The 143,263-nt window shown below is 43.1% G+C and overlaps 5 protein-coding genes across 9 annotated transcripts; 3 read left to right on the forward strand and 2 right to left on the reverse strand.

Moving 5' to 3' along the window:
* The first annotated feature begins 13,701 nt into the window (after positions 1-13,701).
* Positions 13,702-74,387, forward strand: RIPOR2 (RHO family interacting cell polarization regulator 2). 2 transcript variants are annotated; one of them, XM_084281831.1, is made up of 22 exons: positions 13,702-13,809; positions 41,486-41,612; positions 42,696-42,851; positions 43,480-43,558; positions 43,780-43,803; positions 44,633-44,686; positions 47,422-47,571; positions 48,484-48,547; positions 52,555-52,598; positions 53,453-53,578; positions 55,461-55,609; positions 56,361-56,490; positions 58,813-59,505; positions 62,111-62,295; positions 64,164-64,332; positions 65,658-65,793; positions 66,679-66,840; positions 67,478-67,636; positions 68,284-68,486; positions 69,899-69,982; positions 71,754-71,844; positions 72,861-74,387. In XM_084281831.1, the coding sequence occupies exons 1-22, from the start codon at positions 13,749-13,751 to the stop codon at positions 72,959-72,961; spliced, it is 3,147 nt and encodes a 1,048-aa protein (XP_084137957.1). In that variant the 5' UTR covers positions 13,702-13,748; the 3' UTR covers positions 72,962-74,387. The 2 variants fall into 2 exon arrangements, with proteins under 2 accessions (XP_084137957.1, XP_084137958.1); XM_084281832.1 differs by lacking the exon at positions 13,702-13,809 and adding an exon at positions 26,858-27,076.
* Positions 74,388-85,304: 10,917 nt separating this feature from the next.
* On the reverse strand, positions 85,305-90,659 carry GMNN (geminin DNA replication inhibitor). 4 transcript variants are annotated; one of them, XM_084282745.1, is made up of 7 exons: positions 90,627-90,659; positions 90,104-90,168; positions 88,371-88,469; positions 87,882-88,017; positions 87,074-87,156; positions 86,885-86,995; positions 85,305-85,777 (listed from the first exon to the last, which is right to left on the reverse strand). In XM_084282745.1, the coding sequence occupies exons 2-7, from the start codon at positions 90,158-90,160 to the stop codon at positions 85,586-85,588; spliced, it is 678 nt and encodes a 225-aa protein (XP_084138871.1). In that variant the 5' UTR covers positions 90,161-90,168; positions 90,627-90,659; the 3' UTR covers positions 85,305-85,585. The 4 variants fall into 4 exon arrangements, with proteins under 4 accessions (XP_084138871.1, XP_084138870.1, XP_084138869.1 ...); XM_084282744.1 differs by having other exon boundaries at positions 90,584-90,643; XM_084282743.1 differs by lacking the exon at positions 90,627-90,659 and adding an exon at positions 90,391-90,402.
* An 8,167-nt stretch (positions 90,660-98,826) lies between these two features.
* Positions 98,827-105,415, forward strand: LOC311206781 (uncharacterized protein C6orf62 homolog). The gene is made up of 6 exons (XM_084282475.1): positions 98,827-99,353; positions 99,772-101,038; positions 102,508-102,684; positions 103,269-103,391; positions 104,087-104,221; positions 104,746-105,415. Exons 2-6 carry the CDS (start codon positions 100,910-100,912, stop codon positions 104,869-104,871), a joined length of 690 nt encoding a protein of 229 aa, XP_084138601.1. The 5' UTR covers positions 98,827-99,353; positions 99,772-100,909; the 3' UTR covers positions 104,872-105,415.
* A 7,528-nt stretch (positions 105,416-112,943) lies between these two features.
* On the reverse strand, positions 112,944-118,753 carry ACOT13 (acyl-CoA thioesterase 13). Its single transcript, XM_084283131.1, has 3 exons — positions 118,626-118,753; positions 115,758-115,942; positions 112,944-113,652 (listed from the first exon to the last, which is right to left on the reverse strand). The coding sequence occupies exons 1-3, from the start codon at positions 118,716-118,718 to the stop codon at positions 113,496-113,498; spliced, it is 435 nt and encodes a 144-aa protein (XP_084139257.1). The 5' UTR covers positions 118,719-118,753; the 3' UTR covers positions 112,944-113,495.
* A 58-nt stretch (positions 118,754-118,811) lies between these two features.
* On the forward strand, positions 118,812-125,195 carry TDP2 (tyrosyl-DNA phosphodiesterase 2; the record flags this gene model as incomplete). The annotated part of the gene is made up of 7 exons (XM_084281655.1): positions 118,812-118,970; positions 119,054-119,142; positions 121,322-121,489; positions 122,732-122,823; positions 123,261-123,379; positions 123,714-123,884; positions 124,645-125,195. The coding sequence occupies 7 exons, from the start codon at positions 118,812-118,814 to the stop codon at positions 124,924-124,926; spliced, it is 1,080 nt and encodes a 359-aa protein (XP_084137781.1). The 3' UTR covers positions 124,927-125,195.
* Positions 125,196-143,263: the final 18,068 nt, after the last annotated feature.

Genomic DNA, 143,263 nt, shown 5'->3' on the forward strand with positions numbered 1-143,263 from the left:
AGTACCAATGTGCTGTATAGGAGCAGGGAGTAGCATCAGGAATTAGCAGAGTTCACTGCTGATGGAAAAGAGTGTCACAATTCCCCAGGCTGGTGTAATTCTGGCACTTTGCAAAACCATTTTGAACTGCAAAGTAAGATGAAAGGACTGAAAGGGGATCTGCTGCTTGACACTTCTGTTACTGAGAAACAGCACTGAAAATTAAATTTGTTCCTGAACAGAGTCAGGATGTCACTGCGTGGGGATCAGATCATGTTGGCTTAGCCCTTTCATGACAGCCTTTGGATTGAATAGTCTCAGCTTTTCACTTACAGGTGGTGCAAATCCAAATGCTTTTTACTTTGTTCTGGCTGAAATAAAATTTTGTCCTTGCTTGAAAATTAATTATTGACCATTCTGCTGCTTTGTAATATATTTATGTCCTCTTGGGGACATCTCTCTTTTAGAGCACGGGAGACATCATCTTAAACACAGCTCAGGCAAGAGAAGTGCCCAGTTCTGCTTTGTGATGCCTTTCCTCCAAGTAACTCAGGGCATGCTACCTACAGACAGCACAAATATGTCCATTAGCAGAGCTTCTGAACATTGCCAATAAAGATGACCCTGATCTTCAGGATGGGCCACTGTTCTTACACAAAGATCTTTGCTTAAAAGGCTTTCCTCGAGTTCAGGTAAAATGAGTACCAGGCAAGCCTGCATGGAGCTAAATACAATTTTCTGCTGAGGTTTGGGTCTGGGCTCAGGCCCATGACAAGCGCAACCTCACAGGGACAGGCTGGGTGGCATGACTGGCATCTGCCATAGCTCCCTTATTTTCCTGCCCTCTGAGGTCAGCTGTTTGCTTCTGGGTTGTGAGGTTTATTTAATTAATGTAATGACACTATTGTGTGTTAGGAGACATGGTCTGAAAGCCAGAGGCTGTCCCATGCAGCACAGCTTTGCTCTGCCTTCCCTGTTCTCAGGAAAGAAGGCTTGAGCAAGGGCTGCTTGCTCAAGCGTGCTAAGGCCAGGTGGAGTCACTTGGCTTTGACTGAGGGTGAGACTGAGATGAAGGAATGGGAGAACGTGGGCTAAAAGCTCAGAGTACTGCTATTCCAGTAGTTCCCTGGAGAGAGAACAGCAATTAACATAGTAAAACCCACAGATTCATAGGGCTGGGTCAATCCTTCAATTGCTGTTATGCTGTCAACATATTTCGTGGTCCTCCTACACTGAGTTACTTTCTTCTCATACTTAACCTTGACCACTAAGGGGAAAAAAAAATAAACACAACTGGCAACATCCAGTTTGGTGATTCATTCCACATGTTACTGCAGCTCCTAAAAGACAATCTACTCCAACGGCTTAATTGCAGGCTTATGGACTGCCTCAAAAGTTGAGGTTGGGCCTTGAAAATAGGAAAAGCCTTACCCAGGCACACTTAGAGAGGTAGGTTTGCATCACAGTGGTGGTCAAATGGTGAGCAAGCTGACTGAACTGCTAAAGTAAGCAGGGATTCTTGGGGGTTGTATTAATATCTTAAATTCAACATCCTTTTTCTTATTTTGCTCAGTCACAAGGCCCCAGACGCAGCTCAGGGATAAGCAGGCACTCTGGGAAGGGATGTTTGGATGAGCTGGGATTATGCATCGTCCAAGCCTTGTGGAACAAGAGGAGAAATAAGAGACAGATGAGGCACTCAGAGGGCGAATTTCAACAAATGTGAAGGAATTAAAAGAAAACTTCTGTAGAGAGTTCAGTTTCTCTCTCTCTCTATATATATATATATTGCCATCTGGATAACCTCTTCAGAGAGGTGTGTTGTCTTCCTGGAGTGCATGTTAGAGATGTTAGGGATGCTCTGTCACAGCTCATTAAACCAGAGGGCTCCTATCCTCTCGTCACCATTCAGGCTGGAGGGAAAGCCTGTTGATGTAGTTTACCTAGACTTCAGCAAGGCCTTTGACACGGTCTCCCACAGCACTCTCCTGGAGAAGCTGGCAGCCCATGGCTTGGACAGGTACACTCTTTGCTGGGTTAAAAACTGGCTGGACGGCCAGGCCCAGAGAGTGGTGGTGAATGGAGTGAAATCCAGCTGGCAACTGGTCACGAGTGGTGTTCCCCAGGGGTTGGTGTTGGGGCCCATCCTCTTCAAAATTTTTATTGATGGCTTGGATGAGGGAATTGAGTGCAATGTAAGTTTGCAGACAACACCAAGTTGGGGCGAAGTGCTCCTCCTGTCCCTGGGTTATATGCAAAATATAACAAAACACACAAAAGAATTGCGCAGTGAGGCTGATGGAGCACTGGAACTGGCTACCCAGGGAAGTTGTGTAGTCTCCTTCTCTGGAGATATTCAAGAGATATTCTGGAGATATTCAAGGTCCATATGGATGCCTACCTGGGCAACCTGCTCTAGGGAACCTGCTTTGGCAGGGGGTTTGGACCTGACAATCTCTCGAAGTCCCTTCCAGCCCCTACTATTCTGTGAGTCTGTGACTCTGTGATATATATACACACAGTCTTTGCTTCTGGGAAGAAAAACACAGCAAAAGCAGAAAGATTGGATTCACCTGATTCTGTGTTCAAGATCCAGGTCCTGGCAAACAGCTCATGAGAATACCCAGCCTTATTTTGTGGCGAGCTACACTGTGTTTCAGCGGGTGGGTCTCTGCCTGTCCACCCTAAGTGTGAATCCCATGCAAGAGGCGTGCGGTGCTGGAGGGGCACACAGGGACACATTCCACAGCAGTCCCCAACCTCACAAACACAGTGTCCCAGGCACCTCTGGTCATACCTGGAAACCCCAATGTGAATTTATCTGGCCTGCATCTTTTTTAGCCTCCTTTAAGTCTTGAATTTACCTGAAAATTTGCCATCAAGATTCAGAGACCAGATTGAGATCAATTTAAGATTTGGCTGATGAACCAAGGCTCAGACAGCACTGGCTTTGCACTGGATATGTCACCAGCTGCGTTTTTTTCTCTGCTCTACTCTGCTCTAAAAGATGAGCAACTTCAGACAGGCAGCCTTCATTTTCCACATTTCTCAGATGTTTCTGAACAACCCAGTTTCACTGATCCACAACTTGGAGCTCTGCTTGGCATTTTCCTACAAGGGCTGTGAGAAAGAGGAACACCCTTGGTGATCAACGCTGCCATGGCCTCTTTCATTTTTCTCATATGAAATGCTTGTTTATTAATTTAATTAATTAAATTAAATTAATTAATGGTTGGAATTAATTACCCATGGACTGGGCTTCTCCAGCTCATTACTTTTAAAGTCTTTCCACACCTTCCCCATCAGAAGCCTGGGGACAACAGTACCTGGGGATGGAGAATTTTTTGGTTTGAAAATGTGCGACCTTCTGGGCAACAACTACCATCACAAAAAGCAGGTGGCTTGGGGCACTTAGCAAAACTGCTGTGGAGACAGATCTCCACAGGGAGGAGAAAGATTCAGAAACTGCTCTGTCAATTTGGTCCATATGGTGAAAACCCTTGCAAAAAGGCAACAGACTTCATGTGTGCCAGTTTTGACATTGCCATCCTGTTTCCTGCCTGTGCTTCAGCATGCTAATTGCTTGGAAAGGGGTGAGGAGGGGATAAGCAGAAGATCTTACTCTCAGATCTTCGTGTAGGTGCTGTTGCTAAGAAGCACGATGAAAAAAAATGTTAACCTTTTTTCCCTTTTGGAGGAGGGGTTGTAGGAGAAGGCTTTGAAGGACAGGACAGAACAATCCTTTCAGCTTCATCTTGTAGACAGTGAGGGAGATGTTATTGCACACGAGAGGTACCAGGGATGAAGTAAACCTTCCAGCCTTCTGGTGGACAACTGTTGCCACTTACTGCTTTGCAGTAGATGTCATTGCAGTGTGGTAGAATGCAGCAACAGCCTCGGTAATGAGGAATGGGGTGATTAGCCTGCAGGTAGACCTGTTAATACACCAGGAGGCTGCAGCTTCTGCGGCCAAAGTGGGGTGTCCTTCATGTTTCTCTCTGTCAGGTGTGGGTCCCAAATGAGGGGCTTCAGGAGCCTGCTGAGAGCATGGCTCCCTGCTCTAGGAGCCCCCTGGTTCCACATCAGCAACAGCACCTGGGCTCCTCCATCCCTGCAGCAATCCCTGGGCTGTGACCTTTGTTTCCCTGCCTGGCTTCAAAGCAAAATGGGCAGCATGAACCAGCACTGAGATGAAATATTCTCTTCCCCTGAGCCACCCCCTAAAGCTGTTTCAAAGATGGCAGCACCCTCCATGCGCAGAGCATTAAGTAGGGCATGCCGGTGCATCTCCCACAATAGCTGCTTTGTCATTTGCTGGAAGTCGCTACTCTGCTATCACTTTGCTAAGTCTTGTTTGTTCTGCAACACCAAAGCTTGTACCAAGGTTGTCAGATCAACCAAGCACTGTCCTGTACTGGAACAAAGAGTCTGCCCATGGAGATGAGCTAGTTTGTTTCAGATTTTCCTTCTGGCCTGCTTATGTCATTTTCTGTCAGTTGCGAATATTATTTCTGAACTGCCTCTGTATAAAATACTAACACCTGTTAGCACTTGTAGTTCAGGCTGAGCTATTTTTTATTTACTTTGAGAAGCCAGCTCCATGTTCCTCTGCTATTTGGGAGAGTCTCTCACTAGCCTAAATATGTTGGGGGGGCGGGGGGGAGGGGAAGGGGGTGGCCTCTACATGAGAGTTAAGTCAATTAGAAAAAGAAAATTCAGGAGCTGCAAATGGGAAAAAAATGCATGAAATGCCGCATGTTGCTGAAACCCGTGTTGTTATTTTTATTCTTCTGTGCTGTCAGGCTCTCTGTGAGGTAGTTCTCTCAGCAAACAAGGCCAAGATGAAAGAAAGACTGATTAACAAAATCGAGGCTGCTGAAGAAACACTGACGCAGTGGGTAATTATATTATTTCGAGTCAGCTATATATTCATGTAGCAGTGCAGCAGGATGGGACCAAAACCCTTGTCATGTATCACCAGTAGAAAGCCGTAGGTGCATTTTACAAGTGCAATTCGATCAGCATACCAAGGTCAACAGAAGGCAGAATAAGTACATGCTAACCCATCCTATGAAGGTGGGAAAGCTGTTCTTTATGTCCTATCTTAACCTACCGTACCTTCATGGGATATGGAATTGCAGATGCACGTACATGATTTTAGGGAGTTCCTCATTCAAAGAGGAGTTCCTCATTCTATGGCTATTATCATTGCTTGTCCACTCAGACACCAACATTTCTTCCCTAAAGATATGGATCGGGGTCTTCACTTCTTTCTTTGGTGATTACCAAATCTTTTGGTGGAAGGGAAGCGAGAGGTGTTATTCATTTAAAAGCAACCAAAAACAGTAATGCTAAATTTGTCTGCTGTGATCATTACACTGTTTCTGAACTGCTAATCACTTCAGCAAAAGTGAGGCACTGCTAAATATATATATATATATTCCTCTTTTCTGTCCTACTTTGTAGGAGTAAAAATGAAGCAATCCCTCCAGGACAGCTATTAAGAGCCCTGTGCACATCCAGCCCTGCGCATGCCCTGTATGTCTTGCTCAAGGAGGAAGGCAAGCAGGGCGGGGATGCCTTGCGGTGAGGTTTCCTTTACCACAGGTTCCGTTCTCAGCGATGCTTTTATTCTGGGGTTGCAGGAAAAGAAAAAAAATAGAAAAAAAAAAAAAAGAGAGAAGTAAATCCTGCTGTTGCAATTATTCGGAGAACTCGATCCCAGAGTGGCACCGATGTACCAAGAGTCTGCAAGTACAAAGTGGAGACATTTTTCAGAAAGAGTTCTCAAAAAAATGGGCTGAGAGCCAGAACAGAACATCCTCATTTCATGTACTTAACAAAAAGTTCTCATCTGCTACAACATTCACAAAGTGTACTATAGGAGAGGTTATCCAACCTTTGGAGATAAGCATTTGATTATCATTCTAAAACCAAGACAAGCTCCGTGCTTTGGTTCTGACACAACCCTACAGCTGATGGTGCCACGGTCACCTGCAATACACAGGAGGGAACAAGCAACTGCAGAAGTCTAAAAAACATGTATCTTGGCTTTATCACAAAATTTGCAATTAAATGCTCAGCCCCCCTGGGACCTTGGTATCAGGTTTGAGTAACATATGGCCTGGAAGTAAGCACCTAAGTCAGGTTTCACAGAAATCAGCAGCAATTTCCTATACCTGCCAGGCCCTGCTGGTGGTGCTCTGTAAGACAGCAGCAGTCATGTTAAACAGTCATTTATAACATCTTAAAAGACTGCATTGTGGGCAAGGGGGGAAATGCTGAGACTTGAGACCATCAGTGGCCTTGTGATGGAAGGGGCTATGTCAGACTCTCTTAGAAAAATGCACACATGCAACTTTTTCTAGCTCCTACAGGCAGGGTCTGTGCCATCACACAACCAAAGCTGCCCATCCTAACCATGGTTTGCAAAAATATGATGAAATGTCTTTAAAGATTCCTTTGGCAGAAAATAAGTAAATAAATAAATAAAATAAAAATGTCTTGAAAAATGCCTGGGGTCAGCACTGTGAGAAACCATCTCACAGCAGCAGAATGATGTGCTGGTTGGAGCTGAAAGAAATAGAGGAAGAAGGCCAATTCCTGAACTCTTTCCAATTACTGGAGAAACTAGAAATGGGGAGTGCACAAGGAAGAGCAGTAAAGTCCCCAAAGCTGAATTAACTTAAGGTGAGGGAGAAGCATTAATCTGTTTGTTCCATTTGTTTGACAGTGTGACCTAAGTGTCCAAAATAAATGATCCTGAGCTTTCACTCAATTTCTTGTGGTTTATCTGGAAGGTGAGAAGAGGGTCCCTTATCTATTGGAATTTACTTTGCCTAAGATGGAAGACATTTAGCTGAACAATGAGATGAGTTTTTCCCCTGTATTTCCTCCAAACCCCAAGAGAAGTAGCATTTGGCAAAAATGTTTGATTAATAAATGCTATGATACAGAAAATTGGGAAATCTTGTGGATTTGGCAACATCATTGCAGTATGGTGTAGACCTCTTTGGTTGATTTTAGAATTTGTTCACATTGGTAGAAAGATTACATGGTTGTTATGTAACTCTTACTAAAAAATAAGGTTTTGATGCTTACAGGGATTGAGCATATTTATTGGTTTTGCTGGGGGTAGCATCAGATAGTTTGCATGTTATTGTATGCAGATTGCTTCTCTTTAACAATTTATGGAAACAATCTGAAATGCTTCTGAGAAAAACCCATGGGACTTAATCATCAAAGGGTGAAAAAATCCATCTTGTAGCCTTTGTTGATGAAAATGACCTCACCAGATCACAGAGGAATACGTATGAAAATAACTAGGAGGAAAGAGTGAAGATCCAGAAGAACAAGATCTGAAGATTTCTTACATAAAGGCAAAGTTGATAGGGTTACTTAAATTAGCTGAAACAGCAGAGATATTCCCATGCCAACCACGAGCCACTGGAATGTGCTGAACCCTTCAAGCAGCGGGACAACATAGCTTTCAGTTAAGTGTCACTGAGAAAGAAAGCCAACAAGTAGAAATCAAGCATTACTCAATAGCTGCTCTATCAAAATAGCACTGAGCATAACCTCAAGAGATCCCCTACTCCCACCACCCTTCCCTAAGGCAGAATCAGCTATTCTTATATTATTCCCGATAGCTACTTGTCTACTCTGTTCTTCAAAGCTCTATGGATGCTTTGCAAGTTTAAAGCAGTTCTGATTCACTCAGCACTGACTCACTCAATGACTATTTTGCCGCTTCACTGCCTTTACTGTTAGAAAGCTTTTTCCTAACTTGTTTCTTCCTAGTTTCTGCTAGTTTCCTACCTATTTTGCCTCTTCTGTTCTGCTGTCTAAATCCATGACTCCTTGTACACTGGTTGAAAAGAGGTCTTCAGGACTGCTTTTATTATTCATCTCAATCTCCTCTCCCTCCAGCAAAGGGATTCCAGTTTGTCCTGTATTTTCCTTAATTTCCAGTTTTCCAGCCTTCTGATCAGATGTTGTTCTTCTCAAATTTGTCACCAAATAGTCCCTCTTCTCCTTTAACTGAGATACCTGAAGATGGCATCCTACCTTGTCAGAGACCTTGCTGACCCAGACCACAGTGAGAGAATTACTTCATGTTTGTTTTTGATCACACCTGATGGCACATTGTCAGCTGTTTTCAGGTGTTAAAGCTGGCTCACATTTGGCTGCCTCCAGCCTCTTTTCTGGAAAAAAAAAAAAATGGTACTTAAGCAACCATCCATCCAAAATGCTACTTAAGCTACCAGTCTGCATTTGTGAGGTTAATTATTCTTGCTTGAGCACAGTACTTCACAGCTCTCTCTCTTGGATTGCATTTAATTCTTTCCAGACCACTTCTCCAGTTTGTCAAGATTAGCCTGAATTTTTATTCTGTCCTCTAGTGTATGTACCCTCCTGGGAAGCCAGGCAAATGTGATGAGTGTTATCATATCTGTTCTATCATCAACAGTATTAAAGTACATTGGATAATTCCAGATCCAAGGCTGAGCCTTGCAAAATCACACTCAGCCATGTTCTTTTTTTTTTTGATAATGAACCACTGGGAACTAGGTATTGAGAACAATTTTCCAGTTTATGCTCATTCTGTAGGGGTTTCGTCCAGGCTGTCTTGCTTTCTCCCTTCAAATTGAAATGGCATGTTGCCTTGAGAAGGTAATAATTTACTTTCATAGGCCAAGTGATGCTTGATTGAAAAATGGGGTAAGAGAGCGGAAGAAGAAAGCCAAAGTTATCTTTGATGGGCCTGGTGGGATGTGGTAGGCGTTGTGAATTGCAGTGACACACCTGAATGGATACACATACAAGTGACCTCCAGGGCATGTGATGGATTCACTGCACACAACATGGGGGGCACATGAAGAGAAACAACAGGGCACCAAAAACACATCAAGGTTCCTGCTCACTGCAATGTCTGCTGGGGCAGCAACTGCAAGATGGCGAGCAGACATCCCCACAGTACCTGAAACTAAGGTGTCTGAGATAGTTGTGGGCACTGGCTGGTCTAGGGGAGCCAACACACAGTTCTTCAGCCACCATGACTTTTGCATAGTTCAAATCCATTAAGCTGCATCCCAAACTGGCACCATAACCTCCCTGGCACAAGAGTTTGGATTTCCTGGAGGTCAGCTCATACATTTATCTCCACTGCCTAAAACAGTACAAGGTTCCTCAGAAATCACTGTCTTCTCCTGTGGGTGACCAGTTCCTGGACCTTGCCCTTTTTTCAGTTTTCCAAAATAGATGGTTTTTATTTTGTATCCTTATGAAGATCTTTGCACAGGTCTAAAATTTGTAAAGGTGTGTGGAGTGGGCCACTCGTATCTTTTACTGTCCTGGCCTGCTGACTCTTCTCCCTCACAGCAGAAGGGAGTATTTCTGCCAAGTTTTCTCTGGAGTTGAATATCCCTATTAAAAAAAAAAAAAAAAAAAAAAAGTAAAAAAAAAAAAAAGGTTAAAAAAAAAAGTAAAAAGTTTCAAAGTTTGGCAAAGAAAAAATTATACTAAGCTCAGTCACTCACTGCCACAGACTGCCTAAATATAATCCAAGTCCCGGGAGTCCCTGTAACTTGCAAATGAGTTAACAGCTAGACATGATATTGTAACTCAGTCCTCAAGGTTTCTAAGGAGGATGTTTATGAGGAGAACTGACAATGCAGCAATATCCAGAGCAAAATTTATACAGGTACTTTAAGCCCATGTGGGCAGTTCCTTTCCACAACTGACCAGTAAGTAGCCTCAAACACCTTTCCTATGGCCCTTTCATACTTGCTCCACCTTGCTCCAACTTGCTTCACCAGGGTCACCTGCCATTCCTTTATCACCTGCCTTCCCCCCCTGATTTTTTCTCCTTGTTTGCTGTGTAGGTTCTCCCCCCAGGGCAATTTTCACTCTTCGATAGCCCCATAAAAACAAAACAAAACAAAACAAAAACAAAAACAAACAAACAAACAAACGAAAACAACAACAACAACAAAAGAGCACTAACAAACACTTTGGGGCATGACCTTGCTGTGTCTTGGGCCTTCCCCTTGCAATGGAGCAGGAGGGGATGTGTATAAAGCAGATGCTGACCCCAGGTCCAAACCTTCTCTCCTGCTGCTTGTGGACATGTTGAATCTAACATAAGGATGAATTAAAACAACCTCATCTGACAGTGACAAATGGCGTACTTTTTTAGACCTTTTTAAAGAAAAAACATCATGGCTTGTATTTGCAAATAAAATGCCAGAATAACAGATCTTTCTCCTGGGTCAGAAATCCTTATTCACTCAGCACTGCTGTCTGATACAGATTAGTTGGTGTAGTACTTCATACTTCTTGTAGAAAATACAAACAAGCAAACAAACCCCACAAATGCAAAATACTTTCTTTCCTCGGCGTGGCAAATATCTTCCTCGGGAAGGCCACCTACAAAGTGGTAGAAATGTTGTCCAAGAACACAGCCCTTCACCACTGAAGGCAATTTTCCTGTCTACACTGTGGTACTGAACATAATTCCACTCTCTGGGGCTGCACGTTACCCACGATGCAACTTCTGCCCTCTTTGCAAGTGCTAAATGGCTATTTTTATCCCATATTTAGCACATGACTAATGCATCCCGCTCAGACCCTGTGTCCTTTCCTGAGGACACTAGTAAGACCCAGAAGTCTCCTCTGGAGAAGACGTGGCTCTCAGAACAGCACACACATGGAGGTTCAACTTACACACCACCCATCAGCTGGGGTGGCAGGACAGGTTGCTGAGCAGGGCATTGCTTAAATAAAGTTGCAGGGAAAGAGGAGTAGGTTTAGGGCAATTTAAAAAGAGCTTCTCTAAAGGCTGCTTGCTCGTGCTTGATCCACCCTTGTTTTTGACATTGCCCTTGTCGCCCCCGCTCTTTGTTGACAGGCTCTTAGAGGATGGGTGGTGGCTTTTTCTGATAGCAAGCATCAGATGTGGTTACATGAAAACCACATACATGAGGGCTTTACAGTGACTGCAGAGCTGATTAGGTTGTTTTTCTTTCTTTTTTTTTTTTTTTTTTTTTTTTTTTGGGTGTGGAGTAGGGCTTCATGAGCCAACAGGTGAAAAGAAAAGCTACTGGGATTTGAAAGATCTCAAAAGGTTTGAGACAGAAATACTTCTCGTGCATTCAGAGGGCAGAAGAAAAGCTGAGGTGTTACAAAATAAAGCTGGGAGGAAACCACTTTGTTAGTTTGGATGGCTGGGGTCAGTGAACAGCGGAGACATGAGCACACAAACCCACAGGTCAAAACTACACCTCCCTAGATGCAAAGATGGGGCAGGGCAAAGGGGGCCAGGCACCATAGCAAGGTGGGCTTTCTGTACATGATGAATTATCCCACCTTGAGGGAAGGAGCACAGCGATCGCCTCGGGGATGGGAGGAACATCGAATGCTGCGGGCAATGTAGGTGAGGTTGCCATCAGGAACCGATGGGGCAAACGGGAACGAATCAAAGCGACTCGTCTTTGTGCATTAGCAATGGAGGCTGAGTCATTACCATTCATCACCAGCCCGGCTGGTGTGCTCATTCTGGTGACAGCTGTTTTCGGGAGAGAGGACAGCTTTTGATGTCTTTTAATTCCCAAAACTAAAAGAAAAAAGGGCTGTCAAGGTAACAGGCATCCGGAGAGGCTGAGGGAAAGCAGTGGGTAAGGAAATAACTTTAAGTCTCAGGGAAATGCAGCACAAAAGGGAACTGCCACAATCACCAGGATAGTGTGGCTCGCTCCTTCATCTTTCTGAAGGAAGCAGTAAATGGCTAAAACTTTCCATGCCCAATTTACAAATGAGTTCCCATTTCAGGGAAGCACAGAAAAGTTAGTGTTTGTATTTTAGTGAGCAGAGTATTTTCTCCAGGTTTCTTTCTGTAAAGTTGGCTGCGGGGTTTGAGTGCTTTGCACCTGTATGTGCAGCATTGCTCACCTTAAGACTTACTTGAATCGAGCCCACAAAAAAAAAAAAAAAAGAAAAAAAAATCATTAAGATTAGCAAAGCCTTTTTTAGCCCTCCCTGGTCCTCAGAGGCTGATGGGCTCCATGGCACCCCATGTCCTTACAGGGCTGGAGGTTTCTCTCACCCACCTCCTGCTGTTTCAAGGAAATAATAGGGCAGTGGCCGCCCATTGCCAGGAGCAGCTCTTGCCAGGAAGCGCTTTAATGCAAGGTACATCCTGTGGCTGCCCTTCCTTCTGCACTTCTCCTTTCCCTTACCCCCAGCAGCCTTCTCACGGCCGGCTCCCACCACCCCTGTGAGCTCAGCACTTCCACCTCTGTCCCCACGTGTGCTTTGGGGACAGCCACGGTGGTGCCGTTCCCTCCCTCCAGATCAGTGCTTTTTCTCCCCAGCCCTCATTTCTCCATCACTTTACTCCTGTTGTGACATTTCTCTCCTCTCTCTTACTGATCCCTTCTCCTGTTTTGTTTCCTCTCAGCATCCCATAGTGGTGCTTCTCTCTTTTTACCCCTTTCTTCATTTACTTCCCTCTGCTCAAGAGGCCAGAGAGCCTCACTGAGGCAGAGGGATGCTCCCCTGGAGCGTTATAGGCTGCAGCCACCAGACCTCATCAGAGATGGTCCCCACCTGAAGAAATTGCTGTGTACAGACTGGACGGGAAAGAGGGTGAGGGAGGAAGTTTAGTGAGAAGTGTTTTCCCCAAGCCTGTCCAGCGGGGCCAGAGCCAAGTCTTCTCTCCCACTCACTGGCCAGCTGTCTCCGTTTTCAGCCCTGCAGAAACCCAGCGGTAGAGCTTTCAATAAATAAATAAATAATGAAAAACCTAGATTAATTAGGGATGAGCTCATATCTGGTTGTGACTCATCTACTGGAAGCTGCAGCGACCACCATCGCTGTGCTGGGAATCTCACTTTCAAGGGTGTGGTGACATGCAATTACAAGACAGGGTAATCAAAGCTCAGTCCACTGAGTTATGCTGACAGCAGAGATGTTACAGGCTACCAGTTTCAGGCCCCACACCTGTATGTGCATTCACATGCACATGAACAACACGTGAGCAGCCCCATGGAGCCAGCAGGACTATCCAAGGCTCAGGCATTACCTGAAGCCCAGATGTATGTTTGTGCCAGTCCAGAGTAAGTCAGTTTGTGGGCATGGTCCTCTCATAAACTGAGACCTGGTGGGAGAGAGTCAACTTGCTTCATAAAATTCAGAAAAGGATGATGGTGTGTTGCAGAATCAGCAATGACAGCGATGTCCAAATAATGTGCCTATCACTGGTTTTGCTCCAGATGTTTTTATATCATTCACCTGATCATCAGAAAGGTCTTTAGGCTTGGTAAAGCTCCAAAGAAAGTGACTTGGGAAAACCTCTCTCCCGTCCCGTCCCGTCCCGTCCCGTCCCGTCCCGTCCCGTCCCGTCCTCTCCTCTCCTCTCCTCTCCTCTCCTCTCCTCTCCTCTCCTCTCCTCTCCTCTCCTCTCCTCTCCTCTCCTCTCCTCTCCTCTCCTCTCCTCTCCTCTCCTCTCCTCTCCTCTCCTCTCCTCTCCTCTCCTCTCCTCTCCCCTCCTCTCCCTCACAGCAGTAGGGAGGATGCCCCACCTCAGGGGCTGTGGGTTGCGACGAGGAGCATTACTTGTATGAATGAGCCTGTTTTCATTGGGGCAGATGCGGAAGCTGTTACAACCACGATGTTTAGGAAACTGGTGAAAGGAAGCAGTCTCTCAGTAGCGTAGGGGCCGGTTCAGGCACTCAGCTCTGGCTGCTGCCCCAAGCTGCGTCCTCGCCGTGATGCAGCACGCCCAAGAAGACCTGACTGCACCCGGAGAAGAAGATGATACCTTTGGGGAAGGTAAAAATCATCTTTTATTCAACTAATCCTTCTCCTGTGCAGACTAGGGGCAGTTTTCTAGCATGGGTTGTATTTCTTGGCAAATCTGAAGTTCTCTGTGGGCTCCAGAGAGGCAGGTTGACCAGGTTTTCTTTTTTCCCCCTGAGAGAATGGAGAACAAAGGCACACCAGATACAAAAACAACAACTTCCACATTGTTCAGCAGCTTGCTTCCTCAGCGAGGAGCTGACTGCAGGAGAAGAAAGCTGGGGGGCCACCAAGTATGTTTGCTATGGCAGCTGCAAAGCAGCACGCTAGGCACTCAGCGCCGCAGGTGCAGCTGCCCTTAAAGCAGTCGGGGCTAAAGGCGCCTGCCTACCTAAATCCTCTGAGCAAAATTAGCCTCCTCCTCTCTGACCGCCACAACACGGGGCAGGGTTTCTCATCCCCACAACTGCTTGATTGCTCGCTGCTTGCAGCCTGTGCCGCCGTGTACACGTGTTTCGAGCACTGCTAGACCACAGTAGTAAAGACAGTGAGATAAGGCAGTCTGGAGGAGAAGGATCTGGCCAACGATGTGTAATTTCTGCTGTTGCTCTCTGCTCCCCTCTGCACTTGAGCAGAGGCTGGGGGACAGCCCGCTCATGCAAATCTTCCCCCGGCCCCTGGCAGTTTCCAAGGGAGCTGAAGGCACAAAGAGCCTCCTGGATCGGCTCCAGAGACTGTGAACCTTTAAACTCGCTCGCAGCACAGCTTCAGCAAACCTCATTTAAACAAAGCTCAGCTGCGGTTGGTATGGAAAACTTAGCCGTGAATGGTGCCAAATCGAGTTATCTGAGCCTCAGTGAAAGACATCAGTGCAGAAAAGAAAGCAGCCTCAGTGATGTACTGTCTGCGTTCAAATACATTTCTCACGTATATATGACCCCGCTCCTCGCCCTGTGACACAGTCCTGGCTCAGAAGGGCAACGGATTTGCAGAAAGGAGAGGTCAGAGCATTTGCATTCAGGCAAAAATCCCAACAGGCCAGGGAGGAGCTGACACCACCGGGCAAACCAACTTGCACTGAATTCCCTGTGGCTCGCCCCCACGCAGGTGGAAGCTGCCTCTCATGATAGCCCACCGCCTGCTCCCATTCAATATGGGTATTTCCACGTGGGATTTGGGCTTCATTGCTGTTTCTGCAACCTGTAGTCTATGCTCTTCATCAGAAATGTAGGAGGGAAGGACAGAGATGTGTGCAGGTCATTTGGCATATATGTTGTTTAATCTAAAGGGAAAGATACAGCGCCCAAGAAATCTGTTCCAGCCTCTCGGCCAGGTTGTTTCTGGCAGGGCTGACCCAGTAATAGAGCAGTCTGGTTTTTTGAAGGCAGGGATGTTTTTTGAAACCTCTCCACGATCGTTCTTGGAGCAGGAGGTTGGACCCGATGACCTCTGAGGTCCCTTCCAACCTGACTCACCCTGTGAGCCTACGAGCTGGTGCCTGCCTCTTCCACCCACCTGCGTGCAGCTGAGGACAAATTCACCCCAGCTGCTCCCCTGGCCAGAGTGCTGGCTCCCAAGCCTGCCAGCTGGAAGCCCCAGATTAACAAGGCACAGTGCTCACCTTCCCTTCAGCCCTCCTTCCATTCTCCTGAACAGCTCAGCACGCCAACGTTACATTTTTGGCTGTTATTTCTGTAGTGTTGCTGACCCTGGACAGCCCAGCTCGCTCTCCTGGGCTGGGTGGGATTGGCGCGAGGAGGAGCGATGCCTGCTTTGGTTACAGGGCAGTGTGGGGAGAAATGTGTAGTAGCAGACACAGGAACCTCTTTCAGCCTGCCAAAATCTTGTGTGGGTCTGTTGCTGGCCCCTGTAGTGCTTCAGCTGAGCTCCTGAGACCACGCAGATGCACCAGTGCTAGGGGTGAACCTGCTCTTCTCACCCAGGCTAAAATGTTCATCCCCCCAGCTAGGGGGAGGAGAAGCACAGCTCAGCATCCGCCCTCCCCTCAGTACATTAATCCTGCAGGGGGCTGTGCCAGCGCCAGTGCTCTTAAGCGTGCTTAGGTTGAGACGGGAAATTAAACCCATGTCATTGTGTAACTATACAAGAAATCTATTTCTGTCAGAACCTTGCTAAATCTGGTAGCACTGATCTGGGGGCTGGGTGTGCCTTCCCTGGTGCCTCAGAGGGAATGCGAAGCTGTGACACCTGAAACTTCAAGCTGCAGAGATGTATGCACCCGGCAAGACCTGGCTGTGGGTTTTCAGGCCAGATGGAGCCATTTCTCAGGTGCCCAGCTTGGACTTTCAGGGTGTCGGCTGTCTTGTATTTTTTTTTTTCACATCTGGCATGATTTGGAAATGAGTAGTGGCACCCATGTGCCTTTTTAAGTTGTCCCAGTGGTTAGCTGCTGTCATGGTAAAAAACTGCTACATCTTACTTTTGGCATTGGTTTGGTTTTAGAGTTTGTTGCCCTTTTGTCTAGGAGAGCAAAGAACTTGCTCTTGCTGTAGGTGTGTGCCCCATAACTACCCACAGGCTGTGACCACACCATTTTTGCCCTTTGTCAGACAGACTGCTGTCAATGAGTGTTTCTTCATAAAGTGTGAGATTTAATCTTTTAAGCATTTTCATGGATCTGCTTGGAACCAGCCCCTTGGGGATGTGGACACCAGCATGGAGCAAACTGCTCCAAGACTGCTACACCAGGGACAAATCCAGAAGTCACCTGATCTGTTCTTAATATATATATACCTATCATCAGGATCACTTCAAGGATCTGTTAATAGGTACAAGGACTTCTTGAGTCCTTTTGGGGCATCACATGAGGGGACCCTCTTCATCAGAGTTTCCTCTATAATCCTCATGTCTTTCAGCATCAAACTTTCTCAGAACATGGTTAATGCTATCCCATAGTTTTTGCCTACTTCCTTCTCTCCCAGATAGGCCCATACTAAGACCAGATGAATCAGCTCACTCTCTCAGTAGTCTTTTCTCCCAACCCAGACACTGGGCAATCTACATATTCAGTCAGTCACAACATAAAGTTCCCTTTCAGGTCATGGGCATAGAGTTAAACCCCATTGGGACAGAACCAATCTGTGCAGGGCCTCACTAGATGCAGACATCCTTGATGACTCCTCAGCTGGGTTACTTCTGTCACTCATGCTTGTTTTGAACCCATTCAGCATGCCCCAAATTGATCTACCCCACTTCAAGTTTCTTAGTCAAGCTTTCATGCAGTACCAAGTCTTATTTCTCACAGAAGTCCAAGTTTAGTATCAACACAATTATTTTCTATAAAACCCTAATGAGTGCCGCGGGTTGTATTCCATCTCCTTTAATTTTATGGTTTATATGGCTCCTACATCAGCTGTTCTGTGAGGAGGCCAGGGCCACTGCCAGGCTGTCACACCATTAGTGACAGAGCATTAACTCATAGTTCTCTGGAAATCCTGTGGTACTTCAAGTGTTTTTTTGAAATCAACAGAAAGCTCCTCTTCAAAGCAATCATTTAAAATCCTTCTTTGGGAAAGGTAAGGGGAAAAAACTTTTCACATTGATATGGAGCTGGCAGTGATATTTTCTCACGTGCATGCCAAAACATTTGTAGGAAATGTCTGCATTTTCTTCATGCTCTTCTGCCAAGGCAGGGGTCTTGGCACAGCCAGAGCTCATGGATCAATACAGAGACATCCATGCACAGAGTTTGCAAGTTTTCAGCTCAGCACTGCAAGCGTATGGGTCCAGGCATTTTGTTAGCAATGATCAACATATTTAACCTGGGAATGCACAGGACAAATAGAAATTAGGCTGTCATATCTTACAGATCTTTTTATACAGCTACTTCACCCTTACCTTTCCTCACATTTCCTCATCGCACTAAAGCCTGCCTGCCCTTTTCAGGAGAGAGTAGAGTTTTAGGCCAGGGTTTGGGATCAGCTTTGAGGCTTAGCTGAAATGAAATGTAGCTACCATTCACAGCTACATGCACCACCTGGTGTATTGTAATGTAGCTGCTGGTGTTAGGGAAAAATGAGGATGAAATCTTGGGTGTTCTCCTGACCACTGTGAGAGCAGGGATCCTTGTCCTGCTGCCCACCTCCATCCCTACCTGTCCTTTCAGCTCATCTCACGTGCCGGGTGATGGAAAAGGCATGCGGCATGCTCACTGCGGCACAGGGGAAGGAAAACTTCCCACTCTTCATCACCAAGGTAACAGTGTAGACTTGAACTAGATAGATTTTAATACGAGATGTTTGGCCTATAAACTCAGGTTTGAGCACGTTTCTCTGGGAACATGGACAGACCCATGTAGAGGGTAGCGCCAAAAGGAGGCCACACGCCATGGCACAGCTCCGCCTGTTCCTGTTTATACTCACCTGCTTCACACAGCTGCTGCTCAGGGCTTTGCTCCGTGGGCAGGCAGAGAGCTGTGCAGGCGGGTTTGAGCTTTTCTGGTGTGAGGAGGTGGTGTGGGATGCCCGTCCCCACCCCGGACATCCCCACACCCGCCCGCCCTGCTTCCAGCTGTCCCAGGGCAGCTGGAGTCCTATTTTTAATGGGGTGTCGCAGCAGGGATGATTGAGTCCTTCAGGCCTGAAATTAAAAAATAATTGAAATCAGAGGCACTTTCTGCTTTGTTGTCTCCCTATTTTTTAATTAAAGGTCTTTGATCTTTTCTTTTTTTTTTTTTTTCTTTTTTTTCCCCTTTCTCTGTCTGATGGCAACTTGTTTGGTTTGCATTTGTCGGCAATATTTCCGGATCACTATTAATAACAACAGCAAGGGGGAAAAAAAAAAAAAAAAAAAAAAACAGGTCAAATAATAAACAAGTGGCATTTAACCAGCCCTCAGAAAAAAATGAAGGTACTTACAAGCCAGAGAGAAGTCACAGACAGTGGTGCTCAGGAGACCTTCTAGGCTTTCCAAACCAGCATCTCACCAAAGTTTGAAGCAAAACTGCCTTCCTTTCCATAATTTTATTCACATTTTTTAGATAGCCTCCTTACAAAGCTCCATGAAACACATGTTTTTTTTTTTGTGTGTGTGTTTTGTTGTTGTTGGTTTGGATTGGATTGGATTGGATTGGATTGGATTGGATTGGATTGGATTGGATTGGATTGGATTGGTCATCTGGTCCCTCTATTAAAGTGACAAAAACAGCATGTGCCCGGAGCAAGCTGATGGCACAAACAACACCACCCCTTTAGCGATGCAGGGCACAGCTTGCTGCCTGCGAAGCAGCCTTCCGCCTGTGTGTGTGCTGAAAACAAACGTTTGTGGCGGCTGCACCAGGGGCGCGACACACAGAGCAACTCGCTCAGGAAGTGCAGGGTTGAAGGCTGTGAGTAAAAATGAGAGAAAACAGCACCAGGACGTGAATTAAAGGGACCGGACAGAGCAGCCAGGCGCTTGGCAAGGTCGGTGAGGCACCACAAGGCCGACAGTGGGCTGGTCTCCTGATGGTAGGGTTGTTGTCAGGCCCTGCAGAATTTCAAGCTACATTTCCAAAGCTAGGACCTGCCGTCTAAGAGCAGGAAAATGATAGTAGGGTAACAGATGAGGCAAACCCACTATGAAATCCTCAGCACAACAGGTTTAATGCTGCATAACTTACAGATAGGAAAGGGGGATAACGTTGGCTCACTCTGGTTTAAATGCAAGGAGCCTGGAAATTGGAAAGTTCGGGGACCTGGAACTTGGAAATGATGGTAAAAAGACGGAAAGACAAAAAATTAGGAGGAGTCTGCCTATAATTAATAACGATCCACCCCACAGAGAAGAAAAAACACTGAAAATGCTCAAGCCCCCTCCTTGACCCAGGACCCTCAGTGAAATGACCACCGTGGGAAGCCAAACCCCAAACTTCCCCAAAAGCCTGAGGTATGTGCAGTGTTGCACACGAGCTCTTGCAACACCTCCCATTTCATCATGTCAGCATCGCTTGGCACACAAACTCCATGGAGCAAAAGGAGTTTTATTCGTATCCTTCTCACCCCGTGCTAGCTCGGGGTGGTGGAATAGCTCCACTGGGAGTGCGGATTTGACCAACAAGGCACTGCGGTTATTTTAGCACGCTTGCTGTGACTTTGTAGAATGAGATTGAGAGCTCCCTGTGAGTTTCATATCCCCACATACTAGATTTCCTCACTTGAGGAGAAAAAATAAAAAAACGTGAGAGGATGCAGCTAATGTTACGGAGCTAACAGAGGTAGCACAGAGCAAATGAGATTTTTTTTCTGCCTCAAACATCACAGCTTCTTAGCGATGACGATGTACAGAGTAGAGAGAGCGCAGCCCGCCTCCTCTAGGGAATCATTGACTTCTGTGGTGGCATCTGGAGAAGCTGCCTTGTTTATAAATGGGATGGTTTGGGGAGTTTTGGTTACGTCAGGACTAGTGGATAGGGCCATAACACGCACTGCTCACACTGAGCTGGCACATTTCCTTCCCATCAGCATCTCGCAGGAAGATTTTAGAGATGTAGATAGATTTGAAGCTAGATAGCATCTCTGAGATCCCACAGCAAACATATGCGAGGAGTGCCACACTGGCAATGCGATCACACATTTAACGAGTGAGGCTCTTTTTTATTAACAGAGGGGTGGAAACATTGAAAAGAATCCATATAAAAATATTGCCAAAGAGAAATGAAGCCACAGGAGAAGCAGAGCCCTTCAGCACTGTTGAACACAGCTCTGGAGCTGGATGGCTATAGTGTTTTTTTTAATTATTATTATTTATTTTCCCACGGCGGGGGGGGGGGAGGGGGGAGGGACAAAACAAAACAAAACAAAAAAAAACAGGCAAGGCAGTATAGAAGGTCCTGAGCTGCTCTGCCTCTCCTGCCACTCTGGGGAGTTTCCTGCCCTTTCTATTCCTGACGCCGGCCACAAGCCAAGGAAGAGTTAGCTTAATCAGCAACACCAGCCGCTGATTAGTGCCAAGCTGCTGTCGTTAATCGCTTCCAAAAATCACTGCGCTGAAAATAGTACCAGGGTCAGATGCTCAAAAACTGGCCTCGTTTCGCTGGTATCACATAACCTCTGCTGCAGCACCAGGCCATGCCCCCAAGGCAGCACTATTTCTCTGCTTTACAGCTCATTTCGTTTGTGATTGTTTTTTTAAATTCATTTCCCCTCGCAGCCCCAGTGGCATGAGAAGCTGCCCTTCACCTTCCCTGGAGGAAACATGTCTTGCACGTGGTTAAACACTCTCATGTAAAGGGCAGGCTGGACCAGCAGGCAACCTGCATCCCCCAAAAAAAGACTCACACCGTGCTGTCCCAAGGGCTCAGTCAGCACTGAGGACCCCCCTCTGCTCTGGAATCCCAGCCCAAATATTTGGCAGATGCTCTTCGGGCTCCTTGCATGACACAGGCAGCGTGTTCAGCGCGCTCCCCCGAATGGCATTTCACATGCTCTGCACTTGTTTTGTATCTGCTATATTTATGCCGCAGAAATATGCGCCGATGAGGAAAAGGGGGCCATGGGGGTGTCTCGGAGGCCGTCGTGTTATGGAGATTTGCGCTGCAGTCACCGTACTGCCGTCGGTCTGGAAGAGATTTCAGGGCAGCCGTGGTTTTACAGAGGATAGAAATTGCTCAGAGCCTTATCCCAGAGGACTCTTCTTGGGTTTCTGCTGCAAAAACTGTCATGTGAGTAGCTGGCAGGAATCCAGATGGCCACCAATGCAGCCTTCCCACAGGGCGCTTGATTCTGTAATTGTCTGGCTCCTTCCCCTCCACCCCAGCCTTTGCATCTTTCTCCTACCTGACCATCCAGGGTGGCTGCCCCATCCCTGGAGGTGTTCAAGGCCAGGCTGAATGGGGCCTTGGGCAACTTGGTGTGGTGGGAGGTGTCCCTGCACATGACTTCAAACCAGCTCAATGCCAGAAGCACAGCTGGCAGCTACACTCCCCAAAAGCCCCACGTAGTACCATACCTGCCACTTTAGGTCTCTGATCACCACCACAGCTTTGATCATGGCATCGTGTTGCTGACTTCCAGCTGTCCAGGAAAGCCAAACAGTGTCCCAGCAGTTCCTCTCACACCTTATTTAGGAAACAAGGGACGGACGTTTTTCGAACCCAAGGAGGGGACAGACAGGAGGGTAGGGCTACACTAACAGAGGTGCCATGTGCACACGGGGAGAGCGGCTCCACCAGGCCTGGTCACTGAGCAGGCTGAGAAGCAGGAATGTGCTGACACCTCCAGCTCGTCCACGAGATCCTCACCACCAAAACCTGCCCTGGAGAGGGGCTGGAGCCCACTGGGGTTGGTTTTGAAGGGGGAGAGTTCTGGGGGAATAATGGTGTAATTGGTGGCGCCTGGTCCCCTAAGTTACGTATGTGAGGGCAGGTAGGCTGTGTGCTTGTGAAGGTGCCTCCTAAAGGGAACTTGCTGTCTTCAGGTGCAGGGACCTCAGACCAACACAGATGCAGCAGGGTGTGATGAAGGCTCCCCTTTCTGTCCCTAACCCTCTCCCTCTGCTCCCATATCTTGCTTTTCCTTGGTGTGCCATGTGTGCCCTGACCGCTCTGTGGTAATACACCCTGCGTTACACATGCTGCAGTCATTCCCAAAGACCCAGCAGTGCCAACTACCTGGCCAGAGGCCCCCGGAGGTTGAATCTGTCCCAGAGCCACCCCAGAACATCAGCTCGAGTGACCTGACTTTCCCATAAATCGCCCTGAGACCTGCAGGTGGAAAGTTTTGCAAAAGCGACACAAAGAAGAAAGCAAAATGAGGAACTTGAGGGTGGAGCAGCAACACAGTGATGGGAAGTAGAAGGGGGGAAATGGTTGCACAGTGGTTACAGGGTGCAAGTGGTGAAAAACAAGTGGGTATCAAAAGCTTCTAGAAGGAGATCAAGGAGAGTTAGCTACAGGGTGACTGATGGTGAGCTCAAGTCAGATGCACTGAGCAGGCTCATCTGGCAGAGAAGATAGAAATACAGGCACGGAGCCAACCCAAGGAGCAGGACGGGCAGGGTGAGGTGCAGAGAGCAGGAGGGCTGTGGCAACACAGGATATTGAGCTGGGTTAAGTGATTGTGGGTTGGTGTAGGGTCAGCCTTGCCTAGGTTGCTTATGACAGATTGCCCAGTTTTTTGCTCGTGAAAAAAAATGTACACAAATAATCTGCATTAAGGGCTAGGGGGGCCTAATCTGCCTCAGAAAACCAAAGCTGCAAGCCACTGTCTGGTGGCTGCTTCCTCCAACACATTGGCTGATCCGAAGACACTAACGAGAGGCGCCCATGCAAATTGCCCCTGCATGGTCTGCTGCCACCAGCCCCCTCTTTCAGGTGTCTGAAATCAGACAGGACTGGGCTGAGCCTTTGTATCTGCACAACAGGCATATGTCCCTGTGGCACTCCAGGGAATGAGAAGCCCCCACACTTGCCAAAGTCCTCGAAAGGTCTTCTCTCTGAGTGTTTTAGGGGGGTAAGGGTCTGTAGGAGGTCTGTACCCCCCAGACCTCCTTCTTTCCAGGTTTCTATAGAGGGCAGCTGCATTAGTCCTGAAGGCCATTGCTTTGGTCTTCCTGTTCTGTTGAATTGGGATGATGGCAAAACTGAAGTATTTGTCATTACATTCCCCACCCAGAGAGATGTGTAACATAATGGGGACAGTACCTAAAGGAGCCTACAGGACAGCTGGGGAGGGACTTTGTGTCAGGGGGTGTAGGGATAGGACAAGGGGTAAGGGCTTTAAACTGAAAGAGGGTAGGTTTAGGTTTGCTATAGGGAAGAAATTCTTCACTCAGAGGGTGGTTAGGCACTGGCACAGGCTGTCCAGAGGAGCTGTGGATGCCCCATCCCTGGAGGTGCTCACAGCCAGCCTGGTTGGGGCTTTGGGCAGCCTGGTCTGGTGGAAGGTGTCCCTGCCCATGGCAGGGGGTTGGAACTGGGTGGGCTTTAAGGTTCCTGCTAACCAAAACCATTCTGTGATTCAGTGATGTGTATCAGCCAGAAAATCCTGCTCAGATCTTGCAAGAAGCCTTCCAGGTGTCTGGGAGGAGCACAGCATTTAGGTATGCCCTAATCTCTTCCTTGGAAATCCTGATTTGCTCTTTGGCCTGGGAGCAAAGGCTAATAGAAAGCAAAGTGCTCCTGTAAAGCCCAGCAGGTAATTTAAGAACTCAGGCTTAGATCTCTCAAGTATAACGTGGGCTGACATTGCTGGGAACTGGTGCTTGTAAAGGTGCACAGGAGCTGGCAGAGGATAAAGTGCATGACAACTGACAGTTGCTGTTTTGGAGAGGTCACCGTGTTTTCAGGAGACAAAGTCAGAATCAGCTTTGCTGTTGTCACTTAGAAATTGTGCTGGGGACATTCATGCTGACCTGTTTTTAACACAACAGCAGATTAAGCTGCAATACAGTGAATAATTTATAGGAGCAGTAGCATGATCAGAGCCACGACACAATGGCAGCTTCGATTCCTGCCTAGTGATGGAGGGAGGCAGAGCTCTCTGGCATTTTCCACTGAATTAGCAAAACAAGACACACGTGGGATGACTGACCCGATCCTTTCAAAAGCCTGTGTGTCAGGCTGAATGAGTGTTCAGAAGGGCTATGTGGGGCAAAGATTTTATCTAGAGCATCCTTAAACCTCCTCAGCCTCCTAGCAGCTTTGACAAGCAACAGCCCTGGGGAGCAGGGAAGTGGGAATGCATATGTAGGGGTGAGGGTGAAGAGAGGAGTGAATAAGATTTCCGTGTTTGCTATGCAAAACTCTATTGAGAAACCAAGAGAAACAGCTCATACATCCCCAGCACATGTATTTGCATAGGATTGAGAACATTTCCTTGAAAGAGGAGGCTGCAAATGAAGGAGGCGTTCGCGTCTGCAACCTTAGGTTCCAAAAATCTTCTTATCTTCCGATACAACTGACAGGGCCAGGGGGAATTTGCAACATGGGGCACACAGGGTAATTGCCAGGAACCACTGTAGGAGGCTCAAGGTTGCAGTAAGATGCTGCAATTAGCAGACAACACTGGAAACCTTTAACAAATTAACCAGACTTCCACAGTGAGAGCTGCCACCCCCTAAAAGGCTGAAATGGACTCAAAAGCATATTAAGTATGCATGATGAGACATTTATAGCTTTCAGCATTGCCACAAATATTCCCTCTTCTCTTCCCCTGACATTCCACAGCCCGAAGCGTGCAGCTGCCTTTTTCCAGAAAGCAACTTCTCCGCCTTGCCCCCCCCAGCTCACGTCCCATGAGAAACACATGAAGCAGGGGCAGAGCTGGTTCAGGCAGAGGAACATCACAGACGACCCTAAAAATGTACCCTGGGACCTACAACAGCACCTCTGTGTCTCTGGAAGTGTCACCCCCTGGACCACTGCCAAGCTCAGAAGCTTTGGGAACCTTCAGGTCCCAGAGGTCTGCACACTCCTGCGAAGATCACCCATTTATGATTTTTATGCTTTTGCTGAATCTGGAGTGGTTTTCTCTCATTTCTGCTTCTGAGGGCAACAGGGTGCTGTTTATATTCGGCATACAATATAAATACCACATGTTCATTATTACTGCTGAAAATTACTTAAGATTATAGGTCAGCTGGAACTGGCAGCTCAGATTTTTTATTCAGCGAGCTGCCTTTTTTTTTAATTTTCTTTTTTCCCTCCAAGAACAATGCTTTGTGAAACCCAAACTCTTTGTTGTCATTTCACAAACTCCTCTGTACAGTATCATCCTGTGTGTGGCAGGTCTCTGTGCTCCATCGACAACATTTGCATTTGAAAGGGCGAATCTGACCCAAATGGGGAAAGACAGGGGTGTACAGGGAGAGTACCAGTACTGCCACCTCCCAAACTGTGTCGATTTACCAATCCCACAGCCTTGCCAGGAGTTCCCAAAAGAAGCACTTCTAGTTGTTTCAGAAACACAAGGGAGAGCTTGTTAAAGGAATCTGCAGCAGCTTGAAGTGTTGGAAGAGGGACAGCAGATTGCATATAAATATATATATATATATAAACATATATAAAACCCCATATAAACATATATAAAAATAGTAAAAGAATAAGCCATGGGTGTTTGGTACTTCTGTTGGGTGATGTCTGGAGTAAAGATACAAAAAAAAAAAAAAAAAAAAAAGGCTATGGAAGAGAAAGGGCAAAGTCCTAAGGCCAGCAATAAATACACTCAGGATCCTCACCTATACTGAGATGCATTTATAGTAACTAGGACTGTGTATTTTGGATGGAAGACTGAAACTGAAGAAAATTTCCTTTTCCCTACAATCTCTGGGAAAATGCAGCATTTCTGCCTTTTTTTTTTTTTTTTTTTTTTTTTTTTTTTTTTCTCAGCGTGATGCAGGAGGCTCAAAGGAAGAAATGTTAGTCCCATCTGCTGGCGTGCTCCTTCCTCTTGGACCTGGCGCTTCGGGACATAGTTTAGTGGGTGACATTGGTAGTAGGGTGAAGGTTGGACCGGATGATCTTGGAGGTCGTTTCCAACCTTAGTGATTCTGTGATTATCTATATTCACCTTTAACTGCTGTTTGCAGCCCTCAATGTACCCTAGTATAGGATCTGTTTGCGTACAGGTTACTAAAGGCAGCGGAGGGGCCAGTGAGCATCCTATGGATAGGGAGCAGAGACCTGGAGCAGCTACTCCCTGTCCCTCTCCTTTTGCTCAAACCGACTGAAAATAATAATAGTAAGAGTAATAATAATAATAGTAGTAATGAGAATAATAATAGTAATGAGAATAATAATAATAATTCGATAATAGAAAAATAATAGATTGATAATAGTAAATTAATAATAATAATACATGAATAATAATGAATTAATGATAACAATAATAAAGCCAGGAAAAATCAAACACACTTGGCCCGGGGCCACAGGGAGCTGATTGTTCCCCCCAAAAAACTGCAAAGCCAAGGGCAGCGGCACCGGGACGAGCCGGGGGGCGCCCGTGGGACCCCGCACCGCCCGCGGGGGCGGGCCAGGGCCGCGCAGCGCCTCCGCCTCCCCTTCTTCCTCCTCCTCCTCCTCCTCCTCCTCCTGCAGCTCCGCAAGGAAAAGCCGGCAGCGGCTGCGCTGGCTTGCCAGAGCGGCGGGGCAGTGCGAGCGGGGAGAGGCTGCTCCCCATCCTCTTAAAAAAAAAAAAAAATATATATATATATATATAATAATAATAATTAAAAATACTGAATTTTATTGTATTATCGCCGGGGATGGGGCGGCGCTGTGGCCGCGGAGCCCGGGGCTGCGGCGGTGGGCGAGCGATGTCCCGGGGCGGGCTGTGAGCCGCGGCAGCCCCGCCGACAGCAGCAGGTACCGGGGGCACCGGGGAGGGAGGGAGGGAGGGAGGGGTGCGGAGCTGCCGGCCCCAAGGTGCTTCAGCTGAGCCCTGCCGCCGGGAGAGAGGCGTCGGGATTTGGGGGAAGGAGGTCGGGCTTCTGCTGGCTCCGTCGTGTGCGCTTTGGGGCTGGGGATGGGAAAATCTCGGCTGGGGGGTGTCGGTGAAGGGGTTGGTGAAAAGGTGCCTGGGGGAGCTGGTTTAATGTTTTCGTGGAAGTGCTCAGCCGTCTTCCCACCCCCGTCTCCCCGAGTCTCAGCGTTTCCTCGGGTCCCGTCTTTCTGTTTCCAGTGAGCTTTTATGGTATTGCTGGTTTGAGGCAAGCTCAGACCCTCCTAAGTTCTCCGTTCGGTCCCTGGCTCGTTCCCAAGGACTGATGCAAACGTTTTGCACGCTGGCATTGCTCTTCGGTTTACCTCTGAGTGCCCTGGCTGCCAAAGGTCATTCAAATCCCATGCCAGGTCTTCCTATCGCTGGTTTGCTGTCCCTCATTCAAAGTTTCAAAAAAAACCCTTCTGGAAGCTGTGCGTGTGGCCACACTGCCTCCGCGCCCTTTCGCTACACCCCTCTGTTACCAGCTCAGTGTGTTTCCAGCCTGATTTCTGCGTTCATTAATTAATCCGGCCGCGCTCTGCCCCGCTCCTCCTAATTACCGTGTTTCAGCTGCTGTCACGCAGCTGGAGCCCCGGGCAGGGAAGGCTCCCGAGCAGGAACATTATCTTCATATCCCCCTGTGGCTAATTAGGTTTCGCAAGCGTCGCTCTCCTTTCCGAATAAACAAAATAAGAGGGAGCAGACCCAAACAGGGGGCTTGAGGAAGAAGGGGCAAGAGGAAAGTGTCTTTCCTGGAGAGGTTTCTGTGCTCGCTGCCCAGCCTCCTGTGGGATATTCCCTGCGCTGGTCCCCGCAACGTGAGCTGGGTTTTTGGAGAACGGCGTCCACTGGGACGAGCGAGCAGCCCGGCTTTGTGACCCTAGCGGGCACGCAGGACAAATTGCTCCACACCAGCCCCAAGGCTTCAGTAAGTACAGGAGGGCAGGTATCGGACAGCAGGAGCCATCTGAAGGCACCAAGCGCATCTTTTCTTCTATAAATTCAGCATTTTCTCGGCCGGTAACTAAATCCTAGGACAGTCTTTTAAGATGGTGTCTGTGCTGCCTCTTGGTGCAGGCAAGCACAGTGTTGAGGACTTTAAAAACCCCACATCCATAACCCGATGGTGGTTTAAATGTTGACATCCAGCTGTGCTTCCTCGGTAGGGTGCGGGTGTTTTGTTTGTTTGTGTGCTTTGGTTTTCTTCCTAAGGAGCAACAGGTTGTGTTTATTTCCAGGTTCCTGCTCAAGGAACAGAGCAATTAGCTTTTCTGTGTTTCTGTGCTCCTCTCTAAAATAACAGCACAGTTATATTTTGGGGTTTTCTGTAAGAGAATTAATATTTCTCAAATGTCTGGGAATGCATAACAGGAGAAATCTGATCTGTGCAGGAGACATCCCCAGCATCACTCGGTGACCAGGCTGCTCTACCTCCTTGTGGTCTCAAGGCCCGTGACCACTTCATTCAACCCTATTTTATTATATCACAGAGCAAACACTGGGGGTACCAACTGTACAAAGCACGGCCCCAGAGCCACACGGGGCTGCCTTCTGCTCCTTGATGCCTTTAAACCCCAGCGAGAAGGAAGGTAACCCCCCGACAGCACCCACCGCGGGGAGAGGTGCCAGGGGGAGGCTGCCCTGCTTCCCCACTGGGAAGGAGTGGGAGCAAGGCGGAAGGCAGCGGTCCCTTTTGCCAAAAAAGGGATGACTGCTCTGGCTTTTCTATTTTTTTTCCCCCTTGCTGTATGTGTGGCAGGGACAAGCAGCTCGTGGACAACCCACTCGCTGGGGTGCTTTCCCGCAGCCGAGCTAAGGGGAGGTGGGCGGCTCGTGCCTGCAGCACTGAGCTTCTGCTGCGGGGAGACGAGGAAGGTGGGGAGGAGAGCGGTGCCTGCACACACACAGAGGTTGTCACAGAGGACCAGGACCTGAATTAGTCCCCTCAGATGGGGGCCTGTCATGTCACTTTCGGGCTGTGTGGTTCCTGGATGGCTCCATTAACACAATGCTAAGAAATCTGTCTTCCCACCTCCCAGGAGCTCAGAGGTCACTGGTTTTGCCCTTTCAACTTACAGTGCTTGCTGCTTTTCCAAGTGGGGGGGTGTTGGCTTGTTAAAGTGTTTTCTTGGTAAGAGATTTTGGAAATGATGATGAGCAAGAGGACTTACCAGCTCCTTTCTGCACAGGTCTCTGAGGGAAGGCTGACTGCACCCAGGGGAGCAGTGGAGTCCAAGCAGGGGCTCTGTGTGTTTGCTCCCTGCAGTGCCTGGTGCTGCTCCCATCTCACTGCCATGCTTTTATCACAGCCCAGAGCTGTGTCCAGGGGGTTGCATTCAGTTCCCTGAGTTTGGGCTCTCCAGCTGTTGCTTTTAAGTGTCTTTGCTCTGGGGCTGGTGCTGCTGGGCAGAACAACGCCCCCACTTCCCAACATAGCCCAGGTGCCCAGGACCAGGCTGTAGCCCAGCCACGATCAAAAAGCAGATCCCAGGATGTGCTGCCCCACTCACCCCAAGGTACAGAAAAGAGCAGGTCCCCTGGCACTCTGAAATTGCTTTTTGGCAGCCACAAGCACAGACCTTGCCTTGGGCTTTGTATGCAAGCTCTGCACCTGGTGGCCTTTGTAAGAAGCGAGTCCTCTAAGCATGACACATGAACTATTTTTTTTGTTTGTTTTGTTTGTTTATTTGTTTGTTTCTCTTAAAGTTGCCTTTTTCTGCTGTATTTTTATGTTACAAGGGTACCCTCTAATTTTTACCCCCCAACCAGCACAAAAGGAATGATGGATTAGCGCAGAAGTATCTTAGCATCTTTCCTCTCTTCAATGGGAGCCACATATCGAAGTTGACAGTTCCCTGGAACCAGTGCAGCCCATGAAGTAGCCACAATAGTACATTTAATCTGCCAGCCCTTTTAAAGTATTGAGAGCACTACGGTCCCTGATGCCTCCCGTGAGCTGACCTTGCCTGGCAGAGCCAGACACCTCCTTACTGCTTCACCAGCCCTCAAGCAGCCCCGTTAACCACTGCTGCTGGAGCTCCCCAGGCCAGGCAGCCTGCTGGTAGACTTTCAGCAGCACCAGATTGATTTCAAATAATCAAATAATCACTTCTCCAAGGCACTCCTGTTTTGTAATTCAAAAAAAAATATGCATGTATACTTAGCTGCAGCACCCAGAGATCTGTCAGACTTGATCTTGTCCTAAAAATATCACTGATGGGAAAACCTCAAGCCATCCATCAACTCCAAAAAAAGCTTGAGGAGCTGCAGCAGAGAAGATCAATCTAGTCATCGCTGAGGTTCTGGTTTTAGCTTTTCTATGTGTTTTCATGTCTATGAGCATTCATGTCCACAAAAACTCAGGCTAGACCAACCCTACGTATTCTTAAACCTTTCTGCTCAAGCTGACCCAAGGAAGGAACCCATTTTCAGTGAAATCTGTTGGAGACAGACAGGCAAATAAGCACCTGCAAATGCTCATGGGAGGTTCATACCTCAACAGGTGAGCAGCCAAAACCACTTGGTTTGTCCCTCCATGAGGCATCTCTCCCCTTTGTCAAATTTATCGCACACCTGCTAGAAGACTGAAGCAAAACAGGGAGAAATGTGGTAGTCTGGTGGGCATTTTCTAACTTTATGCAAGTGGGAAAATACCTTTTCTGTAATTAAGTAACCTGACATCCTCCATTTAAGTATTTAAGTTAAGAACATTTGGTTTTAAAACAAGAAGGAGGGCATGTGTTACACCTTTGTGCAATAGCATCCCAGCAAGCAGCCTTTGGCCAGGGAGTCTTCCTGGGTGTGGGGACATCTTCTTCTCTGCCCATCACTTTGAGCATCATTGGATTATGGCACAAACAGCCATCCTATGCACTTCCTCAAATGTACAGGCATGTTTGTGGGCAATGGTGCTGTTGAAAACACTGCTGCTGCTCAGTCAAGTGCATAACGTGTCAAGTCCTGCATGAATGAGTGCCCTTTCCTCGTCTCGTTCAGTACGTCTGCGAAGTACCATTTGTTAGCTCAAAGAAGGGCTTGGGTTTCTGCACAGAGCTGATCGTGGGCTAGGAAGCAGTTGGCTGTGAGGTGCTCTTTGATGCATGAGACGTGTTCCTGAATTCTGCATAACACTTGCAGACCATGTCTATTTAGATATACACCCCGTCTTTTTAATAAGAATAGCCATCTGCCAAAGTAAACAGAGGTGACTGCTTGGCTTATTAGATGTTTAGATTAATAAAACCAAGAGCTGGGAATGCTCACTAAGTCATCTGTTCTACACAAAACCAAACCAAGCCCGTATTAAAAATGGTAAGGCTTCAGCTGTTGCCGAGGCTGCAGGATAAGCAGCTTGAAATTTTGCCTGCATATACCAGAGCTTCGCTGTCTGTGCAATCTGGGGGTGATGCTGCCTTCCTCTCCCCAGATGGCAGTGGGCCACAAAGCCTTGTTTCAAATGCAGCCTGGTTTCCATGCAGGCAGGAGAAGGACTTGTAGTGCATGCCATATATTTCATTTCCAAGCCCTGTGCTTCAAGCAGAAGCTCTCTGGCATCTTTTTAAGGGTAGAGCCAGGGAAGCATGGGGAAAAAGCAGACCCTTGTTAGATAATAGCAGTGCGCTGCTCCTGCCCATGCTGCAGCATCCACCTCATGAATGAGGAAGGTGAAGTGAAGGCAAAGGCTGCCATCTCTGCAGAGCAGAGCACCTCACAAGTGTATATTTCATGATGGAAACACAGGCTTCCCTCTGGCATGACCAGCATCCTGCCACCAGGTAGGAAAGACGATTGCTTCCGTTGGAAAAAGGACAATGGAGTTTTCCCTCAGAGGAAACAAGATATGGGAGAAAAATCGTTGTATCCTCATTTTCCTGTGCCTGGAATGACAGCCCATTATTACTGTTATGTGAGTTGGAAAATGCAGAAATGCCAACAGGGAATGAAATGAGGAAAGAGTAGGAGGACAGAGGAGGACAAAGTGCAGTGCTTTTCCTATAACATTTTCGTTAGCTCACAGTGGCTCCAGTGGGTTTCTTCTTTAAATGGCAAAATAGGGAAAAACAGGCCTGTCCTGAGATCCGTGCACCCTTAATTTATATAATGAAAAGTTACATGAGGTAATTACCTTGTAGTTCAGCAATAATAAATCCTGTCAGATCTGTTTCATCTAGCCTTGGTTTATCTTTAATGTCTCTGTATCTAAAAAGTCTTAAACGGTAACTAATCTCATAGCATGGCTGGAGTGTGTGGCATTTGAAACTCACGATTTCTCTTTTTTAATGTTCACTACAGATTAAATTTACCAATTTAACTTGACTAGCTCTATTTGGAGTACACTTAAGAGTCTCATCGGGTTTATATTGGCTACATCAGTAGCAGTAAACTACATCTGTTCAGGATTGTTCTCCAGCACTAAGGGCAACAGGCACAGACCAGCCTGTACCCACGGCATTGCGCTGCCCTGTCCTCCAAAACAGAAATTAAACACGCTTTCAGGACCCTGGCAGCAAGGAGATAACTTCTCCCTTAAATTCTCAATATCTTCTTCAAATAGTTTCTGTAAATTCATGCATGTCTACAAAACTGTCCTTCTTCTTGCTGTGGTGGGCTGTGACTGCTAAATGTGCCACAGCCACATGGTGACAGGGAGCTGGGCTTGCTCTGCCTTCTGGCAGTCCATTTCCATTTCTGCTGAACAGACCCATTGGTTGTCCAGTTGGTTGGCAGATCCCTTCTCCAGTACCAGCGTCTTTAACATGAGCTTTCCCATCAACCTTTACCCTGCACAAGCTCCCCTTAGCACTTTTTCCTATATCAGATCTTTTTCATCTGCTTTTCACAGCTCCTTTGATGTTTGCAGCTAGAGAATATGGTGGTGGTTTGGGGGAATTTGAGTCTATTGGGTGCTATTAGATAAGTGCTGTTGTCTCCTATAACTTTGAGAGCTTTTAAAGTTTGAAAGAAAAATTGCAGTCAGAAGAACAATAAAATAAATAAATAAAATAAATAAATAAATCCAAGTCATATATGACATCTCTTGTCTAATATAAGGTTCAGGTTGTAAATGTAGATGAGCTGAAGCCAAGAAATGAGAGTTACATCAGAGCACACAGCTTCTCTTGATTGTGCATGGACAGTGTTCAACTGCGGGGTGCACTAAAAGAGAGCTTCAGCCAAGTATAAATGAAGTAGCACGGGACTTTTATGGCAATGCCTTTGAAATGGACACACTTGTGGAGTGTTCAAAAAAATAAATATATTGCTGCAGTACTCATACCTGGGACAAGAATGTCCAGCTTTAAGGATGATGTTCTGCCCTAAAACATGGAGGGATGCATCTTCAACAACATATTAATGGGCAGTGTGCCATTAAAACACTCCTTGAATCAGAACTAGCATGTAAACTTCCAAGGCATTTTAAGTCTTCCTAATCCTGTGTATTTAAAGAGGAGCAGCAAAGTGTTTGTATCTCATTAGCGCCTGAAAGGATTTGACAACTGTGATGTTTTACTTTCAGGGGCGAAAATCCTGTCTCTCTTGTTTAATTTATCTCACTTGTGCTTATATTAGAGCATACCTGGAGTGGATACTGAGCATGGCAATGGTTTGCCTACCCTGGCTGGAGCAAAATGAATAATGTCTAGAGTAGCCCACTGGTTACCTAGACTGTCCCACACAGTGCATTTACTTTCTTGCACATGCAAAGAGGTGGCCTCAGCTTGCTGTCCTTGTCTGTGCTGCTGCTGTCTGCACAAAATGAGGGGTGTAAACAGAATTACTGGTGCAAATAAAAGAAAGCCGCAGTCTTAAGGACCATACTAAACACACCTGGGTCATTGCTTTTGTCTCCTGACAGTGGGAAGGTTTTTATGTTCACTGCTTACAGGGTTTGAGAAAGTCAGTACACTCCACTGCTTACACTTGACATACAACTTTGGGATGCTGCTTGGTGTCATCATGTATTTTGGCCAAAGACTCCCACTGGAGTTGCACGTAGTTACATCAGGGCAGACTTTGCCCAGTTGCTTTCAGACCTTACTCGTGGTTCTTACCCAAATGTTAGACCTGTAAAGGGCAACACCACTCGTGGTCACCTAGGGCTGCTAACTCCTACTGTTAATGATGACAAAAATGCAGGGCAGATTTATGACTTTTTGTGATCTCTGCTGAGAAACTGCAATTCCACCTGATACTTATGGTCAACTGTGCAGTGGCTCTCTGCTTAGGGTGGAAGAGGTGGTGAAGCAGCCAGGTTTTTGCTAGACAAAGTAATCCCTGCAGCCCATTTTGCATCCTCCTGGTTTTACTACTTCTCACAAGATCACCCCTTTTAGTTTATCTCCTGATACAGGGATAGATAGCATTGTAACCCAAAGCCTTGCAGATTTACCCCCACACTGCATTGCTGAAATGACAGCTGGTATGATACAGGCATGGGTCACTCGCACCAAACCACTGTTACAAATGCAGTGAAAGGTGGATTTCAAACACAAGATTCTCATTCTCAGCTGGTTTTCACAAGTGCTTTTATTTATGTTATTTTCTGGCAGTTGAATGTTAGGGGGCTTTGATTTTAATTAATTCTTTAATTGACAAAAACAATAATCAATGATGAGTAGAATCAGAGTTGACTCCTAATCAAAGATCATTGTGCACACCAGGGTTAGCTTAAAATGAATGAACATGAAATCTAATTAGACAGCCAGACTGATCTCTCAGTTACACTCTTATATGCTATTACAAAGCGAGTTTTGCTGATCTACACTAATATCAATTGAATATGATTGCTCTGTACTCAGACTGCCGTAAGAGAATGGCATTAAGGGCGGCCCTGGGTGTATTTCGTGCTCGCAGTTGCTCCAGCTGCCTGTGCAAAACAAATGTTGGAACTGAAAAAATGAGGTCAGCCACTGTGAACCCATCTGTCATGTGTGGGAGCCATTTAGTCTCAAACTTATTTTCCTTGGGTTTATTACAGTGAAATAGCTCGTTTGCATTTCCCTCTCCTTATGTTTTCAGTGTGTGCTAAGCCAAGGTTAAGGAACAGGGCTGTAGGTGTTTCTGGGAGGGGGGGGGGGGTTAAGCAGAGGAAAGGGCAGCTTGTGACTCCACGTGCCAGGAGCTCTGGAGGGGGAGCAGCTACAAGCAGGCTCCTAATGGAGCAAGACGGCACGCTGCTTTTGCCTCATCCGCCATCAGTCATTATTTGTGTGCTAGCGAGGCCATGAGAGTTAGAGCCAAAGGCAGGTTTTTCTGTAATAATAAAAAAGCAAGTTAAAAGTCCCCATGTTGAATTTGGCACTGTACTGGTGTAGAAGACTGATGTGTATTGGATTTATGGAGTTATATTGCAATAAGAACATCAAGTATGAACTCCCTATGTATATACAAGCACAGATTCCTTTGCCATTCTGCCGGTGACCTGGATTGTTAGCTTTCTTCTTATTATGATTATTATTGCTTTTTGGTTTATGTACTTCATCCAGTTTGGGTGGGAGGAGCAAAACAAACAGCACGAGCTATTCCAGATGGTAGACAACTTGTGTTTCTACTCAGGGTGTCTAGTGATGAGCTAGCAAATACTGCAGCATTTCAGTTGAAAATATCCTTACATACAGCATTAAAAAATGTTCTTATGGAAATGAAAAAGTAAGTATAAATCTTGCTATTAGTATCAAGTTTTGGAAAATATATTATTTGAAACAAAAACTAAACCCAAAGTACCCAAAGCTAACATTTGTGTTTATTAGAAATAGGTAATGGCACCTTGTGCTTGCTCGTAGGATTTTCTGCATGATCAAGCAGATCTCTCAGCTATGACTTAAGCAGGGCTAGGAAGGATGCACAAGCACTTCTTTGTGTGTTATAAAAACTGAATCCACCCAAACTGAAGGTATTAAAATCTAATGAAAGAATATATCTAATGAAAGAATATATCAGTGCAAACAAAGCTGTCGGCGAGAAGCGAGCACACGCCTTTGGGGAGATCCCGCTGGTGGGTCAGCAGTGTGAGAGGCGAGGCTTGGATGTCCACAGGGTGCAGGAGACCCACCTCGGGCTGTGCTGGTTTAAACTAAGAGCTGCTGATGCATGAGGTGGGGCCGAACTTGCCTCCTTCTGCTGGGGCAAGAATAAGAGGCTATCAACTGCTTTGATGAACCCACCCAAGCATGACCCAGGTGCTCCCAGATCTCTGACTGGAAGGAGAGGGAGCCATCTTGGCTATAGCTCCTTCTCCATGCAGCACTGCTCTCCACAGCCATGCTGATAAGCCCACGTGGCTCTTTTTCTGTGTGCTATAATTAATGTTTGAAGCTCACAGATCTGCTGGCCTTTCACCGGCTGATGTAGGCTTGGGAAGTGTGCTTGTCAGTGTAGCCATATGCTGCTATTTAGGAATATCTCATAGTTTTGGACTTTGATGGAATGAATGCACGTGATTTTGTTCTGGCAACCCAGAATAGTTCTTCAGATGGAGCTCAGATGTCTGCACAACTCTGGCAAATGCTACCCTGCACAAGAAGTAGCAGCCCAGTTGCTGGGAGCATAAAAACTGCCATCAAAGTTGTAATTGCAGTAACCCAATGATCAACAGAAGACACCCTTCTACAGATGCTTCCAGGGGATCCCATCCCACAGAAATGATCCTGATACACCAGGAATTAGGAGCCAGTGCTCTAACGCATGAGTTTTCATCCTAAAAATATTGAAACACGTGCAAGAGAGTTAATTTTCTTGTGAAAGCTTTTATAATGCTTATGAGTGCTCTTACCCGTATATTACTGTCAACTTTTTATATTAAAAAATCATCCCCAAGAATTTCTAAATTGTCATCCAAAATGCATACCTCTATGCCTCCTAGGAGTCTAGGGAGCATGGAAACCATAAATTCCAGGTGGCTGTTTGGGCTACTGGCCATGCTGGCCTCATATTGCCAAGGTAATTCAACTAACTCCGAAGGAAGAAGTTAGAAGATTGATATTAAAAAAGAATAGATTTCAGACTACAAATGCAAGTGGCACCAGATGAGTGCATGCTGAATGAGCTTAGAATTGCACTGAGACTGAGTTTAGAACTGAATTATGCTCGTTGGGTTTATTCATGCAAAGCAGAAAGAATTGGCTCGCTGAGAGGACATGACTTCTAGGGTATAATCAGTTTCTTCCCTTGTTGGATTTATTCTTTTGGAGGTGCTTGCTTCTAAATGGGATTTTATTGCAATAAAGTGTTTTCACCTTTGTAAATTGGCCAGCTAGTCTGACTATCAGAACATAATCCTTGACACAGAGGAGAGGTGAACGTATTCTTTCCTTTCATTATTCAACAAGTTTCCAGTTCATTTGTTAGACATACCCCATTGCCAGGTTTTCAGACAAGAGAGTTCCTAGTGTGAAAAACTGAGTCAATTGGCTTCTGCTGAGATAGGTTTAGTGGACCCCCTCACCTTACCTTACCCTAAACAATTATCACCAAATGTTTTCAGTGTGCAGAGCACAGATCAGCCCAGGGAACGGCAGACAAGACATCTCACTATGGGGATTGCATCTTCTTAGATTCAGAGTGGGCCTTGAAATGTGTGCTGCACAAAAAAGATAAGTATGAACGAAGGGATTATCAAGGATCACTTCAGCCCATTGAATCCACTCTCACATTCCCATTTAATCAAGGATTATAGATAATCCAAAAGCATCCCCAAAGCCTCTGTGCAACGAACCCTCATGCAGCTTCCTAACACCCTACAGCAAACCCTAGGCCCAGAGCTGTAACTGTAGATGCTACAAGGAGAGAGCAGGAGCAATTGCGGGCACCACCACCACTCGTGTATTTATTGCTATGTTTGCTAGCACATGTGAAGTAAAAACAACTTCCCTCATCGTATGGTGGTCTCTAGGTTAATCATGGGGAAAAAGTCAAGCAAAAAGGGTCCACAAAAAAGTCAGTCTAGATTTAGCAAATGTAATTCTCACTGAATTTCACCTCTCTTAGCTGGAAGTTCACACTGTTTGTCAGATATTTTGGCATTACGGGAGGTGCAAGTCCATTCAGAGGGTGACTAAAAGGGGCAGTCCTGTGGAAGTGATGGGCTCTACGGTCCCTTCTCCTCTCATTAGCTCAGGCTCAGCTGTTCCGACTGAAAGGAGAGATGGGGCTTTTATTTCCCCGGGGACAGAGACATCATCAATTATCTGCCATTCCCTGCTGCACACTGTCAGTGAGTCAGGCAGTGAAAAATACTGATACAATTTCACCTTATCCCTTGACACTGCTGATGGGCTAATCATTCAGCTGCCACACACTTAGCAGGAGCAATACTAATTACACTAATTGTGCTTATACACAGCGCATGTTTATATTCGCTAGTAAGCAGAGTGGTGTTTTCATCAGTTGTTCATCAACTACATAGATTTTAAAATGTAAGTGTACCTGTTGGGTTCACTGATGAGGCAGAAGTCTCAGATCTCAAAAGCTTTTAATACCATTTGAAATGTACAGTATGCTTTAGTATTGAGAGAAAAATGCATGTTGTATCTAGAAGATGGTAGCATTATATCAGATAACTACTGAAAATGGACTGAGATAGTCACTTTGTTGGAGCATCCCCCAAATCCCCTTAGGGGTGTGCATCTGTAGGGACACTGGTCAGTTCAGCAGCAGATCTGAGTCAGTCCTTGTGTGATGAGCCTTACTGAAATTACCCTAGTGACTACATATATGCATATAATCAGCAAACAGACCTAGTACTAAATTCAGAGGTAGGTTTGTTTAGTTGATCTATTGCTGCTAGCACAGAGGCCTATGAATGGTTTAACAGGCAGGAAAATAAATCCCCCTCAACAAAGCGTTTTCCAACAATGTGACAAATACTCATCATCCAAAGCATATTTGCTAGATGTTAGTATCGTAAATAATCCACGGACACGGTGCCCATGCGAATCTGGGTTAAAAGGCTGCTGCTGCTGCTGCTGCTGCTAAAGAGGGTCAGTGCAGCAGCATGAGGTCAGCTGGAAATGTCTGAGATGTCGGCAATGTAAGTTTAAATCTTGAGAACAGATTGTGTTTGTACAGTGGAGGCAACCTCTAACCTGATGAACTGAAAAGTAATTGAACCCAACTGTGAGATTTCATCATTTCTGACTCCGTTACTTCCTTTTATCACAGCTTTCTTCTGTACAGAAATACAACATACATTAATCGCCAAGATTATACATAACATATATTTATAGAGAGAGAGCATAAGCCAATCTGGGCTCTGACTTCTGAACATTTTATGCAAAAACAAAGCACAAGTAGCTCCAGGCAGGTCTCCAGTTTGCATTTCAATTGCACTTCATCCACACTTCCTTTTGGTACTGTGCGGAAAGGCTTCATTACTAAAGCGTTGCAAAGCCTCCTGAGCACTTCGGCAAAATAAGTAAAATAAATAAATCAGTAAATTCCTTTTTTGAGATTATTATATTTTTAAGCTCCCCCAAAGCAAAAGAAAACCTAATGCTACCAGCGTGCATGCAAACACTCAAAGGTTTTGTTCAGACCTTTGCCCTTCATTCATGTTAGCACAGAAGATATTCACTGTGAGGAGGATGCTAGCATTTTTATATGAGTTTTGAATCCGAAGTACCTGTGTTTTTATAGCCAGCGTGGTCAGGACTAGCACCTGGTTTCAGGTTTGCTCTTGCTGCCCTTATTTCTCGAGGAACAGCTGATGATTGTGGGGCTGAATCTCCCATTAATGCCGGTGGGGTAAACCCGTCACGCCTGCCTCTGTGCTCCAGGAGCAGGGCCAGCCAGGTTGGAACGGCCTCCAGCTGTAAAGGTCTCCCAAAATGGGGTCTGGCCACATCCAGGCTGCTTACTGGAATAGCCTCTTGCCCGCGCTAATCCCCCAAACATGCCTGGGGATCATTCAAGAAGGTTTTGGTTGGTGCAGCCAGCATGAGAGAGATCTCGGTGGCTGTTCTTCCTCAGGCTGACTGGGGACAAGGAGAGCTTTCCAGGACTACCTGGGCAGATCACAGCTACCTACTGGTCACAGCAGACCAGAATATTCAACTTAAATACACATATCACAAAGCCAAGCTTGTATCTGTGAGAGTTGCCCAGTCACACGGGAACTGATCCAGTTCTCACTCCCGAAGCTGGGAGGTTGATGCCGTTTGGGTTGTGTAACAGGGAGAACTTCGCATTGCTAATGGCGCTGACAATTCTGGAGCTGGAAGAAATATTTTTGGCAAAGCTCTTACAGAAATATTCCCGACAAAGCAGCTCTTCTTGGGCAATGCAGTCCTCTCCAGAGAGAAGTAGCTTGCCACGATGCCTAACACCACCTCAGAGAGTATTTGTCCAGCCTAGCATTACAAATTAAACACAACTGGACTGCACACAACATTTCCCCACATATTTGCTTTTTCCAGTGAGTGTTTGCCGTGGAGGCACCATGTAACTCTGCTCCTTATCTTCAATAAATAAATCTGGTTGTGAAGGCTCAGGCTGCAGATCCGTGGTCCTCACAAGTGGCTCCTTTCTGGGCACTCAGCTCTGGATTGTTCTTCATCTGTGGGGACTGCTTTAAACGTGAGGCTGCTTTAAATGCACCCGCTCAGCCCCGCAGGCTGCAGTTTTACAAAGCATCAGCTCTGCTGCCTGCAGGCAGCTTTTGCCCTGCTATTCAGTCCTGTCTCAGCCTCAACCTCATCCACAGCTGTTGGAGGTGAAATGAACAGGGGGTACAGGACATGCCAGGGCTACCTTTTAAAATAGATGGGAAAAAAAAATATTTTTTTATTTTTATTTTTTATTTTTTTGGTTATTTTCAAGCTGGCCTAATTTCTCCATGCGTATCGCAGCATGACAGCATTAGCACCCTGGGAAGGATGGAGGTGGTGGGTCCAGCAGGATGGAGAACCACTGTCTCCTTCTCCTTAGTCTGCTGATCCCTAAGCTGAGGCTGAGTGCAAATGCTGAGCTGGGCACTGGAAATGAGCACACACACATACCAAGACCTTCCTCTCGTGTTGCCAAGGCCCCCTTGAATGTGTGAAACACAGAACATGTAAAACCCTCACCATCTCTGCTGTTTTCCAAGAAAATTCAACATCCTTGCAGGCACTCTTGTGGTTTATTCTGAAAAGAGAGTGATGGATCTCTGTAGACTGGAGCAGGGAGTCATGTTTGTGCCTTGTCTGACAGCCCCTGATGGGGCTGGGTCACCCCTTGGGATGCCGGGCAGTCCTTGCCTTACCACGTGCTTCTTGCCCACCTTTTTACCTGATGTTCCTTCTGTTGTTTTTCAGGAATATCCTCCCGGCTCCCAGAAATCATGTCAATAGGATCACATTCATTCTCTCCAGGAGGTCCTAATGGGATTATCAGGAGCCAGTCCTTTGCTGGCTTCAGCGGGCTTCAAGAGAGACGCTCCAGGCAAGTACTGTGCTCTTTACGGGAAGCTTCTGCATCAGGTGGTAAAGAGGCGCTGGGGTTTGGAAGGTGGAAAAGGTGGAAAAAAGTTTTCTAGGCTAAAATATCTCTCTACATTGTGTGTATAATCAAGCTGTTACCCTGAGTCTTAACTACCAAATACTTCCCCTCCACTCTTAACACAGGGCTTCCGCACATGCCTCAGAGTTGTGAGAACATTTCAGAGAACAACTTTAATTCCCTAATTTATAAAGCGATCTTTTCACACGTAAAGTGCACAGAAGCACGCTACGCTTCCCACCGCCCCCAGCTTCAGACTGCCGCTACCTAAAAGTCATTTTTCCCTGTGAATTCAAAGCGAGTCCCCTTCTTTCGGGGGGCTGCCTCAGCATCCTGCTGGGAGGGAGGGCAGAGCTTGGGGGCAGAACCCTTCCGGGGACAGAACCCTTCCGTGCATCGCCTTTTGGCTAGACAGGACTTCAGGCTTTGAGCCAGGCATTTCCCAAGCCAGAAAGTAAACCCCAGAGGCTACTGTATAATTAGCTTCCACTTGTGCACCTCCACACTGCCAGCTCAGGTCAGTGATGGTTGTTGGATGCTGATCGAGAGAAAAGAGTCCAAGGAGGCACCTACATGCAGCACAACTCTCTTCTATTTGCAGTCCGTGCTCAACACCAGCAGCATGATGCTGCCCTCCAGGCACACGCTTAACCACCCCCCAGTCTTCCTTAGGAGCCCTCAGGCTTTATGCCTGATATTATCTGGGCTCCCCTTTGTATTTAGCCTCTTTATGGTGACGTGAGGCAGGACAGGCATGGGATGAGACAGAGAAAGGGCTGCTGAGCCTGGGACTTAAGCCGGCATCCATATCTCAGAAAGGCAACTGGCACATCAAAAGCTGACAGCAAGTCCCAGGCTGCTCAGACCTCTCAACCTATAAACAAACACAGCACTTTAACTGGCAGGCACGTAAGCAGAATCACTTCTGCTAGCAGAGATAATATCAGGAAGATTTCTTTAAGCTATGCTTCTTTGAGATCATTATGATTTATAGGGATTTCCCCCTCTTTAATGTTCGCTTTGCAGGTGTAACTCTTTTATTGAAAATTCCTCTGCGCTCAAGAAGCCCCAAGCGAAGGTGAAGAAAATGCATAATTTGGGCCACAAGAACAGCACCACCCCCAAGGAGCCCCAGCCCAAAAGGATGGAGGAAGTCTACAGAGCCCTGAAGAATGGCCTGGAGTAAGAGCCTTTATTGTGCTTGCCGACTGAAGCTCTGTGACATTTTAGAGCCTAGAATGACATCTCACAGGAGCAGAGATCCTTAATCATAGACTAGAAGAATGCACCTGTTGCAGTCCTCATTGTAATACTTTTGATTGGAATTATTTGTAGGGGAAATTGGAAAGAATCCCAATTCCACTAAGTTTGATAGGAAAGATCCCAAGGGCTGGGATTTCAACTGGATTTTTTTTTTCTCCAATTTTCCTTGTGTCATATCAGAGGCTTGTATTACCCTTAAGATAACGTCTCAGATGATAATGGGGCTTTTACCAGCCAGATAGGAGAGCAGAGATTGGAAGGCACCAGCCTGTAAACTAAGCAGCAGACAGCTTACTTGGAAGTGGTCATTCAGTGACAGGAAAACACCGAGCTCTTATACACAGTTAAATAACAGGCTCCTACTTATTCTCTGAAAGGCAGCAGGGAAGCTGGTTTTAGGACAGATCAATGCAAATGCATTTTTGTCTGAAAGCGCACCCAGGGAGGAAAGCCATTTGTTGCAGAGATTTCCTTTTACGACTCTCAGCAATCGTCTCTGTTACGTGCCGCAGAGCTCACGCCTCCCTTCTCTGGTTTGTGTTTACAGCGAGTATCTGGAAGTTCACCAGACAGAGCTGGACAAGTTGACTGCTCAGTTAAAAGACATGAGAAGAAACTCACGGCTGGTACGTGTCACACTTTTTATTGTGTAGATGCACTACAATCTTCCAGAGGTACTGGAGCAGTCACAGGCTGGGAGTGGGAAGTCGGGAATTTGCATGTGTGCTGTTTTCCCCTTCCAGATCTTGATTTTCTATTTCTGTTCACTTATAAATATTGCTTTCTCATGTTTCTCTGTTGCTCTTATGCTGCAAAATAAATCACAATTTCTTCTTCTCTGTTGCAGGGAGTCCTGTATGATTTAGATAAGGTATGTTACTCTCTTGGACACTTCTTGCAAGGGTTAATAGTTGTATGATGTACGGAGCTGGCATGGGAGAACTCTCTCAACCAAATCTCTCAGTCAGGCCAACACCATCGAAGCTTCATAATCTGGGCATTCACAAAGAGCAGGAGAAATGCCCCACAGGAGTACTCAGTTGGAGGTGGGCTTGCTGGTAGCTGCCCCTTAGGACAGATCTGTCCCTCCGGTTTTCTCCCATCCCTGCTCCTGCCAATGCTAGGGAATAACAAGTTGAAAAATTGAAAATATTATCCCCCCTGGGAAATTCTGAGTAAAACAAAAGAAAAGATTTCAAAAAAAAAAAAAAAAAAAAGTTTCCTGAGCAATCTGTCTTTTTTCAGTCAAAATACCAAGCTTGTTTTTGTTTTCAAAAACAGTTTATTCAGGAAAAGAATGCATTTTGAAATGCAAAACCTCATCAGTTTTAATACAGGTTTTCAAAGTACTGAAAAAAATACAGTTTTCCAAGCCAAAAAGTCTCACATTCCTTAACAACAACAACAAACCAGGAAATTTTCATCAAGGAAAACCTATGCAGACCCAACAGAAAGCTTTTGTTTGTTTGTTTAATAAAGGTTTTTTTTTTATATAGATGCCAATGAGATCAATTTTTTCATCAGCAGATTAATCATGGTAAGGTGTTGTAGTCGATTCTGGATTTGTGGGCAATGAAACCCTGCACGTTTTAAGGAGCTTCTCAGGCTCCTGGGGACCCAAAGACATGAGCAGAGCTAGTAGAGATGTCCTGCTGCTGCATTCAGTTGTGCCTCACCCTCTGCTTCTCTGTTTCCTCCAGCAAATCAAAGCAGTGGAGCGATACATGAGGAGGCTGGAGTTCCACATCAGCAAGGTAACAAGCATCCTTAGCATCTGTCTTCTGCACCAGCTCTTACGTTATGAGGAAAACAAACCCTTGGCCAAAAAGGTGCCCCTCCACTCCAATGCTGAGAAAGCCTCTCCCACATTCAGTATTTTTGCTGTAGTCACTTGGGGGTCAGAGACAAAGAAAGGGTTTGCAGCTTCTGATGTCCAGCTGTTCTCCATGCCCCATGATGCTGCCATGTGTTTTCAGCCATACAGAGAACATGGGATAAGACAGCTGCTGGGGAAAGTCTCTCTCACAGCATGCTTATTTTCAAACTATAGGTAGAAATGGTGTTACAGCTGAAAACAATCTAGTTCAGCAGTTGTTCCCACCGTGCACCATGGCTAGACTGGAGTTATTCCCAGTTTTCACTGCTAATGCTTCTTCTGCGTGGCTTGGTGGGCCCACATCTGCTTGATTACATCGGTGAGAATGAGTCTATCATACCCAGTAGAGGTACTCATGATTTATACCAATACATTTTCAAGCTGGACAAAATCCACAGCATGTATTCTCTCGGTTATAAACATATCTGCTAGCTATTAGTTACTTTCCTGAGCCTGACAAAAGAATGAATTATTTCTGATGGATGAAATGTCTTTTGAGAGTTGTTTGAAAAGCGTTCATGCAGCTTGAAGTGCTCCAATTATGACAGCCCATCCAAACCTTTTAATTTTATGTTCTCTTACTCTCGGAGCTGAAAAAGTCACCAGGCAATAGGCTGAAAATTTGTTCCCCAAACCACCTTCTCTCTTGCTGGCAACATGAATGGCAAAATTATTGCTTGAAGAACATTTCCATTCACGTCCTTCCCACTCCAGCTGCTCAGAGCTAATGGTTTCTGTGCTTATAATAGGAACGAAAAGCACCAAACGCGAGAGGTAATGCTGGTCAGCCGAGCACATTAGTTCACTTTCTGTAACCCACAGCAACAGAGGCAGGAAGAGCAGAGGTGCATGGCCTTAAAATTCACAGTCTTGCTCAGGTGGTGGCACGCTGGTGTTTTTGAGCAAGCCCCAGAGGAGGGCTCTTTTGGCAGGAAGCTGTGCTGTGCTGAACGAGGGCACCCGCTGTCCCTAAAATGGGATGTGAGGAGCAGAGAGCTCATCTGTCGGAGTGGATAAATCCGTCCCCACCACACAGGACACCAGCACTGGGTCAATGCTCCACACTAACAGCAGGAGTAAATACCAAGGGACGACTATTTACAGGAGCTGTCTTTAGCATGGGAAGTGGTGTGGACTTGCAAGGGAAATAGTGGTGGATATGGCTCCAAGAAGCTTTTCCCTGTAACTTTGAAATGGCAAAATGCTGTCAAAGCTTCTATTATTCTTTGATGCACTGCTTCACCTGCAAAGCAGCTCCCATGTCAGCTGGAGATCCCTCATTAGGTGCTTCAGCCATCAGGAGTCCAAGTTCACCTTGTAAAAATCAATGTCATGCTTTAAAGCTGTCAGGAAGAGCAGTCCTGCTCCAAATAGAAGGTGACACTTTCTGTTGGAGGTTAAGCAGGCTTGGAAAAGTGGGAATCACAGCACACCTGGATGGTCACATTGGGATTATTCCTAATGCAGAAAAACAGTTATAGACAGGAAGCCAAGGCACTGGAAGGTTTTCACTGAGAGAAATTCTGCTGTGAAAATCCACTAGTGAGGACCAGGGTGCATGGGGCAGTCACTTGGTGTCAGAGAGAATGAAGGGAAACAGTTATTCTAAGTAAAAAACAAATACCATCCTATCTTAGAAGGGTCACTAGAAGATGTATCTTTCTCTATTCCTTTCTCCCTCCTCACCCTGATAAAGTCAGATTAGAAAGCCTATGTCTCCTGTATCTAGCAGCTTAACTTCATATAGATGAAGTTATGCCATTGTAGACTCTCACTGAACAGTTTGGATGGAGTAAACATGTACCTTCAGTGCAGGGATTAGAGGAAAAAGGAAAACCAAAGCATGAGACACATAAATTCATCACACTCTGAAGCTAGATCCAGGTGAGACTATAAAATGCATGCAACCAAGTTTTGCAGAACCTCCAGAGCTGCTTACTAAGTGTCTGGAGTCTACATCATGCCAAGGACCGAAGGAGATCACTAAAAAGTTATGAGTGGCTGTGGGGCTGAAGCTCAAAATATTTTCTTAATTTGACATCAGCTGTTCCTAAGCTTTTCCTGATTCTGGCTACATCTCCTCGTTCTGGAGGATTAGTCTCAACGCACGGCTGGTGTTAGCAATCCTGAAGGCATTGCTGGCCCTGATAAACGTGCCTTTTAATGTGTCTGCTCCCATTTAGCAGTCTGGATGTTGCACGTGCCTCTGAAAGAGCTCTTCCACACCAATACATTTCAGAAGCTTGCTGCATTCCTGCCATAAAGCAGCAATTGCACGTGTCCCAGACTGGGGGGAGGAAGGCAGCAGCAATAGCTAAAAGGCATGCACAGGGCAAGCAGGTGAATTGCTGACAGCATCTACTGTTGCTGTAATGAGATTTTTGCAGCAGAAGTTATTTTTATCTCATGGTGTCAACTGTAAGAGTATCACAGCTTCATTTGCTTGCCCTGGATCTAATAGTTTACCACTTGTTTGGCGTCGTTTCCTTGCATCACACACTACTTCAGTTTGCTGCCTTTATTTTGTTGAGTTCTCAGATGTTGATTTTTGTTTGTTTTGCTTTGTTTTTGTTTTTGTTTTTTTTTTCAATACATCTTTGTTTTTCCCTCCAGGTGGATGAGCTTTATGAAGCCTATTGTATCCAAAGACGTCTCTGCGATGGTGCAAGCAAAATGAAGCAAGCCTTTGCAATGTCTCCTGCCAGCAAAGCAGCTCGAGAGAGTTTAACTGAAATCAACAGGAGTTACAAGGAGTACACAGAGGTACATCTTCATTAGTTCAACTGTTGTGCTCTTGCACTGTTGGAGGCCATGGAAACTTTGCCACTAGATTCAATGAGATAAAGGGGCTAAAAGCAAAATTGGTGAAGCACGATTATTTTTTCTTAATTTATCCTCAGGTGAATGCCTGATATAAAGATGGATGACATGAGCCCAAAGAGCTCCTTGAAATAATAATTACGATCCACAAGGCCAGGGTTGTACCCAGGAACCACTGCATGTTGAGCAGTAAATCTGCCCCTAAGCTACATATGTTGCAGCTATATATGCTCCCTCCTACCCTGCAGATGCCAGGGTGGCAGGTTGGCTGGAACAAGCAGATACCTGCTGCATCCCATCCAGTACTACTTGCTGTGATCACCACCTATTTTATTAAACAGGCAGTAAAATAAGAAGGGTCTAATGGTGTTGCAAACATTGCAGCACACAAACTGTGGCATCCTTCCGCGATCTGAAGGAAGAGCTGGAAGGGGTCCAATACCCACCTCCCACAGTCTTTTTTTCTTAACGTAGTTCACGTTTCTTGAGAGATTAATGACATGCTAGGAGCCACTTTGGCACGGAGCTGCTGCTGGCACACATCCTGGCTGGAAAGGACTGGGACAGTGACCAGGTTACACTGCAAGGGCCACAACTGGGTGTTGCCAACACAGGGATTAGAGAGCAACAGAAGAGCGCGGGGTTACATTCAGCTTCGGTGCAAGCAGGCATAGCTCAGCTGCTGTTTTTAGGGCTAGATTCAGCTAAACAGCTCTGGCATATTGGTTTAATTGCAAAACACCCTTCATCTGCGTAACAAAAACTTTTATTTCCAAATAGACCTTAAAAAAGGAAAAAAAAAAAAAAAAAAAAAAGAGGGTTTATTTGACCTTACTATTCTGTCTTTCAACACAGAACATGTGTACCATAGAAGCAGAGCTGGAAAACCTACTGGGGGAGTTTTGCATCAAGATGAAAGGTAATTGCCTTTTCACGTTTCCTTTCTTTGAACAGCAGAAGTCTGTGTACATTACAGAGGGCACTGAGATGCACTAGTTTTACATGGACTTATAATAGGTGTGCTTTTCCCTCACCGCACCAATTGCTGAGCCTTCAAACCCTGACTTGCACCTCTGCCCACTGGAAAGGTTCCCAGAGCTGGGAACATCAAAGCTTACGGAGAATTTCGAGATGATGATTTTTGTTTTCAAGGGAGATGTGCTAATTAGGCTCCCTAAACACCCTTCCCAACAGCCAAAGTGATTCAGTTTTGAAGGCTGCTGCACCTTGTGCCTCTATCTCCACAACCGTTTAAGAAGATGGGTAGGAAATTATGTGAATACCACAGAGCTGAAGTTCAAAACACTTTCTTAATTTGACAGTGTCTGTTTCCACTTCCTTTACTTTTGCCAACTTTCACTACTACCTTTTTTAAGCAAATGGAAAAAAGCAGACCCAAGGGTAGCTTACCACTGAAAGACCTAGGTAACTCTGTGGTAGCATGTTTTCCTCCTTGTCTTTATGAGTTTTAATAATGCGGAATCAGTTTTACCTGAAGCCCATTGCTTTGAATCACTAAGCATCACTAATGCTGTTATTCCTGTAATATTAAATGTCTTAAATTAAAAAAATATCAGGATCTAAATATTCATGCACTTGTAAATTCTCCAGCTGAAATACTAATGACGGACTTTTCAGAGCTCACAAATCTCACCCAGGGTTTTGCTTCTGCCTGCCCTGTCACACATGGGAGTTAGTTGCGTCCAACTGTTGCAGTGCATGAGACGTGATCTAGCTTAGATCAAGTTAAAATTAGTCACTCCATGCTCCCATCATAGAGAAAACAAGTGCAGCAGCTTTTGTAGGTCCCCTAGCTGCATCCCAGAGCACCAAACCTGGCATTTTAAAGCCCCCAGTCAGTTACTGGAAAGGCAAAGATGTGGAAAGGCAAAGATGCACAAATGCAAAGTTACCAGACAAACACACAGAGATGGAGCCAAATATTTGTATACAGAATCCCACAGCAGTGCAGTGTGGACACAGTGAAGTAGACCCAAGGCCATGCAGTGCAGGAAGGGAACTGCACCAGGTCATGTCCCTCAGGGTGTTTCCTTATGTGCTGTGAATGCAGCGCAACACAGAGTTCATGGCAGCAGGACTTGTTGCAGAAGACATTGGGACACCACAAGTGACTGGGCTGAAAAGGTCTGGACCCTTTTCTCTCTTGCATGCCCAAGTCCTCCAGCAAAGCCCACGGGCTGCAGAGAAGCCAGGGTGTTGTGCTCAGGTGCAGAAGCAGTGAACAAACCACAGGCAACAGCTACTTCTAAACACAGTTCTCATAATGTGAAGGGGCCCAAATTAGAAAATAGCAGAGAGAAATGCCATATCATTAAGTATTCTCTAATTAGGACACCTAGGATTTCTGCCTAGATAATTTTGCCTAGGAACAGGAATCCAGTAGGACAATCCAGCCTTTGCTGTTGGCACAGCTCAGAGCAGCTCTAGCACAGAAGCCTAGAGATCACGTAGCAAGCTTCCCCTTTTCATTGCACTGTGGCACATCCATCTAGTGTTAGGATCTAATGTTAAAATCAGTGTTCCTCTCCCCCAAGCTTATCTGTTCCCAGCCACTCCAGTGACAGTTATTTTTATTTTGTGTCCCCCATTGCACACGCTGAAAGCAAGCCAACCCACACAGCACTGTCAGGAAGTAAGGGGCCCACGCTGCTTTTGTGTTATATATAATTTTAAAAAGTCTAATCATTTTGCAAAATGAAGATAATAATCTTGCCAGCAGGCTTAGATTGCTGCTCAGGATTAGTCAGGTGTTGAAATTAAACAGGAAAACCCAGTATGGGGCCATAGAAGTCACTGTACGCCTTGTTCTGATGTGCACGGAAGGGTCCCTACGCCTCTTTGAAGCTCCAGGGTAGCAGAAGGTGAGAAATTCAGCTATTTCAGAGTAATGCACTGGTCCAACATCCCAGGGGCTCTGCAACACCTGTCCCAGAGCAAGCACCAGAGCCCATCTGCCCCACCTCCTGCACCCAAGCAGAGCTGTGCATGCTGCAAGAGCCTTCAGGCAGCCCTGCACACAAAGGATGCGCCCTGACACTTTACCACAGCCACCTAATGGCTCAGCCCCCTAATTAATTATACTGACCTCTTGGGAGCAACCTCCCATCCCACCTGCACTGCAAGCCCAGGATGCTGGCTTTACAAAGCCATGCTGCTTGAAGTGGTACAACAGAACCATTGGGTCCTGACACACATTTAGTCCCCGAGATTCACCAAAAGCATGTTTCCTGTGACAGTACATATCCACTGTGCCCACATCAGGCTGGAGAGCATTGAGCAGCACCAACAGCCTCGAGAGCCCATTTCTAGACCTAGCTCCCACCCCACTATCTGTGCCCCCCTGCCCAAAACGGTGCCTGGCAGGGCTGGTCACCACACGCAGGCCTTGGCTCCACACACCCCGTACACGGAGCCCCAAGCTGCGTCCCCCCCTCCCCATCCACCAAGCAGAGAAAGGGCCTTTTGTTTTCCTCAGATGCTCCCAGTGATGTGTCCCAGCAGAGATCAAATTCCCTTATAAAAGCATGCCTAGGGAGAGAGGAGCAGCAGCAGAGCGCTAGTAAGTTTAAATTATTTATAAACAGTAAATAAATTAGAAAGGAATGGGTAATATGAGCCCTGAGCAAAGGCCTCTCCATTCTGCTAAGCAATGAGATGAGTGAAGAAAACTGTTTTCTGGTCAAAGAAATGAAAGAGAAGGATCAGCAGATCACACGGACTGGCTATGACTGTGTACGGCCCAGCTGTAGCCCAGTAAATAAAGCCAACACTAGGGTTCACCTTGTGTTTATTTTAACACACACACATATGTATATTCAGCCATGGTATTTTAGGATAAATGCAGTCCAAAGGCCCCAGAAAATGTAATTCTCATCTCTGCCATGACTTTGTGAATGTTTGCAGATTGGTTTCTCTGGGTGTTGCAGCACTGCAGGCAGTCTGATACAAGATTACAAAAATATCTGCGGCTGCAGTAAGACTGAGCAGCTACAGAAAATGAAGTAATTATTTATTTTTTAATAGCAAAACAAGTGCAATAGCTACCAAATGAGGAGATCTGTGAGGAAGGAAGGATTCCCTCTGTGGAGGGAGAGGATGAGGTGACTGGAAAACAGCCTAGTACATCCTGCAGAAGAGCAGATTGCAAGGCCAGGATGGGGGCTGTAACTTCCCTGGGATTTACAGAGAGTCACAAGCCCTAGGAAACTTTCCATTTTGTACTCACAGTGCCAGTATAGAAATAGCATCGTGACATCCTTTTCCAAAAAATTCCCAAACGTATGCCACAAGTACTTTGCTGCACTACCTCACCCTTCTGGGGAAAGGCAGGAGAGATCTCGTGTTACAGATGTCAGCCATGGCTCTTGATGTAGTTACTGCTGAAAGACACTCAGGTAGCGTGGGAATGAGCCTGTTATGGATGCACCAAGAAGAAGGAGACCCTCTCACTGTGTTTCTGTTAAGAAGTTCCACCAAGGAGCCTGTGTTATAATGCATAGCTCGGTCTGATTTGGGTTAAGCAGCAAGCACCACATGATAATCAGCAGCTCGCCTACGCCTCACGATAGTCAGGGCGTTAAGCTCGGTTTCTGAAGCCAGATGACGTTAGGAAGCTTGTTTCTTCTTTTACATATATATATAATTATTATAGAAAAAGAGAATTATGCCTGGAGGAAAAAAAAATGCTGGGAAGTGCAAACCTTTGATATGCACGAAACCACAATGCAATTATTTTTATTTTTTTGGTATAAAATAGAGGAAAGAAAACCCACACGTCCCTGCAGGGTGCGGGCTGCTGCCCTCTCCTGTCGCAGCACGGCAGCTGCCTGGCACCGGGAGGGATTGGGGTGTCCTGGGGGGGCTGCCCACCCACTCTGACCGCTGCTCCCTGTCTTTCCTCCCCAGGACTGGCTGGCTTTGCTCGGCTCTGCCCCGGGGATCAGTATGAGGTATGTCACCCTTTGTTTCTGGTTCAATAGCAAAAATAATTAAACAAGAGGCAAATTTCTGTCACTTTGTGCTCCATGGTGAATAAAACTTAGGGACATCTACATGCCAAGGAACAGCTGTTAGCTCTCCTGTGAACTGTCTGAAAAACATTACAGATCTCTCTCTGTCTGCCTATATTAGGACATCTGTCACAAGACCTGAAAGTTATATTTGGAGCACTGGGTGTTAGCTACTCCATGAACTACAAGCCTTTTTTTTTTTTTTTTTTTAAATAAACACAAGAAAAAGCCTTATTTCTCCCAGAACTAGGGCATGCTTCTCACCATCTTGTTCTTGGTGAACATTTCTAATACTTCCAGGAAAAAAAATAATAAAATAAAATAAAAGTATATACCTCATCCCACGCATGCAGATCAAATTGAAGAAGTCCTTGCAAGCATCCTTTACTGGATGCTGAGGCTTTACTCAATCATCAAGCAGAGCAGCAGAAAGACACAGCAACACCATTTCTCGAGACCCCAGTGCTACACGCTGTGAAGCTGTGTCAATATCTCAGGTCACTGCAGTGCTCCAGTTGAGAACATCAAGAGCTGCACCTGCAAGGAACTTGCAGCAGCTTGCTTACAGGTTCCCTCAACCTGCATTTCACAGATGTCTTGATCATCAATTCATTTGTCCCCTGTCATATGCATGCACGGACCTTTTCCTTCTGGCTTGTTGGGAAGCAGAATGGCAGCACCTGCAGCACTAACTCTTCCAACCTATCTCAGACCCTTTCCCCAATTCTGTTTCTGATACCTGTGCATCAAGAGAGTAGATTTCTCAAGATAATGAGAGGACTTTTCTTTCTCAGATTTTTATGCGTTACGGTCGCCAGCGATGGAAACTGAAAGGCAAAATAGAGGTGAATGGCAAGCAGAGCTGGGATGGAGAAGAAATGGTTTTCCTCCCTCTCATTGTTGGGCTGATCTCCATTAAGGTATGCATGCTCACTCCTTTACCTGCAAGCAAGGCAGAAGCCAAAAGGCTGCCTTTACATGCACCATCAGCAAAAATACAGAAGCAGATCATTAAATTTTTTTGCAAATGCATCATCATTAGTATTTCCAACACATCTACTAGAATGAAATGGTATAGTACTTCCTGATCTTTGGTGCTACAAGACTAATCAGTCTGGGAGCCTTGTGGGAGAGGTTGCCTCCCTAGACTGGTGGCTTTACTAACACAACCCTTGCCTCACATCACTTTCCAGCAACTCTTAGTTATTTGCACCAAAGCAAGGGAAAATTAGAAACCAGATTGTTAACAGTATTCAGCAAAAACAACAACAAAAACAAAACAAGAAAGTCCACTGATGATAAATTTGTTAATGCCACTCGGATAAGAGAGCAGCATCTGTTAATCTGAAGAAATAGATGTCTCTACTTCAAACACACGTAGAAGACAGTTGGGCATGAGGTAGGATATTCCTGAGGTCCAACCCCAGCACCCTGCACAAACAGGAGCACTACACAAACTGTGCACCTGATATTTTTTGCAGCTTTTTCCACAGCAGTTCCCAAAATTTCCTAGTGTTTCAGCCTCCATGCCTTGTCCCATAGGGAAAGAACAACCCAGTAGTGATCTTTCCTCCCAGACATGAGTTTTTCCACCACTGCTCCATTCCCTTACTGCCCCAGACCTCCCCGAAGTTCTCTTCTGGTTGAAAAATTCATGTGCTCATCTGCTTTCCTACCAATATACCTCCAATCCAAAGATGCTCATTCCCTAATTCCTGTATAAAAACTGTTATCAAAATTAGTCCAGGAGTTTCTGCTTAGGCAGCTGAAGCTTAAGTAGTGTCTTGAAAATCAAGGGAGATGTCCAACTTAGGTACTGCAAAAGCATCGTGAAAAAAACACAAGCAGTTTCAAAACACCGACAAAATAATCCTGGATGTGCCAGACAGCAGATTTGCATAGAAAGTCAAGCTGTAGCACATGGTGAGTCACTCTCCTAAATTTAACAATACAGATTTAAGGTGGAAGGCTTAGCGAGAACACTTCCCTGTAGCACAAGAGCTATAAATGAGAGTCCCGGTACTGTTAAGGTTAACGTGTAAATTCTCACTTCTTTATGGGCTCTCTACAAATGCTTTCACAATGAAGGTTCAGGAACTGACTTTCAAGTAAGTAGCCAAAGATTTGTTTGTAGATGAGCTGCACATATAATCGTCCCTCTGAATTTTCAGGCAGAGATAGATATGTACACATACAAGTTTGAATAGTACTGTGCTCTACTCTTACCATAAAAGCATAAATGGAGCTAGTTCCCCACTAACAAATTTGTGTAAATCATCAACAAAGACCATTGTAGATGCAAACAATTGCACAGATTCAGAGTTACAGGCCACAAATAGACAAGATCTCCCTTTGGAGTAGGTAGGTAGGCAAGTTAGCTCATGGGATACCCTGACAAGAAAATTGTCCATACTGGAAGAGTATTAGATGGAAAAACACCAAGTACACTGTGCCTGTTATTGATCTTTCCTTAAGTTCTGCTTATGCTCACTGTAAAATACCAAAGACAAAGCTGGATAACCCTTGGTCTGACCCAGTGTGGTTGTTCTCTTCTGACACTCATAATAAATAAATAAAATGTACCTGCATTTTGTAAGCATAATTATATGCAGCTATACGCTTATTAAAAAACAAACAAACAACAACAAAAAAAATCTGTTTTCCCCAAAGAGGCAACAAACATCCATATCTCAGAAGCCTTTTAGCAAGGGATTCTAACTAGGAAAAACAAAAACATTACCTTGTAATTAAGGGTTACAATACCTTGTATAGTCCTAAATATCCTGTTCTTCTCTCTTACAGGTCACAGAAGTGAAGGGACTTGCTACTCACATCCTTGTGGGAAGTGTTACCTGTGAAACAAAAGACCTGTTTGCAGCTCGACCTCAGGTGGTTGCAGTAGATATTAACGACCTTGGCACAATAAAGCTGAACCTTGAAATCACCTGGTAGTAAGTAAAAACAGGTTGGGCGGTCTCTGGGTGGAGTAGCTGTTTAAAAAATAAATAAATAAATAAATAAATAATAATTTTAAAAATCAACTGAACTGAAAAGGTCTATGTGGTCTCCTTAATCCTTGTAGAAACTGTGGCTTAAAAGCTGGCTTTTGTGGGCTTTATACATGGCCTGAGGGTGGTGGGAAATCTCTTGGTATTGTCCACCTGCATTGGGAGGCATGGGTAAGCTGACAGTGTTAGGATTCAAACCCCATTTTCAGTGTTTTTTAATAAAATAGGTGACTGTTGCTCCTAAAGAAACGTTTAACTTTTGCAGTCATGTATGCTGTTTCTTGTAATGCAATAAACACGAAGCCAGCAATAACAGCAACTGGTTTCCTTTATAATGCAGCAGCTCTGTTAACAGTAGAGTACCTCTCTCATTATCGTGTATGATGCTTGACAACTCAGATCCAAGAATACTTTGCATGTGAGAAGAATTATATCAGACAACGCTACATAAGTGATTTCTGAGAGTAAAATGCTTTTATCAGAAATGAAAACCACACTTCTGAGCCTGCTGTCTAATTAACAACATTTTCTTTTAAACACTTCGGTTGAAAAAAAAAAAAAAAAAAAAAGCAAGCTACCTCTGGGTTTTGATGTGCTAATAAACCACCTTTTCAAAAAAAAATTCTTTCCATGGACCAGAAATTCCTTCTCATTTAGCCTAACAATTTTATTTTTCCTGCCTGTGTGTCTGCAGCCCCTTCGATGTAGAAGACCTGACCCCCTCCACAGGAAATGTGAGCAAGGCATCTGCTCTCCAGAGAAGAATGTCCATGTACAGCCAAGGCACTCCAGAAACGCCAACCTTCAAGGACCACTCATTCTTTGTAAGCCCTGCTTAGCTTCATGTTTATGTAATGAGAAACCCTAGAGCAGTTCAAACACTGCAAACGCTTCATTGCTTTACACGTCTACGCTTTTTCCCCTGGCTTCAGCAGGCTACCCTTTCAAATACTTATAAAGCAAGTGCAATGCAATTCTAGCTGCTAATCCTAAAAGAAGGTGACCATGATCCTGGCATCCTTGAGGCACCGTATGGCCAACTACAGCTTTGCCCAACTACATCTTGCCCGACTGCTTTATTACTTGAGTAATCTTTATAAAATGCGTGTTCATTTTGTAACGGTAGTGAAACAACCATTACAGCACTATTATTTTTAATGTGTGCCATGGTAAAATTTGCCTTTGTACCAAAGAGATTCATACGGTGCTCTTGCATTTTGCATGAATCAAACTCTGAATGCTTAATCAGGTCTGTGTATTAACCTGAATAGGCCATCTGTAGAGATATGAATTTTACAAGTGTTACGTCCCATGCCTGTAATTTCAGTACTCTGCTACAAAGCATTCAATTAACTTGCCCTTCCTCACACCCTGTTTGCTTTTAACTGCTGAAGAAATGGCTGCATCCCCTGCAAGACAGGCCAAAGTTGGCAATCTTAGATGCTCTGCAAGATACTTTCTTTGACAAGCTTCGGCGCAGTCGCTCTTTTAGTGACCTGCCATCGCTCAGGCTAAGCCCAAAGGCAGGGCTAGAGCTATATGTGAGTCCTGGTTTCTGTTTGGTGAAGGAGTCTTTCAGTCCCCGTGTGGCATCTCCATTCCCATGCATGCTTCATGTGTTGCTCTCTGTTTCAACTCGCCTATTTTGCTGACTGATGGAAGGGAAGAACGTGACTGTGAGCCCATGTTGCTCGCATTAAATCAAAGTTCCTCTTGGTGTCTACAGGGATAATGGTCAGAAGCCAACCATCTGGGGGAGGAGAGCAGGGCAGAAGTACAAGCCAACGTGGTATTTTTAAAAATGTCCTGTCATACAAATTGATTTTAGACATTTGACGAGTAACGTGACTTTCAGCAGTAAAGGAGAGGCTGAAAGCATACCCATGTGGGGCAAAAGAAGAAATGAACCTTTGAGTATCAGTATGTTTAGGGAAAAAAAAAGCTGCTGGGAAAATGATGCAAATTTTGGACGTTTTAACCTTGTGTCCTTTGCCAACATGTGAATGCCTAGATTTCCTTCCAGCAAATTGTCAGCAAAATAGAAGTTGTGTTCATTTGTGCTGTGCTTTTGTGTGAGTTTGCCACGTAGTGAAGGCTAAAAGTTGTTTCAGGACCCATCAGTGTGAAATTGCAGGCTTTGATTTATTACATTCTAGCTCCAGATAGGGTCTTGTATCTTTGCTCCTTACTGCTTTTTGCCTTTTCTCTGTTCTAAAAATTGCATAAAATAATAGCAGGATTTGTATTACAGCTCTGAGATGGTTCAAGCCTGATGACAGGGAAGAAGACAGCAGAAATGTTATAACTCTCTCCAGTATGCAGTAAGAGAGTTTAACATGAGGCAATACTTCATTAAAGCAAAATGTGTAGGTCAGATAGGCAGGTTGTGACACCTGCAGTGAGTTTTCCCCATAGATCAGCCAGTTTGTGTCTCCTAAGTGATCAGTGTCCTGGTGAATACACCACCACACAATTTCTTCTGTTTCCTTTCAGAAGAAACTGATGTTGAACATGACTTTTCTGTAGCTCATGTTCAACAGCTAGTAGTGATATCCATGTCATATGCAGAACATACTTTCAACATAAAGAAATAGCACAGCAATATCAACGTTAAAATGCCATGACACTGGAATAACTTTTGGAGCAGCCTGTTTTACAGTTTAGGGATTACTATCAGAAGATCAATACAGCAGAAATCTATAAGAGGTATGAAAATGCAGCCAAGGTAGCTTAAGTGCAACCCCAGCAGGAGAGCTGTCCTGTAGGTAATTGGGCAATGCCCCAGAACTGACGCCAGAGTCAATCTGCTAAGAGCAGTGGTGCCTGGGGCTGTGTTCTGGGACACACTTACCAAGCTCTTGGCTTACCCTGCCCACAAAGAGATGCTGAACCCAAGCTGCCCAGCAGAACTCCTGCTGAGGTCAGGGGTTGTGACAGATGCAAGCACAAGTTGGATTTGAAATGTGTTGGGTTTTTTTTGTTTGTTTGTTTGTTTGTTTGGGGTTTTTTTGTTTTGTTTTTTTTCCATCTCTCAAGTCTTGAATGCTTCTCAAATCTTTTTGTCCCACCTGGAAACATAGTATTATTTTTTCTCTTTCCAGTTAGACACAAAAAAAACATTTTCTTTTTCTCAATTATCCTTTCAGTCAAACTTGCCAGATGACGTCTTTGAAAATGGCACGGCAGCCACTGAGAAGCGGCCTCTTTCCTTCACTTTTGGCGACCTGCCTTATGAAGACCATGTGCCCCCTGCCAACTCACCGGGGTCTTCTTCTGCTCATGTCAGCTCCAGCCCCAATATCGCTGCCACCCCCACCCAGCGCCGAGCTCTCAAGCCTTCCTCCAAGAGCTCAAGCCCGGACTGCAGCAGCAGTGACTCCCGCAGAGACTCTGTCCCTGAGCCTAAGGACCGGCCATCGCAGGGAGAGTCAGCAGTGGCAGAGAACAAGGCCATCCCCAAGTCGGCTTCTGAAGTTTGCCGAAAACCCTCCGATGCTGGGAGCGATCGTGTCTTTATAGAGACAAACGTCCCAGTGTCCCTCCTGCAGGAGACGGATGAAGGCTCAGAGCTGAAGCCGGTGGAGCTGGATACCTATGAGGGCAACATCACAAAGCAGCTGGTAAAAAGGCTCACATCCGTAGAGGTGCCCATGACCCTGGAGAGGTTGCCGTGTGAGGGATCCATCAGTGGGGAGTCAGAAGGCTACAAGTCTTATCTGGATGGAAGCATTGAAGAAGCCTTGCAAGGGCTTCTCTTAGCTCTTGAGCCACACAAAGAGCAGTATAAAGAGTTTCAGGACCTGGATCAGGAAGTGATGCATCTGGATGACATCCTAAAAGTGAGTACGTTTTCAGAAAATACTACCCTAAAGAAAATCTGAGCAGGGTAGAATCTCCTCCCATTCCTCACAAACATCAAAGTAGACATTTTGGAGACCAGTAAAATACCTCAGTAGCGATAGATTTGCTCCTCTTGGAGCATCCCTTCACAGTGTTGTGTTTTTAAACTCATGTCTGCAATGTGCTGGCCATAGCCTTGTATCCTCAAGCAATGGATTTTTTACTTTACTGGAAACCCGGGGGAAAGAGAAAAAGGCACCATGGCAGAGGGTTAGTTAAATTATTCCCTTCTCTGAAGAGATCACTTGAGAACCTGTTGCCCATGCCATACTGGCAATCAGACTGTAGCCAATATTCTGCCTTTAAAATCTACGGGTCACATCCTTGGTGGGTGTAGTTTGACATACTACCCCTGAGCTTATGTAGAGCTGTGCAAAACTATACCAGCTGAGGATCAGGCCTTGTAACCGTAGAAGCTGAATTTTCTAAATTGCCAAACCAATTTAGACATACAAGTCCCACTGAACATTGCCATTCCTACCTTGCCTACATTTTTTTGCAAGCCTTTTCCTTTTTTCCCCATCCATTTTTAAAGTGAGAGACATCCTGTCTTTATACTCGAATATGTTGAAGAAAGAAGTAGAGGGTTTTGCATGTGTGTTGATAATGTTTACTGCCAATCACTGTGACTCATATCTCCCCCATGAATAATAACTCACGATGCAGTACTGTGCAGAGAGTATTATATGGGAAATAATCATTTCAAATGCTTCATATTCATATGCAAGTTGGTCTGCTAGTCATTTAAACCTCATCACTTAAAAACATGGCTGAAGAGAAAGGAGGGAAGCATTTATCTTTTTACAAAAAGAAAAAAAAAAGAAAAAAAAAAACTTTGTTAACATTTTTGTTTCCATCAGTGTTTGCAGCTGTATGGTACTTCCCCAGGTTGTTTATTTTTTCTGACAACCTGCAGCCCCTGATCTTTGCACTATATCCCCAATAAGCTCAAGCAGGCAAAGCTACCATTGCTATTTTTTTTGTCATCGTGACTGCTCTGGAGCTTGTACAAAAGAGGTCAGCTGTCCAAACAGCAGAGGGACAACAGAGACTGTTCATTCACATTCCTTTTATCAGAAGCTACAAAGGGATGGACGCGGGATGGGGGGAGAGGGAGGACAGACGTGCAGACAGAAATCCTGCACACCAGAGATGGCCACTTCTTCCAGATCTACTCTCTGCATGTGGCCTATTGACCAGCTTGCAAACCAACACTCGGCATGCCCAGCAGCTGCGCTGGGCTCCCCGTGCCAAAAGGTGGAGCTGGAATCCAGCTGCAGCTGAAAAAAGCCCTCTTGGCCGTGTGAGATGGGCACAGAAAATGAGAAGCCCACATATCGCTGTGTGCTCTTGCCTGAAGAAGCTGCACTACCAGCCCCAAAATGAACAGTAGCTGAAGCCATCCATGCTGCAGGGCAGGTGGAATACAACACCTACAGAGGTGCCATGGAGTATGTTTGATCAGTTAAAGACTGTGTGGTCAGTTTAGGGCATCGAGTATTGTAAATGCTAGCATACAATTTGTGCATACAAATTAAAAACAAAACTCCAAGCCTGGGGTAGCTGAGCCTGAACTCGGAGGACAACTTGATTTTTTTTAACAAGACGAAGCAAAGTCCTGGCTCTTACTCAGGACTGGAAGATGCAACTCTGGAATTGCACCGCTGGCTCCTGGCTGTTTCTGGTCAGTCACATGGGGCTCAAGATGTAAGAAGTCACTGCACAAACCAACGACAGGCTGAGCCCTCAAGTTACTGACTCATCATTTGCTCCTGCAAGGTGACCTGGAAGCAAGTGTATGGGCATGTCTGGATGAATCTCCACATGGGACCTGGGCCTTTGATACTTCCCACAGCACCAGCAAGGCTGCAGTCACGTTTTTTCCCAGCAGTGAGATAGGATGGCTTCCCCCCTCTCTAGGTGCTGTTGATTCACAGGTTATAATACTGCCTTTTTCTGTCACCCAGGCATCTGATGTGTGATTGCCTTTCCCTTGATAAGCCACGTGGCTTCAACAGCCACAAAAGTCTTCTCATCCATCTGCAGATATGAGACCAAATTCATTCCTGGCTAAGCTCCACTAGAGTTGCATCTGGAACAAATTCAATAGTGCCATTGGATATATACATATAACTCAGCTCCTGTACCTGTAACAGAAATTACGGAATGTGCCTTTCCTTTTCACCTTTCAACGCATTAACTACCGTCTCTCCTTCTGGAAGATGCTGAAAGCTGCATCACTTGGACTCGAGATGTACTCCTTGTTTCTATAAAACACACCAAATCTCGCCTTTGAGGGTTTTCCTTTGGGGAAGAGAGGGGGTAGGATGGGGAGGGGAGGAGGAAGGGAAGGGTTTTCCAGTTCTCAGGCATTGATTGTGTATGCTATGAATATGAAGATTTGAAGTGAAATACCCAATAAAATGAAGTTTAAAAAATAAAATGAAGAATTTTAAAGTTTTAAGCTTTATCATTTATTTATTTATTTTTCTTTCAGTAGTAGCTAATATCTGGGGTTTTCATTGGTTCGTTCTGCCTTTGCAGTGCAAGCCAGCAGTAACCCGAAGCAGGTCCTCCAGTTTAAGTCTAACAGTTGAAAGTGCTTTAGAAAGCTTTGATTTCCTGAACACCTCTGACTTTGATGATGAGGATGGTGGTGGTGAGGAGGTTTGTAATGGTGGAGGAGGTGCAGACTCAGTATTTTCAGACACTGAGATTGAGAAGAATAGGTAAGTTTGTAGTAAGTGCCAGCTATGCTTACGCCAAACTGATACCCTAGCTCTTTGTCACTAACAGAGGATCCCGGTGCACACATTATTCAAGGAAGACCGACTAATCCTTGAGGAGTTTATAGGGTCAGAGGGTTTCCTGTGGCTGCTCTGTACCAAACCTTTAGTTTCCAGGATCATTTTCTTCCTGTTCAAATATGCACAATCTGCCCCCACTCCCCCCAAATATATGGGTGAATTAAATTAAGCTGACATCAATACTGGCAGAGCCTCTTCCTTGACATAGGTTTGGACCTGGTTTTCCTTGGATGTAATTACTAATTCCTCTGTGGTTTTTCCCCCCCCTCCCTTTGTCTTTTCTCTCTAGCCGAATGAGTCTTTGCAGTGGATTAAGCTTGTCAATAACAATAACACAGGGCCAGATTTAAGCAGCATGGTGTAGGTTTCCTTTGGAATGTAAGAGTGATGACTGGTACTCTGTCCATGGCCCTGCGTGTTACCTGCCCTTCTTTCATCACTTCTGGTCTTTCTGAGGGAAAAAGAAAAAAAAAAAAAAGAAAAAGAAAAAAAAAAGCTGTATTGTTTTGTGTCGTGGTTTGCCATTGTTGTGTGACCGTAAGATGCTGTGTTTCAATCATTAAATCCTAAAAGCATGTTTGCATCCTTGGCACTGACACGAAGCCCAACAGGCACACGTGTGGCACTAGACATGGAAAAAAAGGAAAATTCTAACTTGGTTCCCTGAAATCCCATGCTTTCTAACAAGGGAGTGATACTTCTCACATCTTATCATGGCCTGTTCAAAACAGTTTTGAGCACAAACAAGCAATGACCGTTCGGTTCCCATCCATCTCGCTGTGCTGTCTCCCTCCAGACTAAGACTTGGTGGGAAGAAAAACTTGGAAAATCATGCTGCTTGCTACACTGGCACTCTGAGCTCAGTTCAGTCTGCATGGATTTAAGATCTGGCTTTAACCAGGCGCTTCAGCCTAAGTTCAACTTAAGCAGAGAAAATTTAAGTTACTGATAAGCTGACTTGGAAGCTAACTAAAATCTTTATCTTAAAGTAGAAGTTAAAATCCCATTTTTTTCCCCTCGGGCTGATCCCCAGAAAGCGTGGATTCCTGCTTCCATTTTTAGATGCGTGTGTGACTCAGTGCAAAGATCACAAGTGCTGACACTTCTGAACTTGCAGCCAAGCACGCTTGCAGTCTGGGGACTGACCTTGGGCTTTGCATTTAAACACAGGGAGGATCATTTGTACACGACAAAGTTGGAAATAATGATTTAAAACACAGTGAGAATAGCTTGACCTTCTTACAGAAACTACTGGCAAACTAAGCTGTACACAGTGTGCCAAAAACAGCCTATGAAAACATCATGTCTCTTACTCCAGCAGTGGTTTTCCTTTCTTTTTGCAATGAGTCCTAAATTTGGCACTGGGAGGTGCCAATAGCCTCGATCCGCTCTCAGCAGCTCAGTGCTTGAGGTGGCACGAGCTGTAATGCTGCTTCATCCTGGCCAGCGGGGGAGATGATTTATCAGCAGAAGGGTGTTTTCTCCTGGGCTCTGCACCAACGTGCGACAGCAGCCACAGGTTAAAGAGGCTCACTTGGCATTGCTCAAGGCAAACGAGCCAGGAGCACCGCCGAAGCGACCTGTCCCCACCTGGCTCTGCACCCGGGCACCACTGCTCACGTGTGACATGATGTCTTCAGCACCAGGTTTCTGGCTTTCCAAGGGCTGTGTGGTCCCAGCGCGCTGCTTTCGGCTCTTCTCCTGTGCTCGTTGCCCGTTTCGCTGCGTGAGCCTGTGTCTGTCTGCCACGGCAGCTGCCGGCCCCCACTGACCTCCTCCTCCCTCCGCAGTTACAGGCCGGAGCACCCTGAAGCCAGGGGCCACCTCAGCGAAGCCCTCACCGAGGACACAGGTGTCGGCACCAGCGTTGCTGGCAGCCCTCTGCCACTCACCACGGGGAACGACAGCCTCGACATCACCATAGTTAAGCACCTGCAGTATTGCACGCAGCTCATCCAGGTACCACAACAGCTCCTGTTGTTTCAGTCCCGGGCTCAGAGCTCGGAGCAGAGCTGATAAGAAAACCACGGGGCACACAGCAGGTGCTGCTGGTGCAGATCAGCAGAAGGCAGGGGCAGGCACTGCTCTGGGCAAGGAACCTCTGCTGGCTTCACCAGGGGATGCTCCTGGCCAGGAGGTTGCTCCCCAGTTCAGGTATCTCAGGTTTTCAGTAGTAAAGGAGGAGCCTGTGGCCCCCCTGGCTGACCCAGCCCAGGGCAGTGCTGCAGTGCTCAAAAGCAAAACCATTTCTGCAGCATGAGGGGGAGAAGAATCTGCTCTAAACCATCCGCACGCAAAGTCCACACCACAGCAAAGGCAGCACATAGCAGTCCCTCTGGGAGATCAAAATCATCCATTCATACTCGAGATTAACTAGCACAGCCTTTTAGCAGGGTTTTTCAGAACCTAAGCACAATGTGATCTTAAACCTCCAGCAAGACACTCTAGCAAGTGTGGGCATCAGGGTTTTGTTGCTGAATCAAAACGTATCACAACTTCTCTTTACAATTATTTGACTCTTCAACCTTAGATATAATTAGTTGTTTTTTTTTTTTGTTTTTTTTTTTTGTTTTTTTTTTTTTTTTTTTCCCAAAAAAGCCCACTGAAGCAATACAGAGCAATCCTGATTCCAGTACCCTTACTGCTGAGCTGGACACTCTGCTGACCCACAAGAATGAGAAAAAGGGCGGTTTTGGCTTAAATACAAGAGCATGCTGTAAATATGCAGCTGGGGGAGGCAGGCTTGAGCTTTGTCCAGATTCTGTATGAATGATACTAAAGTGGACTGCTGAAGAAAATGCAGGTGCCAGCAGCAGGGAGAAAATACCAAGCCCAGGGAAAAACACCAAGCAAATGCAGGCAGTGGGGTAGGTGTTCAGAGTTGAAACAGAGCAGAGAAAGAGCAACCTGTGGCTTGCCTCCAGGCAGGTACGTCCTGGAAGTCCATGGCCTATGCTGTGTGAAAATCAGACTAATACTTCTTTCTGGCTTTAAACTTCATGATGACAGATTCCCTTAGCTTACCAGAGTGTATAAATCAGAAATTATGCAAATGGGTACTCAGATGTCTGGATCTGGACACAGATGTTAAAAGTAGAAGTGACAGTGCACATCAACCAGGACCATAAAATACCACAGAAATTAGAAATGTTTGAGATTAAGGAGATCCTATTAATCCAGGCAATGAGTTTGCCTTTACACTTCTTCAGGTAGCAGGTGTTTTGGAGGTTTTGTTCTGAGGTTTCAATGACTCCTGTTCTTCCTTTCCCACTTGTCTCCATCAGCAAATTGTGTTCTCCAGCAAAACACCGTTTGTGGCAAGAGACCTCCTGGATAAGCTGTCTAGGCAGATCCTCGTGATGGAGAACATTGCAGAGATCAGCACTGAGAACTTGGGAAACATCACCTCCCTTACCGATGGTAAGAGACAAGTCAGGGGATTTCCTCTGGAAAGGTTTTTTTTTGGGCATGTGTGCCTGTGGAAATAATCACTGCACAGAGCTCTCTGTGACTGTGAGAAATGCCACCACAGCAAGGGACACCTCACAGCTACAAACAGAAGCAGCAGTCACCAAAGTTGATCTTACTCTGTCTTAAGCACTGCTATCCAGAAATAAACATCCTGCTTGATATGCAGGGGTAATTGCTGCAGTGGGGTGGGGATGCTGCCACCTCTGTAGAGCCAAATTTGACCTTCACCTCTCTTTCCTGAGGAAAGATTGGATCTGCCTTGTTCCATCAAAGTCATAATACAATTCCTCAAACGGTTTATCCCAAAGACTATTTTTAGCCATCTCTGTGGAGAACTATTTAGATATTTTTGTTGTTCTTGCATTTATTTTAATACCTTGGAAGAGTCTGGCAAACACTTAGTTATTCACCCTCATAAGCACTCTGGCAGGGTGGGTAAATATACCACGGTGTATTTACTTCATCAGAAATTTAAGGAAAAATTGAGTGACTTACCCAAGGCCACAGAGCAACGCTGGGACAAGGGCCAGCCTCATGCAGACCATTTTTATTCCCTAGTATTTCCCCTCATATTTCATGGTATTTAAAAGGATGAGACATCAGTGCCCAGAACTAGATCAGGAGCACATTTTCTCACATATTCCTGTGGGAAAAGGAGACAACGCATTACAAACTTGTGGTCAGCATGTGACCACTCTCTGTGAAGGTAAAGACACAAGGTGATCTACCAGTGGGATGGGGTGGATTTCCTCCACTCCTATCACCTTTTCTATTTAGGATGACAGGGCTCCCAGCACAGCTGTGTTTCATGGTTCATTTTGTTTTCTCCTGCAGCAATCCCAGAGTTCCACAAGAAGCTGTCGCTGCTGGCTTTCTGGATGAAATGTACCGGTCCTTCAGGAGTGTATCACACATCTGCAGACAAGATGATGAAGCAGCTGGATATTAATTTTGCCACCACTGTGAATGAGGAATGTCCAGGGCTTGCAGAAACAGGTACCACCTGCTGTGAAAAAAAAAAAAAAAAAAAAAAAAGTTATCTGTCACCAAAATGGAGAACAGTTCTGTACTGGGCTTTACTCAGCTGTCAGTGCTTTCTTTTCCAACCCCTTGAGGTCTGTTTGGGCATGGCTCCAAGATCTCATTTGAAAATCAATGAAAAGACTCTTGAAACAGTTTAGGCCTGAAATAATCAGATCAGAATAGGAGAAAAGGGTGAAAACATCATTTTAAGGTTTATCAGGTAATAGGAAAGCATATTCCCAAATACAGATTTGTAAGTGATACCATGACATAGGTATCCTCTCACTTAATCCTATTTTTGTCCATGCCCCATTACATTTCACTAGGATGAAATTTATATGCATTCAAGTATGTCTACCTGATGATAGGTTGCTGTTTGGGGTGGGATGTACCACATCTCAAGCTCCAGCTATGTTGACCAGCTCTCCCTGGGCTGGAACAGGGGTAACTTGCTCAGAGGTGGGCATGTGCCCATCCAGGGCAGTGATTCCTGCCCTGCTGCTCTCCAGGACAGTGTCTGAGGCTAGCTTTCTGTATGCCACACATTCAGGCAAGAATGCCAGCAGCTTTGTTCTCACTAACCCGTCCTTTTGTCCCTGGCTGCCTGCAGTTTTCCGCATCCTGGTATCTCAGATCCTGGACCGAACGGAGCCCGTCCTCTACTCCACCATGTCCTCGGAGATCATCACCGTCTTTCAGTATTACAACTACTTTGCAAGCCACAGTGTTAATGATCTCGGAAGCTACTTGCTGCAGCTTGCGAAAGAAGGTAGGATATACAAAATACAGCGTCTAGCAGGGAATAAATACGTTGACATCCTTCTGTGCTCAGCACAAAACAGTTCAGGCCTGAGGGTGATTTTAGAAAAGAGAGACGAAAGGGGGCAAGGAAGTGTAGACTGTAATTCCTGGCAAGCCAGGTGTTCCTCTTTTCAAGTTGAGAGGCAGTTTGAGGAACCTTGCCTAGTTTTCCCTTTTATTTGGGCACACTGGAGAGCTTTTTCTCAAAAGCCTGGAAGGAAAAAGGCACTTCAGCTCACTCCTGATACACATTAGCCTTGGCTTTTGATGGGAGACATCAGTCTCCTAGGAAAAACTCTCACAAAGATGCCCTGGAAGTCAATACATTAGCTAGGATATTGGGTTTCCCATGTTCTGGTGAGGATTTAAGTGCCATAGCATTGCATCTAGCCCACCTATTCATACCCTCCTTTAAGAATGTCAGAGAAACCATCCTAAACTAAAGCCCAGACAGTTCCCTGTGCAGACACCACAATGCTGCAATGCTCACATGGGGATTTTTCATCTGTATTTTGTGTGTGTAGTAAAAACTGAGGATTTATGGTGGGGAAAGGAACAGTCTGAAATACTGAAAGGATAAAAATAGTAACAAAGACCTTCCTCTTGCACTTCTAGCCTCTGTGGTTCAGATGCTGCAGTCTGTGAAAGATGGAAAACTGCATCAAAACGTGGCCAAAATAAATTCCAATAACCTCCCACCACAGCAAGAAGTTCTGAGAGCTTTGGCTTTACTTCTCAATGAAAATAAAAATGAAGTCAGTGAGACTGTGGCGTCACTTCTGACAGCTACTGCAGAAAACAAGCACTTCAGGGAGAAGGTAAGTGGCAGAAAATCACCGATCACACAAGGGACCAGTATAATCATGATTTTTTTTTTCTCCTTGTGTGTCTCAAATGCCTACATATATAAAATAATTGCTCCAAGCGTGATTTAAACTGATCCAGAGGGATTTCCCACCTAATTCTTCTGCAAATAGGCAGGTTTATTTCTGTCATTATGTCAGTCTGCTTCTACCTGTCATTATACTAAACAGGTACCAAACCAAAATTGTGCACATACTTAGCAAATGCTGCAGTCTCCATCTGTCTTCCACACTCCAACATTTCTGCTGTCCTGTCTCAGACTTGTTTTCATGGCAAGACTCCAGCATCAATGCACAAGGACATAGGTTTCAGGGTTGTTTTTGCTTTTTTTTTTTCCCAAAGGAGTCTGGCATCTATGGGATCTTCCACCTAAGACTAGAGTCTAGCACAGATGCTGAAGGCAACAAGCAGGGCCAGGTTAAACACGGAAATTAAAGAGATGGGAGAAGAGGCATAAGAAGGAATTAGGGGTTGATTTCTACCTGTTCGTGGCAGACCTTTCTCTACTATCTTCTTGTAAGGAGAAAGTGACAGAGAGGGCAGTTGGAGGAGGAAAGGTGGCAGAAGGAAGACACAGGGAAGAGAAAAAGGGAGCTCACCCTTTGCTGCTCTTCTCTGTCACTCCAGTCCAATTTTTCTTGCCTTCCTACTTCATTTTCCATTTTTGCAGCCTATTGATATCTCATGCCATCCTTCCAACTTCCATGTTCATGGAGGCAGCATCTCGGGGAAAAACAACCTTTTCCTGGAACAGATGTATGTAGCTGATAGCTGGTTCACAGCCTATGGGAAAGACCACAAAGTGCCTTGTATGAAGGCATTATGCACCCAGCTGCCAACAAGTTCAGCTGCTCATGCTTTTTTTTTTGCTCAGCAAGTTAGTAATTTTTAGGGTCAAGGAGTATAGTGGTCTAGCAGCTCTTTCCAACCTTGTAATAGATTCTTTCAGTCCCTTGGGCTGAGTCCCATCTCAGCCTTTTCTTCACTACCCCTACATTAGAAAGACCAACTCAAGGGTCAGCTCCTGGGCTGTTCAGACCTCAGGTCCCACTTGCTCTTTACCGACTCGTGGTAGAAAGGCCCTCAGGGGTGCCAGACTGTGCTTCTCATGGATGTGAATGTTTACTCATCAAAAACTGGCCCAAGACAACACACTCCCAAGGAGCCATAATGAGTGGCCTGGCCTGGAGTCCCTGTAGGGAGTTACCCATCACCTTGCCTGCAACCAGGGCTGTGTCTTGGTCCCACGTGCACACTGTCAGAAGAAGGGCAGCCAGCCCTCTCTGTCCATCAGGGTAGCAATGCCTCCAGACTGCTGCCCCACGCAGCCACATTTTCATGGTTACTCTTCTTTATCTGTTTCCAGGCCTTGATTTATTACTGTGAAGCCCTAACCCAGCCCAACCTCCAGCTACAGAAGGCAGCTTGCCTGGCTCTAAGATACCTCAAGGTAAGAGACAAGGGATTCGGTTGTGGCACTTGGTGTTACTTTAACAAAAGGACAACAGAGAGGTGCAAATGACAAAATAGAAATTGCAATAGCAACTGCCAGAACTGATACTGTCCAATATATAATCCGATATTGAGCATATGTGAAAAACTATTTTTCTTGAGCAAGATGCTATCAGGAGTCTCTCAGAGGTGAGGATAAGGAGCATAGCATCTCTGCTGCATACAGGGTGCAGTGGTGCTTTTTGATCTCTCAGGAGAAGGCAGACTAAGAGTAGAGGTGGAAATGGGAACCAGAAATAAAACTTGAGCAGTGTGTCTCAGTGCATCTTGAACAGTGAGAATTTATTTATTTATTTTTATTTGCAATTACTGGGAAAAATACTGCTCAGGGAACAGACCTCCATCTTCTGGGATCTTCATAAAAAAAAAAAAAAAAAAAAGGTGAAGCCTTCCTAGAAGATATTACTACCTGTGAAGGCTACAGCTGATGGGTGCCTACCACCCATGTAGATGAGCTAACCCAATTGCAGTCTCATCCTCAGCACAGAAATCAGAGTGAGCATGCAAGGTGCCAGCCTGCATCTCCAAGGGGTTTTGCAGATCACAGCACGCTCTGTGTTGCTTGGCTCCATCATTAACTTCAGTATAAAGGTGCAGTCACCACTATGCAGTCAGTGCAGACTTGCCTTTAGTCAAGCACAGGTATCTAGGTTCAATACAGGGTGATGAAATCTAAGGGCTGTGGTAGATAAGTCTTGATCGGGAGCATTGCAGAACCCACCTATGGCCCTTGGATCAACACAGAAACTGACTGTAGCTCAGGGTGCTTCCACGTGGCATGCCACCTGGCCTTCCCTTTCACTCAGCACTATTCCTATCATATTAAATATCATGTTTAGAGACACCATGACAGCTGCACTCTCCGAAGGCCTAACATTTTTGTTGCAGAGCAGAACAGGATCATTCCTTGCTTTCTTCCCCAAAGAACAGAGAAATGGCAAAAATGTGGAAACATTGGTCAGCACCGGTGCCAGTGAGGAGCCTACAGAAATACCCAAGTGACTTGGTTGGCTGGCCAAAATGTTGCTATAGACGCAGTTATGCTGGTGAGAACAGGCTTTTCAGACCTCCAGGCTTGATATGCTCAGTGTGAAACATCCCCTTGTTGCCTCTCTCCCATTCTTTCCACTGCCATGCTCGTACCTTGGCACATTTATGGCCTTGTTCCATAGCCTCTCACCCAGCCAGAAGTGTCAGATGTGGCTGCTCAGTGATACTTACGGTTATAGAGCATAGGGTAGAAAATTTAGTTTGCACTGACAGTAGAAAATATGCCTTCTCCTAGATGCCCATCCTCAGGGGAACCCCTAAAAACTGCATTCCCCGTGTTCCCAACAAGGACATCCTCTAGGCATGAGGCTTGAAACATGGAGGTTCCCCTGTTGGTGCTGGAAAAAAGGTGAACACACAGAGCTTGGTGCTCCAGCAGCTTACCCTACACAATTTCCTGGCCAAAGCTGGTGGAGCAAGAGACCTCATCCTACATGAAGAGGGAGAAAGCAGGGGGGTGGGGATGCTATCATGAAGTTTGGTCTGTACCGGTGTCTGGCGAACCTTTTTAAGATGAGCCCAAGGATGCAAGATGGCATTTGCATATGCATAGAGAGTGGGAAAGGAAACGCAGAGGTATAAACAATCCTACACAACATTCTTAAATTAAAACACAGTGTAATATGCAGTGTTAATATGGTTCTCTTTCCAATTTCCAGGCTACTGAGAGTATTAAAATGCTGGTCACGCTCTGCCAGTCTGACAATGAAGACATCAGGAAAGTTGCATCTGAAACCCTGCTCTCACTTGGTGAGTTGCCTGCTTTAGAGCAGTACTTCATTTTCTTTTTTGACTGAGCAGCATGTAAGATGCCTGCAAGACACAAGTGCGAGATTCTAAAATGAAAAAATGTGTTACCTAGAAACTTAAACAAGTTTAAAATATATGTTCATTATATTAAAAAATAAATTGTTCATTCTGGAAATCATGAAAATGAAGCAAAAGGAAAGAAATTGAGCTGACTCTGGAGGAGGAAGTAGAAAAGGAAAAATAGCAAAGGAGAAGTTGACAAAAGAAATACTTCATAGTTAATTTGAAAAACAAGATTAAATATTCCATTCAACACATTTATTATGGAAAACTGTACAAGGAAAGAGAGTGACTGGCCTGTTTTTATACCTCCTTATATCCTAATTGATGTCTCCCTGAGGTATACCACAGCCTCCTTTCACGTTCATCCTGGAGATCACATAGGTACTGTGATTGTGTTGGATGCCCTGTTAGTTCCACAAGCAGCAGTGATGCAGCGATTGCTAACCCAGAAATGCTGTGCTGATGTAGAAGAGCAGCATCTGTGTCCCACGTCTCATATGGAGATGTGGTTAGAGCCGCTTCTTTAAAGTTCCAGGAAGCGAGAAGTGGATAAACTTTATATTGTCTAAATTAGAAGCAGATAAACAACATCCGCCTCAAGAACATTGCAGCTGCAGCTGAGCACTGTAGGTCATTTAGTAAGACAAGTTTACAGATACTGCCATCTAATCATACAAGCCACAGCTGCTTCTGTTTTGCTCTGAATAAAATCAGCAAATGAGAAGAGCAAATTAAGGAGTAATTTGAACATTATTTTTTCCAAGTAACCCTTAAGTAACACCTTGAGAATCACACTTAATTTTTCCAATTAATTTCTGAAGTTGCCTTCGACAATATAACAAATTTTAAGAAGGGAAAGCAGTCAGTATATTCTAACAGCAGAGAATCCAGTAGTTTAAATGTTGTATGGCAATGATACAGCATGTTATTATGCTTTAACGTTTTGTGTTCAGGTGAAGATGGGAGACTGGCATACGAACAGCTGGACAAATTCCCCCGGGAATTTGTCAAAGTTGGAAGTCGACGTGGAACTGAAGCTACCACAGGTTTTTAGGTGGAAAAAGAATCTGCCTGAGCTTAACAGTTGTGAAGTAATTTAGCATGTGAAGTAGAAGGAATACTTTGAAGAACTCTGTGAGAATGTCCCAAAATGTAGCAATTCACATCTTTGAGGAAAAGCAAAATCTAAAATCCAGCTGAAGAGTTCCTAGTGGCTCCTCTTCGCAGCTTATGATGGAACAGTTGGATGCTGAGGAACCATACTTTCTTGACTGATTTGTAGTAATGTAATTGCAGTTATTCAGCAAACTTCTGTGGGTTTTTAGAATCTGGCATCTTCATATATTTTACCAGGTATTATATTTACTTTCTTGAAGTTGTTGTGAAAGCTTGAGACATGATATATATCTGAAATGGACTAGTAGGAGGCTACCTGAGCAGAACTACAAAGCAGCTTTCTCTGCGACTCCGAGCCAAGCATATCCTGCCTCACAGTGTCCCCAGCAACACTCCAGTGGCCTACAATGCCACTTTGCTGTCTCAGTCCTGAAATATAGAGCAAGTTTTTTTTTAAGTTTTGCCTTCAGAAACCGTGTGATGTAAACCCCTGAAGGTGTCACTTTAGTGACTCATTCTAAATGCCCCTACTGGTCTTTTATTTCCTTTCTCTCGCCCTCCAGCAACGAACCATTATTAATCCAGAGATTTGTGAGGGGGATCAAACAACCACGTAGGTTTTGAAAAACTAAATGAAAAGGTAAAGTGCATTTATTTATTTCCAAGAAGTAGTGAGTACAGCTAATTGCACAAGTCCCCACAGCCATTCTGTCCTGCAAGTTGCAAGCAGGATTGGATTTCATACACTCTAATTAGCAGAGGATAGCTTCTATAGAGCGATTTCAATATAAAGAACTGGAACAAACTAAAGTGGACCTTGGAGGCAGTAATAAACAGTGTGAACTGAATGCATTTGCTCCCTTCACTGCAAGAAAGAAAGACAGTGCTTCAAGCTGTTGATTATAAGCCTTAAGATAACAGAGGAGGTAAATAGGATTTAACAGAAGAGTGTTCCTGTACTGTGTTCATTATGCATGAAATGCTATTTAGATGTCAATTAAAGTATCCAAATTTGCATAGACTACATAGAAAAGATTGCAAACAATTCACATCAAAAGGAAGCCTTGTGCGCCAAACACATTGGCAGGCAGAGTTTGTTTTGGGTTTTGTTGTTGGTTTTTGTTTTGTTTTTTTTTTAACTGTGAATGTTACAACAATGTACATATCTGTATATTTATAAATATATATATTCTTCCTTTAATTAAAAAAGTACATTTTGTACAGTTCAAAATGCTTACTTGTTTACTGAGGGATAGAGACTCTTTATACAGAAGGTGAAACAACCATGTTCTGGGTTTTGTACCACACTTGTCCCATCAGCTGAATTCTTCCAAGGTGTTCTTTTGTACTGACTTTTTTTTTTTTTTTTTGCCTTTAGTTTTGTGGCATTTGTACTCACCTTATTTCCTATCACATTTAAGTTATAATAAAGATTATTTTTTAAGTACTAAGCACATCATTCCATATGTATAGTCCCTCATTCTACCAGCAGCCTCTCCATTGTAAAGCTCATGTAACCACCAAACTGTCGTGGAGATCACCTCCAATCCTCAGTAGTAACTACCTACTTGGAACTGCATTTAGGCCAAACCCAAAGTTTTTGTCTTATATTAAAGGAAAAGGCCTGTAAGGAATACTTGTCTTTTCATTTCAAGCTTGATAACTCCAGGATTTTATAATACAAAAAAGGGTAGCTACATTATACAAAGTCAACCGCTAGACTTCCTACAATGTAGGAACATTGTTTTATAACATATCAATGTTAAGACTTGGAAGAACATTAAGATCTGACAAAACAATAAAAATTAGAGCAAGTGAACAATACACATAGCAAAGATCCCTGTATGAGGGATCTGCATCTTCTTGAGCAGTGGGAGAAATGGTGCAATACTGGCTTGTGCTTTAGTATGCACAAGTGGTGCACTTTCATTTTTCTGCTGGCCAAGGGAAGGTAAGCGGCAAACTGCTTTAGAAAATGAAAGAGAGACAAACCAGAAAGGTAGGGAAAATAGAGGGATGAAACAATAGTGAAAGTGACTGCTTAGTTGTACCTCTGAGGTGAAGCAAAGCACATTAAAAAAAAGCAAGTTTTAAACTGAAATGGTACTTTGGAAGCAAGGTGAAGACTGTGTCCTCTCAATGTTCCTTCTCCACACAGGACTGCCTGTAGAACAAAGAGCCAAAGCTGTAGAGAGCATAGGGTTACTCATATATACAGGTACTAAGTCAAACAGAGCTTATAATATTTGACCTACTTTTTCTTCATTTCGAAGTGAGTTTATTAATGTAAAGCTGATCCACTACACCCTTCTAACCATTAAAAAAACCACACATATATAAACACACACAGCTCACACAAAACTGGCAGGAGCAAATTGTGCTCTCAAAACCAATGTGGAAATTCACAAAAATTTAAGTGGAAGTGTTTAGTTCCTGTTGTGGTACCTGACAGTTGTCACTGTTTAATCTGGCACACAGATGTATAAATGCTAAATTTCACATTGAGTACTAGCACTGTTTTAGGAAAAAGGTAAATAAACCAGAATCATATCCTGACATGATTCATGACAACATATGGAAAAAAAAAAAAAAACACACTGCAAACAAAACCAAACAAATCCCAGAAGTTTCTCACCTCAGTGCTACAAACTCCTGAAAAAGTGAGCCTTAAACCTTCCAAAACATGAAGGCAAATAAAAAAGAACAAACCCTTACATTTGCCTCATAACTTCTGTGTTCTTAAGCTCCCAGAGCTCACAATGTTGCCTTTTCCTAAGGCATTAATGCAAGAGCTCTCCTCTTTCCAGTGAAAAAAGCCCAAATGCAGAGAGGTGAATGTTAACAAGACAGACACTTCCCAACTAGCAAAGAAAGAGCTGGCAAGCAGTAATTACAAAAACTCTTTCTTAGGGCTGCAGCTGGTTGACTAACAAATTTAAAGGTCCCGGCCACCCCAGAAAAGTAGGTTAGGAAAGAGTTGCTGTACCAAAATAACTCAGCAATGGTGGAGTCTGAAAAGCTTGCCAGGAAAAGTGTACTCAGGAAAATGGGTTTGCCTGACATTTTTGTTGGTGGCTTATTTGTGCTATTTTGTCCTTCACACTATGAACTACTGTGGTTTTCACAACCCCACCATGCTGCTATATATGGACCCCTGATGTGCAATCGTACCTGATGATAGGATCCACTGCCTTCAAGTAGCTCAGATGCCCCTGAGGGTACCACAGAGGTATCCTTGTACCCAAGGTAGCAACCCTGAACACGACTGACCACATTTCATCGCAGGCAGATGGTAGATCTACAAAGAAATGGTAAATAAAGTTGTCAGAACATCTTTATCATTTGCTGAACTACTGTTATTATGTGAATGGAAAAAAATACATTAACAGTACACAAGCATGTTCTGAATTAGAAGCTGATAACAATGCAATTCAGTCACAAGAACAGAGCACTAGTAGCACATGGGTTTGGCAGATTTTCAAACCTTCTGCTCAAAATCTCAAACCCAGTTCTGAAACAAAAACAATCTTTGATGGCCCCTAAGGAAAAGTAAATGAATATGCAGTGTACTTTCTTGCAAAATAAATAAATAAACAAAAATCAATGATCAGCTCAGTTATTTGTGGAAAGGCTGCAACACATGACAACGCTGCAGGCACTCAGGTAAGCAATACAATGCCAAACATCAAGAATTTCAGTTGCCCAGCCAAGCAGTTATTACGGTCTAATTCACTTCTCTGTGCATTGTCTTAAATACAATGGGCATTTACACTCTAATTGTTGTTTTTGCTAAACCTGTCCTCAATTAAAGTGTTCTTCCTCACACAAACCTCCCCCAGCCCCATGTTTGCTTGCCTCTGCTAGTCCCTGCACAGCTGTTTCTTCTTGAAACATCTGAAATCTGCAAACGTCCTGACTCCCAGCGCATCAGTCTTACATACCTGAAATTCCATCCTCAGGACAAGCACATCTTTTTATGGAGAAGTGCCAGGACCCAGCAGATGCATCCCACATACGGGAAGCCTCAGATCCTCCAGTGAAAGACAAAATCATGGCCGTAGCCTCTACCATGAAGAGGGGTCATCACGCTGGTCAGGTTGCTGTACAAAAGCATCTACGACTTCTTGGAAAAATCACATTCTCCAGTTAGGCTCCAGAACTCAGACAACGTTATTTGTAATTTAGCTGAATATGAAATTTGTTTTTAGTGAAGTTGATTTTCAGCGATGTCCTGGTTTCAGTTAGCACAGAATTAATTTTCTTCCTAGTAGCTGGTGGAATGCTGTGTTTTGGCTTAGAATGAGAAGAGTGCTGATAACACCCCGATGCTTTAATTGTTGCAGAGCAGTGCTTATACTAAGCCAAGGACATCTCAGCCTTTGCTCTGTCCTGCCAACGGGCAGGCTGGGGGGGTGCAGTAAGAGCTGGGAGGGGACAGACCCAGGACAGGTGACCCAAACTAGCCAAAGGGGTATTCCATACCATCTGACGTCATGCTAAACAATATATAGGGGTGGCTAGCCGGGGGGAGGGGGCCGGACTGCTCGGGGTTAGGCTGGGCATCGGTCAGCGGGTGGTGAGCAATTGCATTGTGCATCACTTGTTTGTACATACTATTATTACTTTCGTATTATCCCCATTGTATCATCATTATTATTATTGTTATTATTATTTTTGTTATTTTTTTTTTTTTTTTTTTTTCCTGTCTTATTAAACTGTCTTTATCTCAACTCACGGGCTTCACTTTCCATTTCTCTCCCCCGTCCCAGAGAGGGAGGGGGGAGGGTGAGCGAACGGCTGCGTGGTGTTTAGCTGCCGGTCGGGTTAAACCACGACAGACCTCGAGTTTCCCCAGGTTCTTTCTGCCAGAGGCTCCAGGTGGGGCCGTTCTCCCCGGCTGCAGTGTAGAGCACATTCTTTACATCTGGTCCTGTTCGAACTGGCCCAAGGGCTACTGCATGGACTATTTCCTGCTTGATTTGTTCAAAGGCTTGTCGTTGTTCAGGGCCCCATTCAAACTCATTCTTCTTGCGAGTTACTTGGTAGAGTGGGTTTACAATCAGACTGTAATTTGGGATGTGCATTCTCCAAAACCCCACAACACCTAGGAAAGTCTGTGTTTCTTTTTTGTTAGTTGGTGGAGACATAGCTGTTATTTTGTTGATCACATCCATTGGGATTTGACGACGTCCATCTTGCCATTTTATTCCTAAAAACTGGATCTCCCGTGCAGGTCCTTTGACTTTATTTTGTTTTATGGCAAAACCGGCTTTCAGAAGGATTTGGACTATTTTCTTCCCTTTCTCGAAAACTTCCTCTGCTGTGTCACCCCACACAATAATGTCATCGATGTACTGCAGGTGTTCAGGAGCTTCCCCCTGCTCTAGTGCAGACTGGATCAGCCCATGGCAAATGGTAGGGCTGTGTTTCCACCCCTGGGGCAGCCTATTCCAAGTATATTGGACTCCCCTCCAAGTGAAGGCAAATTGTGGCCTGCACTCTGCTGCTAGAGGGATGGAGAAAAATGCATTAGCGATATCAATTGTGGCGTACCACTTGGCTGCCTTCGATTCAAGTTCATACTGAAGTTCCAGCATGTCCGGCACTGCAGCACTCAGTGGTGGCGTGACTTCGTTCAGGCCGCGATAGTCCACTGTTAGTCTCCACTCGCCATTAGACTTTCGCACTGGCCATATGGGACTATTGAAAGGTGAATGAGTCTTGCTGATCACTCCTTGGCTCTCCAATTGACGAATTAGCTTATGGATGGGAATCAGGGAGTCTCGGTTGGTGCGATATTGCCGCCGGTGCACAGTCGTGGTAGCAATTGGCACTTGCTGTTCTTCGACCCTCAGCAACCCCACAACAGAGGGGTCCTCTGAGAGACCAGGCAAGGTAGATAATTGTTTAATGCCCTCTGTCTCTAAGGCAGCAATACCAAAAGCCCACCGGAACCCTTTTGGGTCCTTGCAGTATCCTCTTCTAAGATAGTCTATGCCAAGGATACATGGAGCATCCGGACCAGTCACAATGCGGTGCTTTTCCCACTCATTCCCAGTCAGACTCACTTCAGCCTCCAATACAGTCAACTGCTGAGATCCCCCTGTCACTCCACAAATATAGATGGGCTCTGGTCCTTTATAGCTCGATGGCATTATAGTACATTGTGCACCGGTGTCTACTAAAGCCTTATACTTCTGTGCGCGTGATGTGCCAGGCCATCGAATCCACACAGTCCAATAAACTCGATTGTCCCTTTCCTCCCCCTGGCTGGAGGCAGGGCCCCCCTAATCCTGGTCAGAATCTTCCTCGTTTCTGTGTTTGAAGGACTGTCTGCTGGAAGTTGGAGCAGCAAACTTTTCGGAGAATCCCTTTTTCCTGATTGTTTTCTTTTGCAACTCACGTACCCGTGCCTCTAGGGTCGCGGTAGATTTTCCATCCCACTTTCTCATGTCCTCTCCATGGTCTCGTAAGTAAAACCACAGGGTGGCACGGGGTGAGTACCCACCATATCGTCTTCCTTGTGTGGGTGAACGCCTACCCCTGACAGCTGAGACACTGCTTTGTACAGGTGCGAAGGAGAATAATCTCTCTTCAAGTTGGTGAACCTTTTCAGAAAGTTTCTCCCAAGTGTTCTCCTTTGGTCGGTGGGCACTGGTTGGTTCAGGTGGGGAGGACAATAGATTCTCTTCAAGTTGGTGAACCTTTTCAGAAAGTTTCTCCACAGCTGAGACGCAGGCCTGTAAGGAAGAGGAGAGACTTTCTTCGTACTGCCGGAGTTGTTTAGCCGCTTCACCCACTGTGGGTTCCTCATCCTCTTTCCAGGCCATTATTGCCAATGAGCTGGCATATGATGATGGTGCACTCCGTACAAACTTCCGCCACATGGGTCGTGTACACTTGACTTCATCTGGATCTGTGGATGTTTGATTGAGGTCTGGATCCTCATAAATCACTTCCCGTACGGCTAATTCCCTCAGGTACTGGATTCCCTTCTCCATAGTGGTCCACTTGCCTGGTAGACATAAAATATCTTCCTTGAAGGGATACCTTTCCCTCACAGCTGAGAGGAGACGCCTCCAGAGGCTGGTGGGTCGTGCTCCATCTGCAATTGCTTTGTCAATGCCGGCGTCTCGAGCAAGGGATCCCAGCCGCTTGGCTTCCCTGCCGTCTAATTCCACACAATTGGCTCCAGAGTCCCAGCACCGGAGCAGCCAGGTGACAAGCTGCTCACCTATACAGCGACCAAAATCTTTTCGCACATCTCGTAGCTCGCGCTCGTTTAGGCTTCGGGTAGTTACTGTTGCTCTTTCGGCATCCTCATCTTCCTCCTCCTGAATCCTTGACGGCCCAGCGTCGTCATCATCTTCGTCATCTCTATACTTAGTTTTGGCAGAAGCCTTACCTGGATTGGCAGAAGACTCTCTGCGTTCTAAACGACTTGAATTTCTGTACCATATTTTCACCTTCTCTACAGGGGCAGCTTGCACTGCTACTGCTCGTTTCTCTGACTTTGTTACAGGGTCTGCCACAGGGGTTGGAATGCCCTCTGCAGGGTCAACTTGCACTGCTACAGCTCGTTTCTCTGACACGGCCACAGGAGCTGGAGCGGCTACAGGAGCTGGAGCAGTTGCAGGAACCGGAGCTGTAGCGGCTACAGGAGCTGGAGCTGGAGCTGGAGCAGTTGCAGGAGCTGGGACTGGAGCAGCAGTAGGAGCTGGAGCTGGAGCGGCTTCAGGAGCTGGAGCTGGAGCGGCTTCAGGAGCTGGGACTGGAGCAGTTGCAGGAACTGGGACTGGAGTAGCGGCCGGAGCTGGAACTGGAGCGACTGCAGGAACTGGGACTGGAGCAGCTGCAGGAGCTGGGACTGGAGCGGCTGCAGGAGCTGGGACTGGAGCGGCTGCAGGAGCTGGAGCTGGAGCGGCTGCAGGAGCTGGGACTGGAGCGGCTGCAGGAGCTGGGACTGGAGCGGCTGCAGGAGCTGGGACTGGAGCGGCTGCAGAATCCACCGTAGGGGTCACAGTGGCCGTTGGATCTGTCACAGGGTTTGGAGTGGCCGCAGGGTCTGTCACTAAGTTGACAGCAGTATCAATGGCAGCTCGATAGGCATGAGCCAGGCCCCAGCACGTTACAATGATTTGTGTTACTTTGGAACTGCCAGAATCATTACACCTTTTTTTCAAGCATTCTGCCAGTTTTTGAGGATTTTGCCATTGTTCAGGGGTGAATTTCCAACACACTGGGGGTGCCAACTGCTCTAGATGCCTGCCCATGTCCACCCATACTCCCTGCCACCCACAACTATACTGCCTCCGGGCAGATCTCCGGATGAGCTTCATAAGTAGTTGTTTAACTTTAAGCAGAATCTGAAGTGCATTCATGAGGCAGAACAACAAGACTATGGTATTCTGAGTATTCCAGAAATATTCAATATCTTGGAGAGCTATTGTGACAAGCTCAGGGGATAAGAGGGTGGTGAAGGAGGAAGGCAGAGTGACCCAGGAGGATACAGGGGTGGTGAGGGAGAAAGGGAGAGTAAGCAAGTAAGGAAAAATATCCTCCCCTTTCCCCTCCACAGATTGACTCTCTAATGGAGAAAAACAATAGGTATAATTGCTAATAGTTCCCAAGATGCTGTTTCCAAAGTACAGAGTCCACGATGTTACTGAGTATAAATACCAAGTTAGAGTCATGACCAGATATCTTATCGTCTCATAAGCCATTGCTATAACACTTAGTACCATAATGGTCTGAAACCAGGGCCCGGAGAGGAGAAACAACACTACAGAGAGCAAATACGGAAAATAATGTACTATAATACTCAATTTGGAAAACAGGCGCAGCAGAGTTGTGATTAAAGCAATCAGCATCATGACAAGTGACTATTAAGCAGGTCTAATCCTTACACCAATTTTAGTTTAACACACTCTGATCAGATCTGCCGTTATCTCAACCTTTTGGGCCCCACGTTGGGCGCCAAAAAGACTGTCGTGGTTTAACCCGACCGGCAGCTAAACACCACGCAGCCGTTCGCTCACCCTCCCCCCTCCCTCTCTGGGACGGGGGAGAGAAATGGAAAGTGAAGCCCGTGAGTTGAGATAAAGACAGTTTAATAAGACAGGAAAAAAAAAAAAAAAAAAAAATAACAAAAATAATAATAACAATAATAATAATGATGATACAATGGGGATAATACGAAAGTAATAATAGTATGTACAAACAAGTGATGCACAATGCAATTGCTCACCACCCGCTGACCGATGCCCAGCCTAACCCCGAGCAGTCCGGCCCCCTCCCCCCGGCTAGCCACCCCTATATATTGTTTAGCATGACGTCAGATGGTATGGAATACCCCTTTGGCTAGTTTGGGTCACCTGTCCTGGGTCTGTCCCCTCCCAGCTCTTACTGCACCCCCCCAGCCTGCCCGTTGGCAGGACAGAGCAAAGGCTGAGATGTCCTTGGCTTAGTATAAGCACTGCTCTGCAACAATTAAAGCATCGGGGTGTTATCAGCACTCTTCTCATTCTAAGCCAAAACACAGCATTCCACCAGCTACTAGGAAGAAAATTAATTCTGTGCTAACTGAAACCAGGACAAGCGGTTACACAGCTGTGTTTCAATGTTACATGCGTTTCCCTACATATTTAACCAGAAATAAAAAGGTCAAAAGTTTGTAATGGAACTAGTTATAAACCCATATATAATTTCTACACCCTTGACAAATCTTTCACTCATGCATACAAAGTTTTTATACTTACTACATAAGACAATTCTCCTCCATGTTTAAAAAATCCTGAGGAATTTTCAAGTCAATAATTAAAACCCAACCATTTTAGAACATTTTAGACAGCGATGCGTTGCAGCAGCACTAAGCTCCCGACAGTGTTTTTATATACCAGTATTTCTGATATAACAGGGAGATATGACTTGATCGAGGCTCAATGCATCTGTGATGGATAAAGAACACGTGTGGGTTCAGTTCCCGTAGCACCACTCATCTGAAAGCTGGTCTTCTCCTGCAGCATGCTTTTACATGAGTTTCTGCATCAAACTTCTCTGATCATGACGTGAAGCTAATAACACCGTAACAGCTTTGCTTTAGAGGCTTGCAGTGCAAGCATACTATATTATTAACTGACCCGTCCGTGTGTTTTTGAAATAAGATCTTCTGTTATATTTCGAGCCAAATGCTGCAATATAGGCAGAACACATGAAGGACATGCAAGATTTACTTTGCACACAGTCTATTTCAACAGAAGGAAAGGTACCCAGGGGACTGTCTTGCCTTTCTTATTTAAATACAAAGACTCAAGAAAGCTCACAATTTAAAACCAATAAACATTCTTCGTGACCATCTTAATGGAAATAAGAAACCAGATCGAGATGATGCATGCAAATTCTGGATTTATGTTCTGACAGTCCTTTGTTCTAACAGTAACACCTGTACTGCAGCAGTTAGCAAAGCAAAAAAGCTGCAGAAGCTGTAAACATTGCCTTGGTTGGATTGGTCTGACTGGCCAAAAAATTACACAGGAGAGCTTTATAGCTTTCTACAGCTTCGAGAAAATGTGAAATAACTCCAGCTGTTGAAAAACAAAGCCACCTCTGAAGAACAGCTATAAGCTACAAATAAACTAAAATGCACTGCCTAAAAGGACTATTCCAACAAATGAAGTTTTGTGTTTCTTCACTTACTACTACTGAATCTAAGCAATAAAGTCACTTGAATGCATTAACCATTTCTCTTGAGCAGAAAATCAGGATTATTCTACAAAACAGTATTTTTATCATTTTTTGTTAAACAGAGTGTTAGTGGAAGTTAAAGGAAATACCACTGTTTCTGCGCTGTGATGGAAAGGATTATGTTTAGTCCTCCAGAGCACAACTGGAAGGTGTAATCTTCTTTTTACATTTCCAGGAAAACATGATGCTTTACCAGCTGCCAGATTAAATGGAAGCCAGAAGGCTTCCTATAATGGTTCTGACATTCCCATTGAAATCTGTTGTGAAACATCTACCAGGTGACACCCACACGGACTGAACAACATGCTAAAGGAATCTACAGAAACCCATCTGATAGCTCCACAGGTGTTTACACACACCCTGAAGCATCCACTTTGGCAGGGCCTAATAGAAATCCATAAACCCCAATCCCTGATTATTTCAGCCCCCTGTAACTCATCTGACATTAAGCTCTTCACAAGGTATTGCAGTAGCCACCATCTTTTAAAGCCTGTCCAGGGAAGCCCCTGTTATTTGCAGAACTGCTCAAAGTTCACTCAGGACGAGAAAACCTGCCTTCAATTTATCCTCCTTTCCACCTCAGCACAAGCAACTGCAAGCTTTTTCCATATGGATACCAGATCAAAAGTTTAAAAGTGTGCCTTATTTCCTTGTAAACACTCACCAGTAAACATATTGCCTCATGCCTTGGTAAATACCGCAACAATACTTTGAAAACAGACACTGAGTTTCTTCTCAGAGCAGCTCTGAAGTGCAGGCTGCTTTGCCTCCATCAAGCTTTCAGCACAGCTGCCGAAAAACAGCAAGAACATCCCACCTCATCTTTTTGTAGAGGGCCAAGAGGCCTTTCAGAGGGATCTCAATACCTTGGAGAGCTGAATAATCAGCAACAGCACAAAGATCAAAGGTAACTGCTGGGTTCTGTGCCTGGGGCAGAGCACAAGGCTGCACCAGGGTAGGTTCACAATGGATGTTAGAATAGATTATTTACCATGAGGTTGGTCAAACATTGGAAAAGGCTTCCTAAAAAGGTGGCCGATGCCTGGCAGTGTTCAAAAGAGGTTTGAATAATGCCCTCAGTAATATGCTTGCACTTTTGGCTAGGTCTGAAGCAGTCATGCAGTTGGCCTCAATGGTAGTTGTAGGTTCCTTACAACCGAACTATTCTATAAATAAAAAAAGCAAAGTAGTTCCAGAAGACTAATACTTTCCACTTAAGCTCTCACACATCTTAAAAAAAAGCTCCTTTAAAAGGCAGAGGTAGTGTTTTATGAAGTAAATCTAATTAAACCTTAGGATCTTTTTGAGTTTTACTACCCATTTTTCAGATTTTTTGAAGTCTCACCAACAGCACAATTTATTTTTATTTTTTGCTTTTCCTTTCTCCTATCCCCCCAAAACAATTCTGTTCTTCACAATTCCACCCAGGCCCTCCCCCCAAAGTCAGGAAACTTTCATTTACAGTAGCCACATCAGACTTCTGAACCTGGAACTAGCCATTCCCCACTCAATGAAGAGGCTGTTTTATTACGGTAAAGATTTATTTATCATTTTTCACATGTCAGACCAAATGGTATTTACACAACAGTTCAAAATACACAGTATTCAGACTTTAAACAAGCAATTAACTGCAGCCTGTAACAAGCTGTACAAGCAGTATTCAAATACTCACCGCTACATAATTCCAGTTAAAAACCATGATCTGTAATGCTCCCACAAGCTTCTATACCTGAAAAGTTTTAGTATATCCTCTCAAGAGGAAGACTGCAGTTAAAAGAAGGCATATACACAAGCCTATTTAAGGTCATCACTCCAGCTGTCAGTACTTTGCTTCACCTGAAGTATCATCTGATATACTCTCCCTTAAGCCACATGATACTTGTAATGGCCCTTCTTCAGAAGTACTGTCTGCATCATCTCCAGGGTTAAATTCTTCATTTTCTTCTTTGGATTCCTCTAAAGCCAGACTTTTCAATGTCTCAAGATTGTCGGTTTCTTGCCCTGTTAACCTCTGGAAAAATGCAAAGGACAGAGAAAGTACCAAGTTCACATTGAGTAGTAACCAGTGAAATACTGCACGAAGGATTGGGCAACCCGAATTATATACTACAATCAATTCCCTAAAATTAAACTAACACATTCAGTTCACTTTTTAACTAGAGATAAAGTTACTGTGTCTTCCAGTTATTCTAGATTTGAATGTAACTTCTAGCACTTGATTAACAAACTAAAACAAGTTCTTAACCTAGTCTGATCTTAAGGCTCAGCTCTGCTGACTTTTCTTCAGCTAAAGCCTTAAATGAATGGCTTAAGTTAACTACTGAGGGACCACCAGTAAGTTACCCACTACATTAGCATCTTAAGTCATTTAATTTCTGTTAGTTTCACTAATAATCAGCACTGCCTGAAAACCAAGAAGTCAGGTGGAACAAATCAGTGGAGTCGTAGGATTGAACTAAAAAAAAACATACTAAGTTAAAGTTAACTTGATCAAGTTTACTTCTGTCTTAATCATGTAGTTCAAAATAATCAACTTAATTACCACCTCCCTGGTCCAATTGAAATAATCTGCCAGGCACCTAGCCTCTTATCCCAGAGGAGAGAGCTCAATCCATACAAAAACAACCACCATTAACACTTTCCAGGTTCCATGGCTCTGGTATTAGTCTGTAACAGCTCCTGAAACTGACAATCTCTTTCTGTTTCCACAGTATCAGTGACAGAGACACCTGTCCATCTATACCTTCAGAAGTTACCCTACTTCAGGTCTGCAATTTAAAGTACAAAATAAACATGCATTTTTTCATAAAACACTAGCTAATAGAATCAGCCTTAGTTAGTTTTTGCACTGAGACACAGTTGTCTTTCAAAACTTCACTTGAGGTACAGAAACATGCTCTCCTGGCCACTAAAAGCTTACATTTAATAAAAAGCTCTGTACAAAAAACTCAGTGTAAAGTATCAGTTTCCTTACACAAAGATTTTTATCTATTATGCACTTGCATAGAAAAGAATTTCATTAAATAAGCTTTTTAGAGTAGTCATTATTTGTTAAAATATCCTTGTTGATTTCTCACATCTTTTCCTCTACAACACTGCGTTTAAGTAGTTTACATACCTCGATCATGCTGGTCATATAATGCACGTGTTCAGCCAGTGACATTAGCTCTTCATTTTCTTCCTTTAGGCGGGCAATTTCCCCATCTTTCTGTTCAATTTCTTTGTGCAACTGTGTTCAAAAAACAAGATGTTAAAACAGAAGGACAATAGCCAGTGGTACCAGAGTTCTTTATCTTTCACTAGCTACCTTCTCATTCTCTTGAAGGACTTCATACAGAGCCTTCCTCCTTTCTTCAGCCACTTCTTTCCAGTATTGAGATGAAGGACTTTCTGAAGTAAGAAAATATAGTAAGTCCATGCCTAGGACTGAATTCTGGAGATCACCTTAAGACACCTAACTTGTATACAAGTGTTCCTTACACTACAAGAGTAAGATTTCTGTGTAGGGTTTGTCCCACAGGATTTGTTGCAAATTTACAATTAGAGACATGAGCTTACAGAAGACAAAAATCCTACACTGTATTAATGGCTATACAGGCTGAGTCTTCTGGAAGCTGCCTCAGGCATGACAGCATGCTGTATAAGACAGATGGTCACATTTACAACTCTCAGACTTATATTGTACTTTGTTAAAGACAGAAGTCTTATTCTCAAGTCACTGTCCACACTGAACTTAATCAGTCTCCCATTAAACTCAAGATATTTTATACTGGTCCTGAGAAACTAAGAGGTTTCTGCAGCAGCATACTACATCAAGACAGACTTTCATTTTAACTCAGTCATTTGAAAGCCTGCAGATAAGCTAAAGTAATGAACTACTGGACTTCTCAGCACTGCACACCATGAGTTTATGGTAACTGGTATCTGGAACTACTGAATAGCAGACAGATATACATATAATACATAGTATTTACCATACTACAGAGGAAGTACTAAGTACTACACAAAAACACTGAACACTTATCTAACTGACAGAGAAACCATGCTTCAAGTTAAAATGCTATGCTCCCATTAGGATATAAGTGGAAGAAAACATTTCAAGAATTACCACATACTTTTAATGAGATCTACAGCTTGAATGCTATCATCTGTATTCTCATTTTCTTGCCCTTTGTCCACAAACACCTCAGCTTTACAAGTTGAGGAAGTAAATTTGTTATTCCAGAGTTTCCTTTTGACTGAAGATTTCTTCTGCAGAAGACATACAGGTTTAACTTCAGAGCAAAGTTTTTTTTTTAAAAAACAGTTATTTTAATAAGTCAGCTTGCCCACAACTTCAAGCAAGTCTACGAGTTCCAGTTTCTTTACTAGTTCAAGCTTACAGACAACATCCTTAATAAATATGCTTAACACAAGAAGTGTCAAACATTTTTTCTGAAGTACTCTAAGATCACTAGCTTTTAATATTGTTTATTAGTAAAATAGTAAGCCTTGGTGGCTAGTAAGCCACTAGTTAGTGGATTATATGCTTTTTTCATTAATGCTCAAAAGCATTACACTACAAGTAGAAATAACTACAAAACTACAGGTGGTTTGATTCATACCTCGTGACTTCTGCCAACCAGGCAACCTTTTGCTGAAGGCTGAATCATTTTAAGAGTCTGTCTTGGGGCAGCACTGCATGCAGCATCTGTGAGGTATTTCTGAAAAGACAAACATTGCTTCAGAGAGTTGCCACACTTTTCACATAAACAGACACTCACGAGTTTATCATGCTTCTAATTACCGTAAACCATCGCTCATCTTTTCAAGAAATGATAGTCAAGCCTACTTCAAGGCTCGTGCAAAAAAAGATCTAATCATTTACAGTAGAGATTATCTTGATCATAGGAAGTTATGCTCAGTCTCTGCCCTTAGCCTTCGTAAGGGAACCTGAAGAAGTCATAGCACAAATATTATGACTACATTTCAAGGCTGTGTAAAATGCAGAGGAACACATACACTGCAGCTGAAGCTCCCACAGCTGTACTTGACAACAGCAGTATCAATCTCTGGGGGACAGAGACAAAAGTCACTGCAATTGTAAGTTTACTTGGCAAAGGCATTCACATTACTTTAAGCAGTACCCGTTTTTATTACCTATGAACACACCTCAAGTGGCATTCATTTAAATAGATATGTTGCTTCGATTATCCACTAAGCTGGAATTCAGGGCTTCCTTGCTTGGACCCAGATGGGCTATTGTTTTGTATAAACAGTATGTTTATCACCTTTCTTGTCATGCATAAATACCTATTTCCTGCATTAAAGATTCCTGGTTGGGTTGGTTACATGGCCACCATGGGACAGCAAACAATGGCAGACAACCAAGCAAAAACAGCCAGAATACAATGCCACGCCAGCGTGAGAAAGTTACTGATTCACACTGTGCTTCGTATGACAAGAGTTCGCCTTTCCCACGGTAGTTTCTGCCACCAATTACCCCACTGTTGAACTACAGGACAAACACTAACTACTGTGGGAACAGGAATCACACCGTGTGGCAGACACTGCTTGCTGCTATTGAGGATTAGAGTTAAGTGTACTCTGCCAAGGAACTATTGACCAATGCTTGAGTTAACCCATGGCACATACATATTTGAAAGTACAGGAAGCCTGACCTATCAAATGGCTGTTTTCATTAATACCATGAATTCTCATTACAATCTCTCTGCCCTCATGACAGAGGACTATTAGACTATTTTATATTGCATTTGTACAATTCCAATTAGGGTCTACATTTAGCCATGAAATAGTCTTGTACCAAGAGTAACTGAATTATTGGGTAACTTCTAATCATTCATCTCTTAAAAAAAAAGTTAGTGGAAACATCAATTCCAAGGCAACTTAAGCTGGCTTGGAAAGAAGCCTACCTACATACTTCAGTTAAAGCATGCTCTGGTCAAGATGGATTTAACTTTAAGTTCCTTCCAGTAATAGATAAAGGTTACAGAGCCTACTCTGCAGAGCCCTTATGGGCAGACTGAGTCAGTACTCAAAGTGCAACAGGCAGCTGGCATCTAGAAGTCACATGGACAAACAGCAAGCTACCTCAGTGTCAAACTAAAAAGGACTTCAGCAACAGGTTCCTGTGCATGCCTTTAGCAGATACAAAGCTTGTGTCAGACTGACAGGCTGCTTCCCAGATACTGGCCTGTACAGGGCCTGCACAGAGCAAGTAGTATGTTCTGGGCAACCTTGATAAGTTTCAACTTTATGTGGGAAGCCATAGTAAGTTTTAACATCTATTCTTTATCTGTGCCTGTACCTCAGCTGCAACACATCAGAGAGAGTATACCTGCAAAGATCCCGATGACTTCTCCGCGTTCAACTTTTGTTTCATTTTGGAATTCATGGGGATCCCTACAGAGACAAAACACACAAATAAACACAGAGACGAGCACGCTTGGCTGCAGCACCACCTCAGAAACACCCTAATACCGCAACATCACCCCACGGCCTCCCACCAGGGCACCCAAACCCCACCCATCCCACACGGTTACCGACCCCTCACGGCCCAGGGCCGGCTGAGGAGGGCACCTGGCCCAGCAGCCCCCCGCCCCCCCCCCCGGCCGCCCCGCTCACATCGCCTCACGCCCAAAATGGCGGGAGCGCACCCCTTCGTGGCCCCGCCCCCCGCCGCCGCGCAGCCAATGGGGAGCCGAGCCCGCAGCCCGCCAAGCCCCGAACGCCGCAGCGCAGCGCTGCCGCCCGCCCGCAACGGCCCCCAGCGAAAGCGCGGCTCGCGCTCAGCGGCTGCAGCCCCGCGCCCCCTCACCCGCCAGCAGCAGCACGCGCGCGCTCTCCGCCGCGGACCGCACCCTATGAAGCGGCGCGGCTTGCGGGTTCCCGCCTCCCCTCCCGTCACGTGACCACGAGCCAATGGCAGGCGGCGCTGGCCCCTCCTTGCCCCGCCCCACCTGTGGTGGCGGGAGGAGGGGGGGGGGGCGGTGTCGTGAGGTAACGCCTCTGAGGCGTTTTATTTCTCCTCAGGTTATCTTCTCCTGCTGTAATGACAATTAACTATCCGCACAGTGAAGGTCGCGCTCCTCGCAATCAAGGTCTCACCGCTAGCCTTGGACGGCTATCAGCACTTTTTTTTTTTTTTTCAGGCAGTATTGTGAAGCTATTAGAAATTATTATAATTACAGGCAGAATTGTATGGTAGTCTTCAGTTTGGAAATGAACTGTATGACACGAGGACGTCTTGAGAGTCGTGGTCTGACAAAAAATTAATAATAATAATAAATCTTAATAAATCTCTCTCAACAAGTACAAGGAAACAGAGCTGATCTCCCTTGCGTAAACTTGCTCAGTCTCCCATTCAGTGGTGACCCATTTAAACTCTAATTGTCCTCAACATCCTCTGGCAAAGTGTTTCCAGCGCTCAAGCAGCCATTGTCTGAAGAGCCCCCGCCTTTATTTTTGTTCTTTTAAGCCCTATTCCCATAGCTTCACTCTATGTCCCCAGGCCCTGAGCTGGAAATGATAACAAGCAGCCAGTCCTCACCTACCTCCTCCTTTCACAGATCCCCCTCCAGTTCTTTCTCCCGGGTCTGCTCCATCATTCCTGTTCCTCCCGCATTTTTTCACTCAGTCCTATTCCTATTATCTTGAATAACACAGTGCCATCGGCAAACTGTCACCTCGGCAACCTTTGCCTTTAAATAAAGTAAGCTTCACGAAGAAAACAAAAATAACACATGCAGAAATGTCTAAGTTACTATCGCTTTGTTACAGTTGTAAAAAAGTTTTTGTGCTTTGATTTAAATCTTGTTGATTCTAGAATAAAATTTTAATTTCCCATTTTGCAAAACACTAGCAGATACACTAAGCTCAACATAATTCTTCACTTCAACATAATTCTTTCCAGCATTAAATCTCCTTTCAGAAATATGTGGATATGGGTAAAGTATACATGAAAATAGAAATGATTTTAATATATGAAATATAAATACAACAAAATATTGTTATCTAACAATATAAATAGTATTTTTAATAAAATACACAGCATGAATTGCATTATTATATACATTTTTTAAATTATATGCGTGCATAGATTTATATGCATGAAAGGCAATGCAATTTTACAAAGCAATTTTATGGCCGTGATACAATATTTGTAATGCTAATGTTCTCAAGCGAAACCTACTCAAAGATAGCCTTTTCAAAATTCAATTTTAATTTATAAAAAACTTTTCAGGTAAACTTACAGCTCAGAAGTGGAATAACTGCTTTTGGAAATGTTGGTAATTGGAAAGGGCCAAGGTAATGGGCGGTGGTTCTGATGTGACAGTTCTGTTTGTTTGTCCTTTTAATCTGTTCCTTGCTGGAGGCATATGATCTGGAGTTTTATTACAAAGGTGCCACTCCTTCAATTTATCCAGCTGAAGAACACGTCCTGTAATGAACTGCTGTGTCTCAAGAGTTTTCCTTCTGTTCAGTTTCTTCAGTTTGAAAGGGTTTGTAAAGAATCCCTTCACCATGTCAGAAAGAACACCGAGAGCTTATTATTAGAAGCTTATTCATAGTCTAACTGTGGGAACCAGCATAATTATATATCAAAAACAAACAAACAAAAAAATCTCACAGAAAGGTTTCAGGTTGATTTTTTTGGTAATAATTTCCATTTTTGTGACTGAAAGTTACATTTAATTAGGGGTTTTTATCTGAAAAAAATCTGTCAAGTCCAATACTAGCAGAATATACATTTCTTCAGATTGAGTGCAATATACTGCCATTTCTGCTTGTTTTGTTTCATAAAAAATAAAACTCGGTGTGATGAATACTCATGACTATTTGCACTTCAAGTGAGCCTGAGCAAACACGCTGAGGTTTCCCATAGAGCTCAGCCAATTTGTTAGATTGTTCACGGCAGCGGAGAATGTGTACTTTTTAGGGCTTTTATACTGTATTGCTGTTGATAAATGTTATCAGTTCTTCCAGCACATAATGTGTGTGGAAACTTCCTAAGCATTGTACAGCACTGGAGGGTTTGGACTGAGCTGTCTGAACCAAGTGCTGGCAAAATGGCATTTTATTTGACAGACGTATTGTGCCTTTTGTCAAGGCCTTTCTTTTAATCCACAGAATTAGCAAGCTCTGGGGTACTTAAATATTCTTTCTATTTCTATCCACTATGTTTAGTGCAGGTAAATTGCATTATTATTTTGTATCTCATAAATTACCTTATTACAGAAATATCACAAATGCTTTCCTGGGTATTAGCATTTAATGTAAACAACTGCTGTGACTGTTCTAGATGCAGAGAACTACGGCGGAGGGGTTCAGGAGACCCGGTGCAGCGCTGCGCCTCTGAAGCATGTGAACATCTTATCTCACTCTGCTCTGGGTGCAAGCCAGGGAGTGGGAGTGAAGCCCTGAGGCTGGGTTTTGGATCTCTGAATCAGCAAGCGGGAGCTGTGGCTCTCGGGATGCCGTGCTGCTGTTCTCCTGTCTCTTCTGTCGAATAAAAGTGCCATTTATTTTAGGGGATGAGAAGAAAAGCTGAGAAATCCTGGGCTGCACTGAATTATTCGTTGTTCGTAGTCTACATCTCGCTCAGCTGCCGTCTTCTGAGAGACTTGGCTCCCAACGTGGCATCTTTGGGGGATTCCTCAGAAGTCCCCAGACAGCTCGGAAGAAAACCGTGGGCATCCCGAGTGGACTGAGCACGAACCGCTCCTGCTCCCAGCCTGCCGGTGTGCCCATGGAAAGCTCCCCTGCCATCCAGCCCCTGGGTGACACTAGGTGGCAGCCTGGCCTCGCTTTGCCCAGCGCTTCCCCACCCTCACTGTACTGGTTTCCCTGCATCACACAAGGCTGTATTCTAATAAAACTCCAAGGGAAGGATTATATACACAACACACTCCGGGTGTAACTCACAAGGCAAAGCAGGTTTTCCAGAATGGCCACTGCTGTAAATTAAATCTCTCCAGAGAGTTTGCAGTTTCTTTCTGTGCGGAAGAGAAAATTGTCCTGTTAATAGTGATCATTAGTAATCTGAGGGGAAAGATTAAAAGAAAAATCTACATCTCACCTTCTGAATTTTTCCTCAGGGAAAAGGCTAGGAATTGATTAATCAAGCTAATTCCAATTCTGTTGACTGACAGTACTTAGAATCCTGTTTTCAGACTCAATAATTAAAACAAGTTGTTTGGAATTTTACTTTTGTCCTCGCAAGCACCTGCTGAGCAAACACAAAAACTACATTGGAACGTAACTACCTTTGTCACGCTGGTACACCTGTCTAATGGAGACAAATGCATTTGCACAGCACTAGCTGAGAACATGTTAAAAATGACACAGCACAGTAACAAAGTCAATTGGCTTTGAGACACCAAAACATTTTGTCTGATGGAATTTGAATCGCAGGTTTACGTACAAATTGCAGGCAGAGACACTCACTTTTAATATGCAGTTCAGATATTCTCAGAATACATGCTACAGTTTTAGAGATGAGACGTGTATTTCTTAAACAAAACCAGACCCATGCTGTTTAAGAGATCCTGACCACCAGACTCAAAGAGGCAATTGTCTGTGCGCCCATGTTTGGGGATGCCGCCTTCCCAGCTAAGGTGCTGAGAACCTTTAGCTATTTTTGACATCGTAACTGCACATACTCGGCACTCCTAAACAGGTCAGAAAAGAACAAACTGGACAAGTGAAAAATGAAAAACACATAATCATCTTTATTTATATATATATATATACACACACTCAAATGCAATTATTAAGATAGAACAAACCCATCAAAAAGTAGGTGTAGTTCAGCCAAAGTTGGATCAATAGTTAAGGATCAATACATCATATGCCCAAGAATGTATGGTCCATTTTATGACCAGAGTCCTACAGCTAAAAGGCGGGACGCAGGGAAATGATGAATGAAGCTTAATGCCGTAGCGATAGCTGTGGGGTGGATGCACAGTTGTCCACAGCATGCTGTAAGGAATGTTTTCCACATCAAACATTGCCATTTCTCTAGACAAAAGCATTCCTGTTATGCCTTAGAAACTAATGTTTGCTCTAAAGATAGAACAGAGTGAATTACAGTATACTCTGAAGTACATGAAAGAGTTTTAATTGCCACTAATTTGTCTTGTTTGAATTTACAAAGGAATACTAATTTATTTTTGCCTCATGCATAAACATTTGGCACTGAATTAATCAGAGCTCTGTGTTTGAAGTGAGTAGCTTCAGGGCTGATACAACTTCTAACATATGCGGCCAGTACAATACAAAAGGGAAGTATAAACAGAAAGATAACAGGCTCCATCTCATCTCCTCCTATCTACGTCTGTAACTTATATATCAATTTGTTACAATCCTTTAAAAAAATAAAACGAATTATTAAGTTGGAAATTTAGAGCATTGGCATTAGAGTGCAATCTTGCCCACATGCTTATAAGAAAACTTTTAATTCTGAAAACAGGAGATAGAATCTGAAATCATATCAATTTTGAAAAAATACATAACCAAGTTGTTTAAAAATAAATAACCAAGGTATATAAAGTTATCAATCCTCTTTAATTTGCAGAAAATCCCACAACGTATCATGTAACCAAAATATGAAAAAGTACAGTGCTTATCTTCCCTGAAAACAGCACGAAAACAGTTAAATGGAGAATAGAAATACAAGTTTATCACAGCAGAAAATAAAATACATATATAAGCAACCGACTATTTCAGACTTGCAGTGCTTCTCAAAACTATGTTTCTCAAACATCTCTCTATCACCCAAGGATAACTATAGCAATAACACATTTTTGTGACAAGGTCTTTCCTTCATGGGCCATGCTGCCTGATTCCGTATTTCTCTGGGGTGACAACTGAGCACTGTCACCCCTCTGCTGCTAGACAGAAGCCCGTAGGGATCTGCAGACCTTCGATTCCCCAAGGGCTACAGGACTACAGTGACACCGTAGCAAAGTCCTTCTCACACTGAGTGGAAGAAAGACGAAAGGACACCAGCTCATTTGTATGTGCAGCTTTAACCAAGCTGACCCAGGCCGCTGACCATTTAGCTCAGCCTGGATCTAACATGCACGAGAAACACAGTTTTTTGCTGTGCTAATGGGATTGAAACCTAAAAAAGAACCCTTACGTATTTTGCATATACTGCCACAACCTACTTGTCAGGTTTGTTTTGTATACCACCCACATTTCTGCCTCCTTTCCTTCGTGATGAAGTTTGTACTGATTGAAACAAGATTTGAAGAGAGAGGCAGTCTCCCATTAGACCAAATGACACAGTTGTAAAAAACACGCTGGCACACAAGCACACAAGCCTCTTTTATAAATGGTACAGAGTTGCATAACCGCATAGAAGCATAACAATATACAATTGTCAAGAAAATTATACAATTGTCAAGAGAACTGCACAATTGTCAAGAGAATTATACAATTATACAATTGTCAAGAGAATTACAGATCAATATAATTTAAACATTTATTTTGCTAGGTCTTAACTCCCCTGTCATTCAGTAGCAGCAATGCTACTTCAGTAATAATGTCTGTTATTTTAACTAAAATGTTGATATATTATTTTTCTACTTTTTTTTTTTTTTTCTACTATATGAGCTGTGCTTTTTTATACTATATAATGTCCTTTTTCCTACTCTATGAGCTTCGTCATTGTGCACTGTGGAGAGAAAGAAGCACAATGTAGGACAAGACAGCTATTACTTATGGCATTCTTAGTGCAGGTATTTCTGTGCATATGCTCATATGTATGATAAACACACTTTAATTGTTTGGTCTACTAATTTGTATAAACATTGCCAGGATATCTTTATTAGCCGGTGGAAGAGAAGAAAAAGTCCTTCACTGAGTTTGGTAAGGGAGGCATAGGAGGAGGATCAGCAACCTTTGCACAAGCAACTTGGAGCAACTTTAGGCCCTATCCCCTTCTGAATTTCTGTGAAAGGATTTGAGCGGCCTCTTGAAAGCCCTTAAGAAGAAATACTGTTCTTGTGCCAGCACGACATTAGACACAAATTTTTGGACTCACTCCTTTGCCCAGGGCTGGGCAGCTGCCCGATCCCTTGTGCATAGGACAGGAGCTGTGGCCGCATCCCTGTCCGTACAGCTCCCTAGGGAGGGCAGCTGGAGTCGCTGGGCTGGAAGAAAGCTCCTTCCTTTCTCCTTGGCAGATGGGCGATGTGCCAGTTCCCTCAGAGGGCTTTCTGTGCCGGGGCAAATCCCCTGGCAGTATCGGTCACGGCAGCACAACACGGGTCACAGGCTGAGCACGAGTCAGAGCTTAAAATAGCAGGGGACAGAGATTGGGGTTTCAGGCTGCAGCATGGCAAACAAAACTGCTCTGACTGCAAAAGGGGGATCTAAACTCAGCTCTTGTTACGGCCGGGCTGGTGTTTTCATTAAATAATGTTGGTGTTTTGAAATAGCCCCAGCAATCTAGAGGTAATGTATTGCTACTTTTTAGACACCTTGCTCTGCTCATGGGGTTGTTTTCACTAGCCATTAACACCAGGAGTGAGCACTCTTCCAGCAGCCCCCAAAAGGGTAAGAAATGGTCTGTTTCTGCCCTGTTCAAGACAACGGGGGAGTGTCCCTGCAACAGGGAAGGCAAGATGGAGTGTCTGACTCAGAGGGCTTGGCTAATGGCGGGGGAAGACGAGGAGATCTAAGGGCCCAGGCACGACAGCTCCCCGTGAGACGGGCACTGGGAAGGTGTCTGAGGGAAAGCATGCGAAGGAGAGGTGAGCTAAAGGGAAATAGCCAACAGGAAGAGTTGTGAGGCGACAAAGGAAACCAGCAGAGACAAGAGCAGAGTGCAAATAAAGAGTAAAAAAATGACTGAAATTTACAGGAGTTTATCAGAGAGTGCCCATCGCCACTCTGAAACACAACCAAACAAGCCAGGCAGTGCCTGCACTTGCCTTCTGCTTGTCATCTTGTGTAACACTCTTGCTTTTCGTGAGTCACAGACACCACCAGGGGGGAGGTGGAAGAGGTGCCTTCACCCCAGCGACCTATTTTTTACCGTAGTGGCAGACAGACCGTGGCGAAACAGCGAGTCGCAGCCAGCACGAGGCAAACCCGAGCTCCCCGCCATTTCAGGGGCACCCTCCTCCTGGGCCATTTTGGGTGGCGAGGCTTCCCCTGCCATGCCTAGGGGGGGGACGAGGAGGGGTGGATAGTCAAATGCCCAGACACTGAGGTGAAAATGTGTTTGCTGCCTACTCGTCTTTAGTCTTGCAATTTAGAGAAATGCTGGCAAACGCGAACTGTGCCCTTGCTTCTCTTTTGTGGTGGAGGTGGTGTGAGGTGGGAGGTGTAAGCCTTTCCTTTAGCGCAGGAATACAAACGCCTACTTTTCGTCAAGGATTAGGCTGAAATAGCAACTATTTATTTCTAAAAAAAAAAAATAAAATAAATAATAATAAAAAATAATAAAAACAACGCGCAGACCTCCTCAGGACACACCTCAGCTGCCACAGAGGCAGGGGGGCTGCTGCTGCCAGGGCTGTGCTTGTGGGGGGGGGGTCACCACCTCACACGTTATGGTCAGTGATTGTTTTATTTATTTTTTATTTTTGATTCAGTTTGCTTTGCACACAGAGCTGACAAAGTGCTTTAGGCGGAATTAAGCGAGAAGGGGCCGCCACAGGGCGAGGGGCAGCTACCACACAAGATGGGGAGGGGGGAGGGGGAGCGGGCGGGGGCATCGCGTCATGTGCTTCCCCCCCCCCCCCACCAAGTGCGTTGAGCAACCCCATCCGGGGCCCTGCGGGTCACGGCGGCGGGAGGAGGGGGGAGCGGCCAAGAGGGACACATTTTTTTGGCGTGGCGATGGGTCAGAACCGCCCTAACGCTGCAGTTCTCACTTTTTAATGCTGTTAAAAACCAGAGCCAGCGGCTGGCGAGCCACCTCAGGGCTTCACAGCGAGCAGAATACGATTCTGTGTTTATGTCCCCCCCTCCCGAGGTGCGCTTGGTACGCGCCGGCGGGCGGGCTCTGCGGGCAGGGCGGCGCCTGCGTGAGTCAGGCGCTGCCATCTTGCGGGCTGGGTGGCGGCGCGCAGCTCCCGTCCCGTCCCGACCCGACCCGACCCGTCCCGTCCCTCCGCGCTCCCGCTGCCCTCCGAGGACCACCCGGGCGAAGGGAGCCCAACGCCGGCGCCTCTATGCCCGCCGCCTTCCCTCGGAGCCACTAGCGCAGGGCCCGCCGCCTCCTCCTCCTCCTCCTTCTTCATCCTCCTCCTTCATCCTCCTCCTCCCTCCGCCACCATTTCCCCCGGCAGCGGGGCGCTGAGCTAGGCTATGGGGACCAGGCTGGGGCTGAGCGGCGGCAGCGCGGGCGGCCCGGTCAGCGCGTCCACCGCCGCGGGGATGGGGGGGCTGGGCGGCTTCGTGGCTTTCTCTTGACATGGCTCCCCGCCGCGCCGCCAGCACCGCCAGCGCCTCCTCCTCCTCCTCTTCCTCCTCCTCCTCCTCCTCCTCCGCTGCGCCTCCTGCGCCCGCCGGCTGCGGGTAGCGAGCGAGACACGGGCTCGGCCTCCTGGCGGGAGTCTCTCGGCCTCTCGGTTAAGTTTGGGGCAAGTTTCGGGAGGGGGGTGCTTTTTTTTTTAATTATTTTAAAAATTATTATTTTCCCTCTTTTTTTTTTTTTCCCCCTTAAGGAAGGGTTAATACGCCTTTCCCCTCTTTCTTAACCCGGTCCGACGAATTTGCTAAAAAACCTTCAACCCGCCCCCCCTCCCTCTGCCAACCAAACCACCTCGCGTGGAGGGGCAAAAAAAATAATAAAAAAAAAAAATGCCTGGAGAGAGGAAGAAAATCACCTGATAGTCGTGGGGGTTGCTTTAAGTAAAGGGGGGTGGGGAGGTTTAAAATTGCAGCCCCGGCTTGCGATTTAAAAAAAAAAAAAAAAACCTTCTAAATTGATTTTTATTATTATTTTTTTGTTGTTGGTTTCGGCACCGAAATCTGTTTGGCGAGAAGAAGCGGAAGCGAAACCCCGCTCTCCATGTCTGCCAAGTCGTGACCATGAAGTGAGAGGGGACAGGCCGTGCTACTGTGGGGGTCCCGCCGCAGCCTCTGCAGGGAGAGGCCCGGGGAGAAGCAGGAAGCGTTGGCCATGCACAGCCTCGGCTGACTGTGCTCGCTGTGGGGCTCAGCAGCGGCAGAGAGAGAAGGATCCCCGGGGGATCAGCAGCCCAGGGAGCCTGCGAGGTGTTGGGGGATGTAGGGCTCTCGTGCTGGGAAGGAGTCTGGGTTCGGGGCGGCGGTTTGGGGTTTAGTCTCTAGGTGAGATAATACTGGCCCTCAACCCCTTGCCAGCTTCTCGTCCGTGGCCATCATGATCCCTCTTCCCTTTGGCAGCAGTAGCCTCAGGGCAGCGATGTGCCTGATGATGAGCAGAGTGGTGTTAGAGGTGACTCCGCTGTTTTTTCTCTTTGCTTCCCTGCGAACCAGCGCTGTGTTGTCTGTAGTTGATTTTGTTGTTGGCAGAGAAATGTCATACTTCCCGGGATGTGCACTCCTCCTTTGCACCCTTTTCTCTGCTCTCCACCAAGTGTAATCGTTTTAAAGGAGGAAAAAAAAAAAAAAAACGGGCAACATAGCAATAGTGGAAATCTGAGAATAATACTCAGTAGAGTCATGAATCCGGCTGGGGTAAAACGCAATTTGTAGTATCAGCTTCGTTTTTTTTTTTGTAAGCAGAACAAAAATTACCCCCCCCATGGATTGGGCTTGTGCCAGTTGCTTTTTATTGTACACATAAATTGTGATAAGATTTTTTTTTTTTTAATTTTCTCCATTCTCACCCACTTATTCCTGCGGCTAAACTGTTCAAATTTGTTTTCTTTAAATTTCTTTTTTTTTTTCTTGGTTTATTGTCAAACCTGTTTGTTGTCCAGCCATGGCTGGACAACTACTTTTGTTTCTTGACCCCTCCGATACGACTTTCTCATAAAATACTGCCTGAGGTGCGGTTTTGGGTTGCACTCGCGTTTTATCTATTCAGTCGTATTAGCAGGAATAAAATGACTTGTTTCTGTTGTACTTGAGTCTTATGAAAAAGTGCCCATAGCTTAGCGACAGTTTCCAAAGGCTTTAGTACCACCTGTATAACAAAATGGGGGACCCAAACTCCCGGAAGAAACAAGCTCTGAACAGACTTCGTGCTCAGCTTAGAAAGAAAAAAGAATCTTTAGCTGACCAGTTTGACTTCAAGATGTACATTGCCTTTGTGTTCAAGGACAAGGTAACTTGGTTTTTGTTTCTCTGCTCTTGTGTTGCAATGCAAACTTTGAGTTGATTGTGAGGGGCCAAATCTTACTGCCTGATGCATCTTAAGGATAGATCCTTATGTTCCGTTGAATTTTTTTACATTTTCTTATTGCTAATTGGTATTGTATTTGACCAGTTCTTGTGACAGTTTGGCTTTCCTTTTCAGCTGTTTGTCGTTTTGTAATGCAGAAGGCACCAATGCCTTATTAAATGATCAGTTGGTAACTTCTGTGTTGAATAAATATTTATCTGAGTTGATGCTGTACTTTATTCAGCATAATTAGGATCTGAATGGTGTAATGGTTTGCAGTGAAACAGTTAAGACGAGAAAGACCTGGCTGGAATGATTGCTAATCCTACTGTATTTATCTGGCTAAAGCAGAAGGGAAAAGCCAGCAGTTGAAGGGAGTGGTTGCAAAAGGCAGTGTTGAAATGACCTGAGCATGTAGACACGTGAAACTGCTGCTGACATCTTGAAAGGGAGGGAAGAGGGGAAGTCCTCGTTTACATGACTATGTTGTAGTGGAAGACTACTGGATGCTGTACATGTGGACGATACTTCTAAAGTTAACTTTGAGATGGAGTTGCAAGGGGGTTTCCACTGGATGTGAAGAAAAGGAGATGCTTAAAATAACTGGGGTGAAGAAACGATGAGTGAGTGAAGATATAAATAGACAAATGCACAAAAGGAGGAAGTGAATGCACATGAACACTAACATTGCTTAATCTGCTCAAATGTATAGTTCCCTTCACTCCATGGAAGTTACCTCGTTCTAATGGAGACTGTTCACTGAACTTCATTGGGAAGCTTCCCTAAAATTTTGAAGTCCAGTTTGCCTTTGTTCATTAATTCTCATGCAAACCCTGCTGTATATAGTGACATATTTCTAGGTATTATTCATAGTAATAGACTATTGAGCTAACTTGTATCAAGAGTACAGTTTATTCTTTTTTTTTCCTTCTGTGCTCTTTGTTCTAACAGATACAGTTTCCCAAGAAATATTAGGGTGTAATCAGTGATAATAATTAGATTTTCTTAGCAGATATGGGTCCTAATACGCTTATATCAGCACCTGATTGGTTTCAGTTGTAACATTCAGACTGCTTTGTAGAAATTCATTGCAAATGTCTGTTTTAAATCTCATAAAGCTTGCATATGCCTAAGGGAACTGAGGATGTCTCTCCACCAATTCGCTTAAAGTGGGAGGTTAGCTCAGCCTGGCTTGGTCAGCAAGTGCTTGCCTGTTACGTGTGTTCTGGGTAAGAGGGAGATGGGAGTTGGTAAAATATGCTTTGTTATATAGTTTGTTAGTAAGATTAATGCTTCTCATTAGCTATAAAATCATATTTTTATATTATTACAGAAAATTATAAGTTCTGAAATTAGCAAGAACCGTTTAGAAAGGATTGTAAATCTAATGCAGTGTGTGCTTTCTTTTTCAGAAGAAGAAGTCAGCGCTTTTTGAAGTGTCTGAAGTGATACCAGTCATGACCAATAATTATGAAGAAAATATCCTGAGAGGTGTGCGGGATTCCAGCTATTCTTTGGAAAGTTCCTTAGAGCTTCTGCAGAAGGATGTAGTACAGCTTCATGCACCCCGCTACCAGTCTATGCGCAGGGTAAAGTTGTTTTCTGTACTTTCTGAGTTTTAATTTGGCCATTAAACATTTTTACTTTTTCTTGTGAAACTTAAGGCTAACCGTGCTGCCTTATTTTCTCAACTCTTCTGGCTGAAAATTCTGAGAGCATGTTTTTATGGGGTCTGGTTTGAAGGGTAATTTAGCATGCGCGTTCTGAAACTCTGTTTAAATCTGTAGTGTTCATGCTTTACCTTTAATCTGTCTCATTGAAACATGTTTTGGGAATTATCTCTTCTGCCAGCCTTTTTTATTAATAGGCATGGATAAATTCTTGTAAAAACTCCTGGTTTACAACTAAGTGGTTTTGTTAGATGAATATTAGAACGTAGATGGTCTTTCCCAGGAATGGTAGTTTTCTTAAATCTGGAATTGATATTACCTGGATACTTACATTAAAATTCAATGGGAGACAAAGAAGACTTGAGTTGTTTTGAGAGTAATACAGACAGAAAATCACTGAAGTGTAGTAAGTACGACCTTTTAACACAGTGTCTGTATAGATGAGGTGCTTATCTGTATCTCCTAATGGATGGGCTGTTAATATAGAACTTTACTAATTACAGGATGTGATCGGCTGTACCCAGGAGATGGACTTCATTCTTTGGCCTCGTAATGACATTGAGAAGATAGTCTGTCTCCTGTTCTCTCGGTGGAAGGGATCTGATGAAGCCTTTAGGCCTGTTCAGGTATTTTTTTTTAATTTAAATAATTAACATTTGGGGCGGGGGGAATCTTAGCTTAACCAGTCCGTTGATATGCTATGTGACTTCTGTGAATGTTGAAGTATGTGGGCTCTCTTTGTGTATAAATCACACAATCATTTGAATTCCAAATTGTGCTTCCTATTATTATGAATTGTGATCTTGGAACAAATTGCTTAAATGGAAGAGGATCTGAGATGAAACTTCTGCATTACAATTTTGCATCGAGAGAAACATCTCAAACACTTTAACTCTTCAGTAGGCATCTTTGGCTATTTACATTCAAATTTTTGAACAACAATATGTGTATTGTTTTCTGTATGCACTCTGCAATAATAAGTTATTGGCAGAAATGTGCTGTATTGTTGATAACAGATGTTCTGTCAGCTGAATCTTTTTTTTTATGGAGGCGGTTAAAGTTGCACCTTTGTTTGAATTGTTAATATCATTGTTATGACTAATGTCAGTGTTGGCAGGATGAAACTAGGGAAATCTTTTAAGTTTTGTGCCAAGGCTTAAGGGTGTAGTTGTTGCTACGGTTCCCAATTTCTTTTTTCATAGATGAGAAAAGAAAAGAAACAGAAGTGGTTGTAAAGCCCCAGATTGAATGAAATTCATTGTTAGTGTTTTGAGTTTTCGCTTGGTAAATATTCTATCATTTTATCCCTCATGCACTGCAGGCCAAGTTTGAGTTTCATCACGGTGACTATGAAAAACAGTTTCTGCATGTTCTGAGCCGAAAGGACAAGACTGGAATTGTTGTCAACAACCCTAACCAGTCAGTGTTTCTCTTCATTGACAGACAGCACTTGCAGGTAAACTTACCCTGTCCTTCTCTTTTTCCTTTCTACCTAGAGTGAAAGCTTTTTAAGAATTGTCCTGAATGTTTTTTTCTGAGGAATGTTAGTGGTTTTTCGTGGAAAAACTGATCATGTGTTCATGCTTGCATTTCAGCAGTTTCAGAGGAAACATGCTATAAATAGGACTCACGCATGCAAAAGCTAATTATAGGCCACAGATGTATTCATACAATTTTATGTTCTTGTATTAAAATGAAGTTAAAAGAAAAGACTTCACAGTGTTTTGGAAAAATTAAAACATTGGCTTAGTTTGTGTGATCCTACATAAATCACTCAAGTGGGAAAACAACAAAAAGAATTTAGCTGTTACAGCATTTTGATCTGGTTGTGGTGTGTGTGAAATGGTGGCTTTTACGTGCCTGTGGTGTTCACCCACAACCAGCAGCAAGCTGTTGCTTGGGCTGGGTCTACTGTGGGTCTGTTAGTCTTGTGTAAACTTTCATGTTTAATAGCTTTTCTTTGGTTTTCCTTGCCTCTAGACTCCAAAAAACAAAGCTACAATCTTCAAGTTATGCAGCATCTGCCTGTACCTGCCACAGGAGCAGCTCACTCACTGGACGGTTGGTACCATAGAGGATCACCTCCGTCCTTACATGCCAGAGTAAGGTACTGGCCAGCAAAATGGGGAAGATCACAGAATGCAGCAGTGAATTTCCACTCTCCTCACCACTTTATTCTTTCAGAATTTAGAAGAAAATGGACTCATGTTCAGAACACTATACATTGTGAAACTTGATCATCCTGGATTTTTTTTGTCATTTGTATCTCAGAACTTTAAAAAAAAAAATTTTTTTTTAGTTGTTTTCTGCATGGACCTTGTGAAAGAGAGGATGCTCTGCACACTTCTGCACTGCATCAGCATCTTACTAAAATGTGAAATGAAGGGACTACACTGAAACAAATGTATCTGAAAGCACAAGGTGATCATTTGTGGTGGTGTTCCCATTTGTGCTGGTCATGCCCCCTAACATCTGTGTTAACCATCAGTATTTGGAGGGTGAGAGGTGAATGTAACGGGTTTAAAAGCCTTATAGCTTTGCTGTTAATGATTGTATCAAAGAGCACTATCAGATTCATTTTAATGAACAGAGAAGTGGCTATTACAATAGAAAGTAAATGTGGGAAAGAAGTCGTCTTTTTTTTTTTTTTTTAAAGCAAAAAGATAGCATCTCATTTAATGTGTAGGCATTTTTTGCCTTTTTTTATTTTGCTGGGCCATGTCTGAGTTTACTGGCACTTTGGTTTTGGATCTCTTTCCCCAAGTTGCTGTATAACTGTATGAAAGTATTCTTTTGAGTTGGATGCATTTATACAGATGAGGCAGACCTGGAGTCTGAAGTTGCTAAAGCAGCTAAAAAATAAAGTAAAATAGTAGCTGCAGAAACAATGTTGGTAGAGGATTATTTTTTCTTGAGAGTTGAGACTTGTAGACTTGCTGGTGAACTGTGCAGGAAATACTGGTTTCTAAAACATTTCTTACAGAAAACCTGTTGAGGTTTTTTTTTTTTTTCTTTTTGGAATAGACATTATAAAACAATGTAAAATAGTGTTTGGAGTGTCAAAAGTTGGTTCTGACAGAACATTTTAAGATTGTGCAATGATAAAAGGAAGACTACTGTATAGTTTTGTTGACAAAGAAGGTTCTGCTTAAGGGTTGAGTACTTTACTGGAGTAAAACTGTATAAGCCTGCTCCCTTTGGATAAAACTAGTGCTTACCTGTTTAAAACTTGTATTTAGCTTTTGTTTGGAATTGGAAAAAATTGGAACTTAAATAAATTAGGTGAAAGATGACTGGGCTTATTTGTGGGAATTCTATGAATTGAATTTTACCAGTGTCTTACCTCAGAAGCGTTACCTGTTGCAGACACTGAAAATACACAAACTGTAAAATGGTATTATGGCTAACGTAAAGATTAATGGCAAAGGTGTGCTTACGTATGCAGGGAACATGTTTGCTTTGAAAAGTAGATGCCAGAAATAACTGCGTTACGGGCATGCTGTTGCATTGGTACATGGGTATTTCTAGTTCTTTGATCATAAAATAGTTTCATAGTAAGAGAATATGACTGTCGTTACCTTGATTAGCAGAGCAAATACCCTCGTACCTAATGCAAGAAGTCACTAAAGCGACTCTTGTTCTTCATTTTGGTATCTTCAGAACAACAACAAAAGCCTCAGTGTGGCTTAGCTGGATTTCTGCAGTGCTTTTCAAGTGTCAGCACTGGTGTGATCCTTAATTTATAGTTCTCTGTAATACAGAGAACAATGTGTTCAGTTTAATTGCTTTTGGTGTTTTGTATGGGCTGCAGAAGACACACTGGTTATTTGTCTACTCTTCATGACAGTGACCCTGGAGTTAAATGCTACTGCGCTTTTCTGGAGAAGAAATAAGTGTAATACTGATTGGTAAATGGTCTGTTCAACACAGCTAACAAATACTATGTTTTGCTCTGCTATCAGATTGACATCTACATTGTGTATGCTGGAAAAAAAAAAGAGTAAGGGGAACAACAGGCTTGAGAGCATGGCAGTCTCAGACTGTATAAGTTTATTTTTAAATCTTTTGGCATCTTCGAAAGGCATCACTTTCTCCCCTTAAACAGGATGACTTCAGAGAGAAAAGATGAAACTTGAAATTGTCCCAGTCTTTCTTAATGGAGCATCTAGATTAAATTCAGACTATTGTATTGGTTACTTTAGCAAAATGCCCTTTGGAAGTCAATGGAAGCAATGTTCATGGTTTCGGGCCTTGTCTCAGCTTAGTGGCTTTCTGGTAGAGTTCTTAACTTCAAAGTGTAAGTTTAATCTCACAGAGCTAATGCTTACAAAGCACAGTTTCTGTAAAGGTAATTACTTTGCTCAGTAGAGCTCTGTGTAAATACAAAAAGGCCTCTTGTATAAGACAGTTATCTTTGTTACCACATGCTGTCAGTTGCTTGTGTGGCTCCTGGTATCCTAATACCAGGAACTGAAATACGCTCAGTATCACCTGGATATGTTTTACCAGGTCATTGCTTGAGGATTTGTCATGCAAGCTTGGCAAGTGTGAATGGGGCAGGAATAAATGTGGAGGCAGCAAAAAGAAGTAGATAGAGGCCCATTAAATTTCTTGCATCTAGATGAAGTGTCTGGTGCAAGGAAGCTTGTGATAGGTGCTCCCTAGATAAGAAACATCTTAAGTGTCAGCATCTCGCCTGTGTGTGGCTATACAGCTTATCTTGGCTTTTAAGGCTGCTTCAGCTGCATGAGTGTTATCAAAAATTGGTGGACGTAGCTGGTTGTACAAGCCTTGTCCTAAGATAAGGAGTTGTAATAGGTCTGTTGCTGTCCCGCAGTTGGTGCACTTTGCCACGTCTCAAAGCAATAAGGTGCTTCTGGAAAGCTGGTTTATTACACTAAGGTTGCTGTGTTTAGTGATACATCAGATACTAGTAATGCTGGGACTATTGAGTGCTTTGTGAAGAAAAAAAAAAAGGGCAAAAGCTTTAGATCAGGCTACTGATCTCTTGCTACATGTTGATGTTTTGCATTGCGATGCTAAACCTATTAGAAACAAAGCTGGTAGAAGAAGAATTGTTAGTTTCAATCTTTTAGACTTCTTTTTTTTTCTCAATTCCATTTCTAAAAGACCTGCTTGGCTGTACTTGAAACAGAGGATTAATCTTTACCACAGGTGGGTGTTGAGTGACCTTGTGAATGGTCAGGAAATGGCATTACAGGAAATGGCACAGATAGAAACAGCGGAACTTGAAGAAGTGTTTCCAAGCTTGTTTTGCTCACCTCTTACCGCTCCATGAAGAAGCCTAAACCTTACTGATCTTCGGACCCATCTGTTGAACCTGTGGTGGTGCCCTGCATTGGAAACTAAGCTAAGTTGCATTCCAAAATATTACATCTGCAGAAAGTGGCTGCTCTTAGTGGTGTTCAAATGTATAGTGCCTTGCTGGGACATGGTCAGTGTTCAAAATGGTGTGTATTTCAAAGAGTATCATGTTCTTGGTAGCATGTTTTAGTATGGCCTAATGTAGTAGTTTAAAAACACTTCAAAATGTGATATGAGTGCCATGAACTGTGTGTTGCGCATGCTCTTCTTTTCATGAGCTCTGCAGGCTTCCTTCCTTGCCCCACTTGGATTTTGCTGCCAGGAGAATGCTATTTCCTTGTGCTTGTCATGTGCTGAGTCAGTAACTTGTGTGGTTAATGAGCTCCATTTCATGTTAAATCAGGATCTGTGGGGGTTGAATGGTAAGAATAATCTCTAGAGTTGTTTTTTTTTTTTTTATTATTATTATTATTCTAATATGCTGTTGCAGGATTAATTTAAGATTACATCAAGGTTCCTGCCAGTAGCATGAAAGCTGTTTAAGTCAAGAATTTATGGAGTACATTTATGTACTCATGTAGCAGGTAGACATGTTGTATGAATTTATTTCATTGCTCCTTTCTTTTATTAGCTTCTCCGTTTTCAGCTTTGCAGTTAAGCTAGTAGCAAATTCAGCAGCTGCATAAGCCCACAAATTCTGGGAGAGCTTTCTGGAATGAAGTAATGAAATGGCTATAACTGTTTTTTGGGGAAAAAAGTATAGCATGCAAAGTTTTGAAGCATGGTTACTAGCCTTAGTGGTGCTTACTTTATAATTCCTTTTGTGGAACAAATGAATCTTTCATTTTAGTAATCTTTACATACAGGCCACTCTTTCCCAAATAGTAAGGCCAAAATTATTAACTGTCCCTTAATACTACAGGTGTATGAGAAGCATGCTTCTGTGTATAGGATTGGCCTTCCTTTGCACTGTGCTACTTGATCCTATTCCCTTAGCTGTTCCCTGCTGTAGCACACAGGGGCTGTGTGCTTTCTGTTTTGTATTTTAGTGTTCGATTCTTCCTTTTCATGGTGCTCTTGGAATACAGATGAACTCTTTACTGTCTGGAGTATTAGGAGAAATGCTGTTCCATCTACAGCAGTGGTGCTGCTTTTTTTTTTTTATTTTTTTTCTGCAGCGTATCTGGGGGTTCGTGAGGCTGACAGTACAGCACCGACGCTATGGAGGGGTAAAGCAGCTTCCCTCCTTCCATTAACCTGCAGAGCAAGTGATACGCAAGTGTAATTTTTCTTCTGCATGACTGAAATGCTTTTCAGGGCTGAAGATATCTATGACCTAGTTTTTCTGCTTGAAAAACGAATTTACATATGGAAAGGTCCCTTAATTTGAGCACAGTTACTGGATGCCAAACCCCTGCTGAGCCTAGAGCATCTGCTCTACAAGCTGCTTTTTCCAGACTCCTGAAAAACTCAATAGAGCTAAAAGCAGCTACTGCTCCTTTTAAGCAAAAAATGTCAAAGATGCAGATTTCTTCTGCAGTGGTACAGCCTGGGTGGTAGTGTCTTAGTGAGCTAAAGTAGGGATTTTTTCTGGAGGATAGTCAGTGTGGTGGGTTTTGCCAGAGCTTGCAGGTGATTTGCTCTTGGTAGGTGAGATCTACTGAAGCTGCAGTGCCCCCACAGACAGAGCTGCTCAGGACCAGGGTTAGGAGTCGTTCACTGAGCGCATCACAGAATCATAAGGGTAATAACTATCATTATGTTGTCTCTGAGCTCTTATGGAGCAACATGGGAATTAAAGCCCTTTTTCCTTCATACCCATGAAGAGTGAGGTAAGGGGGAGCTTTGGGGGCTTCTGTTTCTCCTGACCAGATGGCTTCTGCAGATAAAGGAAAAAAATCTGAAATGGTGAGAGAGAAAATGCAATCAGAAGTTCCTACGTATCCCTGGCAGTGGCTCAGAGCCAGTAAGTTCAGCAGCACAGAACCTCGCTGCTGTTCACAACAGTGACTTCACAGCCCGACTCTAATTCCTTCCCCCTCCCTGTTCCCTACAAGTGGCTTGTGCCAATTGGAGATTTGTAAACCAACTAACTCGTAATTAAATGGGCAGAGTAACCTAGGTGAGGTAGCTCAGCTGTGAGCCCCTTATATTGATTCCTCATCTTTTTCAAGGGATCTGTAACGCGCAGATCCACCATGGCACAACTTAGGCAGGTGTCAGCCTGAATGCATTCACGCAACAGACAGCAGCGATGTGAAACCAGCACGAAACGTTTTGCCGACCGATACATTGCATGCAGTGGGAAGCTGCAGATGCTTTAACTGATGAAGATGAACCTTGATGTGTTGTGTACCACGGTGTAAAAAAAAAAAGCTCGGCCCTATGTGACCTCTAGACATCAAGTAGTGTTGTGTAGGCATTTGGTATGTTAAGGGGAAAAAAAAAAAAAGAACAATTTGGGATGAACAGTCTCATTGTTTGCAGCTGTGAGGTACAGAGCTTACAAATGTCAGTTACTGGGTATGTAATTTGGTGTAATAATCAGAATCACGAGAGGATCTTATCGAGTCACTTCATTTGCTTGTAAGGAGAGTTAAATCTGCTGTGATGGAACCAGGTCAACCCCACAGGAGATCTGCTCGCTGTGATGCCAGGTGGAACCAAGTGCCGTTTGTCCTTAGTAGTTTTTTACCACCATTTCCTTTCAGGCTCAGCTAAAATAAGATACAGAATTTTGAACATGCAGGTTAGAGTGGAAGCAGCAAAGAACACTTTTGGAAATGCTCGGTGACGTTTGACAGCTTACTCCCAAAGCGAAGCAAGCTCATCAGTGACAACTCCTCCTAAGGTGATCTCCAACCCTAAGCTGTGAAATAAATTATGGGGTCTGTGCTGCTGCTGGTGGAGGGGTAACAGACAAGCATGGCTTAAAATAATCACTTTAACAAACTGCTTCTAAAACAATTGGCCCGCATGTTAGTGATACCCCGATAACTAAATGGGCAGTACTAAAATACTGTGTTGAATAGTCTGAAGGGAGAAAAGAATTGTTTGGCTATTTCAGGAAGGTTTCCCTCGCAGCCTGTGACAGTCCTTGCCAGGCGTGAATAGAAACAGGAGGATACTTTTGTTTACATGTTGAGGTTTGCCATTCCTAATTTGCCTGGACATTTTTCAATTGTAATTATGTAGATATGATGAATAGTATGTGATAGAATGAGAGCACTTAACTACGGTACCTTCCTGAGGCAGCCAGCTGGGACTGCAGGAACTTGTGTTAAGTTGCACTGGGACAGTTCTTACACAACCAGAGTTGCCCTGGTGCACAGAGCTCACTGAGAGCATTCTCAATCCTTCAGCACGTGGATTCAGGACCTCCTTTGCCTTTTACTTCTGGAAATAATCAAAATCACTCTCGTGTTCCAATGACTTGTAATAGCTGGGGGGAGCAGTCTGAATCCTTGCTATTTCTTTCGCCTCTTGCATTCTACTATACAGGGAGCCTATAGAAGACACTAGAGAAACTTGGGAAATGTGAGAAAAAGCATGGAGAAGAGAGTGAAGGACAATTAGAGGTGACAGAACATTTCATTAGAACAACCATAAACAGCAATTAGTAAACTCAGACGTGTCTACTGTATTCAATCCTGTCTCTTCCTGCTAGTTATTCCAGAGGAACTGGTGATGCTAGATAAATAATTGATTTCCAGGCAGAGGAAAATATAAAGTGGGAAACAACCTGACCCAGTGAAGTGTATAGTACTGGTCAGCAAAGATGAAGTTTGTACCTGTAGTAATCGTCTCCTCAGATCTGCTTCAGTAAAGCGTTGCTTCTATAAATGGAATTCAGGGATGGTTCTGAACGTGAGTCAAGTACTGAGGGGAAAAATCATAACGTGTTGCTTGAAGAGAGGATACTACTGTTAAAAGTACAAAGCTGCAGGCATGTAAGCTGTATATACTTCTGAGCCTCAGAGAGCTTCTACTGAGTACACCATGAGCAACTGTTTCAGACTTAGAGCAAAGATACACTTGGAGAGCCTAAGCCCATTGGAGGTTGGTTTTTTTTTTTTTTTGACTTTAAACTTCCATTAAACAGTTATTTCTTTTAGCTGTGTCACTTGTTTGAAAACCATCTCAGAACAACTGATACATTAGTGAAATTGTTTATCTTTGGAAATCAGTCTGCATGAACAGGTTACTTAGCACAATTCATTGGAAAGTCTTTTGTTTTGGGAATGCACAAGAAAGTCCTAAATACATTTTCAGTCACAAAACTGAAATCACTAAGGTCAATGAGTCAGCTTGCATGACAAAAAGATATTTGCACATGCTTTACCAGTGTATTTGTGCATGCACAAATCTTCGCTAGAGCAGAACTAAGGTCATGGCTTATATAAACTTATACTGTGCCTGTAGCATTTTTTTTTTTTTTGTAGTGTGATAGCCTTGCCAAGGATCATGTCATGTTTAAAAGCAGTTAAGCCTGTTCATAACACTGCATGAAGAGACAAGTCTTACATGTAGCTGATGAAACAGCAACTTAGCTCTACCAAATTCAGTGCAAGTCAGACAATCTACAACTTTAGCCTGATAGAAAGTCTTCAGAATTTATTTTCACACACCTCTAAGTCTCACCTGATTTTCAAACAAATGTAGACAGAACTTTAGGTAGGTAGAGTTGAGAAGCCCTGATGATGTAGCTGTACTTTCACATGCAGAAATCACAGAGAGGAGGAAGAAACTCTTCAGGTGAATTGATGTATGAGGGTTGCACTATACCCTCCTTCAACCACTCCATCCTGACAAGCTTTAACTCAACACAAAGAGGTAATAAAATCTTTAAGAAGGTTGTTTTAGAAAGCTTTATTGAATATTTTTGAATTTGTTACAACATCAGTGAATTACATTCAGTATTACCTTGCTTTACACTTTCCAACTGGTCTTATGTTATGCTTACAGAACTCTTCATCACCATTCTACAGAACAAATACTTTGTAAGCATACATTACTGCTGTTCAAATGTGCTTGTGACCAGCCTGAAGACAGAGCTGCTTTGACTGTACCACAGTCAAAGGAAAATAGATCTCTTAACACGGTCATGCTGGCAAACCACACTGCTCTTCCAAAGCCTTTTTCTTTGTTACCTTGCCCCCCATGAAAAACACACAAACAGATGCATTTCCGTGCTATTTTGTTCTATTCTTCATCCCTGAATAGGCACTAATTTTAGGCTTTTAGCAACTTTGATGGCAATGAATTTGTTCGTTTATCGTGAGACAGAGACAACTCACATCATATAGGTGATCAAAATTGTGTAGATAATGTCTTATTACATAAATGTGAAAATGATTCTATACAGGAATCTTAATCCAACATTCTTATTTTTGAAGTCACTTGTATTAATTGCCTAGATACTTTGTATGTCTGCCTTGTGCAATTAACTTCCCTGTTGCCTTATTCGTTAAATCCACGGTGGCAAATGCAAGATTTCTTCCTTGCTTCAAAATCTGAGCTGTAATCAGTACCTCTTCTCCAATCTTAGCAGCTGAAGTGTATCTTCAATGAAGAACAAAATGAACGGGTAAGAGTCTGTACAGAGCACAAATCCAAGAATATTCCTGCATTTCAGATTATTGTGAAGGGAATTATCAAAAATAAGTAATAGGCACGTCTTTTAACTACCTGCTTGAAAATCCCTGCTGCTTCAAGTCCTAAAGTCCCTCCTAAGTACTGCAGTGGTAGTTCAGTACAACAGTTCCCTGAAAACAGAGGATAGAAAGAAGCCCATCTCTTGGTTCTGATGAAAAGCCCTTTTTGGAACAGAAACAACAGGGTACCAAAGATCTTAGTTACAAGCTCAGCTCCAAGTCCTATTCCAGCCACTGCTGGCTTCCTATGGCCTTTCTAAGCCAGCCTGGCTGGTTGAGCTGCAGGATGTCTCTGGAACAAATGCTCCAGAAGGTCATTTCTGTATGGAACCTAATTGTAAGTTAACTGCTTCTCAGACCCTGGCCAGAGAAAAGTCACGGAAATTTGGGAGGCTTTCAAACCTTCCTGGTTTAACTCTGTTTCCATTCATTACACAACTTTTTGTTTTCATTACGTGAGTGGGTGGGTGTGCTCTGACAACTCTCTCCGGGGAGTAAGAAATTATTCCACCACAAAAAGCCTGAAAAGGATCAGGAGGGATGTGGTGTGAGGTAAGGGAACAATACTCAAACGTCAGAATTACACGGGAGAATGTGTAAGTGCTTCATCAACCAGATCACTTTTATGCATGACACCACGTCAGAAGTATGTCAGTCATGCCCACGGCTGGTGTAGCACAAGCCCCGTTACTTGGCAGGGGGCAGGGTTTCAGTCTTCTTTCATTCTCAGAGGCTGCTAATCCCCTTGTGATTTAAATAAGTAAGTAAATAGCCCGTTTCTCCCTGTTCTTTCCATTACTGAAATAGCTTCCTCATGACAACTTTTTAAAAAGAGCCTTCCCCAAAAGGAAAAATCTTCTAGTACAGCAATATCTGATAGCCAACATCAACTGTTTATTGAAAGCAGCAGTCTGAAGCAATAGCTACAGCTTTGTTTAACCCAGATAATGTTTCCTAACTGTTATGCTACTCGATCATTTTGGATCACCTCCACAGAGGGTATTTTCTTGAGATCTTAGCTCTTATATAATTGGGTAGGCATTTTTGATAGGGTAAGTAATTAAAATCTGGGCCTCTCATGCTGCTGCAAGGCAAAAAAAAATTTATGAGCATTTCAAGTTTCCATTTCCAGTCATTTTCAGGTCATCACAGAGACAATGGAAAGCTCAAGTAGATGCTCCAGTCCCAGCCTACCAGTGGAGAAATCATAAAGTGCTGGGGGGAAAGGACGACATCTGGTAAAGATACACAGATCACTCCCCACGCCCTTTTAACATTTTAGACAGTTTTGATGAGGAGCTACTTCTCCAAGATTTTTAATGCTCAGTGTTAGTTATTCCAAGTAGGATTACTTCAGTTCCAAGCAGCCACAGTCCCTTCACTGAAAGTAACGAAGCAAAGCTGACAAGCTGTAATACTGTGATCAAAGAAGGTTTTGGGATTTTTTCTTAAAGGCACTTTTTAAAAACTGCAATACAGGAAGAACTATTCTCAGTCTTCAATGGGTCTAGAATAAAGGAATGTTCCTCTCATGAGAAATTGACTCAATCTGTAATTTACCCTCCATATGAACAGAGCTAAAATGTTTCTTGTTTTAATCTTTAATGGACTAATACTATAAAAAAGGTTTATAGAAAGCTGCTTGACCTACATTTTGTTGTTTGAGAACACTCTAACATATCTTCACAAGCAAACAAGTTGAGCTTGTTGTGTAAAACTAAAATTTACTGCCTAAAGTCCCTTTAACATTCAGTGAATGAGTGAGTAACATCTCTTGAACACACAGGAAATAAAAGCTTAGGAAACTCCAACTCAAATTTTGCAGCCTGGCAATATTGTCAAATATGCTCTCTCTCACCCCCTACATAATTTCTCAAAGCAAGACTTCTGAAACCGAAGGCAACACCTTTTTAAAGCCCGTACTACAACGTAGAAGGGAAGTGTTATGGAGTCAAAACCTTGTTGGGGAAGAGAAGTTAGCATGTTCTAGCAAACACTGTGGATGATACCTACGTGATGTTCATGTCCACGCTGACCCCTGGTGCTGCTCTTTCCGTGTGCAGCAACGCTGCTGTTGATACCACATCCACGAGCGTGGCTGTCAAACCTCCGTGTAACGTGCCACCTCTGTTGGTATGTTCCTCCTCTACTTTCAATTCACATACAACTTTTCCTGGGGTTGCAGAAAGAAGTTTTATCTGTATAAACAAAAGAGGAATTAAGAGTTTACTGACAACAGTAACAACTCCAGATGCTGCCCTGAATCAAGTTGAAAGTAAATCCTGTTTCAATTTTGAATTTGTGAGACAAATTGAAAGATGAAAAATGTACTAATTTAACTGTCGCATTATATGTTTCCATAAATTTTGACCAGAAGATTGCTTCCTTAGAAAAATTTGCATTTCTAGCACAGATAAATATTTAAACCGACAATTTAACAAACCTTCAACACTTGCTATGCTCTCGGGAATTGCCTAGGAGACAGCATTCTGCTTTAATTTTCTTTTCCTTTAATCTGTTACTGAAAAGCCAGATTAGAGGGAACACAAAACTGCTTTGTACCACAGTTGTGAAGGTGTATTTGTTAGCTGTGAAAATGGAAATATGACCGACAGTAGTTCATTAATCTTTATACCAGAGCAACCTCAGCAAAAACCTGTACTTTGGAAGGAGCGCTGGAAAAGATAATCAGATTGGCCTCCCTGAACTGAAATTTGTATTCCTGGGCAGAATTATACAACGCTGTGTCACACCGTACTACAGCACCGTGACTTGCGTATACACTTTTATTCTAGCCCAGAGGTGTTACACAGAAAATTACAGTACATCTGTGGTACTGTGCTTCCCCATGTCATCAGCAAAGCTGGATTTTTGAGACCAAGAAGTTACTACATTTCAGTATTTCCAATTTTTTTATTCAAGTTGCTTCAGGTACTAGTACTATATTCAGAATCTGAAACTCTGAAGGCATATCCAGAACTGGTCTAAGTACTATATATATATATATTTATATATTTACTCTTGCAGTTCATACTTTGAAGTACCTCTAGACTGCCACAAGTGAAATGTGTATGTATTTATTATAATTCCTACATTTTTTTTCTAATTTTTTAACACCAAATTTTGTGTGGATCAAAAATTGTGTGGATTTTTTTTAAACTTAAATGTTTCCATACCATATCAAGCAGACCGACTTATTCTCTATGATCTTAAAAGAAATTAAGACTGAAATGTCTCCTGTTTCACTACTGTTTATGTATAACGTCTTTTATTATGTATTTTATAAACGTTATTATGTATTTTATAAACGTTATTATAAAATAACGTATTTTATTATGTTTAATGTATAAAATCTCAATTCCAGCTAAAATCCCTTTCTGGCAGAACAAAGTTTTTGCGAAATTTGTAAAGAAATGCTACCAAGATAAATGGTAATGGAGTACTCAGTCCAACTTCAAATGGAAAAAAAAAAAAGGAATTAAATAGATGGGACATTGCTGAGGCAGCACCCTAGTATGAAAACAACACCCTGACCAATGAAGATCCCAAGGTCAGCCGTGCTGTAAAGCAGTAACCGGAGGCCTTTATTTCAGACAGAATTTGTGATAAGGGTCTTTTGCTGATGCTTGACGCTGGGAGCAGAAGGCTTCCATTGCCTTTAGAGAGTGCTCCAATCCAGCAGCAAGGCAAGGAAAGCATCTGTTCTCAGCCACTGCTCTGATCTAACACTTGCTGCCTTCTCCCCTTGTCAGAAATAGTTTGGTATTTGAACACTTACACAGCTAGAGCTGCTGTTGGTACTTCTCAAAGCCCCCTGTGCTGTCCTCCCACACGTCTCAGTGAGAGGTACACTGCTCTGGCTTCCAGCTACAACTGCGATGCACTACTTTGGAGAATGGGCTTCAAAACCCATAGACGTTAAGCCTTATGTAGATACTTCACTGGAATTAAACCAGAAACTTGGTCTGATGCTAAACCTGGGAAGTTTCAGCCTAAACTCTGTCTTCTTCAGAATAGGAAAAAATTCAAGTCATATTGTAATTATGGCAAGAAAGGTTTTGTTATCTCCCAGTGCAGCAGCAGATACTTTAAATCAGAGCAAAACTTTTACTTTTATTAGGATTGCATTCCTACTATCCTATTTCTAGAAGAGGAATGCAGAAAAAGTCAAAATGTATTCCAAAGCAAGGTAAGTAGCCCGCCTCCCAAGGCTTACTTCCTTCAAAAAGTTACCTTTTCGACCCAAACTACTGCATTAGTTCTCCACACAGTGAGATTTTAAGGTGAAAGGTGAGGACAGCTACCAGGGTGAAGAGGTCACTAAGGACTGATTAGACTCTGTAACTAAAGGACTCTTGTAATGACTCTTATATATGACCTGTATGTCTTATAGCTGCTTTCTTTAAATGTGTGGGATCACAGAGCTGTCAGGAAAAACATAAATTTTGAAGTGGCTGTATTTTTTAGATATATTTACTTCATCTCTGCACGTCACGGGTATGTAAACAAAGAGAAATCAGGGCACCAGAAGCAGGATCCTGGCGCTGCAAAATTTAGCGAGGATCCTCAGAGTGCCTCACGGGAAAGCCCTACACAACCCAGAGGTGGCACGACCCCAGAAGGCACGGCAATGTCCCTAGAGCTCGGTTTTTGGGATCATTAGGTAGCGTTACACAGGAGCTACACCGCTCAACCACACTCCTCCACAGCAAGCCGTGCCTGGTACCTCCAGCCTGGCTTCGAGGAGGGGCTGTCAGCACGGGCTCCTTTCTCCTTCCGAGCACGTTTTACCCCGCAGTCTCCCAGCCCTGAAGGTGATCATGGCGCTGGGTTATTGCGAAGGGAGAAACGCCCTGGCCTCGCCCCCTCGCAGCGCCGTACCTTGCGGAGCACCCTGTCGAAGCCCTGCGACTCCACCATGTACCTCATGGCTTCCCGCAAGCCCTCCGCCGCCAAGCCCGTGCCGCCCGGCATGCTGCCCCTCGCCACCGCCTCTCGTCCCCGGCCCGGAACGGCTCCAACCCCTTCCGCCAGCCCCGTCCCGCCCCGTTGTGCCCGGCCGGAGCCATGGAGGTGGCGGCGGCGGCGGCAGGGGAAGGGGGGACCGCGATGGAGACGGAGGAGATGGAGCGGAGGAAGGCGCTGAGCGCCCAGTTCGCCGCCATCACGGGCTGCAGCGCGGCGGCAGCGTGCGGAGCCCTGGGCGACCACGACTGGCACCTGGAGGTACCAGGGGGATGGGATGGGGTGGGACGGGGTGGGTTGGGTGGAGCTGGGAGCCCTAACTCAGCTCTGCCCCTGTGCTTCAGAGGGCGCTGAACGCCTACTTCGAGCAGCCGCTGGAGGACAAGGACGAGGGAGGCAGGGAGCCGCCGCCACGCATGGACCCGGGGGGCTGGTGAGTGCCCGACCCCAAGATGCCCGACCCCGGGGTGCCCGGCTCGTCCCGTGGTGCCCGTGGTTATATTTCCATAAATCGCATCGCCCCCTGCATGCACACCCTGCAGAAGTCAGGGTCAAAGCCCCCCCCCGTGCCTCTCACAGACGGACTGCCCCGCAGCACACCCATAGGGCTTGCTGAGATGAGGCGTGAGGGAAGCTGGTTTCTGGAGGTTTATTTATTTTGTACATCCACGTTTAGTAGAAGAGCCCCAGAGGGCTTTGTTGGTATGAGTAAGCTGTGTTTGGTAACAGCATGCTTGTTTTTCCTTCGTAGAGCTGTATATATGAAAAAAGCAGGCCTCCTAAACGTTAATGCTAGGCGGTCCACACCGAGTCAGAACACGTCTGTATGAAATTGTACGGGTCTATTTTTTTTTTTCTTCCTTTTGGCTTTGCCCTGCAGCTTCTGCCTTCAGCTGGGGCACGCAGGATGTGTCAGAAGGAGGTGATGGAGGCCTTGGAGGCAAGGGACCTGCTCAGTTTCAGACCTGCTCGCATTTTGCTGCCCAGTGTTGGGCCTTCCCGGTGGGCTTTAAGCAAGCCCTTGCCCAACCATCTTGCCTTTGGTATTGGCAGCTTAAAACCTGACTTACAGAAGTGTTCCAGGGTAATGACTGCAAAACTTTCAGGTCTGGTCTTGGGAGAATCCTTGGGGCTGAGTTGTGGTATGCTATAAGGTAAAAGGGGGCTTGCGGTGCCTGTCACCTACAGAGAGGTGCTTGGCGTGTTGGCCTTGAGGGGGTGAGGCACATGGGAGTGAAAAAAAGGTATTTTTTTAGCTGCTAGAGAGGAGCTGTAGTAGCTGGTCTATGTGCACTGCCTCTAGCACGACCTCTGCACTGCTGCTCATAAGCAGTGATAACCAAGCTGATATAGAAGAACAGGTTAAAGTTATGTATTTGATAATGGAACACTATTGCTGGTGTCAGTACTAGGCAATTTCATTTTCTCTAGGATTCCTGTTTTTCATTTTTCTAACAGAAAATGCCTCCTCCCGCCCCATACTGAATACGCTAGTGGGTATTAAGTGGGTGGGGAACTGCTTCACTTGCTTTTTCCACACCTCTTGGAGTCCAAGCAGACTTTGGTACTTCATCTCATTGTTATTCAGGTTACTGTATGAATATAAAATGGGACCATGAAAATTTTGAAAGATAACCTATCTAAATAGCCCTTAGCTCCCTCTCCTTTGTATGCTTTCCTTTTTGTGTTCTGTTTACGTTATGCGTATGGCAGTGGAGTCTTAGGTTGTTTGTTCAGCATGAAATAAAAAAAACCACAATGCTACTCTCTAGGGAATAGATAAGTTTTGTTTCAAGGCCTTATTTCCATGTAAGCATATAAATTCTGTGTTTAAAAACAAAGCTCCAGTATCCCAACTTTGCCAAAATAGTCTTAGCTATCCTATTGAACATACGTTGTTTTAGATTCTCCCTTTACTGAAGGAATTCACATTGGGCCGCACTTCGGAGGAGTCGGGTTCCCTTTGGTGACGTGATCCCCAAGCAGTGGCTAGATTAGGCACTCATAATGTGACAGTGCTATTCAGTCTTTATCAAGTCAACAGGGTAGATAGGGCCCTGTGTTTTTGAGGTGGGATTTGGGGGTGAATATTCCCAAAGAAAATGATTGTCAGTTTGTCAGAGTGAGTTTGCACATGTCTGCCCAAGGGGGACTCAAAAATTTTACCTGGTTATGAAGATGGGCGCATAAAAGCAAGTCATGGCAGCATTTCTTTGTTTCTAATATAATGGAGAGTGTTTACATAACTAATGTACACAGACTGTCTCTGGCAGGGCGAAAGAGTTGAATCGCTCAAGTTCATTGGATCACATTGGTTGCCATCGGATAACTTAAATCAGAATGGTAAATGTTACTTTGTGTCTATGAGGAAGAAGGTGCCCTTAATTCTCCTATATCGTAAAGCTCTGTGTGATTGAGGTCCGTATGTTTAGTTACTGTGCTTCTAAATTACAGTAAGAGTTCAATGTATGTTAACTTATTTGTTGGGAATGCTTTAAATAGCCACCTGTAAGTTGTAATGGATGTAAACCATTGTACTTTCAAAGATATGAGAGGTAGTTGCACGAAGAACAGTATTATGCATGTTGACAAACACGTGACTATCTTTTTAGTATTGACCTCACAGCAGATGCTACTACTAGTAATGTCAGCGATGCTGGTGCAGACTCAAGGCAACAAGATGATGACAGCAGCTTCTCACTGATAACCTGGAACATTGATGGGCTGGACTCCAGAAATCTACAAGAGCGAGCTAGAGGCGTCTGTTCTTACCTGGCATTGTAAGCATAGCTTCGTCTTTGTTGTGTTGTGTACCCAGCTTTAAAGCAGAAAGCGAGCTTCTCATTTTAGATATTTTAAAAAAGTCTTCATGCCCAAATTATATTAAAATTAGTTTCAGTAATGCAGTACCCTTACAAATCCTAAATAGCTGAATAAAAGTTGATAATACTAGTTGGAAGAGGTCTGAACTTGCACAGCATTTCAGGGGTTAGAGGTAGTGTGAGAACTACTTTAAAAATCTTTTTGTAATGAACAATATTGTTTACATCAAGATGCACTCCCACATCAAGAGCATATTTCATACTTCCCACACATACGCAAAAAGAGGATGAAACTGGAAGAAACTTGATTGTTTTATTCCAATAATATGAGTAACTTAACTTGATTGTTTTATTCCAGTAATATGAGTAACTTAATTCTAGAGCAAGCCATTTGAAAGGTCAGTAAGGTTTTTTGTTTGTTTTGTTATTTGAAAAATGGCTCTCTTGCCATTACTGTTACTTGTCTATACAAAATAGCAATGTGCAAATTGAGATAAAAGCAGTAGAATCTGTGATCACCTGTTATACTTGCATCACTGGAAGCTTCACATTAATATATTTATGAGCAATTTAATAATTACGTAAAGTGGTGTATCTTCATACAGTAATTTATCAATGTTAATTAAACTGATTTAAACAAAATTTATTCTTCTAAATCCAGCAGAAAACCCTTAACTAAATCAAATTTCACTTCATTTTTATTAATCTGAGGTGACTTTATTCTTCTTCTGTAAATAAGGCCTTAGGTTTGTCCTTCATCTGCTTAGAGCAGCATTGTAGCAAAAATTGTCAGGGACAGCTGTGAAGTTGCATCTAAATGCCTAAGTCCTTTCAGGACTGCTACCCCACATGAACTGTTATTGATGGCACAGCTCTAAGGAATGAAGAAGCTTGGCGCTGGTGAAACTGGATGAAGATCAAGACATACATAAGTCATGCATTTTATTACCATGTCAGTACTGTATCTGTAATAATCATTGTTTCATGCCTTCAACATTGGTGGTATATTTATGTGGTACTAAATACAGTGGATAAGGTTTTTTCTTCCTTTTTTTTTTTTTTTTTAAATGAGGTCTCAAAATATGTAGGAAGATGAGGAAAAAATGCACCTGAAATCCCTGACCCTGTTCTGTTTGACATCAGAGTGTAACAATACTATCTTTCAGTAGTTAATTTAAAAATTTGTCTTGCTGATTTCAGATACAGTCCAGATGTCGTGTTTTTACAGGAGGTCATCTTACCGTATCTTTGTATTCTGCAGAGTAGAGTAGCCAGTTACACTGTTATTCCAGGTAAGAAGTAAGCCTCAATTTCTTAAGACAGAAACTAGACAAAGTAAGCACCATTTGTAGCAGCTGAAAAGAGGAAGCTGAAGAAGGAAGGACTTAAAAGACTTAAAAGACTGTGTTTTGATACCAGCATGTCGTTTGATGCAAATTATCCCAACGAAAAGCTCGCTTGACTGGTGGTTTCCTTTGTATTTTTTCTGCATTTTGAAGGACTGATAGCAAGATTAGCAAAAGGAAGTGCTATAGATAAGTAGTTTGTTACACATTTGGATTAAAAAATCTGAAAAATTCATACCCACATTAAGAAACTTTTAAGTAATGATTGTGTATACCTTACAAATTATTCTCCCAGATCATAGTAAGGAGATCTAATTAAGATCTTTAACTTCATGCTACATCAGAAGATAACTTTGACCTTTTCTTTCCCTGTTCCTCTTTAGGTAATATAGATGGCTATTTCACTGTCATTCTGTTGAAGAAATCAAGAGTGAAATTACTAAAACAAGAGATAATAGGTTTTCCAACAACGTCCATGATGAGGAACCTTTTGGTTGTGCATGTGAGTCAGTCATTACGTCCTGCAGCTGCATGTCTGCAAAACAAAAAAAAAATCACAGGAAAGGCTGGTCTGGCCTTACTCAAACATATCAGCTGTGTTGCATTTGATGCTAGCAAAATTAAATCATTAAGTTACTGCCCGTGCTTTGTTTTTCAGTCTTATAACTTCTGGAAACGATCTGGAAGCCTACTATCCTCCTATAAGTAATTTTTCTCCAATTTAAAATTAGTATTAACCACTCTGTCATTCAGTAATTTACTTTGTGATTACTTTTTGTCTTTGAACTTCATATCATGGTGTGGAACGTAACACTGCTCTTTTGTTTCATGCACAGGTGAGCATATCTGGTAATGAACTTTGCCTTATGACTTCTCATCTGGAGAGCACTAAAGACCATTCCAAGGAGCGTGTGAAGCAACTGCAAATAGTGCTAAAAAAAATGCAGGAGGAGTCTGAGTCCACCACTGTTATATTTGGAGGGGATACAAACCTCAGAGACAGTGAGGTAATTAGAGAGAAGCAACCTGGTTATTCTAAGGTGTTTTGGCAATATCTTCTCAGACTTTTCTGTTGTCTTTATGGAAAATGAACTACACAGCAGAGATCTGCAACTTCTTAGTCATGCTTTTTTGCTTAGTCATGTTTTAAGAGTAAGAAGCTGAGATATTGCTATGCTGAGGCTTTTGTTACAGCTGTAGCACAAAATGCTGAATTCTCAATATGTATTTCTGAGTAGCTGCAGGGGTAGTTAATGAAGTTTCAAATTTCAAAGCATATTCTGATTTTGAGATCATGATCTTTATTTGTTCGACTCTCTGATTTTCAGAGAGTTAATGCTAATAAAATAATTGAAGAGGGTGCTCTGGTGAAAGGTTTTGGGATTTGAAAATTCATCCTCCGTCATGGAGATACTCAAGATGAGAAGCCGTGTTTGGCTGCTGATCTTAAAAGTGAAAACTGTACATTGTTAGTAAAGGTGAGGGTTTCATCCTTCCCTAATAGAGAAATTCTATTGCAGCGAGCTGGAATGACCTTGTTTCAGAGAACATGGTGTTGACCCCCATACCTCAAAATTTCAGAAACAAGCACTTGTGTTGTAGTCTATTTTGGATGTAGAAAGTATGACAGAAATTGGTCACGCTGTAGAGTCTACTGAGAAATACCAGAATTTAGAAATGCCTCTCATATATTTGTTTTTCACAACTGATGTTTTGCAGGGAAAAAAAATGATATTTTGACAACATAGTTCTATTTTCTCCCTTCAGGTTACTAAGCTAGGTGGCTTACCTAACAACGTCATGGATATGTGGGAGTTTTTGGGTAAACCTCAACACTGCCGCTATACCTGGGACACAAGCTCCAACACTAACCTGGGCATAACGAGTAAATGCAAATTGCGGTTTGATCGTGTTTTCATTCGACCCGCAGCAGAAGGAGGAAATATTGTTCCACGAAGTATGGACTTGATCGGATTAGAAAAACTAGACTGTGGCACATTCCCTAGTGATCACTGGGGTCTTTTGTGTAACTTTGATGTGATATTATAAGAAAGAAAAAGGATTGTATTGTTAAGTTTTAAGGGTTTGTTCTTGTTTTACCAAAATTTTACTGTCGGAATTTAAGTAGGACATATTTAAATTTTCAAGCATAGCGAATTCTCTGCTTTTGAATTTTGCTGGAATGTCTTCATTTAATGCCAGGTTTCCTTTTTCCTTATTGTATTCATCCGTTCTTGAATCATGTTTTTAAACATTTGTTTTTAACAAAAACACATTCCAGTCTTAAAAGAGGAGGAAAAAGCTAAATAGAATTCCTAAATCACTGGGTGATTTATAAAATGCTTTTATTTTGTCATGTAACATAATCTCATAATAAATGCTGCTGCTTTTTGAAAATACTGTTAGTATGACTGCTTTGTTTGTTTTGTAACTGTTTCTGTTACCCTTTACAGCAGTGTCTTTTGTGGGGTGTTTTGTATTAGCTTCTGAAGTTTGTGTTGTAAATAGGTTTGCACAGCTTCAGGCAAGACAGTAAGGGAGCTGTGGAAAGAAAAGGCAGATTCTCACAAACGAATGGTTTCTTAAGTAAGAATTAAATATTGAATAGATTTACAATGTGCCCTCTATATGATATGAAAATACGAAAAGGCTATATGTAATAAGTTGCATGGAATTTGTACACTTGGGATGTTATATACCTTGCTTATTTTTATGAACCTGGATATGAGTTGCAGATTAAAAGATACTATCTTTTTGGTGAGCTTCTAAAAACAGAATGCTCTTAGAAAAGCAGCTCAAGGTCTAACTGACTTTGCAGAAGATAAATAGGCTTTCTTTCTCAAAGAACATTGTAACCAGTCTCGTGGAACCCATCATTTTATAGACGTGCAAAGTACCAAATCGTATCATACCAAGCTGATTTAAAATGAGAAGTCTCACTCCTAAATTTCAAGCATGAAGTTCAGTGCACACGCATGGAGAGGAAGCACAGACAACCCCTGTCAATTGGTGTACAAAATGCACCAAATGCCTGTACTAACACACAGCGTTCTTAATTACAAACAATAAACTATATATATGTTTGTCTAAAAATACATTTTTTTTCCTTGGGTCTTGGGGACTTTTCACAATATAGGACAGGGGAAGGTGAATCTGTTGGTTCCTACTCTGAAATAGGATCTTTAACCAATTTCATCCCAAGAATGGAAAGGCCAGAGGTACGCGTGTTTTTCCATTGATTCACGAGAGGTGACCTTACCAAACAAACAGATAAACCTCAGGATGTTAATTCATCTCCAGAGAAATCAGCTGGAGAAATGTCACTCTACATTCATTTATGCAAATGTCGAACCCCACATTCCTCTTACTAAAGGTGAAAGAGGCCCTTGTCTTTTGGAAAGGGTGTCTGAATCCTAATGGCTTGATCGCTCTCAGTGTATCCTTTTATTTTATAATAACTGAGTTTCGAAATCGAAGAGGAGGTAACTTTTTTTTTTTTTTTTTTTTAAAAAACCACCGTTGAGCCCATGATCTCTTTGTTTTACTCCCAAATAAATAATTCAATAAAAAAAGTAAAAAGTAGATGCCAGAATTTACCTTCCTGGTTTAAAATGGGCCTGGCCCAGTCATGCCTTTGGATGTGCTGCATGTCTCTTTCTTCCTCACTAAAAGCAAAGAAACATCATGAGGTTTGTTTTCACCATTTACATCTCCTCTCCATGCCTGGTAGTTACAGCCAAAGGATTCATGGGGAAGGTGATTGTAACTTTCCTAAAGTTCTTGGAGAGGGGAAAGTGCGATAAACTCATGCTTTGTCAAAATGAACAGTTTTATGTCGTATCCTGCATTATGGCTAGCTTTGCTTATGTGGCTGCATCTTCCCGACAGTTTTGGAAGATAAGAAAAAAGTGGCTGATGGTTAGGATAAGTTTTTAATTTGGGGAAGAAAGAAGGAAAAATGGGGGGCTCAGAGCAGCATGTGGTGTAGCTCCAAGCCTAAACTCCAGATTCATCTTCAGCACTGAGTATCTGCCCCCTGTTTTGATCAGCAGTCTTAACCTCTGAAATAGTGAGTGGGGACATAGCATTTTCATTAGGAACAAGCAGGGACAGAATGCTCTGCAAGGGCAAACTCATTTTTCTAATTACAAAGATGGGCAAGAAGAAGACTTTTTCAGTATAATTAGTGGTTAATCATTCTTTCAGAATGAGGAAATTATGCTTACAGCCTATAAAACTCTTCTTGAACTACAGTAGAAATAATCAGACTTAAAAATTAAGATGACGTAAATGCTGCATGTTTCACTGACTATAGAATGTGAAGCACTATATATTTAATTAAATACACTTTGAACCACTTAGTAAGTACCCAAATTACTGACAATCAAGAGCAGTAAGAGCCCTTACATCAATTTGCCTCTTAATTTAATCAGTGATGTAAAAGATAAAATATCTGCTGAATGTGGCAACTAAAACTTGTAAGAAAAGAGAATGTAATTATTTAAAGGGGTAGAAACAGCAAAGCAAAACAAAGCAAAAAGTTTCTTGGGCTACAACTTGCAATTTGATTTCTTTTCCTATTTCAGTGACCTAATACTATGGCGTCCATACAAGGACTTGCACAAACATGAAAATGTGAGACCGCAATAAGTATCTCCTATTGGTAATCAGCAGCACTGGATATTGAGGAAATCAGGAAATCATATGCTATTGAAAGCAGCATTATTTTATTAGTACTTTGATGCAGATATTAAGATTATTTCTTTTTCTGAGGGCAGAGCCAGTCTTAAACATAGCCACAATAAAAGGGCTTGAAATGAGTAAAAAAGCAAGAGATATAAATGGAATTAAAGAAATGTTTAACTTCTAGGGAGGAAAATAATGAATGGATGGCTTTCCCAGGGTTTGTGTTTACTAAGAGTACAGTTAAGACTAAGTAATGAAGATGCATAAAGAACACCTATTTATTTCTTGGCGACAAGGCATGCTGTGGAACATCAGCTCAAAGAAAAGAGAATCCCAGCAACTGCGAAGCCACCAGTGTAACACTGCCATTTTGGTAAGAGCAGAGAAAACAGGAGGGTTAAATGGGTGTTGGAGAATATAGGGACCCCAAGTGAAGATAACACAAGCACAGCTGAGGGCAGGTAAGACAAAAGCTTTATCCCTTTTTTTAAATCTTTATATCTATATCCATGTAATTAAATTGTGAAGCTTTATCCATATTTTTATGTTTATTTATATATCCATGGATGTAAATTGACCTACTAACACAAATTGTTACCATAATACTACGGTTTTGACTAAGGAAAGGATGAGAGTGCAGGGAGCCTCGAGCCAGGGCTTCCCCGCCACCGGCACCAGGATGTTCGGAGGGGCCATTAGGTGGTGGTGGGCAGCACAGGTCGGAGGCAGGCTCCAAAAAGCCTCCAGATGTCCAGCAATGAGTTGACAACTTCAGAGGGCTTTGGTCAAATGAAATGAATGGTCTTACTGTGGAAAGGCAGCTGGAAGTAACCAGATGGACATTTACCTGGCTATGTTTTGAAGCTTTGGTGGTCTTCAGATAGCACTGCAGCACACTCAGCCTATTATTTCATCAGCTTTAAGCCTACTAGTTCATCAGTGTTATGAAAGACAAGAAGTGGCTCAGCAAGAAAACACCATCTCACCCTCAGCCATCTGTGGCAAACCTGCTTTATCGGCCTGTTCCTCCACTTCAAAGCATTTCTAGAGCTTGCAGACTGAATGAACACCAGGTGCTGCTGATGAGCTTCTCGCCTCTGTCACTTCAGCATTTGCATGGCACTGACACGTGGAACTCTGTCCTGTTTGTTCAATGGAGAAGGAAATCCGCGTGCAAGAAAGTCAAGGGCACTGGAGCAGCTACTGCTGTGCAGAAAAAGGGAACAGAGAGGCAGCTGCTGCTCTCATCCTTTCCCTCCTGCTTTCTCCATTAGAATAATTGTCGGGAATTCACATTGTTCTTCTCACTTCAAATATGCACACTTCAGCCTCTGTATGTTGGCCTAAATATATGCAAATTACAGAAACTGAGGAATCAAAATTGCCATGACTATATAGCATAAAAAAATAAATAAATTAAAAAAATATAAACCGATTATTCCTTTAGGCACCTTCATATATATACAAAATAAATCCAGTGTTATAGTTCAGAGATTTAATTCCTTGCTTTATACAGCAAGCACTTCAGTTATAGGCTCCCTATACCAAAATAAATAAATAAATAAATAAAATGAGTAGCTTCAGGAAATGTCATATTGTTAAAAAGTATGGGTAAGGTGGGAATCAGAAGGCAAGTAAAAAGATGAGGTAAAAACAGCTCTACATGTATGCTGTAGAGATGACATTTTTACATCTTTAGAACACTTTTCTTTTATACACCATTTTGTAACTCCTTCAAAATACCATTTTCCTGAGTCAAGTGTTGGCGATTCATGAGAGACAAAGCAGAACATGGCAACACACGGGCATTGCTAGCAGGTGGAACAGAGGATCTGGGGACATTGACAGGTTGGAGGTGCAAATCAGCACAAGAACTTCACAATTAGAGTTTGAAATTCACAACTTTCTGTGTTTTATTTCACTTGAAGATGAAACCGTGCACTTGAAATGTTGCCCAGACCCACAAAGATAAACCACTTTTCTATGGAACATGGGTGAGCAGAGAAAGGTGTATTTCCAAATGGAAATAGGCCAATTATTTTGGAGTGCAGTTGTAAAAACTAAAGAAATGCATGAACCATTTCTGCATGTCCTGCCTGCAAACACAACATAGTCACTCAGCAGAAAATGTGAATGAGGCAACTAGGACAGAGCAAAATTTGAGACAGAAATGCCTAATATTTTATTAAAAAGCTGTGTACAGGCACTTTTATGGTGATTTCAGATGAAGATACTTGTTGTTAGCATGTGGGATTTCACCAGATGAGCAACGTGGACTCTCCAGCTCAATGTTTTTATGAAAATTGGTAAATTTATGAAAAGTGGAAAGAGGATGTGTAGGTCTAGGTGCTCATCACAGAGTTGCTTATCTGTTCTGGGGAGAACATGTGAATGAAGTGCAAAGTCTCAGATTTCATTGCAAGGAAGGGGAGTTTGTCAGATTTGAAAGGTCAGGCTAGCAAAGAAAGTAACTTTCTGTGGAAGGTTTTTGCTAATAAACTTTGTATTACAGTTATTTGCAATCTAATTTGCCAGGCCAGAGGATATGTCGAATGATCTAGCTCTCAATATACCACAGGATCAAGATAAAGTACAAATCATCATAGAGGATCCAATAATTCTGTTTCCATTGAACAGCTTTTTAAGGACAGTCTTTGGTTGAGAGTTTCTAGATACACTAGTTTGAAAACAAAACAGTACTTTCTAAAATGTGGATTTCTCAGTGTCCTTTTAGTCTGGTAGGAGCTTGGTAGCTTTTCTTCTATCTGCCTGAGGCCCATTGAGCTGCTTAGACTGTACTCCTTCAAAGCCCAGGTCTTTGCAGCTCAGTTTGTAAAATACTGTAGTTTCCTCCATTGACTGGCCGAAATAAAATAGTCTATGATGCATGAACAAGTTGAAATGAAATAGTAATATCCTTAGCAGTGAAAACTGGATTGGTAATACAATAAATGAACAGATTTATTGCCATCTCCTTGCGCTAGCCTGCTGAAACAGCCTGCTATTTTATTTAATCCCATACCAGAGGAATTATTGGCTGGTAATCCATTGTTAAACATCACGTAGAATGATGGATGAAAATGTCAGCTTTTCCAACTTCCTCAATTCGTACCTCATTAGCACATATTATTTATGATTCTCATAACAGGACCTGTAGGGATCTTCATGGGAAATGGAGACATCTGCTGTTGTTGAAATGAGATGAAATATACTGTAGTTTATGAATTAATAACTGTATGTAATAATACTTCCCCACAGTATTGATTGTCCTTACCATTTTACAAATGAATTGAATGCCTTAGCTTCCCTTGCAGTTCTTTCTTCTATATATCTCGCTGCTAATAATTCAGTGGAAAAAAGCTCAAAAAAGCTCAAAAAAGACTATTTACATGTTACTTTTAAGATATTAGGGGAGGAGTGGGGGGAAGAGTCTTTGAATATAAGGTAGTAAGAAACACTTTACAACTCTGTTGCTGTTTGCTGAGGAATCTGGGCACTTTTTCCCCCCATAAAGACAAATCAATATATTTCTCCAGCTATAGCAGAGTTACATTTTAAGGATACTTTCTATTGCATGTTGCCTCAAAGACAAATGAAAACAAACCCTGATTCATGGCCTTAGCACAGCTGATGGTGCAGCAGTAATCACGGTCACAGTGTCAACTGCTGCCTCGGTTATACTGCAGTTGAAAATCATTTTATGTTTTAGCTCATAGACATCAATAAAGGAAAATGAGTAACAAATGGCTGCCTAGAGTGGAAAGGATTAGATCATATTTCAGATGAAAATTAAGATGAAATGTGGCTTTTATTTGCCTGTGGAATTTCCATTAACTGCATCCCTGATGGGAGGGAGGTGGATCAATAGTCAGCTGGCCATAGAAAACAGCAGCCAATGCAAAAGGAAAACTGCCATATTGTCATCTTCATCAGGTAATCTTCATTACACCAGACCAACTATGCATGTGTAAGCTGGTCAGCTAGGGGCTGACTTTTAATTCCTTCTAATTCTTCTAATGCCTGCTTTTATCCTGACTTCTAATTCCTGCTTTTATCTGTGGCCTTTGCTCACTTTGTTTTATTTGTTTTGCTTTGTTTACATCTATGAAAAACCTTCAGTGTTTATCTTGGTTTATCCTTGTTATAGGTAATCCATAACTGGGAACTTTCTCTCAAGACTACTTTATTCACTCAGAAATTTTAAGAAAGTGCCATATAAAAACTTTCTTCCTGCTTATTAAGAATATGCTGATACCTTTTGCGGTTGTTCTTCTTCAAGCTTGACTGAACGATTTATTGCGTATCATTCAATAAGTCCTTGGAGACTGTGTTCTCTTATGAACATTTTTGGGCTTTTTTGAATGAAGAGGACCGCTAGCTGTGAAGGAAAAGCATTTTCTATGAGCTTCAGTCTTTCACTGACTGTTTTTCTTGTATTGGGTAAGCCTAGCCAGCATCAATATCATCAGCCCAGTGGCCTGGGCTGGACTCTGACCCTTTCTTCCTACTGCAAGGAGAGATACTACATCCATTCTACCGTATGTGCCCTGCCTAGCCTTGTCTTGAAATATCCATATATGTTGGCATCTTCCTATAATAATGTCTCTTGTCATACATATAATGCCTTAATCGACAATATTTATGTCCATGATCACTGTGATTTCAGTACATTTTGAGATATTTTTCTGTGTGGGATAGTACATTCATTTTTATCTGCCTGTGAATGATTACTGGAAAATTGTACTTTGGTGCATGCAGTCTTTTTTTGGAAAAAGAGGTATGAAAAATATTTTTAGTTTTTCTTCATTGTTATGATGGAATGCAGATTACACATATAAATGATTTGTGATAATTTACAAAACTACTTTAACTACCTATATTTATAAGTGTTACAGCTCATGAAGTTTTCATCAAAGCTGCTCTCCCTGTGTATCACAAAATTACTTCTGCTTTCTTATTTTTATTCTTATCTTTATTTTGCTTGTTACTTTTTTTTTTTTTTTCTTTTTTCTTTTGTAGGCTTAGTTTAATCCATAATAAGGATTATTATTTTGTGTGTGTGTGTTTAATATATTCTTCAGTCAGGTAAATGCACTTCCTATGATAAAATCCAATGGTTTATAGTGACTTTTTAGAGTTACATACACGTTGTGGATTATTTTCTAACAAAAAGTTGTCATCAATCTTTAATTATCTTTGCCAAATTCATGTACTACTACTTTCCATCAAGTAGCCATTTTAGATAGATCAGGATACTTGCCATTGAAGGTGAAGGAAACTTCAGTGCTCAAATCCTATATCTCAACCTAGTGCTGTAAGAAAGGTAGCTCCATTTTTGCTTTGGTATACCACAACATCCATCTTTAAAGGGCTGTTTTAAATAAAACCTCCAAGAAAAGCCAACCAGTTCTGACTTTCACTGAACCACTTTGTCTTTGTGCAATGTCACCACTTCAAGACAGTGCAATGCAATGAGAACATAGATGCTGTCCCATTGACAGTTTTTAGGAAACCTTTAAAATAATGTTATGGACATTATATATGTTATGAAATAATGTTGCCACAAAGTCACGAGTGACATTTCTGAAGAGGAAGCTATGGATAGCTCTGAAGCGCTCCCTATGCAACCACTGTCACCTGTACAGAACTAACGTATATGGCTTCTGTCATGAAAATATTCTGAATGTCAGGTGTGCAATAAGTGAAAACCTGGTAATGCATAACTTGGCAGAGGCCTTGCCATTGGCACAAGCCTAGAGAAGAACTCAACCGAGGACATCTTTATGACCCAGCATCTGCTGCAATGGGAGACCAGGTAAATGATGGGTTACTTTTCCTCAGAAGTAATGCAGATCAAATACTTTTTAGATCATAATATTTGCTGCAAGAAAGTCTCATGAAAATGCTGTATGCATCCAGTCCTGGCATACAATGTAAGTTCTAAGTATTGCTTTTCTGTTCTTGTCTTTCAGAATCTGTTTGATGGTTCCTGGTTGCTAAGACACTGGTAATATGGTCTGGCCGAGTTTATTAAGATGTTTATAAAAGTGCTTGTAATTGTAGCAGTCTAAAAGCCTTGGCTGTTACTATAAGTACCACTCTTGGATGAAATCTGGTAACACTTTTTCAAAATAAATATTTTAAGCAAGTCTTGTGGTGGTGTGCATCTTTCTGATTAATTTATGCAACAACATGACAGCCTTTTTAATTGGTAGTGATTAGTGAACTTTCTAAATCTGTAAAACATCAAAAGGTTTAAACTTCCATTAAATACCATTCTATTTTTACACCACAACTCCCATTTAACAGAAGAAGAAATATATCAGCCTACATCTGCTGATGCGGCAAACACAAAATAAAGGGCTTCTATTCCACTTAAAGAGCAGTAAGAGTGTTTCACCACATCTCTTTTTATCTGATCTGTTCCAAACAGGAAAACTAAGAATATTTATCAGAGCATTATCTAGAGATCAGCAATCTGTCTCGTTTTAAAATCTTGACATAAACTTATCCTAAGATCAATGATTTAAGCTAGCATTGGCAGTCTGAATGGAGGAGTCAAGAAGAAATTGACTTCATTAGTTTCCTGGCCTGTTCCTCCAAGTATATTACTCTAAAATTATATTTGTTTCCATCCTCTACTTCAAATTAAATAAATAAATAAATAAATAAATAAATTAACAACAACAACAAAAAACTTTTTTTTTTTTTTCTTGCAGATTCTTCTACAAATTTGAATGTTTTGGCAATACTAACCTGAGTGAATTTGAAGATCAGAAAATACTTCATTCATACCAACAGCATGTACAAAATTGTGTGAACACAGCTACAAAACATGAAACCAAAACTGTAACCTTTTTAACACAGAATGAATCCCATAATAGTTTAATATTCAATCAGAAATTCATTTATTCTAGCTAAAACTTTTTTTTTTTTTTTTTGAAAAGGACTTTTTTCCATACCAGTGTCAGTAGCTGCACAATATTCTACAATATTTCATACTTTCCCTATATATTTTTACCTCAGAAAAGGTTTTCTATACCTATATAAAAATGCCTCCAGCCAAACTGACAGATACTTATGTATTCACCTTTAAAACCCTATATTAAATTCAAATAACTCTTTTATTCCTGCAGAACCTTACTGCTCCTACAGAAATAAGAGCGCTGAGTGAGCAGTAAGATCACTGCACCGTGATGTCATGGCAGACTGTGAGCAATGAGAGGATGCAGTGCTCACTCCTTATTGCCTACCTGAGCCCAGATTTCAAGTCTTGAAGAGTTAATCTTTTGCAACTACTCTTGATAGAAGCAGCTGACTCCTCAAGGAAGTTGGAAAACTTAAGAAGATACGTATGCCAAAGTGTACCTCAATGTACCTCAGATACTAAAATGTACCTCAGATTTCCGAGGTTTATTATAAAGCAACAGAACTGAGAAGGCAGCCTTAAAATTGGCAGAAGGACATCTTGGAGACACTTTCACATGATAAGTGGAAGCCCGTGAGGCTCTATGCAGGGCAGCCCCTGTGATAAGAGCAGCATAAATAAGCTACATATAATCAGAACTGTATCATGGGAGGTTGTCTGCAGACAGACAAACAGAAAGAAGCACTAAAAGGAAGAAATCAGATAAAATTAAAGTGCCATAGACTAAAGTGTCATAGACTAAAGTCCCATAGACTCCAACTGGAATTTGACCTAGTAAGTTATTAATAGGGAACCATTACTCCTCATATCTTATTTATTTATTTATTTATCTACCTATTTATTTATTTTTAATTGGGAAGGCATTGCCCTTTTGTTAAGATTAGTGCATTATAAAATATTTGTGCTACACAATATAAATGGCCCTACTCATTAATAAATCTCTGGAAAGAGATGCTAAAATTGAATTACATTAAATAGAAAAGTTCCAACAGAAAAGGAGACATCATTAATGGGAACACAAACAAAGCAGAGACAGAGGAAAATGACGTCCTTCCCATTGATCACTCTGAGGATTAATTGTTGACTTGGTATAAGGACATACCTACTATTACTGGTTTTATAAGGATGATTTCAGAGAATAAGAAATCCATGTAGCTATGAATATATATAGTAATGTATTGCTAGGAAATAATTACACTGATCATATACATTTATCTAATTAGTCAGTATAATTTTAAAGGCTAAAAGATAGAGCTTAAAATGTAATATACAACAAAGGCTTGTTAAACTCTTTCAGTATGATTGATAGATAGACAGACAGACAGATGTTTTGATATTCATATACTCAGTTTACAGTGCCCAGGAAAAGCCACACTGAAAGTGAGAGATCCATTCAGAACAGCAATACCATGGAGATGCAGGAAATTATTTTTCATATCTCATTCACATAATTGACAAAACGAGTAGAGGTACACAGTGAACAGGTGTTCTGGTCCTATCCATTTGCCAACATAACTAAGATCTCCATGGGTGTCACAGCACTGCCTTCTGGCTTTCACAGACTTTCAGAGGTTTTGACTATTAATCAGGAATATAAATATGAAGTTATTTTGTTGAATCTTATAAACAACATATTACAGATAGAAGCATGTTTTTGCTCACAAAAGGAAGTCTCTAAACAAACAAACAAACAAAAACAAACAAAAAGAAGTAAAATTCTTCTGCGCTTTTCTGTGCAGAAGAATTGGACAGACCCATTCATTGGAAACAGTCCAGTGAAACAAAACACCTTATACCAATCGTCCAAAATCTTATCTACTCTTTGACACAGTTGTAACAAACACTTTCAAAGACTGTGCCCAACCTTGTTCAGGTGCTCAAGGGATTTTTAATTACAGTTCTCAAAGCTTGCAAAGCTGCTCAAACGAGCAAGCTTACTCTTTTCATCTGGCAGCACAACAACTCTTCTACCTCCATATCGTAGCATACGTTTAATTAAAGCCAATGTATATAATGGAGAGAGGAGATAAAAATCTCCTTCCCACAAATTAGCAAGGAAAACATGATTAAGAAGGTACTCCACAGGATGAAGAAAGTTATCTGTGTAGTTCCCCAGTTGCACTGGGAACTGGGTGTCAGTGGGTAGGTGTTGTGTCTGTGGGGAGGTGTTGAGCAGCATGAATAGCTGCATGTATTAGCCTCATGAAATGCTTTGGAGAGAGGTGAGCTGTTGAAGGAAGATCAGCAAAAAGAAACCTACAGCAGATAAGGGCACAGAGGAAGGCAGAGAGGAGTTCTGGCTTGTTCTGCTGTTGGAGTATCAATTGCCCCAGACATTTGCCAGATAGTAATAATGTTTCTTCATCATGATGAAGAGGATAATGTTGACTAGTGTAATCACAAAACAGCCATATCCTGTAGTTTATTCTGATGCTTACTTAAGCAAGTGTTAGGATGGAAAACATCACCAAAAAAAAAATTCTTCCAACAGAATTTAATGTCTGACTTGAACTTGCACAGAAGTTAACAATGGTTAATCAAGAGCTGTCGTACTGCTTTTGAAAGTAAAAATAACCCACTGTAGTCTATGTTCATTTCTGATAGATACAGTGATCCATATAATTACACAGAGTAATGTTTTAGAGAAAAAGGGTAGGTATCAAAATAAATTAAAAGAGACATAGATAGTATGTGAAATAATTCTAAAGTATCTTTAATTACTGTTCCCAGATGGTTTCATTTACTGCTTCAGACTACAAATAGTAGTCCTAACAGCTGGGTTCAGAAGGGTTACTGCATATTTCTGAAAGATAAAAAAAGCTCAACAAGTTCTGAATACCAGTGCTAAACATAAATTACTTTGTGATAAAATGCTGTGCAAATTAAGAAAAAAAGTAGCAATGATCATAATTTCTTTTTCTACTGCTGAAAAGTGAGGAAGAGGTCTCTCAATGAGTTGCAGAATAAAATAGTAAGGACGTCAGTTCAGGAGTTCTTACAAAGATTTAAACTGATTGCAAGGTACATCTAAGCTTCTTTATCTGGGTACCTGTGGTTCTTTGATCATTCAGTTTAGCAGATAGAAAAGGGAGCAAAACAGAATTTGAGAGATGATGCTGATGCACAGTAGCAAGTATTTAAAGCACAGTTCTAAAAAACGAAGTCTGGAGTCACCTCTACTGACCTTAGGGAGTATAATAAAGCAGATTTTCTGCAGAATCTCAAGATTTCTCTCTTCCAGAGGCTGCACTGTATTTTAAAAACAAATAACCAAAAATCAACAACATGCAAACAAACTCAAAACCAAAGGGTAGTTCATTAAAGCTTGAGAGGAAAGCTCAAAGGAAATTTTGTTGGAGTTTTTGCAGTTGCTTTTCAGGTTTGTCCTGGCATGAGGGTGCTCACATGGAGCTGGTTGATGTCATGCATACCTCACAGTGCTTCTCAAAGAAGAGTCTGAAAACCTGGTCATGTCTATAGGGGAGATGACTCTTGAGTTAGTGACAACTTCACATGCACCCACAACACTGAACTCATAACAACCTACAAATGTAGTTCAGTGCCCCCATAATCTATTAAATTCTTTCTCTTTTTAATTTGTGAGAAGTTACTGAACTGTTGTCCCATACACGATGTCTGAAGTCCACCTAGGAATAAAAAAACTTTATAGGCACTACTTCAGTCTGCCTTACTCATTTAGGTTTCAACACTCATCACATAAAATCATATAAAAGGATTTTTCCCCCCAATACCATCTCCAAGTTATTTCAATGTTTTCTGAAGTCTAGTGGCTGGGATAAGAAAAAAGATGAAGCTGTGAGATACTTCATGAACTCCCTACTTCTTCTGAAGCATCACAACCCCAGGATGCCTACTTCAAGAATCTATGTTGCCAAGTAGTGATTTGCACATGAATATCACTATGATTACTTGGCAAAGCTATTAATTGGCCAAAAAAAAAACATGCAGAAGTAGCAGCCAATAATGACAATGCTTCCATTTAACTTTGTGTGGTTCAAAAGATGTGATGTGACAACAGAATGCAAATTCTATTTTTGTACATTTCCCAGTCAAGAGAAGTTGGTCTCTCACAGCCTAACTTCTTTAGTTTAATCCACATGGGTCAGGACTTTGGATATGGACAGGGTAGAAAAGTTTCCAAAAATCTGATTAGTTTTAAATCTGACCTTGATTTATCCCTGATTTTATGATGGATTAATTGCTGACTCTCTTTCAGATCCATTTTGCTTTAAATCTACATGTTCCAAACATAGAGGAGAAGCTTATTTTTAATAATTCCTACAAGGACTTGCTACTGCAGAGAAAATATGTTTTAGAAGAACCATAAAACACCCAGTCTGACAATACTCAGTAGACTATTTTGCACTTAAAAGGCACTATCCCTTATCACAGAATCACAGAATCACAGAATTTCTAGGTTGGAAGAGACCTCAAGATCATCGAGTCCAACCTCTGACCTAACGCTAACAGTCCCCACTAAACCATATCCCTAAGGATATGACTCTTGCTCTGAACTACTAAGTTTTGGTCTACAGCTATCTACTCTGTAAATAATGTTCTCTCCTCTCCCTACTCCTTGAGAAATAATTACCAGTATTATGTGGCTGGGTTGTTTATCACATTAGCTTTGTAAACCCACTTCCTCATCCTCACATCCTCACATTTTACAGTTCCCATGTCCGAAACAGCATTACTACTTCCTCACCATAAACCCTAGCGTCAGTTACATGCAACTCTGTTAAAGAGGAAACCCCAAAAATTAAGACTTAAAAAAGAAATACAGAGAGAAAAAACTCATGTGTTTGATATTAATGAGAAAATTATTACTTGATTTATGTCTGCTAATGTCCACCACATGCGTACAGGAAAGTGGAATATCATGAAACTAGTCATATCTATTGCCACTAATGAGTAATGTCAATGACGCTTTTAAACACCAGAAGTTCCCACTGGATATGCATCACAGCTAATTCCCAAACTATGGGTCCTTTACATGGGTTAAACCTGAACTATTACTTCATGATGTAAACTTTGCATTTCTGCTGGTTTTGCTACTCTGACTCCTTTTCTTTTCACAAGTGTCACTATGGTTACTTACAAAAGTGTATCACTTATCATAGAATTGTAGAATGGTTTGGCTTAGAAGGGACCTTAAAGAAACACTTTATAAAAAAGAAGGAAAAGAGGGAGTCAAATTTTGTCATAGGTGTGATTATCTACTGAAGTATGTAAAGTTACAGAAAGAAAAACCAAGGGCAGACTTTGGCCTGTCCATACAACAACTTTTCTTCTACCAAGCTTATAAAGCAACATATGTTGACATTTATTTTCAAAGTATATCCTTCACTCTGCATGATACCTTGCATAATTTCCCAGATAAAAAACATAAACTAAAATCATAAGGCTCTGCAACACTTGACCATTTTGACTATGCAAGCTTTGGTTGTTGATATACTGGTCCAATTGTATACTTTTGGTAAGATTTTGGCTTATGCATGTAGTAACCTCACTTTTCACATTGAAATTTATGATCTTCTCATCATTTCCCAATCAAAATATTATCACTACATAACTACATATATAGCATTGAGATGAATCCAATCCTAGGCCTTAGTCAGTCAAATTACATTTTTTTAGTACACTGTAGTACAAATTTGTAGTACAAATTACAGTGTTTTAGTACACTGAAATAACTGATAACAAAACTGGTATGAGTATCCCTGGAATAGCTGGTGAACATCATCTTCCTGCTCTCAGCCGTTGCAGTACTGACTCAACGCAGCAAAAACATCTGACTTTGAAATGAAACTTAGAAATCAGAAGCATGAAGTTATCTAAGATGAGGCTTTATTTACCCATCCAAATGATGTGCTTTCCACCCAGACTCTAGTGTGAAAATTAAAGTACATTCTGGGTCCTCACTACAATATAATTTTGATTTATTATCTTTTACCCTTGTGTGTCACAGTCTGCTGGATCTTCCCTTCGTTAAATGAGTTTGCCTGTATGATTTCCACATGTGAATTTTATCTAAGAACAGTTATTATCCCTGCAAAAGGGAGTTCAGATTCTGAAACAAGCAAACAAACCTCCTCACCCTTATCTGAAAAGAGAGTATTTACCTCTTCTATATATATATAGCACCTTTGTTCCACCACACACTCTTTCTTTTTTTTTTCCCGCTCTGTTGGTCACTTTCCCATTTAGGGAAGGTTTCGCTCATTTCTGATGTAATGGTACCTATCCTGGTACCATTTTGATGTAATGTTACCATCCTTTAACTTGAGAAATATCTCTTTTGACTTCAGAGGGAATTAATCCCTGAATAAAGGCATGAAGATCGGACCAGAAAAGTCTAGGAAATACGAAACACAACACTGAGCATCCTAAAAGGTCTCAGTGTAGCACAGTATCTAGCATTAATTAGTACTGCTGGTGTAGTAGACCAGACCAAACCAAACCAAACCAAACCAAACCAAACCAAACCAAACCAAATCAAACCAAACCAAACAAAAAAAAAAAAAAAAGGAGGGGGGGGGGAGGAGGACATTTAGATAAATTCTCAAATGATATTTTTCCTTTTTTTTTTTTTTATAATTTTATATTTAGAAGTAAGACAAACTATTTGAACATTATTTTCCATTCCCTCTGAAAGTAGTTTTTTAGGAATTTTTCAAGTGTTACCCATTTCCTCAATTTTTTTTTTTTTCTTCTGGTAAATAAACTGGTTATCCACACATTTCTGTCCAGCTTCAAGTTGTACCATCCACTCAGGTAACAAACATGCAGGCAATGTATTCTTATGACATTAATGAATTTGAATAAGAAACACGATCAGAAAATAAAATAAGTATTTGAAACAGAAAATTACGCTCAGTGTAGTGTTTAATTTAAAGGATTTCAGTCAGACTGTTCTGTTCCCTTGCAAAGAATATGTACCTTGACTTTATAAATATGCTGTCATATCTCAACAGGATGAAAAATAGTGAAATAAATCATAGAACCACATAAATGTTTTTTGTGATGTGTTTCTCAGTGCTATTGAGCTGCCAATTTTCAGTAAATTGGCTGTTCAGAGCTATTACACTGCACCCTTGACGTTTTGCAAAAGCGCTTTGTGATTCTGCTAAAGGGGAATAAGCAGAAGCCAAGAAAAAGAACTGGCCAATTTAGGACTGGTGGCAAAACCAGCAAAAATGAAAATGCATGCTACCTAAAGCAGTTTCCAGTACTTTAACCAACATAAAGAGAGAGAAAGAAATCTGTTACTCTGACTGAGATAAATTATAGAAATAGCTTCATTTTCAGCCAGCAAGAGTGCCTGACCACAAAACCAGACATTAATGGAATTTCATTTGGACAGAGAGCAGCTGCTTGGAGAACCAAACCCATAAGGCTGGTGTGTGGTAGAACTGAAAAAGGTCTTTTAAAAAACATTTTACAAAATGATCCTGTTTTTCTGCACCCTTGATGCTGTAGCTCTAGGAAGAGGAAAACACAACTCTGACAGTGATCAGCAGCAGCTGCCACATGCCCAGGGTCAGATCAAGAGCCACCAGCCTTTGCCCCAGAGGGTTCCAGCAGATACTTCCAACTTCTGTAATACATGTAGAGATTGAGACAGCTCTCACTGAAGGGGCAATGCAATTAACTGTCAACAAATTTTCATATGCCTTCTGAGATACATGCTGTTGCTATTAAAATGATAGCATTTCAATATCTGAAAAACAGTAGATAACAGAAGCTTTATATTACTGCAACTATTTTACATATTCTTCCATAAAAATAGTTTCCGCCTACAGCTAGTGAAAAACAAAACCAAAACTCTTTTTTTTTTTTTTTTTTTTTTTTAAAAAAAAAAGATTCTCACTACACTGTTCATAGTTTTTTCCCTTCAAGTTTTATGTTCATTTTGAAACATCTGAAACATAGCTGGAAGACTTTGGTGCTGGAAACTATTTTGTTCTGATAACAATTTTTGTTCTAATACATAAAGAGCATGCAGATAGAAAACAAGTTCTTGTTTTACCTGTTAGTAAACACTAAGAACATTACAGCAATATCTAAGAGCTTAACAGTTATGGGCAAAACTATGACCCCACTAATACCACAGTTGCTGCAATTACTCATAAATGCTGAGAACGCAACTGGTATGAAGAATATATACAAGACACAAGAAACTAAAATACTTGAACCTGTTAGGGGACCTGATAACCTAATAACACAACTCCGCATCTCAGTGCTCAATTCTAGCACTGATTGCTTTTTTTGTTTTTTTTTTTTTTGTGTTTTTTTTTTTAATTGATATAAATTTTACTCCTCACTCTAATTATAATGAATAAAGTAATGATTAGCGCTGCAAAACAATGACTTAGATTTGATGTTGACAAAGCATTAGTATGTGAATCTCTAAATCTGTGAGTGATGTGACACAAATGATCAAATTGATTGAAATAATAATGTAATAAAACTAAAAAATGTGATGCAAAATTAAGATATGTGATACTAGACAGATTTATCCCTCCTTTCTCTTGAATAGCTAACTTATAAGACCTTCTCATGTCTCACGTCTACTCTACAGTATGTTCTTGAGTTTGGTAGGGGAGACTTTTATATATGCTGCCTGACCTACATTTCATTGCATGAATTTCATAGGAAATTGGTAAGTAACAATTCAGAAACTGGCACTGTATTTGAAGTAAGAAGATTTTTTACATTTTTATTTATTTATTTATAGTTTTATTTTTATTA

Source organism: Netta rufina (assembly GCF_964035555.1).
Source record: "Netta rufina genome assembly, chromosome: 2".
Lineage (NCBI taxonomy): Eukaryota > Metazoa > Chordata > Aves > Anseriformes > Anatidae > Netta > Netta rufina.

Coding starts and splice junctions, on each gene's coding strand:
- RIPOR2 (XM_084281831.1), top strand. CDS start 13,749: ATGCAGCACGCCCAAGAAGACCTGACTGCACCCGGAGAAGAAGATGAT. Junction 41,613..42,695: donor CTTCAAGAGAGACGCTCCAG/GCAAGTACTGTG, acceptor TTCGCTTTGCAG/GTGTAACTCTTTTATTGAAA. Junction 68,487..69,898: donor ACAAGCACTTCAGGGAGAAG/GTAAGTGGCAGA, acceptor ATCTGTTTCCAG/GCCTTGATTTATTACTGTGA.
- GMNN (XM_084282745.1), bottom strand. CDS start 90,160: ATGAATTCCAAAATGAAACAAAAGTTGAACGCGGAGAAGTCATCGGGA. Junction 88,018..88,370: donor TGGTTGGCAGAAGTCACGAG/GTATGAATCAAA, acceptor TGTCTTCTGCAG/AAGAAATCTTCAGTCAAAAG. Junction 85,778..86,884: donor ATATGACCAGCATGATCGAG/GTATGTAAACTA, acceptor GCATTTTTCCAG/AGGTTAACAGGGCAAGAAAC.
- LOC311206781 (XM_084282475.1), top strand. CDS start 100,910: ATGGGGGACCCAAACTCCCGGAAGAAACAAGCTCTGAACAGACTTCGT. Junction 101,039..102,507: donor CCTTTGTGTTCAAGGACAAG/GTAACTTGGTTT, acceptor TTTCTTTTTCAG/AAGAAGAAGTCAGCGCTTTT. Junction 104,222..104,745: donor TTGACAGACAGCACTTGCAG/GTAAACTTACCC, acceptor CCTTGCCTCTAG/ACTCCAAAAAACAAAGCTAC.
- ACOT13 (XM_084283131.1), bottom strand. CDS start 118,718: ATGCCGGGCGGCACGGGCTTGGCGGCGGAGGGCTTGCGGGAAGCCATG. Junction 115,943..118,625: donor TCGACAGGGTGCTCCGCAAG/GTACGGCGCTGC, acceptor TTGTTTATACAG/ATAAAACTTCTTTCTGCAAC. Junction 113,653..115,757: donor AGCGTGGACATGAACATCAC/GTAGGTATCATC, acceptor TCTTCATTGAAG/ATACACTTCAGCTGCTAAGA.